Source organism: Vicia villosa, linkage group LG4, assembly GCF_029867415.1.
Source record: "Vicia villosa cultivar HV-30 ecotype Madison, WI linkage group LG4, Vvil1.0, whole genome shotgun sequence".
NCBI classification, from domain to species: Eukaryota; Viridiplantae; Streptophyta; class Magnoliopsida; order Fabales; family Fabaceae; genus Vicia; species Vicia villosa.
Window position 1 is genome coordinate 192222455 of NC_081183.1, and position 144179 is coordinate 192366633.

Here is a 144179-nt window from a genome sequence, read left to right on the forward strand (position 1 = left end):
TATGGTATTATCGTGGAATACATGATACAAACCTAGCACTCTAAAAGATCTTCAATGAATATTTGAATGCTTGAATTCCAATGCTTGTTGTGTCCACCTTATAAAGTAATATTCTTTTGGATTTTTCTCTAAGGATATGCTATTTTATTTGATCTTGAAATTTTGCATATTCAATTGGATATTTGATTTGTTCCTTGATTATCTCAAAAAAAATATGTGATTTGGTTTGTTACAAATTCAAATTTAAATCTCTTTAAATATGATTTGATCTTCACAATTGTCCAACAAATCATATAATCATATTGTAATCTTAATAACAATAAAATCTGATCCAATATTTGATTAGAGAATCTTCCAAAATGCAGAAGCAGAAACCTGATGCGCTAGGCCTAGATGTTGAGAAACATGTTAGGACATCGTGTCCAACATGTGTTCCTTATGAACCTTCATACAAATTTTGCAAGCTAGATCAATCTTGAACACTTCTTCCATGTTAATGTTTTGCAAATTGCAGCCAACCCGAAGGACCATTTCACAAAGAACTTCAAACTCGAAATTTGAATTTTCATTGATGTGAGTAGTGATGAAGAATGCATAATTTTCCTAATCATATTCACTCTCTTCACTTGGCTCATCATAAGAAAGTGGCATTGTGGTTTTTTCTCTATTTCATTATAAAATTTGGACATTCAAATTGAATATCTCCAAAAAAAACCTTCACATTCACGATATTGAATTCCCTTAGACTTATTATGTTTTCAGTGTTTTTTCCTCAATCTTAAAAGCTGCCAGTTTTTGAGTTCTGATTTTGATTGTCTTTGACATTAGTAGATACATTATTCACATATCTTCTATAAAGTATTCTCATGATATTTGTAAAACTCTTCGTAAGCTTGGTGATGGATTCAGTGATATTTTCATTAGCATCATGTTCTACTTGGTCATCATAATCTTTAGTATCCATTTTGAATCCCACCCTCTTACTTTTTTTCTTAAATTTGTCATTAATGACAGTCTCAAACGTGAGTAGGGAGTCAACTAGTTCATCGAATTTCATCGTGAAAACATTTTGAGCTTATTCAACAACTATAATCTTCACTTTAAAGCTCTTGGACAGAGACTTTGAATATTTCTTACAAGCTTTTTGTCAGATAACTTTTTACGGATACAACTTATATCAAGTATAGTTTGACCAATTTTCATTCATTTTACAGGTATTGATGCATATCGGAGCCTCAGGCAATAAAGTGTCGAAGGCACGACTTCGAATATGCAGTTTTAGAGCAATAAAGAGAAAATTCTGTAAAAGCCCACTGAGCCCGCCTGTAGCGTGCTTAGAGTTTTAAGAACAGAGGCAACATTGTTTTCCTGGGCCCGTTTAGCGCGGTCAGCCTACTAAGTGCGGTCCCTTTTCTTGTACCAGATATTTTCTAATAAAGTGCAAGCGCGCTAAGCCCACTGAGCCCGCTTAGCGTGCATGCATAAATTTTGTATATATCTTTCTCATTTGAGACATTTTCCAAGTTATGGTTTTGGGGAATTTTTGTCCAAACTTCATCAATTTCATTCTTAGATTAGGATTAGCTTAGAAAATAACACTGGATCGTGCACTTGGATGATCAGAGGTGGACTTCTCATCAATCGGAGTTGACAACCCGCGAGATGTTTGGTTTATCTCTTCTCCTATTTGCGTGTTTCCTTTGTGTTGGGTATGTATGAATATTTACTTGAATCTTATGTATGTTTATCGCTCATGGCGTTGTTTAAAATCTGCTTTACAAATCGTTATTGTTATCTTCTCTAATCTTTTTGCATTTATGTTTGAGAATTATGTTGTTGTAGAGATATACCTCACATATTCTGGTTAGGGGTAGATTTTTGTTAGTTTCTAGATTCTAGAGATGGATTTAGAGCTAACAATCACTTGTCTGTTGAAGCTTAATGTTTTCGTGTTTGAGTTTCGCGCGAGAGATCGCTGACGCGAGAATACTGATGCTCTCGCAACTTTGTGTTAGAGATAACCTCGGTTGTGATACGTCTCGTTGGTGCTTCAGAGATGAACACTGATGAGAGAGACACTTGATGATAATGACGAGTATTGTAGGTTGAGTGCAACTGATAGAAAAGTTTAAGTTTGCGACGAGTGAGTGTATATGCATGCCTGATAAGTTATTCTTCCCTAAGAATGTATTTATTTCCCTATTTATATCTTTTTACTTTCTGTTAATTTAAACTCAAGCTCGAAAATATAGAAACCGTTGAACAGAATTCTAACAAACCATTCTCTGTGGACAGGGTAATTCCTGGAGTAATGCTTTCAAATCTTCTGTTGCTTGCCGCTTTACTGCGCCAAGAAAATGGCGTCGTTGTTGGGGAATTGTTTTGTGTTGAAGTTGCATCGCAATAGTTTCCTTGGTTTTGAGCTTTGTATATATCGTATATATTGTATATATTCACTTGTATATTTTCACTCGTACATGTTTACGTATAAGTATACTTTGTTGGAATATGGTGGCTAAACAAGGTGAAATTGGACCGGTTAGTTATTTCAAATCTTCACTTCCCAACTTGCGTATCCAACATTCACCAAAATTTTCTTTTTTATATGTTTATAGTTGTGTTTGTTCCATACTTGTATATACGTGTTTGTGAACATATTAGTATACTTGCATTTTCTTTTATGTTCGTGCAAGTGTTGTATATATTTGTACTTGTAACGTTTGTTAAGTGTTTTTGTTAGGTCACTTTCTTTAGGTTTGTGCGGTGAGACATGACCATGGCATTACGAGAGGAAGCTACTTTACAAGTACGACAAAACAATAAAGGCGTTGAGCTAACGACGTAAAACAAGCGCTTGTTGGGAGGCACCCTAACCGTTGTAAGTTTTGTTTATTTTTCTGTATCTGAGGAGTTTAGGTGAAATGGATAGTGGTAAGTATTACTTTGTTTGTACGTTTTTGTGTTGAACCATACATTTGTTTTTGGTTTTCTAAATTTGTTGATTAATGGTTCTTTGGTTTATTAATTTTGATCCTTTGAGTTGTTTGATATTGTTTGAGGACAAACAACATTTCAAGTAGGGGAGAGTTTGAGAAGTCTCAAAATATCGTTATTTTGAGTATATATTAGTGGCACTTATCGATTCAATTATTTATGTCTTTATAATAAAATCTCAACTTTTGTGTAAATATTTGTATACTTGAGTTTTGATTCATTATATGTACCATTTGACAGTTTTCATTCATTTTATAGGTATTGATGCATATCGGAACCTCAAGCAATAAAGTGTCGAAGGCACGACTTCGGATACGCAGTTTTGGAGCAATAAGGAGAAAATTCTACAGAAGCACGCTGAACCCACCTGTAGCGCGCTTAGAGTTTTCAGAACAAAGACATAATTGTTTTTCTGAGCCCGTTTAGCGCGGTCAGCCCGCTAACCGTGGTCCCTTTTTTCATGTACCATATAATTTATAATAAAGTGCAAGCGCGCTAAGCCCATTCAGCCCTCTAAGCGCGTCTGCGTATATTTAGTCTATATCTTTCTTATTTGAGACATTTCTAGGTTATGGTTTTGGAGAATTTTATCCCAACTCCATCAATTTCATCTTAGGTTTGGATTAACTTAGAAAACAACACTGAGTCGTGCACTTGGATTACCAGAGGGGGATTTCTCATCAATCGGAGCTGACAACCCGCGAGATGTTTAGTTTATCTCTTCTCCTCTTTGTGTGTTTCCTTTGTGTTGGGTTTGTATGTATATTTATCGCTCATGGTGTTGTATAAAATTTGCTTTACAAATTGTTATTGTTATCTTCCCTAATCTTTTTGCATTTATGTTTGGGATTTGTATTGTTGTAGAGATATACCTCACAGATTCTGGTTAGGGATAGATTTATGCTAGTTTCTAGACTCTATAGATCGATTTAGAGCTAACAATCACATGTGTGTCGAAGCTTATGCTTCTGTGTTTGAGTTTTGCGCGAGAGATCGCCGATGCGAAAATACGGATGTTCTCGCAACTTTGCGTTAGAGATAACCTCGATTGTGAAACGTCTCGTTGGTGCTTCATAGATTAATAGTGATGTGAGAGACACATGATGATAATGACGAGTATTGTAGGTTGAGTGCAACTGATCCATAGGTTTAAGTTTGCGACGAGTGAGTGTATTTGCATGCCTGATAAGTTATTCTTCTGTCATACCCCAAAATTTGCCCATGCTATTTTTCATACATAAAACCAAATCAAAAGACAAAGCTCCAAAACACACTCTCCTATACAAAAGCTCTGAACTAGGGTTTGATTAATTCGATGGAAAATCATTGAATCAATGGCTCAAGGTGGTTCCATAGGGTCACTAACATCCCAAAGTATCTCCATATAAAGTTTCAAGTCAAACAGAGCAAATTTAGTCCCTCAAATCCTGATTAGGTCAACAGTCGACTCTCAAGGGCAAAACAGTCATTTCAAGTCAATATATAGTCAAAACTCAAGATATTTGGTCAACAACATCCTCATAACCCTAAAATCATCATTTGATCAAGGGTTGATCATGATGATGCAAGGAAAGATCAGAGAAGTCAAAAGTCAAAAGTTACTATTTTGGGCATGAACTGAAAAAGTCAACCAAACTTTGAAAATTCGCCAAATATTCATACTTCATCAGAAAAATTTCCACCAAAGCTCATGTTGAAGGGAATTCATTCCTCTATCCAATTGTCCAAGAATTAGAGCCCATAGATCAATGGTTCAAGAGATATGGCTTCATACATTACAGGTCCTCTTCAAAAGTCAACAAAAAGACACTTTCTTCAAAAGGTCATAAAATGAGAATGAAAAATGATTTTGACATGGAACCAAAGACATTGGTTAGAGGACTCTCTAAGGTTTCCAAAAAGTCCAAGAACACCCCCATACCTCAAAAGTTGAGGGAGATATACCTTGTCAAAGTTGGCTAAATTTTGAAGAAGAAATGTGAACAAAAGAGCTTCAAAATGAATTTTCTTGCAAAGAGGCCCAATATGTTTTGGCCCAAGCTTGTTCCCCAATTCATCTAGAAGCTCTAATTAGAAGGCCACGAAATTTTGATTAAAATTTGATTTTTATATGAATTAACATTCAATTAAATCATGATTTAATCAAATATTTAGAAGGAAAATTGAAAAGATTCAATTTATCTTTAATTTCAATCAATCCAATCCTCAAATATATCCTGTAATCATCATAAATTCGTGCACAAAAAGATTGGTAAAAGAAGATTGAAATTGAGCCATAATCAAGGAAAATTTCTTCATAATTTCAATCAAATTTCCATCACATTGAATTCTTGATTCAAAGAGATTTCCTTCATTTTTATTTAACCTAATCAATCTCATATATATACTGACCAAGACCAAACCCTTGGGGACAAGATTTTTGCAGTCAGAAAACTCAAACTCGAGCTCTAGAAAACTCAAAGAAATCCAATTCGGTTTCTTGCTTACAGAGAGATTCAAGAGTTTTTAAAGATTCAAAAAGCTTCCTGAGGCATCAAGGAAGCTTTCCCGATCAGTTACAAGGCCCAGAACCTCAAGAACGCGCGAGCATCCCACTCGGTTTGTCACTTCTAAACTTGAATCGATTTGCATCATACATACATTGTCATTCAAAATTAATTGCATATTCATGTTTATTTTGTTGCTCTGAATGATTCTGGAGATACAATTGCATTTATATGTCGTTTTGATCATAGCACCGTGGTTAGGGTTTTCTTAGTTTGGATTAGGGTTTTTCAGTACAGGTGATCTTTGACCTAATTGAGGCCATAGATGAATTCGCGAGGTCCAGACGGTTTGAATGGTGGCCTCGCGAAATATTTTTTCTCTCGTTTGCTTGTATTCGTAACAGGACAGGTTTTAGCAATGGAAGGCGCCGTAGGTAAAGCTCTGGTTCAAACCTAAAACGACGGCCAGAGGTAGGGGATGACCGCGTGTCAATCTCCCGTTGGTTGGCCTTGGCGCGCATTTTGAATAAAAAACAGAGAGATCTCGTGCTTTAAGACATACATGTTACCGTGCACTCTCAGCAATCCAGCCTTCCACTCCATTACTAGTCCGATCCAACGCATCTGGGAGCGCAGGTACACCGTGGTCCATACGCGCGTGCCGCACCTGATCCAGATAAGTTTTTTTTAATTTTTTTTTTATTTTATATGACATAATCTTATTTTATTTTATATATATACATATATATCAATTTAAACATTTCCTTTTTCTTATTGATAATAAATTATTTATTTGTTATTATAAAAAACTTTTTATAAATAACATATTTATTTTATTAATTATATATTTATATATTTATTTTATTTATATATTTATTTAATTATAATTTTTATTTCTTTTTCATGTTTTAATTACTTTAAAATTCATATTTATTTTATTATAACCTTAAAAAATTCATAAAAATTATTTTTGCATTCGATTTTATTATCCTGATTTAATTAATTAGGTCGCGAGACCAATAATTAATTAAATCATCTATATTTTCTCATTTAAATCATACCTTAACTCAGGGTTTACGAGGAACATTCCAATACACTAAAATATTCTCTTTTCTTTTATGCCTTGCATTATCAGGGTTAGCAACATGGTTCGTCCCGAGCGTGCGCCTTCAACAAATCTCGAAGTTAAGTAATTTAATTCTAATTCAATTTAAATTATATTTAGATTATTTTACTTTTAGGGTTTGCTTCTCTTTCATTCCTTTCCTGCCTTGTTTCTTTCAGGGTTAACCCCGAAGCTTCCCGCCAACCATATCAGATCAAATCCGAAGCTAAGTGTCTATTTACTTTATTTATTTTTAAATTTCATTATTCTTTATTTTTTAGGGTTATAATGTTTGCCTCCGAATCGATAATGCACTCACCCTATTTCTGTTTGCCATTTTTCCGCCTTTTCAGGTTTGCCAAATGTCAAAGCCTCGCATAGTCGGTAACCCTAAATTTTCCCCCTCGTTTTTATTTTATTGTTACTTGTGTCAAACCCCATTGGGGATCCGCTGGTTTCATTGTCCCCTTCCCTTTTATTGCTTTATACTACTGCGTGGTTAGTAAAATAGGGAGTGCAACCCTAAATTAATTAGAATAACTAAACACAAGATAATATAATCTGAATTGAATCACATGATTGGTGCACACACGCACGCTTTTGGGTAACCCTCTCTGTTGCCTGTTGCCTGTTGCCTTGTTGCCTGTTGCCTTGTTGCCTGTTGCCTTGTGTTTTTGCAGAATAAGCCATGTCCCTCGAATACGAGGATACCTCAGCCATGTTGCCTCGATAAAAAGGTCATGACCCTAATGATGCTGCCTTCGATACACAAATGACCTCGACCCTCGGATGTTGCCTACGGAAAAGGCTGAGGTATCTTCTGGCTGCCTACGAAAAGGCTTATTCTGATCCTTGCCTTAGACTACCTGCCCTTCTATGGCATGGGACAGTCTTATGGCAAAGGATGCTTCGATGACCCTTCAACCTCCAAATGAAAGGCTTCCTGCCCTCTTATGGCAAGGATAGACCCTCTCATTCTGAAAGGCTAAAAGAGACCTATCATCTGAGTTTAAGGTAATTGCCCCTAATTGCCTTGCAATGCTCATCTTTAATATTCTTTCTCACAATTTTTCAAAAGGGCTACGCTCATTTAAGAGCTAAAGTCCCTATCTCTTTCATCTACATTTTCTAAACAAACGAGCAAGCAAAGCAATTAAGAGCCCATGGAAAACCATGGATGCAAAGGGTGCCTTACACCTTCCCTTTGCATAAATTACCCCCCGAACTTAGATTTCTTTAAAAAGGTTTTTTTCTGTTTCTTTTTGCCTTTCCGAATTTGTTTGGATAAAATAAAAGTCGGTGGCGACTCTTGCTTACCGCGACATTTCGATCGATAAAAAGTCAGTTCACCGTATTACAGAACTGGCGACTCTGCTGGGGATAAATTTCGATAAAAGAGGGGTTACCTTAAAAGTTTAGGATTCACTTAAATGTTTTCTATTGTTTGTTTTGTTTGTTTTATTTTTCAGGGGCGTTTTGGGAAAATTGAAGGACGAATCCTATTCCCGGATTCAAGAACCCTTAAGATTAGGAGTGGCATAGTCATAAGGACCTCTTTCACATATGTGGGAGATGAGTCGGTATGAAGTTCACGCTTGAGTTAGGACTCCATAGCATATGCACACCTTTCTCAAATGAGGGAGGTCTATGTATGTGTCTGTGGGTGCGCCGGAGCTCAAGGACCTTTAGTTACCCTTAACCCATCCTGGCCTTTAGGAACGTAGTGGGGGGACTACCCTTGACAAATGTTAAGGACTAGTCGCTACCCGATGCTACAATTCAGATAGGTTCTTTCTCAAAGTATCATTGCATGGTGCAAATGCATCATGTCCGAGGGTGCTTTAGAAGGGCTTACAATTCTGGATAACTTGTAGAACCTGTTGCTGAAATCTCCTTATCCATAGAAATGCCCTTGGGAAGGACACCTGATCTAAAACTCCATGCAAGCCTTAAACCAAAAATTGTGTGATTTGTGTGGATTTGTTTTTCTGTGATGCATCATGCATACATGCATTCATGACATGGCTAACTCATCTCAAGGAGAAAAAGGTCTTTTAACCATAATTTGTTTTGTAGGTTATTTGAATAATGGGAATCCTAATCAGAAAACCTTTCTTCCTCAACTTCAAGAAAGTACCTACTGCATTAAGACTCTTATGTGATGATATTACTGGTTCTCTTGTTCTTTCTGAATCTCTCAACAAACTGATGAGTTTAATGCGAACCAAAGTGGATGAAGCTCTCCTCAATTCTATGATGCAATTTTATGACCCTCTTCTCCATTGCTTCACTTATAGAGATTTTCAACTGGTACCTACATTGGAAGAATTCTCTTACATAATGGACATGCCCATACCTGATCAAATCCCTTACACTGGTGAGGAAGGAGGTCCTAAGTTGGAAGACATTGCTGCTGCTCTACACCTACCAAGATCAGAAATTAACAAAGTTTGGATTAACAAAAGAGACTACTCTGGGATACCTGTGGATTTCTTGATCGAGAAAGCTAAGATCTTTGCTAAAGCTTTAAGCATGGACGCCTTGGAAAGTGTTCTAACCCTGTTGATATATGGACAAGTTCTTTTTCACCGCTGCGACAAAGTTGTTGATAGGGCTGCTATCAAAATCTTCCTTAGCAAGAATCCTGTTCCTACTCTACTTGGTGATTTATTGCATTCCATCAACGCTAGAGTGACAAAGAGACGAGGTTGTGTTCTAGGGTGTATCCCTCTCTTACATAGGTGGTTTATTTCTCACTTACCCCGATCCTCAATAAAGAATGAAGAAGGTTTGACTTGGATTCAAAGGATTATGGAGCTTTCATACGACGACATCATTTGGTATCCAAAGAAATTCGAAGGAGTTCAGTTATATGACCGCTGTGGAGAGTTCCCTAATGTGCCTCTTCTTGGCATCCATGGAGGAATTACCTATAACCCTATACTCGCTCGACATCAGTTTGGTTTTGCTTTAAAAGATAAGCCCCGCTCCATATATCTTAGTGCGGAAAATTTTGACTATGGTTCAGATACAACTGGAAAAAAGAACCGCTTCATTAAAGCTTGGTATGAAGTAAAAAAGGTGGGTGCAAGAGAATTGGGAATGAGGATCGATACTCCTTCAGATCTTTACTTTAAATGGATTTATGACCGAGTCGTCGAGTTCGGCATACCACATCCATCCGACACACCTGTTGTTCCAAGGATCACTCCTCCCGAGGTCCACGTAGAATTGGAGCCTTATGTACCCGCTCCAAACGAAGACCTTGCTGCCACCGTGGCTCATTTAAGACAAGAAAAGGCTGATCTTGAGAAGCGTCTACAAAAGGTTGAAGCAGAAAAGGCAGTATTAGTGGCTAATGCTAAAGAACGAGATAGTATGCTTGACTATTTCTCTCGCAAGTGGAAGATTGAGGATTTTATCTCTCCTGAACAAATACAATCATGGGAGTTAGAGATTGATAGGCTTATTCAAGAAAAAAACGAGATGGTCAAAGCCCATAAAGAGGAAATCAGAGGATTGAAGAGGAAGCGTCGACTTGAAGATTGACTTTTCTTATTTTATATTTATTATATAGTATTTCTTCGATGTAACTTCAAAAATAATAAACAATACATTGGTTTTTATTTTTAATTAATTTATTTTGCTTCTATTTTCTTTTCTTTTAAATGTGTTAAAAGGCCTTTAACTCCTTGAGATCATTGCATATGCATAATCATGCATTCATAAACATCGCATCACAGGTTTCATAAAAACAAATGCCTCATCTTTCCGCTGTTTATTTCAGTAAGAAAGATGGATCTCGAACAATCTGTCAAAGCTCTCCAAACTCAGAATGCTGAATTTCAAGCTCTGATTCTGAATCTGGCCAATGGGCAAAATGAACTGAAAGCCCTTCTGACTAAGAAGGAAAAGAAGACTCAGAAGCCCAAAGGAGTGATCAATCTGGGAAGAAGGTTCAAAGGTCGTCCCAGGAGGGCCGAAGATGCTGAAATCCCTAAGAATGAGGAAGATGAAGAGAGAGATGATCTCAGTGTCAAGAACAATCAGGGAAGCCATGTAGGTTCTGATGGTGAAGAAGAAGAAGAAGAAGAGTATCCTGAGGACGAGGATGAATCTGATGAGAGGTATAGGCAGTTAGAAGAGCGTCTGAGAAGCATGGAAATTCAAAAGGTACCTGGGCTGGATTTCGAAGAACTGGGACTCGTTCCTGGAGTCGTTATTCCGCAGAAATTCAAGACACCCGCTTTTGCTAAGTATGATGGAATCTCTTGTCCTAAGATGCATCTGAGGTCTTATGTGAGAAAGATTCAGCCTCACACTGCTGATAAGAGGCTCTGGATCCATTTCTTTCAAGAAAGTCTATCTGGAACTCAACTCGAATGGTATTATAAGCTGGAAAGTACTAGTATCCGCACTTGGGAAGATTTGGTTGTGGCTTTCTACAAGCAATACCAATATAACTCTGATCTTGCACCGACTCGCATGCAACTTCAAAGCATGTCCATGGGTCCTAAAGAAAGTTTCAAGGAGTATGCTCAAAAATGGAGAGATTTGGCTGGAAGAGTCCAACCCTCTTTGAATGATAGGGAGTTGGTAGACATGTTCATGGGCACGCTAACTGGGCCGTTCTATAGTCACCTGCTGGGTAGTTCTTCTTCTGGGTTTACTGAACTCATTTTAACTGGAGAACGTGTGGAAAATGGTATTCGAAGTGGGAAGATTCAAGTGGGTTCTGCCTCTGGCACTACGAGGAAGCCATATCAAGGAAGAAATGAGTCTAATGCTATTCATAGTCAAAAGAGCCGTGGTAAGGAGGATCAGAATCAATCTGTTGGTGCCGTCCTTATCTCCACACCAATAGCTCAACAAGCTCCTAGACAAGATTACCAACGCAAGACTGATAAACCAAGGAGAAAATATACCCCGATCAACATGCCTTTGTCTCAAGTCCTACAACATCTACTGAAGGCAAAACTGATCACACTGAGAGACCCTCCGAAGTTTACCAACACTGCTAGTCCAACTTATGATCCTAAGGCTACGTGTGCTTACCATTCCAATGCCCCTGGACACAATGAGAATAATTGCTGGGCCTTGAAAAACAAAGTCCAAGACTCGCTAGAGGCTGGAGAAATTGAGTTTGACGCGCCTGAGACTCCTAATGTCATCACTGCTCCGATGCCAAAACATGACCACGCTGTTAATGCCATCATGGATACCATCCATGTCTATGATGTGAGAGATCTGTCGACTCCTCTCCCCGATATCAAGAGAAAGTTGTTGCGAGCTGGTTTATTTCCAGGTTGCGACCCTGACTGTTATTACTGTGCACTCATACCCGAGGGTTGTGAGAACCTGAAAAGAGGCATCCAAGGCTGGATGGATCGTGGCACTATCAGATTTGAGAAGACTCCCACTGTCGAAGAGTTGTGTGAGGGCTTCTCCCGTGGTTTGAAGTTCGAAGATGTATCTGTGATCTCTAAAGTACCACTAAAGATCCCTACCAAGGCTCCTCTCAAGATTTCTGCTGAACCCCGTGTGGCTCCGATTGTTATCACCCAACCTGGTCCAATACCATATTCTTCCGACAAGGCTATCCCTTGGAGTTATGGCGCTGAGGTTTTTGTTCAAGGAGTCAAGCAAGAGCTTGAATATGATAAAGTTTCTGAAGATGTCAACCCTGGTATAGGAAACATTGCTGGAACTAGTAAGGTGACGAGAAGTGGAAGGGTGTTTTCTCCAGAGATCTCCCCAAATATTACTTCGCCTACCGTTACTATCACCCCGAATACTGACGCACATGGTAAAGGACTGCTGCCTGAACCTGAAACTGTCACTAGAAATGCGCCTTCCGAAGAAACAAATGAGTTCCTGAAATACATCCGCAAGAGTGATTATGATATTGTTGAACAAATGGGGCATACTCCTTCCAAAATCTCTATGCTGTCACTCCTAAGTTGTTCAAAGACCCATGCCAAGGCTATGATGAAATTTCTAGAGGCTGCCCATGTGCCACAAGAGATTTCTGTCACTCAACTCGAGAACTGTATTGCGAACTTAACAACTGATAACTACCTTGGGTTTTCTGATGCTGATTTAAGTCCTAGTGGAAGGAATCATAACAAGGCACTGCATATCTCCATCGAATGTGGTGGTACTACCCTGGCTCATGTACTAGTTGATGATGGCTCGTCTCTGAATGTGTTACCCAAGGTGGTATTGGACAGACTCAAGGTCGATGGAATTGAGCTGAAATCTAGTAATGTGATAGTCAAGGCTTATGATGGCACTATGAGTACTGTGTATGGCGAAGTAGAGCTCCCCATCAGAGTAGGCGCCCAAACTTTTAGTACTGTGTTCTATGTGATGGATATTCGCCCCGCCTATTCCTGTCTACTTGGGCGTCCCTGGATACATAAAGCAAATGCCGTGACTTCAACTCTCCATCAGAAGTTGAGATACCCAATGGAAGGCAAGATTGTCACTGTGCATGGTGAAGATGAATATTTGGTAAGTTTCGTAGATGAGACCAAGTATCTTGAGTTCACTGGAGAGGCATTTGAATCACCCCGCATAGCACATGAATGGAAGCTTGAACCAGTTCCAGAAACTAAATATGTCTACACTCCTCCTAAAATTCCTGGAGATGTTCCTACAATGGCTTCCCTGAAAGACGCTAGGGCTGTGGTAGAAGAAGGTGGCTGCACCATCTGGGGGCAATTACCTGACATTCCATATAAATCCAACAAATGGGGTTTAGGCTGCACTGCTAAGGATCATAAGGGAACACCACCTCCTCGTACAGAAGACTTGAAACATCACTTCGTCAGCAAGGGAGTTAATGCCATTGAAGAAGACGAAGATAATCACAACCTGGACAAATGGATCTCCCCTACATCAGACAAAGGGCTGAACAACTGGAAGACCGAGGACATTGTTTCTATCTCCTATAGTCAGGAGTAATTGCCGTTCTTAGTTTATTTCCTGCTTTTCTTTTATTTCCAGTTTAATTCTTGTATTTCAATAAAGACAATAAAACGCTAAAGCCATGTGTCCCGCCCGAGGCACAATGGTCCATTTGTTAGGGCTTGTCATTTCATAAGCATATTTTCATTCAATAAAGCATTGGACGTTTCGTATTCAAATTGTGTGTTTGCTTTTATTTTTTTCTTTTATTATTTCTTTTATTTTTTATAGCTATGCGTTCTCACACACACCCACATAATGCACTGCAGATCCACATCCACGCTGGATCCTGTTGATAACGATTCTGCTATTGCTAAATATGACTTTGAAAATCCGATCTATCAAGCTGAGGATGAAGGTGAGGAAGGTTGTGAAGTGCCTAGAGAACTTGCCCGTTTATTAGAGCAAGAAGAAAAGACTATACAACCGCACGAAGAGCCAATTGAAGTTGTGAACATAGGTACCGATGAAGAAAAGAAAGAAATCAAGATAGGGGCTGAATTAGAGGATGCTGTCAAGCAAAGGTTGATTCAGATGTTACGAGACAATGTTGAGATCTTCGCCTGGTCATACGAAGACATGCCTGGGCTCGATACTGATATTGTGGTTCATCGTTTACCTATCAAAGAGAATAGTCCTCCAGTTAAACAGAAGTTACGAAGAAGCAGACCAGACATGGCTCAGAAAATCAAAGAAGAGGTCGAAAAACAATTCAATGCTGGGTTCCTGAAAGTAGTGAGTTATCCGCCATGGATCGCCAATATAGTGCCCGTACCGAAGAAAGATGGAAAAGTCAGAATGTGTGTAGACTATAGAGATTTGAATCGAGCAAGTCCTAAAGATGATTTCCCATTACCACATATTGACATCCTGGTTGATAGTACTGCACAATGCAAGGTTTTTTCTTTTATGGATGGTTTCTCAGGTTACAATCAGATTAAGATGGCACCCGAAGACATGGAAAAGACGACTTTCACTACGCCTTGGGGCACTTTCTGTTACAAAGTCATGCCATTTGGGTTGAAGAATGCTGGGGCAACCTACCAACGTGCAATGGTAGCCTTATTCCACGACATGATCCACAAAGAAATAGAGGTCTATGTTGATGATATGATTGCAAAGTCCAATACTGAAGAAGAACATCTGGTCCATTTACAGAAGTTGTTTGATAGGTTGAAGAAGTACAAGTTGAGATTGAATCCAAACAAGTGCACCTTTGGCGTAAGGTCTGGTAAGCTGCTGGGTTTTGTTGTTAGTAGCAAAGGTATCGAAGTTGATCCTGCAAAAGTGAAAGCCATACAAGAAATGCCCGCTCCACGAAACGAGAAAGAAGTTAGAGGATTCCTGGGTCGACTAAATTACATTGCTAGATTTATCTCCCATCTGACCGCTACTTGTGAGCCAATCTTCAAATTACTAAAGAAAGATCAAGTAGTGAAATGGAACGACCAATGTCAAGAAGCCTTTGACAAAATAAAGAAGTACCTGCAAGAACCTCCGATCATGATACCACCTGCAGAAGGAAGACCTCTAATTATGTACTTAACAGTGTTAGAGAACTCAATGGGGTGCGTACTGGGGCAACATGACGAGTCTGGTCGAAAAGAGCATGCAATATACTACCTTAGCAAAAAGTTTACCGACTGTGAAACAAGATACTCACTGCTCGAGAAAACTTGCTGTGCTCTGGCTTGGGCTGCTCGCCGACTAAGACAGTATATGTTGAACCATACCACCTTGTTGATTTCCCGAATGGATCCCATCAAGTATGTATTCGAGAAACCTGCTCTCTCTGGACGAATAGCAAGATGGCAAATGATACTAACAGAGTATGACATCCAATACACAACACAGAAGGCAATCAAAGGTAGTGTGGTAGCAGATCATTTGGCGCAACAAGCGGTAGATGACTACCAATCGATGAATTTTGAATTTCCAGATGAAGATGTGATGCTTGTTACTGACTATAAGCAACCTGGCCCGGATGAAGGACCTGAACCAGGATCCCGATGGACTATGGTTTTCGATGGAGCTTCGAATGCACTTGGTAATGGCATTGGCGCTATAATTGTCTCTCCTGCTGGTGGACACACCCCATTCACCGCAAGATTATGTTTTGACTGCACCAACAATATGGCGGAGTATGAAGCGTGTATCTTGGGGCTCAGAGCTGCCATCGATTTAAGGATCAAATTCTTGGAAGTGTATGGGGATTCGGCCTTAGTAATCAGTCAAATCAGAGGGGAATGGGATACAAAACATCCTAATCTCATACCCTATAAGGAGTTTGTACTATCTCTAATTCCATATTTTGAAGAGATTACCTTCGAACATATTCCCCGAGAAGAGAATCAGCTGGCCGATGCGTTAGCTACTATGTCATCTATGTTCAAAGTCAATTGGGACAATGAGGCTCCTATAGTTATCATTGAAAGACATGACGAACCCGCATATTGTTATGAGATAGTTGACGACGAGGCTGAAGAGAAACCATGGTTTTACGAAGTAAAAAGGTACCTCGAGACTCAAGAATACCCTGAAGGGGCATCCATTAATGACAAGAAGTTCTTAAGAAGATTCGCATCCAAATTCTTTCTGAGCAATGGGACTTTATACAAGCGCAACCATGATTCAACCCTGCTTCGTTGTGTGAACAAGAAAGAAGCTGAAAAGATCATGGAAGACATGCATGATGGTACTTTTGGGACCCACTCTAGTGGACATACTATGGCCAAGAAGATTCTAAGAGCAGGTTACTACTGGTCTACTATGGAAACTGACTGTCACCACCATTCAAGAACTTGTCACAAGTGCCAGATATACGCCGACAAAGTACACGTGCCTCCCGTTCCTCTAAATGTACTAACTGCTCCCTGGCCTTTTGCAATGTGGGGCATTGATATGATTGGAGAAATTAAGCCCACTGCTTCCAATGGACACCGTTTCATTTTAGTAGCCATCGATTATTTCACTAAATGGGTAGAAGCTGCTTCATTTGCCTCCGTAACCAAGAATGTGGTGGCTCGATTCATTAAACATAACCTCATCTGTCGGTATGACATTCCCGAAAGGATCATCACTGATAATGGTACCAATCTAAACAACAAGATGATTACTGAGCTTTGCACCCAATTCAATATCAAACATCACAATTCTTCGCCTTATAGACCAAAGATGAATGGCGCTGTGGAGGCCGCCAACAAAAACATTAAGAAGATCGTGCAGAAAATGACCGTAACTTACAAGGATTGGCATGAAATGTTACCATTTGCTCTTCATGGTTACCGTACCTCCGCACGTACATCAACTGGAGCAACCCCGTTCTCATTAGTCTATGGTATGGAAGCGGTATTACCAATTGAAGTTCAGATACCGTCATTAAGGATCATGAAAGAAGCAGAGCTAGATGAAGATGAATGGATCCAGACTCGACTAGATCAGATAAACTTGATTGACGAAAAGAGGCTCGCGGCTGTTTGTCATGGACAACTGTATCAGAAACGTATGATCAAGGCGTTTAACAAAAGAGTCAAACAACAAGTTTATCGAGTTGGTGACTTGGTCATAAAGAGAATCATTCTGCCACAAGGTGATCCTAGGGGCAAGTGGACTCCCACCTATGAAGGACCATTCGTCATCAAGAAAATCTTCTCTGGAGGAGCAATGATACTCACTACTATGGATGGAGAGGACTTCCCGCAACCTGCGAACGCAGACATAGTCAAAAAATACTACGCATAACATGACCCGCTAGGCCGACGTGCCTAGGCAAAAGTAAGGGCATCCCGGCAAACCAAAAGGGTTTGGGCAAAAATTAGGGATATATATATAAAAAATGTGTACACCCGTCAAGTTGAAAACCCAAAAGGGCGACTTGGGCAAAAAAGGGTATCCTGCTAGACTGAAAACCTGAAAGGGCGGTCTAGGCAAAAGTTAAGGATTAAGCGTACGACTATGTCTCGCTCCTATCATTCATCAATCAGATACATCTACAACAACAAGTTCAAAGGGTTCAGATCAACTCAATCACTTTTCTCCAACAAGCATGGGATGAGATGCTCGAAGACATAATAGCAATAGCAGAGTGGAAACTCAATAGGATTATTTTTACATAGCTATGTTTCTTTTGTTTTTCTATCTTTTCAAAAACACACAATATGTTTCATCTTGCCTATTTATGGCTTTTCTCAATACAATTTACTTCTCTCTTTCAAATTTCTTCTTCTTTTTCGAATACGCAAACGTCCAATGATAATTTTGAATGAACATATGCATATGAATGAGATTATCATTTATTTTCTTCCATAAGAATATCAATTAGATTGTTAGTAGGAAAGGCAAAGAGACAATGTCCGAGGTAGTCAAAGAATCCTCCTGCAAATCAATTGACATGGATGTATCCCCACAGAGCAATCATTAAGAAGATGTCTTCCAACAATAAAGGCATGGCTCCCCAACACGGTTTACATCCCTATTTTCTCTGTATCCCAATCAGGGAACATCAAATTACTGATCATCCCCAAGCAGAAACCGTAAATCCCCAGCTGAACATCTTCAAAGATACAGAGATTTATTTTCTCAATCAAGACAACATGAATCATATTCACATATCACATGTCATAAACATATTCATACAATTGCATACACGTTCATACATAATACATAAAACAGCGCGACAATTGCATACATAACATACGAGGTCCTCATTTATTTTGAGAATCCCGTCACACGAACACATTGCATGCATCATGTCATGACATAAGAAAACTAACCTCTACTTTTCAGGATATTACTATCTGTTTACAAAAGAGTTAAGTCGACACCTTTGACGGTTCCTTAACAATCTATTCTCAAGTATTAAGTCGACACCTTTGACGGTTCCTTAATACATCAAAGAGTTAAGTCGACACCTTTGACGGTTCCTTAACAACACACTTCAGATATAAGTCGACACCTTTGACGGTTCCTTATACAATCTATCTGCATATCTGAGTCGATACCTTTGACGGTGCCTCAATAATATGGTTCAAAGTTAAGTCGACACCTTTGACGGTTCCTTAACAACCCACATCAAGAGTTAAGTCGACACCTTTGACGGTTCCTTAACAACACCCCCTCAGTTAAGTCGACACCTTGGACGGTTCCTTAACGACGTATTTCAAATTTAAGTCGATACCTTTGACGGTTCCTTAAATAACCCAACACAGACTTGAGTCGACACCTTTGACGGTTCCTCAACATTCAAACAAAAAAAGAGAAGACGGCAAAAGCAGAAATTTCGCAACAATCCACACTCCAACAACTATCAGATGGCATCTACAAGCCCATCTCCGACAAAAGTCCTTACTTCAGCTAGGGCAAATTTCTTGGTATTCTAGTGTTCAATCATCTTCCACCTTCAGATACCGACTGGCATACAGACCACTCTACATCTTCAGGTTTAAGATAATTGAACAGGGGCAGCTGTCATACCCCAAAATTTGCCCATGCTATTTTTCATACATAAAACCAAATCAAAAGACAAAGCTCCAAAACACACTCTCCTATACAAAAGCTCTGAACTAGGGTTTGATTAATTCGATGGAAAATCATTGAATCAATGGCTCAAGGTGGTTCCATAGGGTCACTAACATCCCAAAGTATCTCCATATAAAGTTTCAAGTCAAACAGAGCAAATTTAGTCCCTCAAATCCTGATTAGGTCAACAGTCGACTCTCAAGGGCAAAACAGTCATTTCAAGTCAATATATAGTCAAAACTCAAGATATTTGGTCAACAACATCCTCATAACCCTAAAATCATCATTTGATCAAGGGTTGATCATGATGATGCAAGGAAAGATCAGAGAAGTCAAAAGTCAAAAGTTACTATTTTGGGCATGAACTGAAAAAGTCAACCAAACTTTGAAAATTCGCCAAATATTCATACTTCATCAGAAAAATTTCCACCAAAGCTCATGTTGAAGGGAATTCATTCCTCTATCCAATTGTCCAAGAATTAGAGCCCATAGATCAATGGTTCAAGAGATATGGCTTCATACATTACAGGTCCTCTTCAAAAGTCAACAAAAAGACACTTTCTTCAAAAGGTCATAAAATGAGAATGAAAAATGATTTTGACATGGAACCAAAGACATTGGTTAGAGGACTCTCTAAGGTTTCCAAAAAGTCCAAGAACACCCCCATACCTCAAAAGTTGAGGGAGATATACCTTGTCAAAGTTGGCTAAATTTTGAAGAAGAAATGTGAACAAAAGAGCTTCAAAATGAATTTTCTTGCAAAGAGGCCCAATATGTTTTGGCCCAAGCTTGTTCCCCAATTCATCTAGAAGCTCTAATTAGAAGGCCACGAAATTTTGATTAAAATTTGATTTTTATATGAATTAACATTCAATTAAATCATGATTTAATCAAATATTTAGAAGGAAAATTGAAAAGATTCAATTTATCTTTAATTTCAATCAATCCAATCCTCAAATATATCCTGTAATCATCATAAATTCGTGCACAAAAAGATTGGTAAAAGAAGATTGAAATTGAGCCATAATCAAGGAAAATTTCTTCATAATTTCAATCAAATTTCCATCACATTGAATTCTTGATTCAAAGAGATTTCCTTCATTTTTATTTAACCTAATCAATCTCATATATATACTGACCAAGACCAAACCCTTGGGGACAAGATTTTTGCAGTCAGAAAACTCAAACTCGAGCTCTAGAAAACTCAAAGAAATCCAATTCGGTTTCTTGCTTACAGAGAGATTCAAGAGTTTTTAAAGATTCAAAAAGCTTCCTGAGGCATCAAGGAAGCTTTCCCGATCAGTTACAAGGCCCAGAACCTCAAGAACGCGCGAGCATCCCACTCGGTTTGTCACTTCTAAACTTGAATCGATTTGCATCATACATACATTGTCATTCAAAATTAATTGCATATTCATGTTTATTTTGTTGCTCTGAATGATTCTGGAGATACAATTGCATTTATATGTCGTTTTGATCATAGCACCATGGTTAGGGTTTTCTTAGTTTGGATTAGGGTTTTTCAGTACAGGTGATCTTTGACCTAATTGAGGCCATAGGTGAATTCGCGAGGTCCAGACGGTTTGAATGGTGGCCTCGCGAAATATTTTTTCTCTCGTTTGCTTGTATTCGTAACAGGACAGGTTTTAGCAATGGAAGGCGCCGTAGGTAAAGCTCTGGTTCAAACCTAAAACGACGGCCAGAGGTAGGGGATGACCGCGTGTCAATCTCCCGTTGGTTGGCCTTGGCGCGCATTTTGAATAAAAAACAGAGAGATCTCGTGCTTTAAGACATACATGTTACCGTGCACTCTCAGCAATCCAGCCTTCCACTCCATTACTAGTCCGATCCAACGCATCTGGGAGCGCAGGTACACCGTGGTCCATACGCGCGTGCCGCACCTGATCCAGATAAGTTTTTTTTAATTTTTTTTTTATTTTATATGACATAATCTTATTTTATTTTATATATATACATATATATCAATTTAAACATTTCCTTTTTCTTATTGATAATAAATTATTTATTTGTTATTATAAAAAACTTTTTATAAATAACATATTTATTTTATTAATTATATATTTATATATTTATTTTATTTATTTATTTATTTAATTATAATTTTTATTTCTTTTTCATGTTTTAATTACTTTAAAATTCATATTTATTTTATTATAACCTTAAAAAATTCATAAAAATTATTTTTGCATTCGATTTTATTATCCTGATTTAATTAATTAGGTCGCGAGACCAATAATTAATTAAATCATCTATATTTTCTCATTTAAATCATACCTTAACTCAGGGTTTACGAGGAACATTCCAATACACTAAAATATTCTCTTTTCTTTTATGCCTTGCATTATCAGGGTTAGCAACATGGTTCGTCCCGAGCGTGCGCCTTCAACAAATCTCGAAGTTAAGTAATTTAATTCTAATTCAATTTAAATTATATTTAGATTATTTTACTTTTAGGGTTTGCTTCTCTTTCATTCCTTTCCTGCCTTGTTTCTTTCAGGGTTAACCCCGAAGCTTCCCGCCAACCATATCAGATCAAATCCGAAGCTAAGTGTCTATTTACTTTATTTATTTTTAAATTTCATTATTCTTTATTTTTTAGGGTTATAATGTTTGCCTCCGAATCGATAATGCACTCACCCTATTTCTGTTTGCCATTTTTCCGCCTTTTCAGGTTTGCCAAATGTCAAAGCCTCGCATAGTCGGTAACCCTAAATTTTCCCCCTCGTTTTTATTTTATTGTTACTTGTGTCAAACCCCATTGGGGATCCGCTGGTTTCATTGTCCCCTTCCCTTTTATTGCTTTATACTACTGCGTGGTTAGTAAAATAGGGAGTGCAACCCTAAATTAATTAGAATAACTAAACACAAGATAATATAATCTGAATTGAATCACATGATTGGTGCACACACGCACGCTTTTGGGTAACCCTCTCTGTTGCCTGTTGCCTGTTGCCTTGTTGCCTGTTGCCTTGTTGCCTGTTGCCTTGTGTTTTTGCAGAATAAGCCATGTCCCTCGAATACGAGGATACCTCAGCCATGTTGCCTCGATAAAAAGGTCATGACCCTAATGATGCTGCCTTCGATACACAAATGACCTCGACCCTCGGATGTTGCCTACGGAAAAGGCTGAGGTATCTTCTGGCTGCCTACGAAAAGGCTTATTCTGATCCTTGCCTTAGACTACCTGCCCTTCTATGGCATGGGACAGTCTTATGGCAAAGGATGCTTCGATGACCCTTCAACCTCCAAATGAAAGGCTTCCTGCCCTCTTATGGCAAGGATAGACCCTCTCATTCTGAAAGGCTAAAAGAGACCTATCATCTGAGTTTAAGGTAATTGCCCCTAATTGCCTTGCAATGCTCATCTTTAATATTCTTTCTCACAATTTTTCAAAAGGGCTACGCTCATTTAAGAGCTAAAGTCCCTATCTCTTTCATCTACATTTTCTAAACAAACGAGCAAGCAAAGCAATTAAGAGCCCATGGAAAACCATGGATGCAAAGGGTGCCTTACACCTTCCCTTTGCATAAATTACCCCCCGAACTTAGATTTCTTTAAAAAGGTTTTTTTCTGTTTCTTTTTGCCTTTCCGAATTTGTTTGGATAAAATAAAAGTCGGTGGCGACTCTTGCTTACCGCGACATTTCGATCGATAAAAAGTCAGTTCACCGTATTACATCTTCCCTAAGAATGTATTTATTTTCTTGTTTATATATTTTTACTTTTCTTTCATTTAAACACTAGCTCGAAAACATAGAAACCGTTGAACAAAATTCTAACCAACCATTCTCTGTAGACACGATAATTACCGGAGTAATACTTGCAAATCTTTTACTTGTTGCTTTACTGCATCAACAGAGACAAAGAAAATAATAGTTAGCCTAGGTGCAGCAGTGTCTAATATATAAAAAAAAGGTTATATATGTTTTTGGCCCCTATAAATTATCAAATTTTGCCTTTGGACCCTATAAAAAAGTGGCATGGTTTGGCCCCTACAAAATTATTATGCACGTAGTAGTTTTAGTCCCGCTAGCTGTTAAACCATTGTGTATTTTTTAATGATTATTTTGCAGACGTGTTTAAAACATAAAGAAATATGGTTTGAGGTTTTGCAATGGCTCCAAATCACTCATGACCTGAGAGCTGGAATGAGGAGCTGAGGTGGATTTTCAGTCATAGCAAGGTTTAAATGGGTGAAAGCTGCCACTTTAAAGTGCACTTTTGAAACGGTATATGAAATATGACGCTATCGCAACAAGATGTGCTTTAGTAGCACTGATAGAAAGAGAAATACTGTTCAAAAAATTATAAATTATTGAGACCATTGTTTATAGATGCTGGCTAAAGCTTAAAATTAGGAAGTTCCTTAATAGGCCCATGCTCTCCTAGGTGATTGTTGGATGTGGCAGTAGGTTGGATCATTCGATTGCCTTGTTTTTATTGTGTTTTTTGAAATTAATGAAAAATTTATTTCTTAAAAAAAACATGTAAGAAAAAATTATTCAAAAATTTAAAATTTAAAAGGTAATTAAATAATTTCCAAAATTTTAGAAATTAACAGGACTAAAACTGCATGCACACAAATTTTATAGGAACAAAATATGCCATTATTTTAATAAGGACTAAAAATAAATTTTGAGATATTTATAAAGACCAAAATCATATTTAACCCTAAAAAAAATCAAAAATTAGAAATATGTAGCCTCGGCTTAGCCATGTCTAATGAATTAAATAAAATAATTTTAAAATATAACTATAAAATGGACTTTTAGCGTTTAAATAGTGTGGGTTAGGCCGAGGTTACTTAGCGCTCATGTCAGTGAGTGATGCTAAATCTGCAATAAAATTGCATTTTTCTAGTATTGAAAACCGCAAAGAGAAAGGAATGATTCCAACGCCATTAATGTTTCTCATACGAACAAAAAAAAATAACATTGCTCATGTTTGGCAATTTCTTTTTTCACCGTTATGATGAGGCTCACATTTCTGAAAACCCGAAATGGCTCTCAAAATTTTTTAGGGATACTCCAAAAACATTCATGAGTCCATTTTTAACTATTTTAACCTAGCCACCCCAATTTTGCCACAAATTAATTCGGAGATGTATCTCCAAAAATATTCTCGAGACCATAGGGTCAGCCGTAGGGTTCAACTTTTCAACACATGATGAGTATCGTTCTTCCATCTAATAGGGGGCATAAAATCAATGCGCCGTCGCCAGTAACCCTCCCGGAGGAACTCATCGTCGAAGTTCTATCCCTCCTTAACGTGAAATCACTGATGCAACTCAAATGTGTGAGCAAGTCTTGGAACTCAATCATCTCCGATCCCTTTTTTTGTCAAAAAGCACCTTGATAAATCTTCACGAATTCCACACATCATGCTATTCTTGGCCCATGTTATCGACCGTTGCTTATATGTCTCACTCCGTCTCTTCCCCATAGGCGGTTTACTTGAGAATCCGTCAATTGATATCTTCAAGAAAGATTCCAAATGTCAAAGAATGGAATGGCGTTATCCACACCGTGTTATTGGTTCCTGCAATGAATTGGTCTGTTTATTGAATTCTCGTACGAACGAATTCTATCTAAGGAATCCAGCCACCACCAGGCCATTCTCTGAGAACCTAGTGTCTTATCCCCTTACTTTTCAACATCAAAAATTCAGATTTTTATTTGGTTATGATAATTTAACCGACAAATATAAGTTGGTGGCATTCCATTATAAAGAGGGGGTGAGAATTTTCACTTTCGGAGATAATGTTTGGAAGAATATTCAGTGTTTTCCTGTCTCCTATACCATTAAGAACAACGGTGTCTATTTGAGTAATAGTTTTAACTGGTTTGCTGTTGTCGATAACAAAGGGTTTTATAACAAGAATCTTAAAGTTGAGCAACTCGTGATTATCTCACTTGATTTGAGAACAGAGAAATATACACAGTTTCAGTTCCCTCGAGAGCTTGATGAAGTACCGTCTCTTGTGCCTATTGTTTGCAAGTTGATGGACAGTCTATGTTTTTCTCATTACACTAAGGATGGTAGTTTTGTTATATGGCAGATGAAGGAATTTGGAGTTGAAAAGTCATGGAATAAATTACTTAAATTTGATTATCATTCTCTACCGGATTGCTTCCCAAATATTCTTAACTTGTCGCCATTACACGTTTTTGAGAATGGGGATTTGCTGATATTGGCAACCAATGTTGGAAAACTAATTCGTTATTATAGGAAAGATAATAGAGTAGTATGTAATCCTGCATATAATACCAATTACCTATATTTTGTCATCCCTCATGTGGAAAGTTTAGTTTCAACTTTTTGAAATAAGTTCCTCTTACATTTTACTTGTTCAAGTTTTATGTAAGTTCATCTATATTGTTTAATGCCTCTTTCTGATTATTCCATTTGTCACATTGTCACAACTTTGGTTTGTTTGTATTTTTGAATGATTAACTATTCACTATTTTCATTAGACTCAAACTCTCTCATACTTATTACTTTGTTTGGAACTTGATTATATGTACATTAATATGTGTTGGATTGGATGTTCTTATTTTCCCCCATTTAGAAGTTACTTACTTACTTTAATGCAAAAGTCTTTACAAAACAAGTGCATGATATTTTGAGGTTCTTTGTGTTAAATGCAATAAATCCTTGGGCTACTCAATTCGTCTAAGTTTATTTCATGAGTTTCTTCCTGGATCCAATAACATTTACTAGCCGCAAAACTTGTACCTTTTTCATAAAAGAAAGAACTTGGATTCAACTGGTTTCCTGGTTTGTATAAGATAATCTTTTTGGTTTATTGCTTTTATTCAAAAGCTATTAGTGTCTTATCTCCTGCCTAAGGAAGATGCATTCTATATGGTAGTAACAGAATTCCCACATGACTGGGAGAATATGTTAGATCCCTTTGAACTATAGCTAATATCTACTACAAGAAATATCTATTTCCTCTAAGAAATTATTCGATATTCTTTGGTTTACCTCTTCAAAAAGCTCCATTTGTTAAATATTTCAAAATAAGATTTTATTTGGTTGAGTATGATTTTCAAAGGATTGCTGATTTTTTTTACTTAAGTTGTATAGATTTTTAGTAAGTTGCTAAACTAATGTAAATTTATAAAAAGGATTGTTAATTTTAGGTAAGTCAAAGATGCTATTAATGACTTATCCATTTTTAATGCAAAGTTGATTAAAACCATGACTTCTTTTATATAAAAAAAATGCTTTTCATAGACAGATAAAATTCATCCTTAAAAGTGACATCTGTGATCAATGAAAACACAAAGTGATGATAGTAAAATTATTGCCATTAAGAATCTCTTAAGTAATTGTTGTATGCCGACCAAAGGACGTAATAAATAAATAAGGGAAAACAAACTATACAAGGATAGAAAATTTTACCCCCACTCACTTCTTCCTAATAACATATCTCCACCGATAAGATTCATCTGACGGATATTTGCGTCTCACATCTGTCTTCAAATTTTAGTTGCTAACAAATTCCTTTTTAAAGGATTTTAACGCCTCATTTTTAGGTATGAATTTCACTCCCTATTGATATTACACTACTCACTCTCCCACTTACTTGGATGTCGGAGTACTCACCTTCCATGTAAGTTCCGCTCTTCCAAATAGAAACTTTGCACAATTGAAACACTACATCAATTCAACCTTTCAGTCATCATTTTGTTCTCAAACAGTACATTGTTCTCAAATCCAGATCTCCTTGTAGATCTCGAACTTTTAAATAATATTATCAAATTTTTAACTATTTTAACAATTAAGTATCTTCATAGATGCATCTCTGAATATACTCCATAAAATTTTCACCCAACTATTTGTGTTTATTTTGTGTTAAAATAGTGCGTCTGGAGATTGATCTCTAAATATTGAGAGCTAATTTCGACTTTTATCCAAAAATTTGAAAGAACCTATCAAAGTGGGAAAAGAAATTGCCCTAGCTAGACAGACAAGGTTTGAATTTGGATGGAAGAAAGCCCAAAGGCCTAAATGTTATTATATGAAAAATCAAACAATTAATGAAATTTCATTTATTTAAAAAATATATTAATATTAGAAGATTTTATAATCATCCGAATATTCTTTCCGAATTATTTAATATGATTATTTTGGTATAAAATTAAATTTGTGAAAATAAAATCAATTTTTAGAAATCGTTAGTTGGTTCAGTGGTGATTGGCCTTGAACATGATAGGGAGAGCCACGGTTCGATTCCCGCAATTGTGGTCGGAGGGGGGCTGGAGCCACTTGATACTGACACCCAAACCGGACTAAACGGTGGTGATAAAAAAAAATAATAAAATCAATTTTGTGGTGATAAGAAAAAAAAATCAATTTTGAATCCTAAAGCTCCCATAAAAACCTAAAATAAACTTCTTTTATATAGGATAGCCTAAAATTCTTTTTACGTGCGTAGAAAGATTTATATCATACTTATATATATATATATATATTTTCTGTTTTAGATAACTGTTATTTCAATTGATTTATAACAAGCTTATATATTAGGGTTTAACTTTTCAACACCGTTCATATCACACCTACGATGATGAGTATGGTTCTTCCATCTAATAGGCAGCATAAAATCAACGCGCCGTCGCCAATAACCCTCCCGGAGGAACTCATCGTCCAAATCCTATCCATGCTTAACGTGAAATCACTCATGAAACTCAAATGTGTGAGCAAGTCTTGGAATTCAATCATCTCGGATCCCTTTTTCGTCAAAATGCACCTTGATAAATCTTCACGAATTCCACACATGATGCTATTCTTGTCACATATTATCGACCGTTGCTTATATGTCTCACTCCATCTCTCCCCCGTACGCGGTTTCCTTGAGAATCCGTCGATTGATATCTTCAATAAAGATTCCAAATGTCAAAGGATGGAATGGCTTAGTCACCACCGTGTTATTGGTTCCTGCAATGGATTGGTCTGTTTACTGAATTATTGTAAGAACGAATTCTATCTATGGAATCCAGCCACCACCAGGCCATTCTCTGAAAACCTAGTCTCTTATCCCCTTGCTTTTCAGCATCAAATATTATATTACAGCGACTCGAAAGTTTCATTTGGTTATGATAATTTAACCAACAAGTATAAGTTGGTGGCATTCTATTCTAAAGAGGTGATAGTTTTCACTTTCGAAGATAATGTTTGGAAGAATATTAAATGGTTTTCTGTCTCGTATACTATTAAGAATAACGGTATCTATTTGAGTAATAGTCTTAACTGGTCTGCTCTTCTCGATAACAAGGGTTTATATAAAGAGAATCTTAATGTTGAGCAACTCGTGATTATCTCACTTGATTTGGGAACAGAGACATATACAAAGTTTCAGTTCCCTCGAGAGTTTGATGAACTACTGTCTCTTGTGCCAATTGTTTGCAAGTTGATGGACAGTCTATGTTTTTATCATTACGCCAAGGAACATAGTTTTGTTATATGGCAGATGAAGGAATTTGGAGTTGAAGAGTCTTGGACTAAATTTCTTAAATTTGATTATCATTCTCTATCTGATTGCTCTAGAATAGTTGATTTGTTGCCATTACATGTATTTGAGAATGGAGATATGCTGATATTGGAAAACAATGTTGGAAAACTAATTCGCTATTATAGGAAAGATAATAGAGTAGTATGGAAACCTGCACATACCAATAACTGTATGTTGTTTTCTGTCATCCCTTATGTTGAAAGTTTAGTTTCAACTTTTTAAAGTAAGTTCCTCTTACAATTTACTAGTTCAAATTTTTATGTAAGTTCATCTATATTGTTCAATGCCTTTGTTTGATTTTTGTCACAACTTTGGTTTGTTTGTATTTTTGGATGATTAACTATTCACTATTCTTAATTGACTCAAACTCTGTCATACTTATTCAAATATAGTAAGTAAACCAAATTATGTTATTGATTCAAGCTTGTATTAATTAATTTCATTTGCTTCAAAACTTTCTTATAGCCTATGATGCATAGGTACGGGTACGGTGCTCGGTGCCGGTATAGGTACTGGTATGGGATACGGTATTTAAAAAAAAAAGTTACAGGTACATTAATAAAAATAAGAGTTTTAATTTCCATATGAAAAGTACGAGAAGAGATCTAAATTGTTAGGTTCACAATAAAACTATACTATAAAAATTTTAAAAAATCAAAAATAATGTTAAGGTACAATAAAGAAGAAATTAAAAAACATAAATATACTATATCGATATCTAAGAAAATCACAAATTTCACTCGAAAGGAAATAATGAAAAAAAATATCCCAAATACAGTACGTGTACCCGGTTTCAAAGCTTATATAGGAATATGATTATTTGTGCATTAATATGTGTTGGATTGGATGTTCTTATTTTCCCCCTTTTAGAAAGAACTTGGATCCAATTGCTTTCCTGGTTTGTCTAAAACAATCTTTTTGGCTTATTGCTTTGATTCAAAAGCTATTAGTTTCTTATCCTGCAGGAAGATGCATTCTCTATGAAAGTAACAAAATTCCCACATGACTGGGAGAATATGTAAGATCCCTTTGATGAAGTAATAGTAATAATCATTGACATTTTTATATTAACTATTAGCTATATTGAACTATAGCTAATATCTACTACAAGAAATCACTATACCCTCTAAGAAATTATTCGATATTCTTTGGTTTACCTCTTCAAAAAGCTCCATTTGTTAAATATTTCAAAATAAGATTTTATTTGGTTGAGTATGATTTTCAAATGATTTGCTGATTTTTTTTTTACTTAAGTTGTGTACATTTTTAGTTACTTGCTAAACTAATGTAAATTTATAAAAAGGATTATTAATTTTAGGTAAGTCAAAGATGCTATTATTAACTTATTCATTTTTAATGCAAAGTTGATAAAACACCATGACTTCTTTTATATAAAAAAAATGTTTTTTTTTTACACAGATAATTTATATGTGATCAATGAAAACGCAAAGTGATGATGGTAAAATTATTGTCACTAAGTATATGTTAAGTAATTGTTCTATGCCGACCAAAGGACGGAATAAATAAATCAGGAAAGCAAATAATACAAGCATAAAAAAATTTGAAAATTTCTTTGGCCACCTCCCTATGGGGGTCACCCCCAGCGAAAATACCAAAATAACCCTGCTTCGGAAATGAACTTCCGAAGCGCTTTTTTTTTGAAAAAATTGACTTATTTCGGAAGTTCATTTCCGAAATAATGTTTTCGGAAATGAACTTCCGAAATACTGCGATTTCTGCAGATTTATCAAAACACTCCCCCTCCCCCAATCATTTACCCTAAATCAAAACAAAAAGTGGCAAAGGCGAAAATTTGTGCAAACAGAATTCCAAAGCTGCATCAAGGCTCCAATCACACTGCTAAACAACATTCAAAAGCCCTCAATCCTAACACTTTGTAAGTTTTGAAATTTTTAGATCTAGTTTTGTGATGCATGTTATTTAGGGTTTTAATTGCATAAATGATATATGGTTAGGTTGTTAGTAGTATTTAGGTTGTTTAGAAGCATTTTGATTTGGTTTGAAGTTTGGTTGAGGGGTCTGCCATGGAAGTTGCAGAAAAGTGCATCGCAGGGGTGTTTCGGAAGTTCATTTCCGAAAACACCTCCCTCCCAGTTTTCGGAAATGAACTTCCGAATTGTATCAGAAGTTCAAATTTTTTTGTTTTTTATTTTGTCTCGCATATTAATCGATTTCAACTGTTTACAGGAACATGTCAGACAACCAACAAGCACGCAGGACTGCGTCTTCTAAAGAGGGCGCTAAGGGAAGAAAGGGTTCTTCAAAGAAGGAGGTGAAAGAGGTGAAGGAGGTGAAGGAGGTGAAGGAGGTGAAGGAGAAGAAGAAGCTTTTGACTGGTTCTGCTTCTCGTCCCCTGGGAGTCCATGGCTCGGACGCGCAGGCTCAGCGTTCAGGCGTGATCAACGCTGATGGTTCTGATACTGAGTGGGATGAAGATTGGTATAATTATCTTCATTTGGAGGAGTTCGCTCGTCGAGAAGAATAACGTGTTTTTATTTTGTTTGATGTGTATTTTGTAACGCTCGTCGGGCAGAATAACATGTTTTTGTTTTGTTTGACGTGTTTTGTTTTGTTTTGTTCGGATTTCAGATTGTATCGCACAATGTTTTTGTATTGGATTTATCATGTTAATAAAAATACGTACTACTATAAGTAACAAATGACGGAGGAGGTGTAACCGGGGCCGGAACATATGACGAAGGAGGTGGATGTCCGGAGGAAGAAGAACCGGAGGTACGTCCACCGCGAGACAAAGGAGCCAATCATTGTAAGCTATAGTTTATCATTATCATCTGGGGACGTCATTTCTAAAAAATCAAGATTAAAAATAATAAGATTTTTTTCCCAATTTTTTGTAATGACGTCCCCTGATGATAATGATAAATTATAGCTTACATTGATTGACTCCTTTGTCTCGCGGTGGACGTACCTCCGGTTCTTCTTCCTCCGGACATCCACCTCCTCCGTCATATGTTCCGGCCCCGGTTACACCTCCTCCGTCATTTGTTACTTACAGTAGTACACCTTTTGAAATTTGGAAGCCTTTTTTTCTCCCCACCACTCTCTCATCCCCACCTACCCGTGTTCAACAATATGTAACTTTAATTTTATGTAATATTATCGTTGTAATCTTCACCCGATTAAATAAAGCAAATTGTTGTTGTTTTTCATTTTATTCTGTCCAGACATATTTTCGGAGGTTCATTTCCGAATTCTCCAAGGGGGTGCGTTCGGAGATGAACTTCCGAAACACCACATTTTCTGAAAATGTAACTTTATTTCGGAGATGCATCTCCGAAACCAATATTTTATATTAAAAAAAACACGTTTTCGGAAGTTCATTTCCGAAAACACCTTTTTTTCAAAAAAAAGTACCGTTTCGAAAATGAACTTCCGAAACAAGGGGTAATTTTGTAAATTCACCAGGGGTGGGCAAGAAGGTTAGGAGGTGGGTGAAGAACCCTCACTCTCTTCATCCTAATAATATATCTCCACTGTCCAGATTCATCTAACAGATATTCGCGTCTCACGCTCGTCTTCACATTTTAGTTACTAACAAATTCCCTTTTAAAGGAGGTTAGCACGTCATTTTTAGGTATGAAATTCACTCTCTATTGACTACTCACTCTCTCACTTACTTGGACGTTAGAGTACTAACCTTGCATGTAAGTTCTACTCCTCTGAATCAGAACTTTGCACAATCTCAAAACACTGCATCAATTCAACCTTTCAGTCATCATTTTGTTCTCAAATAGAACATTGACACCGTATATGAGAATTGATCGATCTTTGATTCCTGCGATTTTAACGATCTACTAATCTCAAATCCAGATTTCCTTCATTTGAATCATAGATCTCGAACTTTAAATAATATTATCAAGTTTGTAGTCTAATTCCTCTCACTAGAATTATCAAGCAATGGCACCATCAAAAGTTGTTGCCGCCTAACGACGTGTTTCCGCAGCAGCTGAAGCAGCAGGAAATCTTTCCCCGCATCTACGTTAGATAGATTGCCAAACCTCAATACCAATTCTTTCTGATCTTCCACCACCAGACCTCGTGCAACCGGGAACGATACAAGGAACTCCTCAGTTTCCCCCCTCTAGTAGGGTCCGCTCCATAGTTCACATATGAAAACTTTACACCAAACCACCGCTACCTCAAGCATTTATTGGGTGCGAAACACTTCCTGAACTTTTTAACGAAATATTTTTGATGATTCATCAACAAAATTCTCATAAGAGAGCCTAAAAAAATTGTCGTGAAGAACAACACCATACAGGAAGCGGCCTCGCGGAAGGTCATCAAACCTAATTGATGCATGACAATGATCTATGCAATGATTTGAATGTTTCAACACATACCCCTATGATGGTTCGTGGATGGTTAAAACTAAGAAGGACTCTTTTGCAACAAAGCTTCTTGTCTAGGAAAAAAGGGTTATTATATAAGATATTATGCAAGCGTAATTTTTCGACACCCGCTTCAAACTTAACGATTGCAGATGTACGACATGGCGTGCTTGAGCAGCTAGATATATGGAGAACTCTTGACTCCTATGTAGCCTATCTTGCCACAGTCAGCCGGATCTCTGGAGGAATTTGCCTCAACATAAGTTTGGAAGCATCTCATGATCTTGAGATGGCGTGCCCCAATACTTTGAACGGATTGGCACTTATTCAGAATTCCACGCTTGATCAATTGATCCTTTGATGGAATTCGATTGAGAAAGTATCTCCACCCGAAAATAATATGTTCATTAAATATCTACAATTTACCTTTGATTACAGAGTTTTCGACACTTTCCCTTTAAGGTGATCAATTCCTGAAGTGATTTGCCCCTTATAGGACCATTTATGGATGATCAAGCTCTTCCACTAACTGCTTATTGTTGAAATTTCTTTGATGATAAGTGCTTACTTGCAAATAAAATTATTTCTTCAAAATGGCAATTTTTACGCAATGCCCATGCAAAAGTTGTACAAGAGAAGTTGTACAAACCTCCTAGAGCCAAAGATATATTAGGAAACGTTGTGCAAACCGCGCATAGTCGAGATATACCAAACACTCATTTGTGGATATTTATCGTCGTGATGTCGGCATGTCCCTAACATGTCTCTTAAATCTCATAATAAACGAATAATTGTTCTTATGACCATTGAACGACATTCAATTGCCTTTGTCTCGCTTGTGTCTTATCAAGGGTAACAAACCACTATAAAAATGAGAGACTTCAAACCAAGGGCCAGTTTGTTTCAACTTTAAAAAAATGGATTTTTTCTTTATATTTTTGAAATTAGATTTTCTAAAACCGTTTTTCAAAATATTACAAGTTTTTTTATATTCGTTTTTTTAAAACGAAACACTAATTTTGAAATCTTATAACATAAACATACATAATTGAAGACCAAAACTTTGTCAAAATCATAATTTTTCAAAAAGTCGTATTTCAAAAATGATTTTTATGAAAATCTATTTGAAATAGCTTCAAAATTAAGTGATTTTTTGAAATTTTGATATCCAAATTTTTTCCCCATAAATAGATGAAGTACCTAAAATCACATTTTAAGAATAACTATTCAAACAAAATTTTCATTTGAAGCTTTTATAAAAAGTTTCTTTGTAAAAAAATTTTTCGCAAAATTTGTTAACACTATAAAAATCATTTTTAAAAAAAACCAAAACAAACTGCCCCAAAAAGTAGACTGAGATCGTTAAGCAGAAAGTTACCCATCATAACTCTCTTGTGACTCTATCTAACTACTTTCAGGAGAGTTATAAAATTGGTTTTCTTTACGTGAACACTATGAAACACATTTCATCACCTAAAAATAAAAATAAAAATCGTCTTAATTAAATACCACCAAATTTATTTGAGTTTGATAAAAAAATATTAATTAAATCACAATAATTTTTTGCTGTACAAAAAGTCTTTAAAATTATTTTAAATCTCATTTTAATAGACTCCAAAATCAACATTGTTGAGAGACTAACTTGAATTAATATTAAAATAATCATTCGAGTAATGATTGAAAATTATTTAAAGAAATCTCAGAACCAGAACGAAGAAAAAAATTATTTTGGTATAAAATTAAGGGCCTTTTTGTTTTGGATTTTTTTAAAAATGATTTTTATAATGATACATAATTTTGTATAAAAAAAATTTACAAAGAAAATTTTCATAAAAGCTTATTGTAGGTATTTCATCTTTTTATTGAAATTTTTTTTGAATATCAAAATTTCAAAAAACAAATTAATTTTGAAGTTATTTCAAATAAATTTTCATAAAAATCATTTTTAAAATATCATTTTTTGAAAAAATTACGATTTTGATTATGTTTTGGTCTTTCATAATATTTGTTTATGTTATATAGGATATTTTGAAAAAATTACGATTTTGATTTTTTTTTTATAATATTTGTTTTTATGTTACATAGGATGTCAAAAGTAATGTTTCAATTTAGAAAAAAACGAAAATAATAAAATTTGTAATAATTTAAAAAACGGTTTTATAAAATCTATTTTAAAAAATATTAAAAAAAAATTTTAAAACTAAAACGAACTAGCCTTAAATTTGAGTCTATGTCCCAACCGTCCCATAAAGATATAAAAGTCAATTTCTTCCATATAGTGGAGCTTAATATTCTTTTTAAGTAACTGTTGTTTCGGTTTTCCTCTCTACCGTAAGGATTCGAGTTTTCAACACCAATGAGTATCGTTCTTCCCTCAAATTCGCGGCATAAAATCAACACGCCGTCGCGAGTAACCCTCCCAGAGGACCTCATCATCGAAATCCTATCTCTGCTTAATGTGGAATCACTCACGCAACTCAAATGTGTGAGCAAATCGTGGAACTCAATCATCTCCGACTCCTTCTTCGTCAAAATGCACCTTGATAAATCTTCACGAATTCCACACGTCGGCCTATTCTTTTCGCACCATGGTAAATTTGTCTCACTTCATATCTTCCCCATAAGCTGTTTACTTGAGAATCCGTATATCTTCAAAAATTATTCTAAATACCAATTGATGAAATTGCGTCCTTTCTACAATGTTATTGGTTCATGCAATGGATTGATATGTTTACTAAGTTCTTGTAAGAACGAATTTCATCTATGGAATCCAGCAACCAACGTGCCATTCTCGGAGAACCTAGGCTCTTTTCGCCTTTCTTTTCAGCATAAGAAAACCTATTTTAGATTCTCATTTGGTTATGATAATTTAACCAACAAGTATAAGTTGGTTGCGTTCTCTTCCAAAGAGGTGAGAGTTTTCACTTTCGGCCATAATGTTTGGAAGAATATTCAGTTTTTTTCTGCCTATCCCTATCATTACCGTAAGAATAACGGTGTCTATTTGAGTAATAGTTTTAATTGGTTTGCTCTTCTCAATAACAAATGTTTTTATAACAAGGATCTTAACGTTGAGCAACTCGTGATTATCTCACTTGATTTGGCAACAGAGACATATACACAGTTTCAGCTCCCTCGAGAGTTTGATGAATTACCGTATCTTCCGCCAATTGTTTGCAAGCTGTTGGACAGTCTATGTTTTTATCATTACACTAAGGACGGTGGTTTTGTTATATGGCAGATGAAGGAATTTGGAGTCAAAAAATCTTGGACTAAATTCCTTCAATTTGATTATCATTCTCTATTTGATTGCTCCGGATGTACGGTTCATTTGTTGCCATTACACGTTTTCGAGAATGGAGATATGCTGATATTGGAAATCAATAATGGACATCTAATTCATTATAATAGGAGAGATAATGAAGTAGTGAAAACTACATATATCATTGACATAAGTCTGTCTGCTAGCATCCCATATGTTGAAAGTTTAGTTTCAACATTTTAAAGCATTGTCTAAGTAAGTTCATCTATGCTTTTTAATGCATTGTCTGATTATTCCATTTGTCATAATTTTGGTTTGTTTGTTTTTGAATGATTAACTATTGGCTATTCTCAGCAATCTCTGTCATATAGTAAAATTAACCAAATTATGTTATTAATTCAAGTTTGTATTATTTTCATTTGCTTCAAAATTTTCTTATAGGTATATGTAGAATAAATTGGATGATCCTATTACTTTGTTTGGAACTCGATTATTTGTGCATTAATATCTGTTGGATGTTCTTAATTTGTTTACACCAACTCAAGTACATCCATACTGATTCAAGAATAGAGATTTTTTTCTTTCTCTCTTTCATAATTATAACCAGTGATCGTAATACAAAGGCTGTTATTGTCTTCATTTTGCTTTAAATTTGAATCATTCAATGTGTAAAACAATTTTGCCATTGTTAGCCATTGACTGTTTCTGTAGTGTCCTGTAGAACAGCCCATTGTCCTTAGTACCTTGCAAGTAACTAAAAATTCTTTTTGCGGCCAAGAGATGAATCTCTGTGGGACATTCCATGTACCTTCTAATCACACTTACATCATGCTTTTTATCTGGTCTTGTTGCTGTCAAATACATTAAACTTCCCACTATTTGGTTGTAAATAGTGTCATCAACCTTCTTTCTGCCATCATCTTTGTTTAACTTCATACCAAACTCAGATGGAGTATTTACAGGATTACAATCCTTCATTTGAAACTTGTTCATGATATCTCGTACATACTTCTTTTGAGAAATAAAAATTCTAGTAGAAGATTGCACTACTTCAATGCCAAGAAAGTAATGCATCACGCCAAGATCAAACATCTCAAATTCAGCCATCATGGATTTCTTAAAACATCCAAACATGGCTGTATTATTTCCAGTGTAGATCAAATCATCTACATATAAGCAAACAATGAGCATTTTTCCTTCATCTTCAGTCTTTGTGAAAAGTGTATGTTTATAAGGACATTTTTGAAATCCTTCCTTCAAAAAATAAGTTTCTATACGATTATATCAAGCCCGTGGAGCTTGTTTTAACCCATATAGAGCTTTCTTTAACTTATGCACTTTGTGCTTATTGCCAAGCTTTACATAACTAGGAGGTTGATCGATAAATACCTCTTCTCGCAAATCTCCATGGAGGAATGTTGATTTTACGTCCAACTGGAAGATAGGCCATGAGTTTTGAGCTGCCATAGCAATCACCAATCTGATTGTATCATGCCTTGCATCAGGAGCAAAGACTTCTTTATAATCAACACCAAAATCCTGCTTTGTAGCCCTTAGCGACCAATTGTGCCTTGTGTTTGTCAACCTCACCACTCTCCTTCAGCTTTGTCTTGTAAACCCACTTTACACCAATTGTCTTCTGCCCTTTTGGAAGGATTTTAGGGAGATCATCGTTGATGTGCAATTTGGTAACGCTGAATGTGTTGGAAACAAATAAAGGATATTTGCCTAGGCAAATCCAGAAAAGATGAATTAATAATGTGTAATGGCAATACGAATAATGTAAACAAAAAGTTTTAGTGAAAAAATATACTTTCCTCTTTGACTCTGGAAAACTGCAAAACAATAATCGTTGGTATTGTGAAATCTTTTCTTGAACTATAGAAATCATGAAATTGGACCGCATAAATTTCTCATAATGTACAATTAAGGATGTTGTTTCTGCAAAAAAGAAAAGATTAATTAAACACGGTTGTTAATATCAATTCATTTTTTAAAAGAAAGTTGGAAGTAAAAATTGTTTGTACCCCAAATCCTTAAGGACCAAATTGATCTGCTGTTTTTTGTTCGAATTGTGCATCTGGGTGTATCCAATTTCCACAACGATTCCTGTGATATCTACAAATGGATTGGAAACGACAAAAATATGTTATGTTTAGGCAGTTAGGATATAATATAAAAGATTCATTTAGGTGCATACCATTCAACACATCCCTATTTCCCTTGTTGGTAAGGATATCACCAAAAGGAGTGAAGATAAGTGGTTTTTGTGGTATGTCGTGTTTGTTCTTGTCAGATACAGAAGTACCACCAGTGAAAGTTAAGATATATTTATGGTGGGAAGGCTTGAACATAAGATCATTCAAAGTAACTTGGAAATTTGAGATGGTATATGTGTTGTTAACCGTTAAAACATAATCATAAGTATGTTTAAGCGCACTTGGTACTCTGCAGTGAATATCAGTACCCTGAAATAAATACAAATCAAATTCAGTTTTAAATAAACATGTAATATTAGTAGGTAATATCAAAATGAAGTGTATTATGAACTCTTATTTGAGTAATACAATAAGGTCTAATGTGAACCATGTAATAGTAACAACATGTGTGCTAGAAAAAAACAGCAACAGCCAAAAACAACAACAGCGTTAAAACAATCATCCAGGTTGGTCTATAACCAAACACATCGTGATCGATTTTGTTAGTGACCAATTTAAAATATTTTTTTACATCAGTTTATCATCCAATTTGAAAAGTTATTATATTCTATACTGGATGAATGTATAATGGTTTTATGACAAATATAAAAAGTTCTAACCAAACAACATTTTTTCTGATTTACATATATAGTACTTACAGATAGTGACAATTCATAAGCAGGACTTTTTCACTGCTGATAACGAAACATACTCAGGTATTGTTTTATGGGCGATGTCTGAGATGGTAAAGAATCCAAAGGTGATGGAAGTTCATAAAGTGTTTTAAGTTTCCTTATGCAACTTTTCATGCACGTTTAGTATTACAACGAAGTGTTTAATAAATTACAATAAGAAATGCACTTCAGTCAATAATATCACATTAGCAGCCAAAACCAATATTTCCATTACTTCTAAATATTTAAGTATTTAACAGCCAAATCCAGTAGCATTTGGTGTGTGTAAGAAACAACAGCAGCAGCAAAAAAAGCGAAAAAAACAACAACAGCAAAAAATTAACAGCATCCAAAACCAGTGTTTCCATTACTTCTAAAGAATAAAACGATAATAAACCGTCAAAAAAGTAGAAGTATGAGTAAACCGTACAAAAATTGCAAAACAAACGTGAAATCTGAAACGAAACCCTAATTGTAAATGTCAAATATTTTCATCAAATTAATAATCGGCAAACCTCTTTATCAACCAGAATTAGTTCGAAGTGCTCTTTGGTCTTTGATAAAACTGTCCATTTGTGATGGATTCTGACCGCGATTTTCCAGAGTTCCTTACTTTCATTGATTTCCTTCAATTTCGCACAAGGTCTTGCCATAGTGAAGCTTAGGGCCGGTAGTATTTGTTGCGTAGAGAGATGGAGAAGAAATGGATGTATTTGTTGTGGAGAGAGACAGAGATATTTGTTGGTGAGACAATTGGTAGGATTGTGTGTGCAGGAAAGGAAATCTCTTGACCCACCTCCCTACTTTCTTGGTCACCTCTGGCGAAATCCCCAAAATGTCCCCTGTTTCGGAAATGCATTTCCGAAGTCACTTATTTTATGAGAAAAAAGGTGGTTTCGGAAATGTACTTCCGAAAACACGAAAAAAAAGGTGTTTTCAGAGATGCACTTCCGATAACACCCTTTTTTTGGAGAGGGGTGTCTTCGGAGATGCATATCCGAAATATTCCAATTTTTTGTCTTGGAATGTTTCGGATATACACTTCCGAAAAAATTCAGTAATTATTAAAAAATTAAAATCAAGGTGAATCAATACAATTAATAAGGTATAAAATCAATATGAATCAATAAAATAAGGTGAATCAATAAAATCAAGGTGAATCAAAATTTCCTAAACAATTTTAAAGTTAAAAATTATTTTACTAACTTATATAAATTAAAAACATTCTAATTTCATAAGTAATTTTATAATTATATAAAATTAAATATAAAATTTATTCATTAAATAAAATTAAGACAAAATCGTTTTTAAATTTTTTTTAACTACATGAAAAATTATATTTTTTTCATGATTAATTATGAAAAATGATTTTTTTTTATCATAATTCATTATGAAAAATGATTTTTTTATCATTATTATCATTATTCTTACTTGATCTCTTTCAATATTATTATCAATCGTTGAAACATGAATTGAAATTATTCATAACTACAGTTTAATAATTGGAATTATTTTAAATTTTTTGTAATTGAAATTATTTTATTTTATTTTAATTAAAATTATTTTAAATTTTAAAATATGAATCAAATTAGAAATATATAATTATTATTATTCATAACTCATAAATTATATTATATCAAATCTATGATATGTGAATTAATTAATATCCCAAAATATTTTTTGGGAGGTTTTTTCGGAGATGCATCTCCTAATTAATCAAAATTTCAATTTTGGGATTTTTTCGGAGATACATCTCCGAAGTCTGAAAAAATCTTAAAGAAAAGGTGTTTTCGGAAGTGCATCTCCGAAAACATCCCCATTTGGTGTTTTCGGAAATGCACTTCCGAAGTCTGGGAAAATTTAGAAAAAAAATACTTCGGAAGTGCATCTTCGAAAACACCCCCATTTGGTGTTTTCGGAAATGCACTTCCGATGTCTAGAAAATTTTTTTAAAAAAAAATACTTCGGAGATGCATCTCCGAAGCAGAGATAAGTTGGGATTTTCGCTGGGGGTTGCCCCCATAGGAAGATGGACAAAGAAATTTTCGCAGGAAAAGCAAATAGGTAACGTGTGTGTTCATGCTAGCAGCCGAAAAATAGCTTTTTTGCATGCTGTGTTATGGTTTCAAGAAAACTTTGGGGAAGAACACGGGTTTGATAGTCGTGTAGAAGAGAAAATAGGTTTTGGAAAAATAAATTTGGTAAAGTGGGTTAGATTGTCGTGTAGAGGAGAAAAGCAGTTTGGGAAAACTTAATTGTTATTATTACTATACAAATAAGAAAAAGACATTTTCCCCCGAAATTATTTATTTAGACTAAATTAATCAAAGGGTATTTTTGAGAAATCCAGAACAGTAAATTTTCTTATATTATAGATTTTCTTATATTATAGATTGTCATTTGAATCAATTTCATATATTCGATTCTTAAAGTTTTCAATGATCATCTATAGGGGTGATCAAAACCAAACCAACCCAATAGAAAACCGCAAACCAAACCAAACCAAACCGAAACCGCAAAAAACCGCATTTGGTTCGGATTAGTTTGGGTCATCTTTTAACAAAACCGCACGGTTTGGTTCGGTTTGCGGTTTGTATTTTGTAAACCGAACCAAACCGAATCAAACCGCATTATGTTACAACCTAAATTTTACTTAACTCACATCCAACCAAAAATTAAACCTATTATACCTTTGCCTTATGATTACCAACAATTTTCTCATCCTTACACATATAATTTTAGTCCCGATCTTCTCAAATCTCTAATAACATTATCGCACATTCTTTGCCACATACATCTTCCTTCTTCTTCTTCTTCTATAATCTCTACTCTCTTATATTCTTTCTTTTTCACCTTCTATTTTTATGTAAATGTTTCGTATTTCAGTTTCGTTTTTATCGCACATTTTCTTCTCTAATCTCTCAACACATTTTTTTTCTTTTTCACCTTCACTAATCTCTTGTCTCTTATATTATTTTGTTTCATTATAATATTTTTTATATTGTTTTACGTTATTATTTTATATTTAATATTCCACTTTTTTCAAATTTAATTTTTACATATTAAATGGAAAATTGTTGTCAAAATATGACAAGTTTTGTTGTTATTTGATAGTGTATGAATGTCTAAATACAAAATTATGTTGTCATCTATATGTGTATTATGACTCAATAAAATTTTTGTAAAAAACCGAACCAACCGAACCAAACCGCATTAGTTTGGTTTGGTTCGGATTTTTTTTAAAAGCCAACCGAACCAAACCAACCCGCACGATTTTTTCTCTTGCGGTTCGGATGATTTTTTTCGTCAAAACCGCCCAAACCGCACCGCGAACACCCCTAATCATCTATAACAATTTGAATAATAAAATCAACTTGTATTATAAATTTATATACAAACAAATTAAATTAAACAATTTATAAATAAAACACATTATATTAAAATCAATTATAAATTTTTATAATAAATTAAACCAGAATTTGAACAAATCAGCTATAGATATACAGGTAAATCAAATCAAATAGTGATTCGGCTAAGTATTATAAATCATTCATATAATCCTAAAGATTAATTGTATGAGATTATATTTTGGTGTAAAATTGAATTTGAGAAAATCAAATCAAATTAAATTCCTAACCGTCCCATAAAAACGTAAAATCGATTTCTACTCAATATTTTTCCTTAAATAATCGCAATTTGAATTGGTTTGCACTTGCAGTTAGAATTCAACATTCTCAACTCCAATGATGAATTTGCCGCACGAAATCATCTCACCTTCCCCAGTAAACCTCCCGGACGAACTCATTGCCGAAGTCCTGTCGTGGTTTAACGTAAAATCACTCACGCAACTCAAATGTGTGAGCAAGTCTTGGAACTCAATTATCTCCGATCCATTCTTCGTCAGAATGCACCAAAAAAAATCTTCACGAATTCCATACATTATTCTCATATCGTCACACAAATTCAACAATTCCACATTTGTCTACCCCATAAGCATTCTTGAGAATCCACCAATCGACATCTTTACAAAGAATTCTGAATACCGATTGATTGAATATTGTCGTCACATCCGTGTTATTGGTTCATGCAATGGATTGATCTGTTCACTCAATTCCCGTGAAAATAAATTTTATCTACGGAATCCTGCAACCACCCTATTACATGAAAACTCAGCCTCTTTTCTCCTTCCTTTTGACTATTCAGATTTCGCTTTCAAACTCTCATTTGGTTATGATAATTTAACCAACAAGTATAAGTTGGTGGCGTTCTCTTCGGAAGAAGTGAGAGTTTTCACTTTCGGGGATAATGTTTGGAAGAATATTGTGTTTTTTCCTGTCTATCCCTATTCTAGTATTAGGAATAGCGGTGTCTATTTGAGTAACAGTCTTAACTGGTTTGCTCTTCTGGATAACAATGATTTTTATAGTAGAAAAAATCTTAGTATCGAGCAATTTGTGATTATCTCACTTGATTTGGGAACAGAGACATACACACAGTTTGCGTTCCCTCGAGAGTTTGATGAAGTACCGTTTCCTCCGCCAGTTGTTTGCAATTTGATGGATTGTCTATGTTTTTATCATCACACCAAGGATAAGGAACTCAGTTTTGTTATATGGCAGATGAAGGAATTTGGAGTTGACAAGTCTTGGACCAAATTTCTTAAATTTGATTATCATTCTCTATTTGATTACTCCATGATTATTCAATTATTGCCATTACATGTATTCGAGAATGGTGATATACTGTTATCGGTAAGCATTCAAGGACTACTAATTCGCTATTCTGGGAAAAGAAATGTTGGACAGCTAATTCCTTATAGGAGAGATATGAATAACATAAGTATGGGAGATGTGAATAACATAAATATGTCTACTGTCATCCCTTATGTTGAAAGTTTAGTTTCAACTTTTTAAATTAAGTTCCTCTAACAATTTACTTGTTCAAATTTTAATGTAAGTTCATCTATGCTTTTTAATGCCTTGTTTGATTTTCTTATTTGTCATAGCTTTTGTTTGATTGTATTTTTGAATCATCATTGACTAGTTTCAATAGACTCTTCTTGTAATTTTTTTATTAATATATAGTAAGATGAACCCAAAGTATGTTATTTATTCAAGCTTGTATTAATTTTATTTGCTTCAAATTTTTCTTATAGGTTTATGTAGAATTAACCTCACGATCCTGTTACTTTGTTTGGAATTTGATTATTACGAGCATTAATATATGTTGGATGTTCTGAATATGTTTACACTAAAAAAAATGGCTGCACTTTTGAGAATTAACCATTCATGTTTTCCCAGTTTTTTGTTCTTTTTGGTGTTTTTTAGTTTCATTCTTGTGTGGAATAGAGGTTTCTTTAAATCAGATATTTACATAACTTCAAGCACAAGCATTATTGTGTCACACTTATATCCATTTATTTATAGCTCAATTGTCAACATTGAAGTGAGAATGAAAGGTTGTTTTTGTCTTGTTAACTATTAGTAACAAACCCGTGCGTACGCACCTGGTCGGACACGCGCATTATTTTCACATATAGTAATTGATTTTTATAAAAAATATATTAATAAAAACAAAATAAATTTTTGAAGTACAGAAATATTTTTATTCAAAATAAATTATGAGTTGTTTTTGAAAATAAAGTTGCATGGAATTTAGTAACTCTTTAACAACTAAAATGTAGGATTAAAAAGAGAAACTAAAAGAGAGTTAAAGCTTATGAAAAAATATTGTGACATTAAAAAAAGTTGAAAAAAAAAAACAAAGTTGAATTTCTAACAAATACAGTAATAAGGAAATAATAAAACAAAAAAAAAAATTGACATCATTTATAAAAATACATAAATCAGTAGTATATATTTTTCTTATATAAAAATAATATCATTTATAAATATAATTTAGGTTAATAATAGATTATTTGTCCGTATTTTGACATCATTTATAAAAATATTTGAATCAACAAAATATTTTTTCCCGTATACCAATAAAAATTTGATTCGGTAACATCTTTAAAGCACATAACATTGTCAAATCCAATGATAAAATATCAGCATAATTTGAGTTAATATGATTTTCATTATTATTATTTATTATTATTATAAGTTTATTGATAGCTATTTTTATGAAATTTTTGTAAGAGAATTGTACATTATAATCTTTCACAAAAATTTAGTCTTTCGTTATTCAGAAAAACTTAAGAATAATTATAATTTTAAATTATTAATATTAATTTATTTTCTTATTATTAATCATATATCAAATTAGTCTATTTAAAAAAATATTTTTTTTATTATTATTAACATTAATTTGTCTTAATAATTGAGAAGTAAAAAAATAGATACACTTATACGCACAATAAAAGTCTAATAATATAATACACGCAACTTGCAATATGTCCATTAAGTATATACAATACTTATTATTAACATTAATTTTTTTTTTTTTGGATCACACAATTTTCCTTTTTTATATGCACATAAAAAATATAACAAATTATGTGGAACTGTAAAATTGTGACTAATGCTACTTAATTAAAATTACAAGTTATAAAATTAAATTTGTATACAAAATTAAATTCGTATATCAGTAAATTTGTATTCCATACCATATATCAATGGATTTTTTTGTCTATAAAATTAAATTAGTATACAAAATTAAAATAATTTATAATAGTAATTAAATTTGTATACAAAATTAAATTGAACGTAACAAAAAGCAAAATTAAATCCGTATACAAAATTAAATACAAATAAACTATCATTTATTATTGAGCTTTACAACTTCAAAATTTACCTAAAGAATTAATTATTTATTTTTATTGTGAGGTCACATCAGTTATGTTCAGAAAATAAAAAATACAGATTTTGTCTATATAGTATACGTTATAGCCTATAGCACAACTTTATATTTTAATATATTTTGTTTAACTCTCTCTTTTAAACGTGACTATTTTTCTCTTATCTTCTAAAATAAAACTTGCTTTGAAACCACTACTAAAATCATATATAAAATACAAAAAAAATATATAATTTATAATATTAAAGACATATTTAAAGAGCTTTAAATAAATAAATATTTAGGACTTTTAATATAACATATTTATATAGTTTAAAGACCATTAAATAAATAAATATTAAGAGACAAACTAAAATATTTGAAATATTTCTTTTACTCATCACCAAATAAGATTAAATATTAAAAATAGATGTTTCTAAATTGTTTGAATATGGAATTGAAAAGTCCAACATCATCTTGTTAAGAAGTAATGAGATATTCAGCTAGCTTAAAAAAGAGATTTTTTTTTCAATAACCAAAATTTTCAAAAAAATTACGCATATAACCAAAATTTCAAAGTAATTACATAAATGACCATTTTTTCTTAATTTTAACACATTGTCGCCACTTGTATTGGCTAATTGCAAATTGGGGTGGTTTAAAACCTCCGCAAAACATTTTTATTAAGGTAAGTCGCCACTTGCATTGCCGACTACACTTAAATTTTAAGTTTTATTGTAAACTGCGGGGGTTTAAAACCGGCGCAAAGTTTAAGAAAATTAAAATTTTTAATGTAGTCGCCAATGCAAGTGGCGACTTACCTTAATAAAAACGTTTAGCGGGGGTTTTAAACCGCCCCAGTTTGCAATTCGGCAATGCAAGTGGCGACAATGTGTTAAAATAGTGAAAAAATGATCATTCGTGTAATTACTTTGAAATTTTGGTTATATGCGTAATTTTTTTGAAAAACTTGGTTATTGAAAAAAAATTCTAAAAAAGGTACTGACATAAAGATATACTAATACTTCCTCCATTCTTATTTATAAGTAAATTTTAATTTTTTAAGTTCATTGAATAATTGATGTATATAATTTATATATAGTCCAAATACATCATTTATTGAATGAACCTAAAAAGTTAAAATTTGTTTATAAATAAGAATGGAGAGAGGATTAAACAAATTCAAAAGGTAACAGTTGGGCATTATAGTAGTATTTGGCATTGTGATACATCTCCCGAGAATTTATAATTGCTTTTTATCTTAGCCATCAAATCCGACTTTATAGCAGCTAGTTTGTGCCACAAGTTACTCATATTAAAGTACTTTGCTTGACTATTTAATGGCTCTATGTTCAATGCAGTTCAGAAAATATTCAAAATAACAATATTATGGGGTTTTTTTTCTATATATATATATATATATATATATATATATATATATATATATATATATATATATATATATATATATATATATATATATATATATATATATATATATATATATATATATATATATATATAAGTCAATGTTGCACAAGAAAATAACTCATGTAATACATTTTAACATGAATCAAAAGGTAGAGTTGTCATACAACGAAATAAATTTAACATAACTTCAGCATCACACCCTACGTTTTACTATTTAGCATTGGCATTTTGTTAATAAAAATAATTGGGTGTGACATTGTTGAAAGTAGAAATTGTGTCAAGTAAATCGGAATGCACAGTATCAGAACAAAACATGGCAATGGCATAACAAAGTTAATACATCTCAGCATGTTGACCAAGTAAACCAGAATGCACAATTTTCCAATTCGATCAAGTAAATATCAAAATAGAACATAAAACATTACAAAGTTATTGACACATACACTTTGTAGAATACTTAGATCTATAAGTAGATAAACTTTGCAAAATGTTGTTGGTGATAGGTAGAAGCCGGAGAGAGAATAGCAAAGGTAAAAGGAAGAGAGAGAATAAGAAAGATGATGGAATGGTGTAAACAATATGGTCATTGGGAAGACCATTTTGCAACACCCAATACTGTTATGCTGTTATGCATAGTTTGCTTTATGTCAAATAGTTTTGGTTCAAATGCAACTCAAGTGTATCCAAATAATAGTAAAATATCATTTCAAGGCAAAAAACGTGTAACAAATAGTCATTATGTAAAAGGAAGAGAGAGAATAAGAAAGATGATGGAATGGTGTAAACAATATGGTCATTGGGAAGACCATTTTGCAACACCCAATACTGTTATGCTGTTATGCATAATTTGCTTTATGTCAAATAGTTTTGGTTCAAATGCAACTCAAGTGTATCCAAATAATAGTAAAATATCATTTCAAGGCAAAAAACGTGTAACAAATAGTCATTATGTAACTAAAACCAGCTAACTTTCTGACAAATGATTAGTTTAGACACAAACTACCCCTAAAATTGAGATTTGGCACAAAATTAAGCAAGGGTCTAGTTGTCTTAACCAGAACAACTTCCTTTCTTATATTATAGATTAAAATGTGCATAATTTCACTCTTCTAGAAGTTCTTTGTTGTGATTGGTGAACGACGTCTGATAGTCTTTAACATTCATCCATTCTGTCGAGAATAATTCGATTGCTATGTCATGTGATTTTGAAGGTTTTTCTTCTACTTGATTGCGGATCTTATATTTTTTGTGATTATTGCATTTGCTATACTGATATATATATTTGTAAGTAGAGTTTTTAATTTGAGGAATATTTGAATTCTATTAAAAAAAATTTGGAGGTGGTTTCGATTATATTGTAAAACCATCTCAGGTTGTTCTTTCTTTGAGTGGTTTGCCTCTCTCTGTACTATTATAGGATAGGTAGCTTTGTTCGTTAGGGTTGAATACCCCTTATTCTCATTTTAATAGGGTAGGTAGCTTTGTTTGTTAGGGTTGAATATCCCTGATTCTGGTTTTAATAGTAAGAATTTGTTGCCTATTAAAAAAAGTATGAAATAATCTGAAGTAAATTTTTGTTCTTTTGCTTTTGAATATGCTTCACTAGAACAATAAATATTTAGAATAAAATAGGTTTGATGATTAAAATACAATTACAATGACAACTACATTTTGCTCACTCTAAAAATTTTAGTGGACACTGAACCATAAATATATAGGAATTTTTACCTTATATCTCATCAGTTATTCTTCCAACGCCAACAATTTACACAATTGACTATTATACTCTTAAATAAATAGTAAAAATTTAAATAATTTCATTTTATTTCTCTTTTTTTTTTAATACTTTTTATTCTAGTAAGTCGTTTGGTCCAATCATTTTTTTATTAATGTTCATTGGAGAACTTAGACTTAAGTTATTATGTCTTTTCTAAAAATAAATATTAAAATCCGAAGTTCTTATGCTAAAGACATTCAATAGTCAATTTTTCTTGACCGAATGTATTTAGTATAAGACTTCCTAAAAAGTTAATTTTCTAACGATAAAAGGTCTTGAGTTAGAGTCATCCAGTGTTGTTTCTTTTTATTTTTTGTTGCAAAACTGTCTTATTTTTTTGCAAAATCGTCTACAAGATGTATGTGCTTGTAGGGGTCTACATTACAAACTAGAGTGACTACGCACTATTTGAGCGCCATAGAGGTCTAGATCAGTTTGTGTATGTTGCGAGAGTTTATATATTTTTGCAGACAAGAGTTCTATTCTTGTAGAAGTAAAAAAGTACCACTTTTTAGAAATCTGTTAACGTGTAATAGACTAGTAGATATAATTGGGGAACAGTTGTTATAATCTTGGTGTAAAAACTTTTAGGAGATGCCTCTCTGTTTACCTTAGAAGCAGTGCGGTAGACACTTTGTCAAATAAGACCTTAAACAACGCTTTTTTATATCTTAGATAGCACGGTCTATTTTGGCGTTGGTGTAGATATAGACAACGCTTATTTTAGATGTATAAGTGTTGTCTTAAGTTCACTTTAGGTTGTTTTCTGTTTAAAGCGTTGGCATAAAGATTCTTAAGGCATCGCTTTCTAATAAAAGCGTTGGTGTAGGGAATCATTAGGAAGCGCTTTTTAATAAAAGTGGTGACTTAAGTGCTCTTTAGGCAACGCTTTCTTACAAAAGTGTTGGTGTAAGGCATCATTAGGAAGCATTTTTTGATAAAAGCTTTGGCTTAAGTTCTCTTTAAGCAGCGTTTTTTTATAAAATGATTGACGTAAGTCTTTTTTAGGCAGCATTTTTTAATTAAAAGAGCTAGTGTAAGTCTCTTTAGACACCATTTTCTTATACTTTCTTATCAAAGTGTTGATGTCATGCATCATTAGGCAGTGCTTTCTGATAAAAGAGCTGGTGTAATAAACGTGTTATAAAAAAAGATTCACACATAATCTCCACCGTTTATTTTAAAATGGTTCTTATTCATTCTCACATTCTCATATAAATATGACATTTTCATATGATATGCCCTATATATATATATATATATATAGACACACACACACACTTTAAGCAACCACAGATTCGCCTAATGTATATAGTTATAAAATAATACAAGGGATTGGACAATGAATACTCATAATTATTTTTTCAACATCAAATTTGTGTTTAAATTTTCATAATCATAAATTAATAATATATTGTGATCAATAAGAACTATAATAAGAACTTATTTTAAAGTAATTAAAATTTACATAAACTTCATAAACCTGCTTATACAAATTCAAAAGTACATATATGCGAAATAATGATATATCTTTTCAAAATTACTTTAGCATTGGATGTATGGTTGTTCCATTAAAGTAGGTCGAACACCTAGCCTGAGGGACATGTAGTCTCATCAGCTAGGTTATATACAATTTTTCCTAAGGGACTTATATTCTCCAAGGTAATTAAACACTCTCCTAAGGGACTTAGTGTCCCCTCATGCAGAACTAAACTCAAGAATCACGCCTTAGAGGCACGACAGGCATCCAATTTGAGAGACTTGATCACAAGTCTTGGCTGAGGGCTCGATAGAAATCCCTCCCAAGTAGGAAGAATGCCTCTCTTATGGTACTTATAGTCTCATCATGAGGGCTATTTACAATTGTGTTAGAGGGACTTAGATTCTCTAGGCTAACTAAACCATCTCCATTGCGGCATAGTGTCCCCTCAGGAGGGACCAGACACAAGAATTGCACTTGAGAAGCGCAATAAATATACAGCTTGAGAGTCTTTATCAAATGCCTTGCCTCCGGGACATGTAGTCTCATTAGTCGGGCTATATAAAATTATTCCTGAAGGACATAGATTCTCCAGGCTAACTAAACCCTCGCCTGAGAGACTTAGTGTCCCATAGGGCTAGACCGGACTCGAGAATCACGCCTTATAGGCGAGACAAATATCCTACTAGAGAGACTTGATCGCAATTCTTGGCTGAGGGTCTTAGTGTCCTCTCGGGCAAAACCAAACTCAAGAATCACACCTTAGAGGCACGACAGACATCCAATTTGAGAGACTTAATCACAAGTCTTGACTGAGGGCTCGATAGAAATCCCTCCCAAGTAGGTCGAACGCCTCTCTTATGGTACTTATAGTCTCACCATGAGGGCTATTTACAATTGTGTTAGAGGGACTTAGATTCTCTTGGCGAACTAAACCATCGCCATAGGGGCATATTGTCCCCTCTCGAGGGCCCATACACAAGAATCACACTTGAGAAGCGCAATAAATATACAGCTTGAGAGTCTTTATCGAATTCCTTGCCTCCGGGACATGTATAATCATTAGTCGGGCTATATAAAATTATTCCTGAAAGACATAGATTCTCCAGGGTAACTAAACCCTCGCCTGAGAAACTTAGTGTCCCATAGGGCTAAACCGGACTCGAGAATTGAGAGACTTGATCATAATTCTTGGCTGAGGGTCTTAGTGTCCCCTCGGGCAGAACCAAACTCAAGAATCACGCCTTAGAGGCACGACAGACATCCAATTTGAGATACTTAATCATAAGTCTTGGCTGAGGGCTCGATAGAAATCCCTCCCAACTAGGACGAACGCCTCTCTTATGTACTTATAGTCTCATCATGAGGGCTATTTACAATTGTGTTAGAGGGACTTAGATTCTCTAGGCTAACTAAACCATAGCCATATGGGCATAGTGTCCCCTCAGGAGGGGCCAGAAATAAGAATCACGCCTGAGAAGCGCGATAAATAAACAGCTTCAGAGTCTTTATCGAATGCCTTGCCTCTGGGGCATGTAGTTTCATCAGTCGGGCTATATAAAATTATTCCTGAGTGACATAGATTCTCCAGGCTAACTAAACCCTCGCTTGAGAGACTTAGTGTCCCATAGGGCTAGACCAGACTCAAGAATCACGCCTTAGAGGTGAGACAAATATCCTACTTGAGAGACTTGATCACAATTCTTGGCTGAGGGTTTGATGGATGCCCCTCTCGAGCAAGTCGAACACCTTTCTTGTGGTACTGATAGTCTCCTATTGTAGGCTATTTACAATTCTTCCAGGGGACTTAGACTCTCCAAGCTAACTAAACTATCAGCATAAGGACATAGTGTCCCCTCGGGAGGGCTTGTGCCTCAAGAATCTCGTCTATGAGGCACAAGAGATATCCATCTTAGGAAACTTGATCACAAGTCTTACATTAGGGCTCGATTGAAGTCCCCCCCTCTAGACTGTTTTCTATTGTCATATTCTCACCCAACAACCATTGTACTATTCAAAAAGTATAGGTAGTTTATTAGACATGCTCACGTGATGTGAGAGGCTCTACTGATGATCGGTGATGCTTGGTGTAACACCCTTCTACAACCCCGTGGAATAACAAATAAAATTCAGAGTAAAAAATGAAAAGGGTATTACAACTTCAAAATATTTAAAACATTAAGCCATGTCATGCCTTATGAGGAACTTCAAAACACATTATTCAGTAATCGTATTAACACAGCGGAAAATAATTCAAAACTGAATAACATAAAACAACGGTATTCAACACCAAGAATTTACCGATTTAAAACCAACAAAACATCATTCTAACATAAGAATTAATCCACCAGACAATACTAAAATAAACGCCCCCCAGTGTTACAAGACCAGAGCATGACCCGACACAACCGACTAAACGAAGTAACTCTACGAGTTATCTTCACCAAGCACAAGCCGCTACTCCTTAATCTGAAAAATGTCAACAGTAAGGGTGAGACATATCACAATTAAACTATATTATAAGTTCATAACGACAAAATATCATAAGCAGATTATTCACCGAATCATCACATGTATTTCAGATACACAACAGTTAATCAAAACACACAACCATTCATATCAAACACATACGAATTATAACATTGGACAACTTCCATTCATGTTATAATTATACACAACAACCTAATGCAATGCAACTAAATGCATGTGGTACCAATCATGGGACAAACCCATCTCACCGATCCACCGCCATAAAGATTCGGCTACTTCTCTCACTAATTCCACACAATGGGAATTAGCTACCGCTGTCCCACCACCATAAGGGATACAGCCCACAACATGATTATGAAATACATGCATCAACCATAACATGCACATCATCAACATCCACCAAAGATTCATAATCATTCATCCATAACACACAAAGAAAACTCATATCACAACCATTTGATATTCACCACAACATAATACATTTAACACATAAATATATTATCACCACAACAATCACATAGCCTTTGTCAAATACAAATGACATATTGCACACAAGACAATCAATGTCATCCTCAACAACCACCAAAAACAACATCTACATGTGATAACTTAAGCCTCATGTATACATACAATTACCAAAAACATATGCAATTAAGAATTATCTATACGATTCTGATATTTACGCACATCACCATAAGTCAACATATTGAATTATCCACCACTTATACAATATGCATTTATCACATAATAATCACAACAATGCATAGAATTTATCATTCATCAATCCCATGTATCACAATTAGCACATAGTACACAACACCAATACATATTGTTCTTAAATAACCTTATTCCATGACATACACATATACGATAACATGTCATTTTCATAACCACATAATAATTAAATCATCTTGTGCTAATCAATTTATTTTCATCAAAAAGAGCATTTCGTTAGCTTCGTAACGCTTCGAACGGCACCCAAAACGGACTTACGGATCAATAGTTATGAATTTTTAAAGTTTTGAAAAAAATACCAACACAGCGATGTAACGGGTTACATCATTCATGTAACCGGTTACATCAGTTCCAGTAGTGAAAATACCTCATTTTTCTTCGATGTAATCGGTTACCTCAACCATGTAACCCGTTACATCACCCAAAAATTCCCAGAAAGTTGCGTTTTTCATCATTTTTCACATAGGTAACCGGTTACCTCAACCATGTAACCGGTTACATCACTAAAGAAGTGTTAAAATCTGTATTTTTCTTCTGCTACGGGATTCTACCTTCAAACCCCCAAAAACCCATCTTTTACACACCAGAAAATCATTATAAGTCCTAATTCTTCAAGTTCAATACCAGCATTATATAATTACTCAAATACACACATCAATTCCATCCATTGAACATAAATCATACATCATTCACATCATCACAAACACATCCAATTTGCCCTATAGATTCCAAAACCCCAAAATCTAACACACATTCAATTGAGATAAAAAACCTACATAATCAATCCCATCATCATTAAACTGATAATATAGGCTAAAAGGATTAGTCACCCCTTACCTTAGCCAAGAACCTTGAATTCTTCTCTTCCTCCTCTTCTCCCCTTTCACGTTCCTTCTCTTTTCCTCTTTTGCTTCTCTTTTTTCCTTATTTTCACAATTTCTCTATTTTATAAAAAAAATAGGATAATTAGTTAGTAAGGCCTCTCCATTGGCACCTCCCATTTTACTAACTACGTCACGGCCCAATAACAATAATTCTCATAATTCTTCCAAAAATCCAATTTTAATTACTAAATAATCAAATAATTTCCAAATAATTAATTTAAGTTAATTAAATTAATTTATGAAATTACGGGGTGTTACACTTGGTAGCAAGTCTATAGGCAGTCGTGTGTTAAGACTGTGGTGAGCCTTGTCTATAGGTAGTCGTGTGTTAAGACTGTAGTGAACCTTGTGCTCTTTAGGGTGTAGGGAATGTGTATCACTTGGGGATTGAGCGTTGATCTTGTACTTTATTAACATTTAATATGATAATTATATGTATGATACACCAGTTACCTAGTTCTTTATAAAAATGGCGATTAAATATAGACATGGCAAAAAAAAAATATGTACTTGTAGATATCCGCGGATAAACCCCATCGCAAATACAAGTTGGATAGCTTAATGGGTATTCACGGATAAAATAAACTGGTATTTAATTACTCGTTTCCTTACCGACACAAATATCATTTTGATGGTACTCGTACTCGCAAATATATGTATCTGTTAATAATTAACAAAATTACTTAAATATTAATTTTTTAATCTACAATTATTATTATTATTATTATTATTATTATTATTATTATTTTCTTAAATACGAAACTATAATTATTATTATAAATATAAAACTTTTATTATTTTGCTGAATATGAAATTTTTATTATTTTGCTGAATATGAAATTTTTATTATTTTGTTGAATATATTAAAATTATTTGATAAAAGATAAAATAAATTAATGTGATTATTTCATGTTATTATTATATGTTAAATTTGAAACTATTTTTTTATATTTTAAAATGAATAATAAAATTTTGTTAATTATATAATATTTTATAAAAAATAATTAAATAATAATATTCATGAATATCCATAAATACATGTAAGTATTTTAGAATTCAAGGATATCCGTTTGACAAATACTCGCACATGTATGAAACGGATACGGGTATCATATTTGCTCAACGTGACAAATACAAGCAACTATTTTCTTGCTCATGAGTATTCATTGTCCTCTCTAATTGAGTACCACAACATTTTTTATACAGAAATATTTTAATATTTAAATCTAATTGGGTGAAATGGGATAATGTGTGCAAACCAATAAATAAAGGAGGCTTAGGTATAAGAGATGTAGGAGAAATGAATAAAGTTCTTCTCTTTAAATGGAAACTGAGGAGTTTAAAGGAGGACAAAGCAATTTGGAGTAGATTATTGGCCTTAAGGTATCAAAATCCGAAGCTCAAGGTGCAAACTTCGAATGGGGAATTGATTAATCGAGATGATTTAATTTGGGAGGGATGTTATCCTTGAAGGATAGAAAAACACTTAGAAAGGGGGGGTTTGAATAAGTGTAGCTTTAAAAACTTGACAGATAAAAATAAATTGCACAATTATTTTTATCCTGGTTCGTTGTTAACTAAACTACTCCAGTCCACCCCCGCAGAGATGATTTACCTCAACTGAGGATTTAATCCACTAATCGCACAGATTACAATGGTTCTCCACTTAGTCAGCAACTAAGTCTTCCAGAGTCTTCTGATCACACACTGATCACTCCAGGAACAACTGCTTAGATACCCTCTAAGACTTTTCTAGAGTCTTCTGATCCACACGATCACTCTAGTTACAACCTGCTTAGATAACCTCTAAGACTTCCTAGAGTATACTGATCCACACGATCACTCTAGTTCCTTACAACTTAATGTAATCAATTCTAAGAGTATTACAAATGCTTCTTAAAAGCTATAATCACAAACTGTGATATTTCTCTTAACGTTTAAGCTTAATCTCACTAATATATTACAACAGCAATGTAGTGAGCTTTGATGAAGATGAAGATTCTGAGCTTTGAATAGAACAGAGTTTCAGCAAGTTTATATGAGTTGTTTTGTGTAGAATCGTTAACCTTGCTTCTCATCAGAACTTCATATTTATAGGCGTTGGAGAAGATGACCGTTGAGTGCATTTAATGCTTTGCGTGTTCCGTACAGCATCGCATTTAATGTTATATGCTTTTGTCAACTACCTCGAGCCTTGTTCACGCTGTGTCTACTGACGTTGCCTATACTAGCTTTTAACGTTCCTTTTGTCAGTCAGCGTAGCTTGCCACTTGTACTTCCTTCTAATCTGATGTTTGTGAATACAACGTTTGAATATTATCAGAGTCAAACAGCTTGGTGCAAAGCATCTTCTGATCTTCTGACCTTGAAGTGCTTCTGAGCGTGATACCATCAGAACTTCAGTGCTTCTGATCTCATGTTCTTCTGATGCTTCCATAGACCCATGTTCTGATTCTGCTTCGACCATCTTCTGATGTCTTGCCAGACCATGTTCTGATGTTGCATGCTGAACCCTTTGAGACAAAGCTTCTGAGCGCTGAATTATGCATACTCTTTATATATTTCCTGAAAAGGAAATTGCATTGGATTAGAGTACCATATTATCTTAAGCAAAATTCATATTATTGTTATCATCAAAACTAAGATAATTGATCAGAACAAATCTTGTTCTAACAATCTCCCCCTTTTTGATGATGACAAAAACATATATAAATGATATGAATTTGCGATCAGAAAGAGCAGACGGCAAAAGACAAATTACACAGCTATAGCATAAGCATATGAATATGTCTCCCCCTGAGATTAACAATCTCCCCCTGAGATAAATAATCTCCCCCTGAAATAAATACAAGAAGAATTTTAATAAAAGACTTCCCTGATTATTTCGGTAGAGACGATCACATAAGCTTCTGTCTTCAGAGAATTCATAGCTTCTGACTTCTGCTTCCATTGGACAGCTTCAGAACTAGAATTTCTTTAGATCCTTAGAATACTCACAGCTTCTGATTCCTGCTTCCATCTAGGACAGCTTCAGAACTTGAATTTCTTTGATCTTCAGAACATTCACAGCTTCTGATTTCTGCTTCCATTTAGGACAGCTTCAGAACTTGAATTTCTTTGATCTTCAGAACATTCACAGCTTCTGATTTCTGCTTCCATTTAGGACAGCTTCAGAACTTGAGTTTTCTGGATCTTTAGAACAATCACAGCTTCTGATTTCTGCTTCCCTCGGATAGCTTCAGAGCTTGAATTTCTACCAACCTCACTTCATGCTAGATTTGTATCAGAACATTGTTGAATGTACCAGAGCATCATCAGAGCATCTCTACATCCTGAAATGTTACAGAGCAAAAACTAAACGACAAAAGTCAGCATGAACGAGTCAGAACATAAAATGTATATTAGAACACATGATATGTATCAGAGCCATATAGGCTAAAATAATGTTATCAGAGCAAATAGAATTTTGTCAGAGCAAATAGACAAATATGGATCAAATTCTATTATCAGTGCTTCTGATTCATTCTTCTTTCTTGCTTCTGATTTCTGAAGCTTGACAGCACTCAGCTTGCTTCAGTTTCCAGGAGCTTATTCTTTTTACAGAATAACACTTCTTATGGTTTTGCTTCTTGTGTTTGCTTTGAAGATTCTCTTCACTTCTTTATACCTGCAAAACACTTAAACCATATAGAACTTGCAGTTCTTGTTAGTAAATGCGTGGGAGCTTTACCCAGCAACTGATAGATTAATCAAATCATTTATCATTTATCTTCTCCCCCTTTTTGTCATAACATCAAAAAGAATATTTCAAAAGATTCAGATGAATAAAACAACAAATAAAATCACTGGAATGTAAAAACAAAGAAACTTTTCATTGATAATCAAAAGATATTACAAAAGGTTCCTATGTTTAACAAGCAGATGCAACAAGGAAAGAAAACTACTAAGACCAAAGACTAAGACCCTAGCTAAGACAAAATCTGCGCCAGCATGTCTTGAACCCTGTCATAATTTACTGCTTCTTGGGCTTCCAGGCGAGGGGTCAGGGAGACTTGATTCTGATGCAGATCTTCCACAATCTTTATCAGAAACAACATTCTCAGCGGGTGAAGATGAAGAGATTTCTTTGGAATGGGTTGAGGGAGAGGAAAGGTTAGATGAGGAGGAAGTTGAGTCTTGAAGGTAAAAAGATGAGGAAGAAGATGGAGATGATGGAGGGCTTTCACCAGGGGGTTGAAACACACGTCTAGAATAGTTTCCAGACAACTTTGCTTCGAATGGATTCACCTTGAGAGGGTCATAGGTGATCTTTATCTTTTTGGGTTTAGACGAAGATGTTTCAACAGCTTTTCTCTTTTTGTTTTGATCATTTTCATGGTTTCCTGGGCTTGATGAAGAGTTCATGATGGATTTGCAGATAATGAACAGCTAGAGTTTGATATGAATGCAAAAAGATAGAGAAGGAAAACAAAGACAGAGTGTAATAGAGAAAATATAGGAGGGAAGGAGAAGCGTTTGGAGAGTATTTAAAAGAAAATAAAATGAAACAAATGAGGATAGCATTTAATGTTACGTGACATGAGGAGAGATAATAAAGACAAATGAGGTGACTAGCACAGTTACCTATGGTCGGCGTCCCTTCAACTGCACGCGCGCTTATCCATGAACAGTAACGACGGGTTTACCATCCCGAGATAAAACGTTACAGCTGTTTTGCTTTAAAAGAGGTTCTGAATCAACTTAGACAATGAAACGTTAGTAATAACCGAATCATAATTTCTAAAAGATTTCAATCAGAACTTCTGAAAAAAAATCCACATTTATTTCAGAAGATACTCATACGTAAGAACTTCTCATCTTCTCATTCTGGGCATAAATCCATACTGATATTCTTCAGAATGAACTTAAACCTATCTTCAGCCAGGGGTTTTGTAAAGATATCAGCCCATTGATGGTCTGTATCAACAAAGTTTAAAGATATAACACCCTTCTGAACATAGTCTCTTATGAAATGATGTTTAATCTCAATATGTTTAGCCTTTGAATGAAGAATAGGATTCTTAGATAAACATATAGCAGAAGTATTGTCACAGAATATAGGAATGTTACTCTCATATATCTGATAATCTTCTAACTGACTCTTCATCCAGAGCATCTGTGTACTGCAACCAGCAGCAGCGACATATTCTGCTTCTGTTGTTGATAGAGCAATAGTTGCTTGCTTCTTGCTATACCAGGAGATCAAGTGACTTCCAAGAAATTGGCAACTTCCTGAAGTACTCTTTCTTTCAATTCTGTCTCCAGCATAGTCAGCATCGCAGAATCCTACTAAGTTGTATTCTTTAGATTTTCTGTAAACTAAGCCAACATTAGTAGTACCTTTCAGATACCTTAGAATTCTCTTAACAGCAGTTAAATGAGATTCTCTAGGATCTGATTGGAATCTAGCACACAAACAAACACTGAACAGAATGTCAGGTCTAGAAGCAGTCAAATATAGAAGAGATCCAATCATACCTCTGTATAACTTCTGATCTACCTTCTTACTTACCTCATCCTTACCTAGGATGCATGTTGGATGCATAGGAGTTTTGGCTTCTTTGCAGTCTAGAAGGTTAAACTTCTTCAGAAGTTCCTTCACATACTTGGTTTGGTGAACATACGTTCCTTCTGATGTTTGATTTATTTGTATTCCAAGGAAATACTTGAGTTCTCCCATCATGCTCATTTCAAACTCAGCCTGCATAGACTCAGCAAACTCCTTTCCAAGTGTAGCATTAGATGTTCCAAAAATAATATCATCTACATATATTTGACAAATTAAAATATCCCTTTTAAAGGTTTTACAAAAGAGAGTAGTGTCCACTTTTCCTCTAGTGAAACCATTGTCCAGAAGGAAAGAACTTAAGCGTTCATACCAAGCTCTGGGAGCTTGTTTCAATCCATACAACGATTTCTTTAGTTTAAAAAACATGATTAGGAGACATAGAGTCTTCAAAACCAGGAGGTTGATGGACATAAACTTCTTCATCTATATAACCATTTAGGAAGGCACTTTTAACATCCATCTGATAGAGAGTGATGTTGTGTTGAGTGGCAAATGAAATTAATAGACGAATAGATTCTAACCTGGCCACTGGTGCAAAGGTTTCTGTATAGTCAATCCCTTCTTGCTGACTATAACCCTGAGCCACCAGTCTGGCTTTGTTCCTTACCACTTCACCTTTCTCACTGAGCTTGTTTCTGAAGACCCATTTTGTACCGATTATATTGAATCCATCTGGTCTAGGAACAAGATCCCAAACATCATTCCTTGTAAACTGATTCAGTTCTTCTTGCATAGCAATTATCCAATCTGGATCTTCTAGAGCATGATCAACAGAAGTTGGCTCGATCAAAGATACAAGACCTAATTGACAATCTGCATTGTTCTTAAGGAATGCTCTTGTTCTGATTGGATCATCCTTCTTTCCAAGAATGACATCTTCTGAATGACCAGAGATGAGTCTGGATGATCTTCTGACAGATGGTTCTTCAGAAATGCTTAGATTCTCTAGAGAAGCTGATACTTGATCTTCAGATTCTTTGCTTCTGAGAAGCCCTGCTTCTGATGCGTTGCTTCTTGGCTCAACAACTTCTGATATATCAATATCACAATCTGTAAAATTATCAAACTGCTTTGGTTTTTCAGAACCAAGCTTATCATCAAACCTGATATTGATTGATTCTTCCACAACCAATGTTTCAGTATTGTATACTCTGTAGCCTTTTGAGCGTTCAGAATATCCAAGAAGGAAACATTTTTGTGCTTTGGAATCAAACTTACCAAGATGATCTTTAGTGTTCAGAATAAAGCATACACATCCAAAAGGATGGAAATATGAAATGTTGGGCTTTTTATTCTTCCACAATTCATAAGGAGTCTTATTTAGAATAGGTCTGATAGAGATTCTATTCTGAATATAGCATGCAGTGTTTATTGCTTCTGCCCAGAAATGCTTAGCCATATTGGTTTCATTGATCATGGTTCTGGCCATTTCTTGCAGAGTCCTATTCTTTCGTTCTACAACTCCATTTTGTTGTGGAGTTCTAGGACAAGAGAAATCATGGGCAATACCATTTTCTTTGAAGAATTCTTCAAAGGATCTGTTCTCAAATTCACCACCATGATCACTTCTGACCTTTATGATTTTACACTCTTTTTCAGATTGAATCTGAATGCAGAAATCAAAGAACACTGAATGAGACTCATCCTTGTGTTTCAAGAATTTTACCCATGTCCAGCGGCTATAATCATCTACGATGACTAATCCATATTTCTTCCCTCTGACAGATGCTGTTTTGACTGGGCCAAACAGATCAATGTGCAAGAGTTCTAATGGCCTTGAGGTAGAAACAACATTCTTGGACTTGAATGCAGGTTTGGAGAACTTGCCCTTCTGACATGCTTCACAAAGAGCATCTGATTTGAATTTCAGATTAGGGAGTCCTCTGACAAGATCCAGTTTGTTAATCTGAGAAATCTTTCTCAAACTAGCATGACCTAATCTTCTGTGCCAGACCCACTGCTCTTCAGAAACAGACATAAGACAAGTCACCTTCTGACTCATAAGATCTTGCAGATCTGTCTTATAAATGTTGTTCTTCCTCTTGCCTGTAAATAGGATTGAGCCATCCTTTTGATTTACAGCCTTGCAAGACTTTTGATTAAAGATTATATCATAACCATTGTCACTCAATTGACTGATAGATAAGAGGTTATGTGTTAATCCTTCTACAAGAAGTACATTAGAAATGGAAGGAGAGTTACCAGACTTTATAGTTCCAGAGCCAATTATCTTGCCCTTCTGATCTCCTCCAAACTTGACTTCTCCTCCAGACTTAAGCACCAGGTCTTGGAACATAGACCTTCTTCCTGTCATGTGTCGTGAGCATCCAGAGTCCAGGTACCACGACATGTTGTGCTTTGTCCTTTTTGCAGCCAAGGATATCTGCAATAGGAATAATCTTATCCTTAGGTACCCACATCTTCTTGGGTCCTTTCTTGTTAGATTTTCTTAAGTTCTGATTGAACTTGGATTTAACATTGTAAGCAATAGGAGGAACAACATGATAATTTTTAATGTGAGTTTCATGATATTTTCTAGGTTGTGTCACATGCTTTTTGGTGTGTGTTATGTGAAAACTTTGAGCATGTGAAGTGTGCCTAATATCATGGGAGTGGTCATACTTGAACTGATCATACAATGGCTTGTATGTGAATTTCATTTCATCAACAGGTTCAAGTTTGTATGGGGTTTCACCCTCAAAACCAATGCCGACTCTTTTGTTTCCAGACACAGCATATATCATAGAAGCTAGCTGACTTCTGCCAATACTTCTAGATAAGAACTTCCTGAAACTTAAATCATATTCTTTCAGAATATGGTTTAGACTAGGAGTGGATTTTTCTGAATCAGAAGGAGATCCAACATTATTGGATAATTTTAAAAGTTTTTCTTTTAATTCAGAATTTTCCAACTCAAGCTTCTTTGTTTCAAATTCAAATAGCTTTTTCAGCTTTTTCTATTTGAGACTAATCTGAGACTTGAATTCCAGAAGTTCTGTTAGACCGGAAACTAACTCATCTCTAGTAAGTTCAGAAAATACCTCTTCAGAATCTGATTCTGATGTAGATTCTGATCCGTCATCTTCTGTCGCCATCAGCGCACAGTTAGCCTGCTCATCTTCAGAGTCTGAATCATCTTCTGACTCATCCCAGGTTGCCATAAGACCTTTCTTCTTATGAAACTTCTTCTTGGGATTTTCCTTCTGAAGTTTTGGACATTCATTCTTGAAGTGTCCAGGCTCATTGCATTCATAGCACATGACCTTCTTCTTGTCAAATCTTCTGTCATCAGAAGAATCTCCACGTTCAAATTTCTTTGAACTTCTGACGCCTCTGAACTTCCTTTGCTTGTTCTTCCAGAGTTGATTTAGCCTTCTGGAGATCAAGGAAAGTTCATTTTCTTCTTCAGATTCTGATTCTTCAGGATCTTCTTCTCTAGCCTGAAAAGCGTTAGTGCATTTCTTGATATTGGATTTTAATGCAATAGACTTACCTTTCTTTTGAGGCTCATTTGCGTCCAGCTCTATTTCATGGCTTCTCAAGGCACTGATAAGCTCTTCCAGAGAAACTTCATTCAGATTCTTTGCAATCTTGAATGCAGTCACCATAGGACCCCATCTTCTGGGTAAGCTTCTGATGATCTTCTTTACGTGATCAGCCTTGGTGTATCCCTTGTCAAGAACTCTCAATCCAGCAGTAAGAGTTTGAAATCTTGAAAACATCTTTTCAATGTCTTCATCATCCTCCATCTTGAAGGCTTCATACTTCTGGATTAAAGCGAGAGCTTTAGTCTCCTTGACTTGAGCATTTCCTTCATGAGTCATTTTCAAGGACTCATATATGTCATAGGCCGTTTCCCTGTTAGATATCTTCTCATACTCAGCATGAGAGATAGCATTCAGCAAAACAGTTCTGCATTTATGATGATTCCTGAAAAGCTTCTTCTGATCATCATTCATTTCTTGCCTTGTCAGCTTTACGCCACTGGCATTTACTGGATGTTTGTAACCATCCATCAGAAGATCCCATAGATCACCATCTAGACCAAGAAAGTAACTTTCCAGTTTATCTTTCCAGTATTCAAAGTTTTCACCATCAAATACCGGCGGTCTAGTATAACCATTGTTACCGTTGTGTTGCTCAGCAGAGCCAGATGTAGATGCAGGTGTAGACTTTGCAGTTTCATCAGCCATCTTTTACTGAAGCGTTTTTCTCTTCCTGAATCTTTTCTAAACACGGTTAAGTGCTTGCACCTTAGAACCGGCGCTCTGATGCCAATTGAAGGATAGAAAAACACTTAGAAAGGGGGGGTTTGAATAAGTGTAGCTTTAAAAACTTGACAGATAAAAATAAATTGCACAGTTATTTTTATCCTGGTTCGTTGTTAACTAAACTACTCCAGTCCACCCCCGCAGAGATGATTTACCTCAACTGAGGATTTAATCCACTAATCGCACGGATTACAATGGTTCTCCACTTAGTCAGCAACTAAGTCTTCCAGAGTCTTCTGATCACACACTGATCACTCCAGGAACAACTGCTTAGATACCCTTTAAGACTTTTCTAGAGTCTTCTGATCCACACGATCACTCTAGTTACAACCTGCTTAGATAACCTCTAAGACTTCCTAGAGTATACTGATCCACACGATCACTCTAGTTCCTTACAACTTAATGTAATCAATTCTAAGAGTATTACAAATGCTTCTTAAAAGCTATAATCACAAACTGTGATATTTCTCTTAACGTTTAAGCTTAATCTCACTAATATATTACAACAGCAATGTAGTGAGCTTTGATGAAGATGAAGATTCTGAGCTTTGAATAGAACAGAGTTTCAGCAAGTTTATATGAGTTGTTTTGTGTAGAATCGTTAACCTTGCTTCTCATCAGAACTTCATATTTATAGGCGTTGGAGAAGATGACCGTTGAGTGCATTTAATGCTTTGCGTGTTCCGTACAGCATCGCATTTAATGTTATATGCTTTTGTCAACTACCTCGAGCCTTGTTCACGCTGTGTCTACTGACGTTGCCTATAATAGCTTTTAACGTTCCTTTTGTCAGTCAGCGTAGCTTGCCACTTGTACTTCCTTCTAATCTGATGTTTGTGAATACAACGTTTGAATATCATCAGAGTCAAACAGCTTGGTGCAAAGCATCTTCTGATCTTCTGACCTTGAAGTGCTTCTGAGCGTGATACCATCAGAACTTCAGTGCTTCTGATCTCATGTTCTTCTGATGCTTCCATAGACCCATGTTCTGATTCTGCTTCGACCATCTTCTGATGTCTTGCCAGACCATGTTCTGATGTTGCATGCTGAACCCTTTGAGACAAAGCTTCTGAGCGCTGAATTATGCATACTCTTTATATATTTCCTGAAAAGGAAATTGCATTGGATTAGAGTACCATATTATCTTAAGCAAAATTCATATTATTGTTATCATCAAAACTAAGATAATTGATCAGAACAAATCTTGTTCTAACAATCCTTAACGATGTGAAGTTAGATTTTCTAGAAGAAGGTTTTTCCAGCTGTGTTCAAAGCTTGATTCGTAATGCTAAAAATACTCTCTTTTGGCATAGTAGTTGGTTGGGAGATCAAACTCTTTGTGAGGTGTTACCGGAATTGTTCGATATATCAACCAACAAATATTGTATTGTGGAAGATATTTATAGCTGGGAAGAAGGTGACAGCGGTTGGAAACCGAGCCGGCTATTCGGTTGGCAGCTTACTGCGAACACTGTTGTGCTCTCTACTACTGCTATAGTGCAGTGGCAGCAGTTGGGGGGCGTGGCTGGATTCGGTTGGTTTGTCATTGACATACGAGGATGCGTTCAGCTGGAAGCTTAATACGGGTGGGGAGTTTTCGGTGGCCAGCGTTTCGGAACTGGTGGCAGGTAATTTATCTCCAGCTTGGACGCCTTCAACGCTCTAAATGTCATTTGGAATTTGAAGGTTCCCCTTAAATTAAAAGTGTTTATTTGGAGTTTTTTATTAATAGACTTCCATGTAAAGATCTTTTAATTAATAGAGGAGTCTCTAACATCTCTAATGTTGATTGTATCGTTTGCTCAAATCACCCAGAGACTTCGAATCACATATTTATTTCAATGTTTAGTGGTTAAAGTGATTTGGAATAGAATTTACAATTGGTTGGGTGTTGAGTTTGGCATGTTTATTGAGGAGTTCATGGATTTTTGGCTTAATTCAAGAGAAAATGAAGAAAGTTTATGTGAAGATCAAGATTAACTCGGTTTGGATAGCTATTATTTGAAGTCTTTGGCTAATGAGGAATATTATCATATTCAAGCATGCCTCTTATTGTTTTGATTTGGTGTGTTCTAATATCATTTTCCTTCCACGGAGATAGTTAGATAATATTTATCCTTTGGCTCGGTCTAGATATTACGATTAGTACAAGTTACCGTTGCTTTAACTCTATTTAGGATCTTTTCGATAAGGGTTGCACCCCTAATGCGATTTTTTTTATATCGATGGCTTATTAAAAATAAATTAATACAAATCAACCTTGTTGATAGACTAATTTGAATTAATATTTGAAGTTTCTATTGCCATTGGAATATCTCGTCAGAACTATTTTAAGATATTAATTTGGTAAATCAAATCAATTTTCTTTCTGTGAGGAGATTTATAACATGCTTATATGTTGTTATAATTTATTTTAAAATAAGCGCAATTTCAATAGGTTTGCACTTGCCGCCGTCTGGATTTCATCACACAGTTCCGATGATGAGTATCATCCGATCTAATTCGCCGTCGACAGTAACCCTCCCGGAAGAACTCATTATCGAAATCCTATCCCTGCTTAACGTAAAATCACTCACGCAACTCAAATGTGTGAGCAAGTCTTGGAACTCAATCATCTCTGATCCATTCTTCGTCAAAATGCATCTGCATAAATCTTCACGAAATCCACACATCCTGCTATTTCCGTCACATAATATCAACAATTCCTATCCGTCTCCTTCCATGTCTTCCCCATTCGCTGTTTACTTGAGAATCCGTCTTATTCTAAATACCAATTCATGGAATTGCCTTGTTACCACTATGCTATTGGTTCCTGCAATGGATTGACATGTTTTATCAATTATGTTGAGAATAAGTTTTATTTATGGAATCCATCAACAACCCCATCCTCTCAAAACCTAACTTCTTTTAGCTTTCCTTTTGAACATGGAGAATTAGTTTTCAGGTTCAGATTCTCATTTGTTTATGATAATTTTACCAACAAGTATAAGTTGGTGGCATTCCTTTATAAGAAGGTGAGAATTTTCACTTTCGGAGACAATGTTTGGAAGAATATTGAGTCTTTTTCGGTCTATCCCTATCATTCCAATGATAACGAGGGTGTCTATTTGAATAATAGTCTTAATTGGTTTGTTTTTCTCAATTACAAACCTTTTTATAACAAGGAGGATCTTAAGGTTGAGCAACTCATGATTATCTCACTTGATTTGGCAACGGAGACATATACACAGTTTCAGCTCCCTCGAGAGTTTGATGAATTCCCGTCTCTTGAACCAATTCTTTGCAAGTTGATGGACAGTCTATGTTTGTCTCATTATACCAAGAAACATAGTTTTGTTATATGGCAGATGACGGAATTTGGAGTTGAAAAGTCTTGGACTAAATTCCTTAAATTCGATTATCATTCTCTACTTGGTTGCTCTATATTTGTTGTTTCTTTGTTGCCATTACATATGTTCGAGAATGGGGATGTTCTGATATGGGAGAGAAATGTTGGACAACTAATTCGCTATAATAGGAGAGATAACAGAGTAGTAAAGAAAACTACCTATACTAATAATAACATATATTTGTCCTATGCAGTTCTTTATGTTGAAAGTTTAGTTTCAAATTTTTAAAAGTAAGTTTCTCCAACGGTTTACTGGTTTCAAGTACCTTGTTTGGTTATTTTATTTGTCATAGCTTTGGTTTGATTGTATTTTTGAATGATTAACTATTGCCTATTGTCTTTGTCAATAGTTTATGTCATATGCTATTTATTAAAGCTTGTTGTTAATTTCATTTGCTTCAAAATTTTCATATAGGTTATATGTAGAATAAACCAGATGATGCCGTTACTTTGTTTCGAACTCAGTTACTCATGCGTTAATATAGCTACGAAGCTTCATATGTCTCTGTTATTTTTCATCGAAAGCATTTGTGCAAATGAATGTTTTCATTTTTTTTTTTTGCTAGTGACAAAATCACATAGTCAAATCTTATAAAATAGATTTGTAAGACGAAGATTGTGTAGATGAACGATTGCGACAGAAAAGAACCCATCATTTGGCAAAGGAATCTAATCAATCTAGTATACTTGGTCCAAATGTATTGATGTGGGACTAGCATTGGATATGGTTTTGAAGGAAACTGAAAGAAAAACAAATAACATAGCCACACAAATGCTCAGAGTCCAAGAACAATGTCAGATACTAGTCATTCACTCATACTACATTAGATATGGAAACAAATCTGACACATGCAGATTCTAGAACGTACGTCAGACCAATACGAGTTCGATTTCAACCGATAAAACTAATAAAACTCACGTCACAAGTAACGACACTAGTATTAGAACAAGTGATCTCCCTGTACGCTGTACGCAGAGTATGTGAGTGTTGTAAACTCTAAAGTACTCAATTCGGTTTGGTATATAATTTAAAAAAAATATTTCACAAATGTTTATTCTCTCTAATAAATCATATATCATATTCTCTTTTGAATCTCAGCAATTATCTACACAATAATCAAAATATAACAAAGAAACTATAATTATAAGGACAAAAATAATCTCTAGGATTGATGAAATCAGCAATTGAGCTTCTCATCTTTTGAATATGAATTTTTGCAATGAGCAATTGCAGCTTGAATAGCATTCTGCAATTCTTCCATGGAACTATCAGTAGCAGGAGTTAAAGGTGTAGTTGGAAACAGAAGACCACTGTTTGATGGAGAAGTTCTCATTGATGCTGGTGCTGATGAATATTGGCCTAATTTCCAACTTTTCATCATCTCTTGTTTATTTCTAGGTGTTACATTTCCTGAATAGGAAGAAGAATAACACTTTTTATCATGAACTCTAATTTTCTCTTTTTTGAAAATTGGTTTCACCATTCTTAAGCACTTTTTCATTGCATGATGAATCACATGAAAATCAAATCTCACCTTCTTTTTGTTCTTTTCTTTCTCTTTATGACACCCTTTTGTTCCTTTTGCTGAACTAAATAACGAAAATCCAAACTTGAACTTACCCTCTACCTTTTTTGATGATTCCATATTCTTGATGCTACTCTCTTTTGTGGGGAGATTCTCATCATCTTCTTCTTCTGAGAATAATTCTCTTATAGGGAGAGTGAAACTGTCCATTGAATTCGTCGAAGCGCGAGGGGATATCGATGAAGGAAAATTTGAGAGGATTTGGAGAGGAAGTAAATGACCATGGAAGAAAATATCATCAGCAGGTGATAAATCAAGGGCTGTGAAGGAATTTGGTGAAGATGATTTTGATTTATTGTTGGAATTTTGGAATGATTTGTTGAATGTATTGTGTGAGATTGTGAAGGAGAATTCATGAGTAGGAGAAGAAGATTGTGAAGATGGTTGTGAAGGTTTTTGTTGTTGTTTTTCTACTTCAATATGGTTTTCCATGACAATAGTTAAGGTTGCTTTGAAGAACAAAACAAGATTTTTTGATGCAAAATATGAAATTTGTTGGATTATGGTTTTTTTTCCTTCTCTTCTTGAGTGCATAGAGAAAGGTTTTGATGTTTTCTTCTTTGTGTATTTATATATGAAATAATTGGAAAAGAAAGAGAGTAAACAAAAACTACTAACTTTGTAGGTACTGAAAAATGTGTTACAGTTAAAGACAAAAATGAAAAATTAAAGATAACTATTTATAAAAGCTTTGAATTCAAAGCTCTGAAAATGTAATGTTTTCTGTAAGAGTATTTGAATAAAATAACATGAATTTTTTGAGTTTTTTGTTTTTTTGTTACATGAGAGTAAAGAATGGCTTGAATTTAAGTTAAAGTTTTGAATTCAAACTTCTAAAAATGCAATATTTCCAAGAATATTAGAATAAAATAATTACAGAAAAAGTTGAGGTTTTTTTTGGTTGTACGATATTAAAGAATGTTTGGTTTAAGTAAAAGATTTGAATTCAAACATCTAAGAATGGAATATGTTATAAAACTTTTATAGTCATCTATATGTATGTAGTCAATGTAGTCATAGTCATATTCATATTCGGCTAATTAAACCCAATGTATATAATAAAAAAATACTACACTAACAAAGGTGAAAGCAATAATATAGTAAGAATTGTAATACCAAGTCAAAAACCCAATATAGTATGCATGTCAATATAAAAACAAAACTAAAAGAAAAATTAAAAAAAGTATCATGTCTTTCTTAAGGATCCGTTCGGGTCATAGTGAGTTTTTGGTTTTTAATTTTAAGTTATTTTTAAAATTAAAATATATTCAACAAAAGTATATTTGATTTGATTTTTTATTTAATATCAAAATCATTTTTCATTAAAATTAAAAATTAAAAAATTAGATTTTTATTTTTTATTTTTGTTGTAAAAATAAGGCACCATAACAATTTTCGATAGACATCGGTGATCATCTTCGACGACCGTCGACAAGTGCCAATTATCATTCCAATAAGTATTTTAACCACCACCAACTATCTTCGATTTATCTTCGATTACATTGTTGATCACTTTAAACTACCACTTTTGATTAGACATGGCAACAAAGTCTATATTTATGGATATCCACTCGAACTCGTTTTGAAGTTGACGGGTAAAATCCACTTTAACTTAATTTGAATATGGGATCTTTTTCTCAATTACAAAATATGAAGCTGGATCGAATAATAGGGACACTAATTGTCACCCCAAACTCGTCCCATTTATTTTATTATGTACAATATTATTTATTTGTGATAATTTAGAATATTAAATATATGGTCAATGTTTTGATAATTTAATTTGTATTTATTATTTAAAATATTTTTCTTAAATATGTGGTCAATGTTTTGATGATTTGATTTGTATTTATTATTTAAAATATTTGAAATATATGTATGGAAATTTTGGAGCTTGTTTATTTTATTATTTATAATGTAATTTAATTTTGGAAAAAATAAATATTTTTCTTTAAAAAATTGATTTTACAAAATGGATGATGGTGGAATGGAGATACCCGAACCTATTTGGGACGGGTAATATTTGTCGAATTTTCTCTTCATCTCACAACCATTTTCTTGATCATATCTCTTGAAAATATATCTTCATCCTCTTAAACTTTTCTTTATCACTTGAAAACACATTTATACAATCATATATTATCTCAATCTTTTTCTCTCAAAATTTACCAAAATATTTTTTTAATGGGGTAGCGCGAAGCCCGCTTGGGCCGACCAGACCCAACCCATGAAAACATAGGCCTGATAGGCTAGCCCAAAAGGACAGGGTCGTATTTTTTTGAGATATTTTGCAGTCCGGTCCGCGCTAAATTGTTGGGCTTATGGGTCGGTCCGATAGCCCAAGTCCATTTTGACAACTTTAGTCGTAAGAGAGGTCATAATTAGTGGTCAGGATCATGATGATTTATAGTAATATAAGTGGTGGTTATAGTGATAATTAATGATGGTGATTAGAAATGAAATTGGTGATAGACGATGGTCAATGTGGTGGTTGAGGAATGAGATGATTGACGATTGTCATAGTGGTAGTTGATGGTGACTAGAATGGTAAAAATGGTCTAATAATCATATTAGAGATTATGGATGGATAAAATGATGATCGAAAATGATCAAAAATAGGCATAACAATGAGGCGGGTCAGAAATAATTTTTACCTCCTCAAACCCAAACTCAAATTTCTAAACAATCGTCATTCTCAACCCCAAACATAAACAAAAGTAGAGATTAAAACACTAACCCGTCTCAAATGATACATGTCATTTAGAGTAAATAATTACCATTTTAGAAGAGATAACCAAGAATTTATCTATTAAGTTTTATATTTATATTCAAAAATTAATCAATTTTATAACTCAAAATTGAAACTGTTTTGTTAGCTTTTTGAAATTCAATTGTCACATGGTTGGTATGAGTATATCTTAGTTCCATACCATCTTTTCCAAAAAGTATAGTACTATATATTAAATCTGTGTACGTGCGTATGATTCACCCATATCTCATAATGACTTATCTATAATATAAAAGGTAGGCTATATTTCTTTATAGACTAAATTAAAAATGTATAAATAAAAGAAGTGTTATTTTTTTGTCTTATGTTGCACTATAACTAACACACTCTTGTTGGGCGGTGACACTAAAGAATGAGATAATTGGTGAAATGACAAATTTCGCACTTTTTGTGTTGAAAAATGGATTTGTTGGTTGGTTCTAAATTTGTATCCTTTTTTACTATTAGCATGGTCCACCAGCAATTGGATTCAGAAAATAAGGTCACAAAGTTCCAAATTATGTCCATTATTTCAAGATGGGTTTGGCATGGAGGATTCAACTTTACAAATTTTGACTTGTTTATTGCAGGGGGCTCAATGAAATTAATAATAAAAAAACAACAAGATATTTATTTTATTTATTAATATATAAGGTTTATAGGTAAGTCATACTTAGATCTTTTCATAGATAGACACATATTCTTAATGTTGTTAGCATAAACAAATAATTTCTTAATGTTATTCTAGTTAGTAATGACTCAACTAAATATATTATAAAAAAAAATTAATGAAAAAATATTAACCGAATAAGTATCTTTGTTTGCGATTTACATTTCGATTTCTCTCTTATTACTAATTATTGTTTTAACAATTAGTATCAAATGATCAATAACTCTGGTGTGAAATTTAAGGTGGAAAAGTTTGAAGGAATTAGCAATTTCGAATTATGGTAAAGGATTTGTTGGGTCAACAATGTTTATAGAAGGTATTGTGTGGAACAAGACCGCCAGACATGGCAGACGTCGATTGGTTAAAGTTGCAAGAAAAAGCCGCATGATTGATAGATATATGCATTTCATATGAAGTGATGCATCATATCTTAAATCTAACACCTCTTAATGAGGTTTGAGATAAATTGGAGAGTCATCATATGTGAATTCATTGATGAACAATTTTTGTGCAAAGCAGCGACTATAAAGTCTGAAGATGTAGGAAAGGGTCTGATTTGCAATAACATGACAATATCTTTAACAACAAAATCAGTTATTTGTTGAGGCTTGGGCTAAAGGTTGATGACAAAGATAAGACAATATATTTTTGTGCTTGTTACCAATTCTTACGACCACTTAGTTGCCACTATTGCCTACGGAATTATTGAGTATGATTCATAGTCACATCGGGTCAGGGGTACAATTCAAATGTTTACTTGTAATCTTGGTCGTAGTATTATTTATATCACTTGCAACATTGATACCCTAATTCATTTAATTAATAATATGATACTACATTTTCTCTATAGTCACATGCGTATGCACATATGGTCAAACTACGTAAACAAATACATTTAGTTGTTTGCGAGTTACGCTTTGATTTCTTTTTTGTTACTATTTGTTGTTCTAACAATTGGTATCAAATGATGATTAACTCTAGTGTGAAATTTGAGGTAGAAAAGTTTCAAAAGATTATAAATTTTGAATTATGGAAAATGATAGTTAATGATTTATCGGCTCAACAATGTTTACAAAAGGCGTTGTGCAAAATGAGACGGGCAGACATGACATAACCGCTGATTGGTTAGAGATAAAGGAGATGGCCAGATGACTGATACATATAAGTGTTTCACACAAGGTGATGTATCATATATCTTGGACATAACGGCTCTAAAGGAGGTTTGAGATCAATTGGAAAGTCAGTATGTGTCAAATTCACTAATGAACAAATTATATGCGACACAATGATTATAATGTTAGAAGATGCAAGAACGATCTTATTTGCAACAACTTGTCAATACATTTAACCATAAATTCACTGGTATGGTGAAGCTTGGATTGAAGTTCAATGAAAAACACAAAGCAATATATTGTTGTGCCCATTACCAGTTCTTACGCCCACTTAGGGTTCATTCTTACCTACGAAAAAGATATTATCATCCTTGATGTAATTACTTATACACTTATTTAGAAAATAATCACGTGTATCATACCAACACCAATCATATTGATGTAAGGTTTCACAAGATCAAAGGTTTACTTGCATTAGGACAAATATTACTTAAAAATGTTGATACTTCAAATAATGCATCTGATATGTTGATCTAACATTCTACATGGCCTTATATACACTAACCTCGTTAAAGAGTTCTGGTTGAATGCCTCTGTTGTTTCAGTTGGTCATCAAGAAATTATCCAGCCTTATGTCAATGTCACTCATTTATACATTACTCCATCACTGATTGTTATGACAATCAACTGTGAAGAGTTTGGTAGTTGTGTTGAACATTATGGATTCAACAATGTCTACGCAACTCACCTTCACCGATTTTTTTCCAACCAAAATAATCTCTCCAGTCCTACTTCTCTAATCCCAATTGCAAAATTCTGGCTTCAACTTCTAGTGGCAAATCTCCGTCCAAGAGAGAAAGAACTGAAAATGCTTACTTGGTATGACAAGCATCTCGTGTTATTCCTCACCTACAACATCAAAGTTAATCTTCCTCTTACCATTTTCAACTTCTTGAAGGAAATGATAAAGACTTCTCGAGAGGAAACAACTTTCATCATACCTTATGGAAGAGTTCTTTCTGAACTTTTCTGAAAGTTAAGGATAGTTAGGGGTGATGTTGAAGTTTAGTTCACTAAGAAGTTTGAATTTATTGATTAGTTTTCTTAATTTGTTGTGTTGTGTTTTTTTATTATCAATGAAATGTTTTCTTTTTCTATTAACAAAGTTTTAAATCTTGTAAAATTACTAATTAACAGAGCAAAACATGACATCTGGAAAAGACGTCAAGTGATAAATCTTTGAAAAAAGTTTTAAACGCGGCAAAGGAGATTCTAAGCGAGGTTCCTTATAGTTATATTACATCGGTTCTCAAAAAAATTGAGATAATAGATTTATTATTTTTTTATGGATTAAAAAAGGTGCTAACTTATAGTTGTGTTACCTCGGTTTTTTAAAACACCGACGTAACATGTTGTTTATCTTATTAAAAAATAAAACATTTTGCTCTCAAGACATATCCTCTCGATTTTTAGCATGTTGGAGATGAAAGTTTCATCACAAAAAATGTTATTCATTGTAGTGCTTCAATCTAGAATACACACCTCGGATGTACCCTTGTAATCTTGATTAAAGAGGCCCAATGACAAGCGTTGAAGGGGAAGGCACGCCGAAAAGGTGAACCATTAAAGTTGTCAAGGACACATGATCAAGCCTTTTGCCGCGTCTCTTTAGGCGATACCTAATTGAACAACTATTTGCACAAAGTGACAACATATGTAGGCTATTTTAACCGCTAAAGACTAGATTGCGCCATTTTTTGTATTAAATTCATTCTCACTCATATTATTTTTCATTCAGTAATTGACTTGTACATTTGAGTGTTAATCTTATAGGTTCGACTCTTCTCCGTCGTATCCGAAATTTATTCCATCGATATGATTTCATCTCACCACCTTATCTTTCATTAAAAAAAACTTTAAAAATTAAAAGATAATATAAACGTAAATATTGAAGTTTTATTGAATTATAAAGTAATTTATAATTTCAGATAATACTTTTTTCAGAAGAATTTAATGTGGGACGGATGTACTGTTCAATATATGACCTTCTAAGTCATAGACAAAAATGAAAGTACTCTCCATCACACTGCATGAGGAACGTGTGTGTCTCATAATCTAAATTTATCATTATGAAAAAGTTATTGATGTATTATTGAGTTACATATTCTTCTTAATTGATTGCATTATTTGACCAACCTAAACATAGACTTAAATATTATAAGGAAAAGAAAAAAGTCTCATTCTATCAGAAATGACAGGTCCTCGTCAAATAATATGAAGAGTTTGAAAATTGCTCCAACAAATTCCCAACTCAAAGAGACATTTCTTTGAACGTACTAGTATTGATTCTCTCTAAATATCTGCCTCACTCTCAGTCACTGGATTCCTCACGTCTACTCACACGTGATTAGCATTTAGTACAAAGCAATTAAAATTCTACATAAATTAATGTTGATTTCATGTCAACTAGTCAAATATTGAAAGGCCTTTAATCTTTTTTTAGATGAAGATTATTTTCCCTCCTAGGGTTATTTTCATACATGGAGTGTGTTAGAGATCCACCTTTGAGTCTTTGACTAGCTAGTATATAGTATATACTATTGTACAACTATGATTATTATCTCCTAGCGCTTATTGTGTTGCAAAAGAGTGAGATAATGAAAGGTTAGCAATAGTTGGACCTAAAGAGTGGATGTTTTCCTAATGAACACGAAAGCTCAAAGAAAAAGATGGATATATGTTGTCGTTGAGGGGAGAGTCATGTGAGTGAATCCCAAAATGACAAATTATCATAATTTGTCTAGAGCAATATATTTGACTATGAAGAGACAAAAAATGAAAGAAAAGAACAAGTTTAGTGATGGGGAATTTGTGATGGTAGGAACCCACACACACGTGTATTATACGGTGGATCATGCAATAAGGAATTTTGTAAGCATGGTTAAGGTCAACATCTTAATCATGGATCCATTATTTGGTTGGATATAGGCTCATCTCACACTTTCACCACTCAAATCACTTATTTAAATTTTTTCATTTTTGAAGATAAGAGATTGAGAATCATAGATAAATAAATAAAAAAATAGTTTAGTGATGAGAACTTTTTATAATGAATATAATGAGTCTCTTCTACATTGATTGATTTTGAATGAGTACCGTCAAATTTGTTTTGGTCTAAGAATGTGTCAATTTAATCATATTGAAAGAAACTATTTGATTAGATAAAAGTTGCGAAAGACGGTTGAAGACATCGTGGTTGGTGGAGGTCATTTTTAGAAAAAAAATTAAATGAAGGGTGACTTGTTTACCTATTAGACTTGAGAGATTGAGTTTGTTCTCAGTATTAGAGATTGCCTCATCCGCTTTGATGACTTATAGGGTCCAACATTGAGTGTTGCACGATCATATATTGAGAGATAATAGAATATATGGTATGAATTTTGTTTTGGCGGAGCTTTGAATGGTCTTAGTGTTGTGATTTTAGATTTTGACTTTATCAGTTTTACTAGCTGGGACATCTTCCCTTTTAAAGCACAACATGTTTTAGAGAGCATATTTTTTAATAAAAGTGTTCGAGACATAGACGTAAAGTTTGACATGACCACAAGATAAAAAGTGCTTTATTATTGTTTGTAAGTATCACATACTCAAGGGAGTCTAACTTGAAGGCAAAAAATATGCATATCTTCTTTAAGTGTTGATGTCAATGTCTCTATCTCACATTGTAAAATAGCTAAAGAAATGTGGGATGCGCTTCAAGTTCTCCATGAGGGAACTGAAAAAGTTAAACAGTCTAAAATTAATACTTTAACAAAAGGGCATGAACTCTTTCGTATGGAGCCCGGAGAAATTGTGGCTTCTATGCAAATGAGATTCTCTCACTTAATCAACAAACTAGAAATTTTGGGTAAGACCACTTTTAATCAAGATTGTACTAACAAAATCCTGAGATCTAAGTGCAAACAGTAGCATCAAAAGGTAACTTCCCAATAAAGAAATTTCAAACTCAGAAATCTCGATCGTCCACTTAGTCATCTTCCCTGGAAAAGTTGGTCTATAGAGTATTGGCTTTAATGACCGGTATATTCGAACCATTATTGAGTGTGCTTTAAAATAGTGTTGTAGCTTTCCTAACGATATCAATAGGGCCTGTGCAATTTTCTCAATCTTCTGGTAGTGTGTCTTGGTATCACCTAGCGCTAAGATAAAATATATTGTGTTCTGATGAAGACTATGCTTAGCGCTTCAGCGGATATGGCAAGAAAAAGGAACATTGTTTCTCTGACCACGGGTCTTAAAAAAATCAAGGTTTGTATAGAGATCTTTAGTTGAGTGACATTTTTCTCATATTTCAGGGTCTAACCGAAATGTACCTTCTCCCACAAGAGTCTATAGAACGAAAGTGTGTCCTGGACGGATCTCAGAATGAATCTGCTGAGAGTAGTGAGCATCCCGATAAACTTCATTATCCTCTCCTTTGTGGTAGGGTTTTCATTTTGATGATTATTTCACATTTATTAGATTTGGCCTTAATACTTCTCTCAGTCAAATAAAATCCCAAGAATCTATCGGCTTAGACATTGAAAGTGCACTTCTTTAGATTGAGTCTCATGTTGTATTGTAGGACACGGTTGAATACCTTGGTGATGTGGCCTTCGTGTAGCTTGTCCCTGCTGGATTTGACAATCATGTCATCCATATATACTTCCAAGATCCTGCCAATTTCACCTTGAAAGACTTTTTCATTATCCTTTGGTATGTTGCACCTACATTTTCCAGTCCAAAGAGAATCACATTGTATTGGTAGTTTGTGTACTTTGTTATGAAGGTTAACTTATCCATGTCTTTCTCGTGCATGGGATTTGATTATATTCGAAGTCTGCATCCATGAATGGTACCGCAATAATAAGGCGAATAGGGGAGATAGAAGTGAGATGCAATAACTGTTGAAATTGTTGAATGATAACAAATACATGTCACGGTACCGAACTTGCAACGATGACGTTACAGTCCGAGATATTTTTTGGACTCATCCGAATTCGATAAAGTTGTTCAACATGTTTTCGACAGTGCTTATTCTCGATTTTACCTACAAGAACAACAAGTATAGACTTCTGTTATTTGAGATGGTCGGTGTTACGGTTTCGAAGAGAAATTCCTGCTCGAGTTTGTTGCGACGTTGCAAAGAACAGTCGAGCAAATCTTAGAGATGTGCAAGCGTCCACTAAATTATTGAAATTTAATATTTAATTTGTTGTTAAAATTATCGATGTTATGCCGATTTTAATTTATGAATGTTATTTTTATTGATGCAATGTTGATTTTTTGGTTTTTACTATTTCTGGTTTATTATGTATCTATATCTACAGAAATGTTTCATAAATACATCTACGGAACATTTTCACACAAATGTAAAAAAAATAAAAAATTGCTTCCACATATACATCTACGGAAGCAGAGAGACAATTTTGAAAGCACACATGATGCCTAACAATCCCAAGGGGTGTAATAATAGATTCTCTTTTTCTTTTTTTATCACGGAATCAGTATGCAGAGAAAAATTAAATGAGAGGATTCAAAAGTGAGATACACTTTCCAATTTCTTTTTCCTCCTATTTAAACTGAAAGAATATATAACTCACAGACATGTAAATACACAATTATTCAAATAAATTTATCAAAATACATAAAAATAACATATCATCACTTCTATGTATGTACTACAGATAGGAATTAAATGTGCTCAAAGTAACTTTTGTTAAAGAAAAAAGTTTATAAGGTGTAATATATAATCTACTAAATAAGTCTGGAAATATACAAATGGTTCATGAAAAGGCATTTGATATTAATTTCATTCCATTTCTAACTAAAATAGTTTCAATTTCAGATTTAAAAGTCATTTTTATTTACTATTTTGAGTCAATTTTGAAACCCCCTTCATTTTCTTTTATTTAATTGCAGCAACAAAAAACTAGAAGATCCAATGTTGATATGGCAAAAGGAATTATCAAAATCTGATGCAAAAAGAATAAACCATTCAAATGGTACACACATGACATGATACATCTATCCTACAGTATAATTGACCTATGAATATTGAATACTAATTAAACTCCCTATACCATATTACATTTGTGGAAGACCACATTCATTAAAGGTTCTATATAAATGTGATTCCAATTGACCCATATACATTGAAGAGATCCCAGGAAAATATATATGTAAAAAAGAATGAATAAACTCCCACTTACTGTTGTAAACTGTTACTTATAACTCAACCTTTCACAAAACTTGGGTGGTTGCCATTTCAAACTTCCATGTTAGAATTCTTCTAACAAGGTGCTGTTGGTTTTCATTTGTATTTTCATGAGGAGTTCCAAATTAGATTCATAAAGCCCCTGTGATAATAGAAGGGAGACACTGTCGCTAGGAGGTTCGAATTTCCCATGGAATGAACGATTATGATCACTCTCACAAAATGCAAATGTACATGAGAGTTCATTCGTCGCTTCCGCTGCTAAGTCTATCTGAAATCAAAAAGACCGAAAAATAGTAGGCTAAATTATCGACACATTTTTCAAGGAAGATGGACAGAAATGAAGAGGAGTCATCAAAATACCTGATGATCTTTTTCCTTCCATGGCTTCTTTCTTCTCCTGACAACTAAAGCAAAGGAAAGGGCCATCCCATGGGCGCGTGTTTTGAGGGTTTGATGCACCCTCGTGTACTGAAATACCCTCTCCAGGTTTTATTTCTACTTGACATACTGCACATATGAACAACTTGAACATATTGCAGAGTGGATATTTTGTCTCTAATCTGCATTTTACACAAACATTATATTGTTAAGAGAAAACTAGAAAGGAAGCTTCTAACTTTGACAACAGCTATAACAAAACAAAACCTCTCTGAAAGCATAGCAGAGCCTTCCTCATACAACTCCACTACCACATCTGGCTCCATGTATTCTTTGTCCGTAGAAGATGATTCAGAAGACTTTTTACGAAACATGGCCTTGAGCATTCCTTTTACTGGCTTCTTTTGTTGTGCCGCGGGAGCAGGTGGCTTCTCCTGAGGTAATATATCAACAACGATGCAGGTTGTATCGTCTCTAAGTCCCTTAGCTTGTAAAGCTTCCTGAATATAGAAAGAGAAGTGAGAATACAGGAAAAAAATGTGCAACTAATAGTTGCATGGAGTACCATTATTACAGTTTTCAGGAGAAATTAATGCAAACAAGGTGTCTTATGATGTTGAAGTCGGAGATCACTATTACACCCAATATCGCAACAGTCCCACAAAAAAAATATCATAAAATGGTCCTAAAGTAGTATATTTATCTCACTTTTACAATCTGTGGTGCAGCAGCCTCTGCTGACATGCCACGACAACAATCAAGAGCCACTTCTGCAGGTAAAGAATCCCAAACACCGTCACTGCAGATAACAAGCCGGCCTCCAGCAGTGGACAGCTGAATAAACAGAAACAAATTAAACTCCTCCATAAGAATTCAATCATTTGATTCTCAAAGTTTCTTTAATAATATGGTTAGCAGATACACTTGCTAAGAAACTACATATGCGAAAAACATAACAGTGGTGAAAGTCTGTAGGATCAGAGAAAAGATATACAGAGAGTAAAGTAACCTTGAGAGTGAAAGGGTGTAAATGAAAGGTATTGTATCAACATAAGCCGAACGCTACCCTATGTGTAAGATTGAGACTAGTGACTAACCTTCACTTGTTTTACATGTGGTACAGGGACAACAAATTCACCAATATCCATATCTCCAATAGATCGTGAAAGGCACAAGCCACCGGGCCAACATCTCAAAGGACCAACCTACACAAATCATTAATCTAGTCAGCCATATTTAGTAATATTTATTCAAATGCAAATATTATCTAAAGAGAATATTGGTCAACAGTTTCCAAGAAAGATTATAAAAACTTTTGATGAAATGCAATGAGTACTGTTAATTTGATAGTCTTAGTCACCAAATACAATTAACAAGTTTACACCCGCTCCCAGTTAACCATGATATGATTTTCACATTACTCTTTATTTCTGATCATGAAGTTTAATAATGCAAGCTTCATGTACCAAAACCTAGAGAATTACTGGATGCATCAGATATATGAACAAGCTGTCCTTTTCTCTTTCTGTTTGGCACGAAGCGGGGCGTTCAAGCTTGTAACGGAACAAAACCATGTGGATTAAAATGGATAAATAAAACTAAAAGTAAATGTACCTCTGCACCTCCCCCTGTATTTAAACGACCAACCTCACCCCCACTAGAAGTGATACGAACCCTCCTGATGAAAGTGAAAAAGAAGGGTGATGATATTAATAAAGAAACATTTTCAAATAGTTGTTAAACAAAAAATATATATTTTCCAACTTACTCCTCTTCATTTGTTTCTAGCCTATGATCTGCTGACAAGTAATAAATCCCGCCTTCAGAAGATTCTAGTACGCAGCGGGAATCGCCAACTGATGCAACCGTAACAACCCATCCTTCTATGATCACAAAGGTGACAGTTGTTCCTGATTTTTGTCCTGTAATGACAAAATATAAAAATTAAAAACCATTAACTCAGAAGTATAAACACTAATAATCACAGCTCAGTCACATTAACTTCATAACCTCCATTACTAATTAACGTTCTTCATCAACAATACAATACTCGGACATGTCAACAATTAGCACATGAATTAAAATTGTGGTTGTGGTCACAGTCATGTTGTGGCTACAGTGGTTTGACATGGACCAATGTGGTCCTCAGATCAGTACAACAGTGGGGGCGACTTTATACGAGATGCTGCAACCACATTGCTTGATGTAGTCCACAATTTAAATCATGCGTTAACTATACTGTTCATATGAGTAAGCAAATGTTAATAGTATTATGTTCGAGGTCGAGATCGAACCCTCTCTCTCCTTATCACTTCCCCACCCCAACTACCAAGTAAACATTACACCTCCTATGTGCCTACAAACTTAACTAGCTTCAATCAAGGAAGTGTCAAACAACATAAACTGCTTGCCAAACCTGTACGGATATTTTAACATTTAACTTTTGTTAAAAGAAATGATTTTCTTGATAAATTTGCAAGCTCGGCCCAAAAGCAATGTCTATATTGTATTGTTAAAATTTGGAGCTGATGCCTTAAAATGCAAAATTCATGTCCAGAGTCTAAAACATGCAAAGAAGCTCAACCTAACCTGTTCAATGCCAGTACCCACTTCCAAAAACCCTCACAAATACATGGTTGTATAAAAAAAAGATACCCTACTTTTAAAATAATTTTTATCATCTATTAACATTTAGAATCAAACCAAAATCATGAGAAATCAAAAGAATAATAACAAGAGAAATATTGTGATATCTTTGCTCTCAAAAGGATCTAGTGTTAAATCTTCAGAGATTTTAAATACAAAAGATTATATCGAGGTTCCGAAATAGAATGAGCACTCGGCACACTTAGCATCCATATCTGCAAACCTTTTTTTCTTTAATAATTAACATCTATAATTACTATGAGAAGCACTAGATGATAGTAGATTAAAGCAAAATAGAAATATTTACAAATGCTTTGATGATATTACCAATAATGTTCCCGTTGCTGCACATTAATTTGCTTCTTATACATACATATAATTAACAGACGGCGGAGCAAACACTGAAAGAAGTGAATTATCTTTACCATTCTGTGCAAAATCTTTATCAGTTTTGACAAAGCCTGCAACCAAAGCTCTAGGCAATGCTGCTAACCACTCGTCTCCATTAAGATCGGGAGGAATTGCACTTAAAACATTATTTAGAAGATTCTCCTTAGAATAAATAGCAGCAGCAGATCCATTGTGTCCATCAAATAGCTGTAAATTTAATTACACATGAGAAAATGAAACCAGGGAAAACACTCAAAACACAAAAACTAGGAATAAAACAATAATGCATTCAGCGCATAAATAGCTAAAATATTTCCTGTGAGCCAACTAAGATAAGTGCAAACAAACAAAACCATAATAACATAACAAGAGGGGAAACTGTTCACACTTCACATCAATTAAGCAACAAAAGTCAGAAATATGAGGTCTCCATGTTGATGTAGACCCATATACAACTGGCTAAACTCCCTTCATAGTCAAACTCAACTATGCCCTAAAAGTTCAAGTACATTAAAAAAAATACATTGTACTCTTGGTAAATATATCAAAAGCAGCAACAACACAAGATGAAATCATTATCACTTTCCATCCTTGTAATGATATATGTAATCTCGTTTTTTTTTTCTTGTTAATTAAGATAATAACCGGTTCAGATAAACTTTCTGAACACTAATTAATCATGTAATTACTCTAAGTATTTCAAACAAAAGTTACTTTTATAAATTGAATTTAGGTTTTACATCTCCATTTTTAGAATCTCAGGCTTAATAAGTTCTCTAGAAATAATCACTTCTATAAGCATATATCAGATTTTTTTACAAATAAAAAAACATAAATTTCATTTAGTTGAAAAGCTGACTTAAGTTAGAAACTAATCCAATCCATACTTATGTAAAATAAGTCAAATAAAAAAATGTAACATTGTAATTTGTAACCAATCAATTCCAAAAAGGAAAATCAGCAATTGAATCTGGAAAACGAAAACAAGGTATGAGAAACATCAAACATACCCCATAAACAGAATACGTATAGACCCCATCAGAAACCATCCTCTGGCACTCAGCCTTCAGCAATGTTAAATCCTCTCCTTTCTTGCTTTGTCCAGCTTGACCATGACAAATCTCAGGCTTCTCAATTTTCTCATTCATCAATTCACGCTTCAAAAGAACCGAAAGCGGAACCGTTTGATGTTGTTCATTCCTAGTAGACATTGTTCATTCCCCAATTTCACCTCCTCAATTTTTCAATCCTCAAATTTTCAATCCACAAATTTTCAATAAAATTTTCTACCAAAACAAGTCTTCTAGTTCTTGCTTTAATTCTCCTTTTTTTGCTATCACAATCAAATCCTAAATAAGCAACAAAAAAAACACATTAATCCAGAGAAAAATTAAAATCTAAATAATGATATTTCTATTTACAGGATTAATTAATTAAACATTTTCATCAAAAAATAATGAATCGACAATGAAGATCGTGATATAGAGAAAACAGTTAAATTAATTATCGATTCAAACTCGGAATAGAAAAAATGCATATGAATTCATTGAACATTGAACGACGTTGACCGATCAGAAAACGACGAAAAACAATAGCGATTAAAACGGAAATGATGAAGGAGAATGCGATTCTGTCGAAACGGAATGGAGAAAAGAGATGTTACGGTGAAGAAGAAGAAGAGCGAAACGGCGTGTCGTTTTGATGATCAGGCTTGAAAATGTTGAAGGAAGATGAATTGGAATGTGGTGTTGTGTGATCCAAAAACGACGCGGATCGAAGGGTGTTGAAAATATTCCATTGTTGAATTGAAGGAGAGAAAGAGAGAATGTGGAGAAAGAGTTACAAAAATGCGCAAATGGAAATTAAATGAAATGGAAATGAAACCATTTGTGAAAAAACTAAACTCGTGCGATGACGTGGCGCTAAACGATTCGTTTTTGTTTGTTTGTTTTTCACTTGGCTCGACGCTGTGAGCCGTTTATGAGCCAAGCCAAGGTTCGTGTGGCGCAGTCAATATCATTTTTGTATTTGAGTTCTATTTACTTGTAAATAGTTATATTCATTTCCAAATAAGTTTAAATTTAAAATTCTTCAAAACCGATTAATATTAATTTTGTTTTGATATTTTTTTTATGAAAATCGATTGGATCAAAATTCGAATTTGTTTTTAAAAAGCAACTCAAATTAAATCAAATTGTACACATATTTTACTGGGTCAACCATATCAACCACGGCCGACCACTTTAAAAGAATTGTAATTCTTTCCAAACAAATATAGCATACGTAGATTTTTCTCCTAACGATAACAAAGATCTTAATTGTAAGTGCATACATCAACTCTCTGCAATTCACTCCAAATAGTAGTAAGTTTGTTATTTATTCTCAACTCTATATTAAATTCATGTAACCATTTAAAATTTACTATTCTCCCTCACATAGTGACTTGAGCGTTGCAGTGCTAATCTTCCAGGTCCGTCTCTCTCTACTGCGTGAGAAGCTTGGACCCACTGTCACCACCGCTCCTCATTCCATTGTGTGTGTGTGTGTGTGCGCGTGCGTGCGTGCGTGCGTGCGTGCGTGCGTGCGTGCGTGTGTGTGTTTTTTCTCAAAAACTTAAAACTTTATATAATTCTTGGAAGTATTGAGTTTTATTTTAGTAAATTTTGCTTGGTTGTGTTAACATTATTGAATTTAGTTCAGTTTTAAAGTGATAAATGAGTTTTAATTATTTCAAATTCAGCCCATATTTAAAGCGATGAATTAGTTCAAATCATTCAAAAAAATTTAAAAAATAATCAAATAATATTTAATGACAATTTTTAAAGAAATTTTTGTAAAACCTAATATTAAGTTCATTTTCTAATAAAACAAAAAAGAATAGATATGTGGAAAAAAAAAAGACTATTTGAAAATTTTTAAAACTTCCCTATTATTAGCCCATTACGTAATAAAAAAAATTGCTAAAGACACCCTGTGAATTGCTATCACACCCTATGAAAAAATAAAAAATGGCTTTAGATTCCAGAGATACATCTTCGGACGCACCCAAAACACAAATATTTTAGATTTTAGGCGTTTATGTTATGTTAAAAAACAATTACAGAGATGTAAAGTTTCAATGTATAGATTGTTTTTCCTTCCTACGGAAATGCATCTTTGGGGTATATTTAATCAAAATGGCGTCAAAATCCTTTCTCCTTCCTCACTTCTCATGATACTCCCAAACTCTTCAACTCTCATCTTCCAAAATCTCTTAACTCACATTCACTCAAAATCATTAAAGACACTTCCAAATCTTTTTCCATCAATATAAATATAATCAGAATGCTCATTCAACATCAAACTTCAGTGGCATTTGGTAAGTTTTTTATTTTTCTAAAGTTTTTTTTTTCATTTTCCATCAACATAAATCGAAATTGAGCATTAGGTAGTTTAGATAGGTCATTTACGTTAACAATGTGTTTGATAGGTTGTTTTATTGAAAAATGAATTGTTTTTTAATGTTGGGTCGAACTGCATGTCCACCATTGATGTTTTGTTAAGTTGTAGAACCTTACAGAGATGCATCTCCGTAAAGTTGCAACGTATTTCCAGAAACTGAGATGCATCTCTGGAAATTTTCTGTCTTTAATTGTTTTGCTTGATCTGATATGTTTCATTTGTCTAATGGTTATGAGGTATTGTCTTAGGCATTATGGTTGATAGACAAGATAGATTGAGGCACGGCAGAGTTGCACAACATACATCGGTTCAAAGGGAAATATCCCAAGACTCTCAGGAACCTATTGGTTCTAGCTCAATCGTTGTTTTTAGCCCAGTCGTTGCGGAGGCGTCAACTTCTAGGACATTGACTTCTAGGTTGCATCTCCAAATACACCATCTCGTAGGAGACAAGCATCGCCTACTGATGCACAAGAGGCACCCAAGACCCCACATAATGCACCTGAGGCCCCACAGGGGTTTGGAAGAGGCTCGACCGACTTATCATTGTTGCCTCTATACTCAGACCATATTGTCAGACATGTATGAGACGGAGAGGTAAACCATGAAAATTAAATGAAAATATATCTTCTTTATCTTAATATGAAAAGACAAGTCTTTCAATGGTTTATTTTTGTTTCAGGACCGAGATGCATTAAAATTCATGAACCATGACCGAAAGATTATGAGTCTAGATGTGCCTAATGAGTCATGGTTTATAGATGTGTTGCAGGCATATGGGCTGAGAGATTTAAGCAGAACCAATTACCACACTCTTAATCATGGTATATTGTCTGTGTTTGTAGAAAGGTGACACTCAGAGACGTCATCATTTCATCTATCACATGGTGAGATGTCTATCATATTAGACGATTCTCGTGTCTGCTGCATCTTCTGGTCAGGAGGGATTCTTAGATCACACCAGGATTAACAAAGATGAGGCACAAGTGATGCTGGTAGACTATTTGAGAGTTGATCCAAAGGAAGCCATGATGGAGTTAGCAGCCACCCGAGGGGCTCATACTAGGTTTGGGTACTTGGAAAAGGTGTATAAACAATAGTTGCTTAATGCAATGCAAGCTGCTGATGATGCTGAGCAGGTTGCACACCATAGAGTATGTGCTCTTAGAGCATACCTGTTGTATTTGGTTGGCAGAACCATCTTCGTGGGCAAGAGTATAGCATATGTCGATGTAGTATACATGCGATACTTCGATGACTTGGAGCAAATCCATGAGTACAATTAAGGGGTCGTTTATTTGGTATACTTGTACTCCAAGTTATTCGAAGATTGTATGTTAAGGACAAAACATGTTACATGCACCATCACACTTTTGACGGTAATATTTCTGCATCAATTTATGTCCTTTGTGTCCTTTTCGTAATACTTGAAATATATGTCTATTTTTGCATCTTTTACTAATTATTTAGTTACCATTTCCAGACTTGAATTCTCCAACACTTTCCATATATATCTGGATGGTCATATTGACTGACCAACACTGAGGATATGTCACGTGCTACGACATTCTCCCCGCTCCGAGGGAATTAGATGACACATCCATGCAGAGTTTATCTTGACTGCGTGGTAGCAGAGAATATACAATTCAATGTGTATATCCTTCACCGTGAGACGCGTCCATTGTACGACATTACCTTCTACTCTGGTTGGTTGACTTGCGGTTCATGTTTGATGTATCCATTTGCCTTATCGCGTAATGAGGCAGTTCGGCTACATGCAACTTGTTCCCAGAAACCCTTCACAGTTTTCTCCTCCGGATATGAAACAGCATGGATATCGTGTTTCATAATTATCTTTTTCATATGGTACCGTATGAGACATGGAGTACCCCTGCTCCTAGTAGTTAGAGTGTTGTACACAACAACATACGGTGGCACTGCAGAGTGTCACATTCTTATATGATATAAGATACCCCGTGAGATCCACCTAAGTCAGCTTACCAAGAGATACTTTAGGATGAGCGGGCTATAGTCATGTATCGTCAAATTCACCAGAACATCTCTAAGTAAAGTGTAAAAATTGCTATCTAATATGGTTACAGAGATGCATCTCTGGAGACAATTTAAGTTATTACAGAGATGCATCTCCGGAGACAACTTTGAACAACATTTAGGTGCTACTCAATTTGACTGCATTTAAGAAATGCATATGGTGCGTTCGGAGATGCATCTCTGGAATCTGAGAGAATTTTCTATTTTTCAAAAGGTGTTTTTCTAATACATAGGGTGAGGTTAGCAATTCCCATAAAAAATTAGATTAATTTTTATATGGGCACAAATTATTATTAAACCCGAAAAAATCAAGTTCTAAATCTGAATCTAAAAAAAAAACGATGGTTAAACCGGACGAAATTGGATCAATCTATTTCAAGTAAGGGTTAGGCTGGTTTAAAGTTTTAGGCCCAACCAATGTCCATCCCAAATTATTTCAAACAAATAATAACTGTTTTCCTTTCATTTTTTCTCATAGTATCTTAATTAAAAATTAGATATTAATTAAATATATAAAGCAAAAAAAGAAAATGCACTGAGGATATAAAGTATTTTTAGACTGTTAATCAATCAGAGACATTCATCAGAATAAATCTTATTTTTAATTTTAAAAAACTGAAACTACATTGCAAATTAAAATATTTTGATTATTTGTCTGTGTAAAATTATCTTACACTCACAGTTTACTATCTTTAAACTCATATATAAATATAATTTTTTATTTATTTTATAAACTAATAATTTATCAAACATTACAAATAGATTCCGTTAGTTTATGGATTTTTAGCCGTTAATGAGCCTTCCGCAACAAATTTCTTCTTTATAAGTTAAACTTTGTGGCATATTTTACTAACAAAGTACACTTTTTTGTCAAAGAAAACACCTAATCCTTTGAAATCAATGGCGAAGACCCGCAATTGTCGCCTCCATTTACATGTAATCAGTGGAACCAATCAACCAAAACAAGTTAAATTCTCATTCTTGCGCGTATTTCTCACTGCCCATGTGATCAATTAAAATTATAGGAAGAAAATTTGAAGTCATTCATTCATTGAAAAAATGAATTGGAGCCAAGTCATGAATGCATGTAGGCGCGTGACAGCTCAATTAAAAAATTTCCAAACTTTTTGATTATGAAAGAGTCAACTATGTATGCATAATCATTAATCAGTTACTTATCATGTATGTACTACAAGTCTACAACACTTTAGACTATTTCCAATGGTGCAATCTATTTTTGAATTTTTATGGGTTCCACCAGCCATATCATCTCAAAATAATTTATTTAATATTTATTTTATTAGTGTAATTCAAATGGGTCCCACAACTTTACCTCATAAATTAATTTGATTGGGTACCACAATTTTTTACTAGTTGCATTGCAATGCAACTCTACTATGACATGACATTTTAATTCAATATTTAATTATTATATTGATGTCTAGTTGAAGAACTCATTGAAAAATACCACCATTGGAGATGCTCTTATTTGTCCATGTGAGTGTCATTTTCCACTTTTCCTTAATCAACTTAGAGAAAATAAACATAAATCCCCATTATTTATCTTCAATAAATTTGCATATAGACAAAAAAAAAAAAGTTTTATATAACAGACTATAAATATGTGCAAAGTGGACTATAGCGCAAGATCTTCCATTTTAACATTCTTAATTTATTTATGATTAAAGGTGAGAATAGGTTAGGTCGAGTTAGACTTTGCCAAATTTGAATATGGCCTGTCAAAATTTTCAAAGCTTAAGTCTGACCTTTGGCCTATCAAAGACTTCTTTTTAGACCTAAGTTTGACCTTTTTGAAATCTTATTTGGCCTAAGAGCCTACGTAAAAGTCAATTTTATTTGAACATTTATAAATAAAAAATTTAAATAATGTTTAAATAGACTAACAAATTAAAAGATCAATAAAACTAAATGCTTATTTGCGTTGACTTATTCAAGTTTATCTATTAATATAAATTTTATAATACTATTTGTTTGAGAGAACTTATGACATTGTTCCTAAGGTTTTTACAATTAATTTTCATCCGTTCCTCAAAATGACAAAGCTTGATTTTTGTATTTTAATTCAAATTATAAACACAATATTATAATAATAATTAAGCATGTATATATATATATATATATATATATATATATATATATATATATATATATATATATATATATATATATATATATATATATATATATATATATATATATATATATATATATATATATATATATATATATATATATATATATATATCAGCCTACTAGTCTTAAAAGGCTTTCAGCCTACTAGTCTTAAAAGGCTTTTTGAATGGTTTGTGACCGGACCTTTTTAGTTAAATAGGCTTTTAAAAAAATCTAGGCTTTTTTTTATTTGAAACAAAGTCTGATCTGACTTGGACCTGTGTAAGTTAGGTTATGGGCCCCTGTTAGTTGGTCTAGCCTATTCTTACCCTTATTCATAACTAAATAGACGACGCGCAAAATAAACTATAACACGCGATCTTCATTTTATCAATTTTAGACTATAACTAAATAGAATCTCAACATATTTTTGTTCTGATTAATCAGTAGTTAACTAAGGCAAAATTATACCCCTACACAAGATTTCTCCAAAAATTAAGACGACTTGTAGGGGTGTTCATGGGTCGGTTTGGGTTGAATTTAGCCAAAACCAAAACTCAACCCGTACATGGTACACTGGTTTGGGTGAGGAAAAATAACCACCCGCAATATCATTGGGTTGGTTTGGGTAAAACCACAAATTTATGGGTTGGATTGGGTTGGGTAATGGGTTACCCAATATTATTTTTCCTTATATAATTATTAATGATATGTTACATTTTATCTTAATAAATAGCTTAACATATTATTGTTTTTTTTTAACATCAAATGTCAAAATGTATAATGAAATTTATCATAAACATATGTTTGTAAAAACCAAAGTTACATTAGTAAAACCTAGAATTGCATAAAATACTTGCAATTTATTAGAACTAGCATCAAAATAATCAAAATGTGGCATCCTAAATAAGTTAAAATCATTACTTACTAAATAAAAGATCTTCAAAAAGTTGAAATTGAAGCAAGCAAAATTAAAAACATCAAAGTCATCACTTGTCAAATTACAAAAAAAGAGAAAAAATATAGTCACTCAATAACCCATGGGTTTGGTGGGTTGGGTGTGGTTTTACCCATAACCCAATTATTTTGACTGGGTTTTCATTTTTGAAAACCATATTCACCCAATAACCCGACTCAACCCACTTTTTTGGATCGGTTTAGGTGGGTTTTACTGGGTTTATTGGGTTTACCCAACCCATGAACACCCTTAACGACTTGTGTTCGATTCCTGCAATTTTAAGAGGGGAAAGGGTGCTTTACTTGAAGACTAACTTATCAAAAACCATGGCTAATTTTTCATGGCTCAATGGCTTAAGCCTCACTTATATATGTAAAAGAGTAGACCCCAACAATATGATATTATTCTTTACATTATCAATTAAGAATTCTTTTAGCGTATTAGATGCTCAACCAACTAGTCAAGCCAGACAACATAAAGTTGTACATGTTTTTTGCAAGCTGTAAACATATTCATCTTTATCAACTGAGTGTGGCCTTCAAACAATAAACTTTCAAATACGCGTATTCTCCAGCACAACTCACATCACCCCATTACTTGCGCTATATACTAAATATTATTCTAACTACAATCTAGTTATTATACTTGTATATCCATGAAAATGGTGATTATGTTTCACTAATTAATTATTATTGGTGTGACCTTGTCAACAACAATTGTAAACTATTCATTAATGATATAACATACACCCATGTTATGTAATTTAGATTGATAAACATTTGGTATCTATTTCTCTTGACATAATGGCCCATCCTATCAGCTTGAGAGGGGGGGCCTGTCCCTATTTCTTCGAATATAAGTAGAATTTGATGATCAAAACATTTTTTCCAGATCAAGAACAAAACTTAATTAAGTGACTAAAATTTGCTTCATCGATTTTTGGAAAATGACTATATAAACTAATTTGCTTGCTCTCATGATCCCCTGTACTAACTGATCTCGAGTAGAACCTTTTGAAGTGCTTCTGTTGTTAGAGGGATGTGCAAGCAATCTTGACCGTCAGAATGCCTCTTGGTTTTGACGAGCTCGTGGTCTTTAAATTCCGTCAAATGAGAATTAAGGGTAACCTGGCTGCTAACTAAGAAACGTTCACGACAGACTGAGTAGAGGTCACTGATTGGCATTCCTGGAGGGATAAAAACAGTTAAGAAAACGTATATACGAAAATAACGGAAATATGATATTTAAGTAAAATTATAGAAACTTGCCTTCATCGGGATGAGAAATTTGATATTCAGCAAGAACTTTGAATACACTCTGGGCGTTGGGTGTCAAACTTTGCAAAACTATTGAAGCTGTTTTGACACTTTGGCTGGCACTGCCGTGTGCGAGAATCAAAGGATAGAACATGCCTTCAACCTTATATGGGGCAAATGTAGGAACATGGTGCCAGCACCAATTGAACTGTGTGTGAGCCATATTCTTGTCCCAAACTGCCAACAGAAGATGTAACTGTTAAGCAATAGGCAGAGGCAACAAAAATCCTTCATATAGTCACATGATATACTTCATTTTTATCCCTACTGCTACAAGAGTCATTTCTCTACTCCAACATAGATTAAATGATACCAATATGTTTTATCAACACCGACTCTTGGGTGGGATCAACCACTTAGATCCAAGTCATTTTTAATAATTTAGCTGTTTTCTTATTTGTTTTCTACATCTTATAGTGCAGTATATTTTTCATTTGATTAATTCTTATTATCGGTCTTTGCTCACTTGACCAAACTAGCTTATAGATGTCATTCTACCACCTTTTGCTCAATATGTGCCACTCCATTTGTCTAATGCAATCGGTTCTAGTTTTATTCATTTCTATCCTATAAACAACTGTAAAACAGAACTGTGAATAAATAATATAGTAGTAAATTTATGTTCAAGACCAAGAAAAGTTTAGGCTCTTCAACTTTCAAAAAGGGTGATACCAATAAGCAGCAGAAATCAAACAAAAGTTCAATAATATGTTTTAAAAAGGCCTTTATACTTTTTTTTATCTTGAATTAACAATGAACTAATTGATATATCCACATTAATTATAAGTTAAACTATTTGAGCTCCTAGTCACAGTTCAAAGTTCAAACACTCAAAATAAATCTCCAGCAGATGTTAATAAACTAATTTAAACATGCAGAAAAAAATTCAAGCAAACATAACGTCAAGGCATATCTAAATTATGGCAATACTGACTGCACTAACAATTTACAAGTATTATAATCACGGGATAATTTGACGGTATGAAATAAACTTACACAGGGGAGCATTAACATGGTCAATAGAGGCAACCATACGAATATGGGTACAAGAAGCCAGTCGGGCGAGATATTGTTGGGTTTCAGAGTCTCTTAATCCTGGTCCATCAATATTGTGAATGACTACACAAACAAAACAATCCTTGTCCTCTACTTCCACTTCATACAAAAATGTAAGAAGATCTTCTATAGATTGAGAGTTGAGCTGCCGGCTGGAAACCTTTCGTTTAGCTTTCACTTGATCGCATAGAAGTTCAGCTAAAGTTATTAGAACCTAATATATTGAAAGAAAAAAATAAATGTTAGCACGCTCGCGATCCTTCACTAATACATTCACTTGTCTACGATGCTGCCTCTACTTTTCACTACCAACAAAGTATAATTACACGCTTCTGTGGAGTGCAAGATCTTAGTTGGAAAACAAACCTGTTTTAAGTTAATGGTTTGAAGATACCCATTAATGACAACTACAGAATATTCGGTCAATGTCTTTGAAGCAAAGTCTTCAATCAAAGCCTTCTTAGACCCAAAGCCATACATTAGAAGAGCAAAGCCACAGCTGACTCATTCGGAAAAAAGTGAAGGTCACAATATTTCCATGGTAGATAAATTGACTTTTAAAAAATATAAAATTATTCAACAAGCTAAAATACACTATACAGCAATTAATAGTTAAAAAAAATGGCATTATAAATTTTAATAGCTTATTTGGACTGATCTCATATTATAGTTTGAAGGGCTTACAGAAATAGTTTATGATACATACGTTGTCTTTACTCATTTTAATAAACTCTCGGGAAGAGCATACTTCGCTTTACCTCTGATTACATTTTACTCCATCCATCTCAAATTCTATATTCAAGAGTGAAAGGTCCACCCCACAAGGGAGTACTAACTAACAGTTCCGAACCAGGAGATGGTTGCCCATCATATGACTCACCAACTTCACTTGCCTCTCTGGGAGACTCGCTCCGGATAGATTTGGATTACAAAGGAAAGGGTTGGCGGGTTGAAAATGTTTTCAATATTATTATTTTTCCGCGATGAGAAATGTAAGACGAGAAAAGAACCCATCTTTCCGACTGGGAAATTCGAGTATGTTCTGTCTACTTTCTCCATCCCTCTCTTTGTGGAAACAATTTCTTTTAATAGCAAATCTGGCTCTAAAGCAAATAAATCAACGCACAAGAACACATTGATTGATCACAAAGTTCAGTCAATTATGCCTACATCTCCGACAATATAGTGGCCACTGCACTTTCCTATCATGCAATGAATTAGTTTCAGAGTACGAAGCTTTGTTTAAATACTGTCCAGTTTAAGTTCCAGCTGCTCGCTACGCTAAGCTCGAGTGTATATCCATATATCCGAGAATATGATCCATACTTAATAGAAACAAACATTAATCCAAATTGGTTTTCAAATGTATGATACTAACTGAATTTAATTGCATATGATATAATATAGTATAATTTCTAATCTGTTATACAAGCACTTAACATATCTCTCACCTCAAAAGCCCTCTAAGATTTTTAAAAAACGGTAGTGGTCGCGTTACGGTCGCGTAAAGGCTTTTGCAATTTCCGTCGGTACAGCCATACAAGTGTCGCAACACTGATTGCGGTAGTCGCAGTGTGAATTAACCACAATTTGTTCTTTAACATAAAAAAAAAAAAAGAATAAGGGTATTGGTCTCGTCACATGCCGATACTGATTTGTCGCGACTGTTTTCGCGGTCACCGACTTTTTTTAAAACATGGTAAGGATGACAAGTGTACCTTAAGGAGAGAAGCCATTCAGGATACATAGCTGCATAAGAATCCATTAACCGAGCAATCTCATTCTCATGCTTAGGTTGAATATGCAATGCAGCTTCCCTAAGTTCCTACTCACATAAGAAATCAAAAGGTAAAATATAAGCAGAAAAATTCGAGAGAATCAAGTTCATTTTCATTCATCAATTGGTACCTGTTCATCAACAACATCGATGTCAGTAATCTTGCGCTTTGATTTCTTTACCGTAGATTGAACTTCCTTTGCTAGAAAATAATTTCTGGAAAATTCCAAATCCTCTTCTTCGTCTTCCTCTTCCTCCTCCCAATTTTCATTGTTGTTCATCTTTCAATTAAACCAAAATAATTAAGCAACATTGAAAACAAAATGCAAATTTATCATCGAAAGTTCATACCATACCTTTGAAAATATTCGAAAATAAAGTTAAACACAAAGTTTTGAAAAAATTGATTCTGGCTTCTCCGGCGAGGGTGCAACCACGGTGCTCCGGTGAGGGTACGGTGGCGAATTAATGGAGCTGCGTTTTGAATTACAAGATTAAACTGCTAGCAGTTCTAACTTCTAACTACTGTTGTTGTGCCCTAGTACCACTCTAGATGATTTTCCCGCCATTTTTTCATTGGGTTGGTTTAGGATAACCCGGTCTAATAAATAAACCGGTTTGGGTTTTTCTTGTGGTCAATGACTATTTAAACTAAATGAACCGAAAATAAACTCACGAAGATGAAGAAAGAATAGGAAAATTAACTTAAAAATTATAAACTATATAAATTGGTGAGTAGGGTTGTTCAAAAAATCTAAAAACTGAATCGAAACGTTGAATCGAATCAAGTCGAAGTTAAAATAATTGAACCGTTATGTTTGGTTAGTAAATCACACCATAATGCACAAATAAATTTAGAACTAAACTTGAAATCGAATCGAACTGAAACTGAACTCAAACCAAATCAAAATTAAAAATGAAATCCGACATTTCAAACTCCTTGTTGAGATCACCTTTAAAGTCTTTGATCTCTTTCTTGCAGCTACCAGTTATTAACAAGTCATCGACATAGAGACACAATATAAGTAGCGCACTTCTTCTTCTTCTTCTTCTTCTTCTAACGTATACTTCATACTTAGTTGTGCACTTCACAAATTCCTTCTCTTTTAGGAAACTATCTATCTTCTTATTTTAAGCTTTTGAAGTCTGTTTAAGTCCATACAAGGCTTTATACAGTATGTATATCTTACTTTCTTGGCCTTGTTTCACAAACCCAATTGTTTGTGCAACATGAACTTCTTCATCTAAGGGGTCATTTAGAAATTCACATTTCACATCTAGCTGACAAATATAACAATTTTTCATATTTGCTAGACCTACAACAAACTTGATTGTTTTAATCCTAGCAAATGGTGCAAAACCTTCGTCGAAGTCGATTCCTTCTTTCTAAAGAAATCCTTTTGCCACAAGTCTTGTCTTGTGTCGAGTTACTTTTCCTTCGGGATTCAGCTTCACCTTGTATACCCACTTCACATTGATTGCCTTTTTGCCTTGTGGCAATTCGACTAGTGACCAAGTGTTGTTGACTTCGATGGACTTCAGTTTCTCATTCATCGCTTTCATCCACTTTGAGTCCTTCAATGTCCCAATTAGATTGCCTGGACATGCATCTGCATAGAAAGCATCATGAACAAGTTCACCTTTGTCATCGGCCACATCATTTGATGTAATCACACATTCCTCTAACCTTGCGAGCAAGTTTCTTGTTCTTTGAGGTCTGCTTGTGCCTGCTTGACCTCTGACTTCTTCTTGTCGAACTTCTCTTTCGACTTCACTAGTTGGTTTTTCACATAAGATTCATACTAAATCCTTCTTGACACTTTTTGTCTAGTCCCATTCCTTAAGTTAATATATGAACACGCCCTAACTGATCATAACTTGCTTGTTTACTATGTCAAACTATTTATATCTACCAGTCAAATGATATCCTATTAGGATCATTGAACTCGACTTGTCATTAAGTTTTTTTTCTCAACTAATCACGCACATGTATATGTGCTATAGATCCAAATACCTTTAGATGACTAAACTTAGGCATGACACTAGACCAACATTTTTTGTTGTGGTTCCTTCTAGCTTCTTCGTTAGACATCTATTTAGGATGTATGTTATTATCGACACAACTTCACGCCATAATTCTTTAGATAAATGTTTGCCTTTCAACATACTCCTCACCATGCTCAAGATGGTTTTATTCTTTCTTTCTGTAGTTTCATTTTGTTGTGGAGTGTAAGGGGAACCACCTTAGGCACAATCCATTCTTTTTCACATAATGCATCGAAATATTTCAACACATATTCTCCACCACCATCAGTCCTCGGAGTCTTGAGCTTTTGACCATTTTGCCTCTCGACTATAGATTTAAACTCGACAAATACCTTAATCACTTCACTTTTATTCTTGATCATGTAAGTCCAAGGTTTTCGATTGAAATCATCTATGAATGTGACAAAGTATTTGTTACCTCCAGTTGAATCGACCTAGACATAAACACACACATCATAATATATGAATTCAAGAATTGCCTTCGACTTACTTCATGTATCCTTGCTAAAGTTATTTTTGTGTTGCTTTGATACTTCATTTGGAATGTCGATTTATGGTAACCCTGAAACCATATTTCCTCTATTCAAATTTCTGATGGCATTGAAATTGAGATGTCCAAGTCTGTATTGCCATAACCGTTCATCTCTACTAATTGCAGTTGTCAGACACGTGTGCTTCATCACATTAAGTTTAATCTTGAAGGTTATGTTCTAAGACATTAGAGCCTTTGAGATTAATCTACCAACTGAGTTGAGAACTCTCATCATTTTATCTTTGATTGACACTTTGTAATTCTTCTTAATCAGTTGCCATGTGCTGAGCAAATTTCTTTTCATGCATGATATGTACAATACATTTGGAATTACTGACCTTTTGCCATTTTTTCTCATAATCAGAACATCACCCACACCTTCAGCTTATATAGTATTGTCATTTGAGAATTTCACATTGTTCTTCATCAAGGGACTCATGCTGACAAACCAATGTTTCATTCCAATTATGTGTGATGAGCATCACGAGTCCAAGTACCATTGGTCCTTCAATCTCTCTTCACCTCTTGTTATGACCATCATCAACATCTCTTTTTCTTCGTATTTTGAAAGCCTTATATCATTTTCTTGATTCTTTTATTTTTCAGGACAATCACTTGAATAATGACAATACTTTTGAAAATTGTACCACTGAATGTGACTCTTGTCAGGTTTTCTTCCACCACCTCTTCATCTACCTGCACCACCACCTATGTGGTTTCTCTGGTTTGGAAATATAATCTGATTCGACGATATTTCCTCTTTTTGGTTTCCTCTACCAGACAAATTGTTGTTGCCTCATATACCTTTACACTCGAACCATTTTCATTTACTTTCTTTTCTTGACTTCGCATGCAGAGCTACATCTCTCTTTGACTTACTTGCAAATCTCTCAGCCATTTGAAAGTATAATGAATGTGATAGTTGTTATCTCCCCTATATGTAGATTAATTTGATCAAATTGGGTAAATAAATTTCAGTGTTCTTACTTTTTATTATTATTTTTTTTTATTGCTTAAAGTCATTTGTCTGATTGTCGTTGTTCTTTGTTCCACACATCAAATTTCTTGGTGTGGATTGAACCTTAAATTTTCACAACATTTTATTATATGCTAAACAAACCAAGATTCATGTCGAGTTTATGTACAACAAAATATTATTTGAAAACATATATCATAATCCAAACACAAATAATTCCATATATATATATTCAATATTTCAGCTCATAACAATCAGGTTGAACACTTAAAAGACACTTATTGCCACTTACTTATGCACAACAAAATATTATGCACAACAAAATATTATTTGCCACTTAATGCAACCTACGTTTGAAAACATAAAAGGCAGTTTACAAACACAATCAGATTGATAAACATTATTGTATTTGCATGTTATAGGGAAAAAACTTCATATGCACTATAAATCATACACAATATAAATTATTAGATAAAAGATCATAATCATTGCAATACCTATTTTGTAGCCTTAAGTTGTAACAAACAAAGACAATGTCATTAAGTTTTTTATGCTTCAACCTATTTTTTTTTAGGAATGTGCTTAAACACACTCCAATTTTGTTTGCAACCAAAGACACTACAAGTTTGACTTAAAACCTAAATAGCCGACTTTTGCAAATTGGATGCTTTGGTTCCATAAGTTTCCCACCATTGATATAGAATAATACATGTGATAAAATTAAAAACCGTTTTAAAATACATATTGACAATGTACTAAAATACATAAGGATTGTCAACTAATTTTACCGGGATACATTTCATCTCGATTTTTTACGGTTGTTGTCCTTCCAAAACTACCATCATAACTTTTGATGATCTCATCTCACTAGTTAATTTAGTTTGCAAGTCCTTACTATCATAACCACACTTTTCAATGACATCCAAAAGGCCTTGGGTGGCGAATCTACAATATAGACCTAACTAATAACCAACAGCATGATGATTTTTGCAAAGTTGTACTTCCCAACGATTATCAAAGATCTTCAAATAAGACTCCACGTTCAACTTATTTCTTTTAAACCTCTTCTAAATCTCCTCTCTTGCTTTATACATAGCTCGGTAGAGATATCCCATAGCCAATTTATCTTCACCATCAACAATATGTAACACACGTACAAGTGGTTTTGTGATTTTCACCGTGTCAACACATGTAGACCAACAACGTAAGGCTAAGACTTGTTCCACAAATTGATTTACCTCGACATCTTTGAAATAACTTGTGGTTGTCTATTCTTTGGATGTTACCATGGCTTTTAGTGCATCTTTATGAAAACAGTTTCTTTGGGGCAATAAACTAAAAATTTGATAAGAGTTCTCATGCATCGACCAGTCCACTCATCTACCAGAAGAGTACAACATGTAATATTCTAAATAGAACGATATTGCTATATCTATTTTTCACATCATCAACCCACTAATTTAATAAATTACCATGAAGGACATGCACAGTAGGAACTTTATATCCAACGCTCATGCAACAAAGAACATCAACTCTGGGTTGAAAATAAGCGGAATTTGCAGCATAGAAAGGAATAGATGCATCAATAAACCACTTTGCAATAGCAAGATCACATTTTTCTACCACTTCTTTACTTTGCATCACACTTTTCTACCACTTTTTTACTTTACATCACACTTTTTTAAAAGTTGGTTGAGCTCCCATAATTGTAATGAGTAAAAAAACAAGTACTAATGCGAGTATCATTTTGTCCCTTTTTAGATGTACCGATTTGTGGGTTTGACTGTACTTGCAATTTACCCCAACATATGCAGTAAATGAGTCACTTTAAACCACATATGAAGTTTTTTTTTGCTCCGCTCATTAAAATTTTGTTCCACCTAAAAACAAATTTTTTACAAGCAAGTCCTTACAAAGTTCAACATCCCTTACTACTCCAACCAAGTGTTGTTTTACCCTATGAATTTCACATCCACCAATTTTTTTTGCCATAATAGATACAGTCAAGAGATTTTTCCCTAATAATTTAGAATGTGTCAAAGCTATATCATTCTTTCTCTTAAAATTCTTTTGAACTAAATCTTGAGTTGAAAAGATTTTTTGTGATGGTGGTTGTGATGATAGTATTGCAGAAGATGCCATTTAACCTATTTGTCTTGTTCAAAGTATTTGTATAATAATATATAATATATTAAACATTATTTATTTTTCTCTTTCATGTTCACAAGAAAAAAAACATAGATATTGATATTGTAAAATGTAATAATTCAAAAAGAAAAAAGATATATATGAAATATAAATACCAATTAACAATGATACTAATTAACAATGAACTCTCTATAGAAGTGTACCATATACTAATTATTAACAACGAACTCTCCACAATAAACTCTATATAAAATAGTATATATGAAAAAATGGTAGATACTATTGTTGTAAGATAAATACTACTTAACAATGAACTCACCGCAGAAGTTCAAAATAAATACTACAAACTCAGTTACACTTACCAAACTTTTCTTCACGACAAGCTTTTTTACAGAAATGCAATTTGAGAATTTGGGCATGAGTTTTCTAACCAGGATAAAACTTTGCTAACATTTGATTTAAGAATTTGGGCGTGAATCACGAACCATGAGAAGAATCACGACGGCGTAGCTGGCTGAGTGAACGTTTTTGATGAATTAGGTTTGTAAAGAAAAAAAGAGTGCAAATGCGAAGAAGGAATGTATAAGAATATTTCATTTCTTATATTTTTCTTTTTAATTTTTTTCTCCTAAAAATTATCAAAATGACGCGTTTTTTTACCTAAAAGCATTTGAATGAGATGGTAAGAGATCTCTTCTAGCTTAACAAAAGGTTAAAGGTTCGAACCCAGCCCTAGGCATACAATTATGTCAAATCTCTTGAGGGAGAGCTTTGCTGCCCATTGTAGTCCTCTCTGCCTCGAGAGATTAGTCTTTGATGTTGCGCGCAAAGAATACCTGATTTTTATCGAAAAAACGACGTCCTTTTGACTAAGGAAAACAAACTAGCATTTAAATCGTCGATTTTTTAAAATTGCCGATTCTCTAATTTTTACCGGTTTAAATAAATTTTGATCGGCTCCCACTACTTAAATAGCTTATCTAATTTAGCAATCAAACCAAATCAATGGCATCTTCTATTCAATTTTTAAAACACAGATCTAAATACAAGATATATAAAATAACACCGTTTAGAGAATATTTCTGAATAAAAGTTTATTATATTTATTTTGTTTTGAAGAGACTATTGAAATTCAAATGCATAAATTAAAATTACAGATCAATTTTTTTATTAAATCAAAATCTTAAAATTTAACTAAATATTTTTGTAAAAATTAATCAATTATTTGTTAAAACAATAATAATTAATAATAATAAAAATCTTATAATATAATTAATTTTTATCTAATAGTAGTATAAATATAAGGAAAAGACATAGATTTTATTCCTTAAATATTGGTTTTTACTATTTTTCAATAAGAATATAACAAAAAAATTTAAATATTGGCTAGAAAATGAAAATAAGAAGAAATTGTTTATATGTAAAATATTTATAAAATTATTATATTTCTATGAGGTTAGATGTAGTGCACTTAAATTAGTTTTATACTATTATCTAATAGAATTATAATATTCTGCCATGTTATATTAAAACACTGTTACTATATACTCTTTTTTCTCTATTTCTATTAGAAAACGAGAAAATAGGTGATATATTATAAACCAGTCACTATTATGTATCTAATTAAACTATTATTTTTTATTAAAAAAAAAGTTAATAACATGACATATTGATGACTTGACAATATAAAATTAGTGGATGAGTGTGTAAATTTTGTGCACTTGTTCCTTTTAATTCTTAGAAAATAGTAATAATATTTAAATTTTCTCTTTAAATTACATTAATACCTAGCAATCCTATTTATTCATTTTTATCTTTCAAATATAAAAATTAAAAGAAACTTAATACAATTGTCAAATGGGAGAGATCTCTCAAATTATTAGACATATCTTAATGATTAGTTTGATAAATTAATTGTTTATTAAATTTCTTTTATAGCACTATCTTTCATTAATTTATGACACTTATAAGAAAAAAAAAGGAAGTAAAGTCCAAGCGCATTTTAGCAGAAGCAGCAGGTCCACCATTAATGGCGAAACGAACCACCAAACTGATCAGTTAATCCAACCAATCCCACCACTCTCACGCAACAACCTCACACACACCAACTTTCCAATTCCACTTTTTCGATTCCCACGAGGAAGAAAGAATCTAGCAAATCCAAATTTGGGGTTTTTGTCCCATTTTTTGGATCGATCTATTTTGGGGTCACAAGCAACACTTAAGGTTAAAGTTGGAACCTTTTTGGTGTTAGAAAGAGAAAGAGAAACAAGGGCAATGGTGGAATGAAGATAAAAGTGAAAACAAGAAGAAGAGAAGGGACATGGCAAGAAGTGAGTGGGGGATTCAACTTCAATCTAGAGGAGGTGGAAAGTGGGTTTGTTCTTACAAGAAAATCACTATCTTAGTTTGTCTTTTCAACATTGCCATTGCTCTCTATTGTCTTCGTTCTCTTTATGCTTCTCTTTATATCTACTCTGGAAGTGTTGGAAGAAACAGTAAGTTCTCGTGTCTTTTATGTTTATGTTTATGTTTTGTGTTTTTGTTCTAAAGGGTATAAAAAAGTTTGTGTTTTTAAGTTTTATGATTAGTTTTTGTAAAACCCCAAAATGTCTATTTTATGCTTCTGTTTATGATTTATTCTCTTTATGCTTCTCTTTATGTCTATGTTTATGTTTTGTGTTTTTGCAACTAAAGGGTATAAAAAAGTTTGTGTTTTTAAGTTTTATGATTAGTTTTTGAAACACCTGAAAATGAAAAGATTATGGTTTTGCATGTTTCTAACCAAGTCTTTTCAGTTGTAGTGTATAAACCGGATCAGATTCGGAAAATGGAAGAGTCGGATCGAATTAGGAAATCGTACAAACCGGTGGAGTTAATGAAATGGGTAAGTACGAGGAAGAAGTAATTACTTATTGTTAAGATGGATTTAAGTTTGTTGATTGATGTTATGAATATTTTGTGAAAAAAGGTGAAGGAATTAAAAGGGGAGTTTTCAAGCCAAAATAAGGAGGTTGAGTTGCCTCAGCACTTGAAACAGAAGATAATTGATGAGGTTTTGCAGAGACTAGTGAGTTTGACTAGCAGAAGCACTAATGAATCTCACTCCCAGGTCATTGCTAAGGAGCGAGGTACGTTTATGCGGATAGATTATTCCTTCAACGATTAATGACTAAAAAGGTTCTTATATTTTCATATATAACTACAATCTTTACTTAAAAACTTGAGTTAACAAATGGGACTATGAGATGGTTGGACTTGAAGCTATCAATTTCATTTGTAGGAGATGGGAAAGTAGACAGTTAACTGTTACTTGTTTATCAAGTTTTACTTACATGGCCAACTTGGTTTTTTATAGAGAAGTATATGTGAAATATGTCCATTATGAACTTGATTGGAATCTTATATATTTGAATTGGTGTTGGAACATTGTTGTCAATTGTTGATAGCGGATGGTTCAAATTCTGCTACCCAACAGTGCTATATCACCGCCATAGCCACTATTTGACAATATTTGTACGAAGTAGCACACCGCGGAACAATAGTGATTTGTTCAAATTCTGCTATGCTACAAGCGTCTCTACAACCGCAATTCAACAACACTAGTTATAATTAATGACATCATGATATTTAGCAATGAGATCAGGATTTCATACTAACATGCCATTGACCCTTGGAAGATTGATTTTTTATATGTCCTTGTCTCCTGAACTGTTACCTAACTGATCCATAGTTATAAGGTTCGAAACATACATGAACTTGTTTAGATATAATGTATTCTTAGATACGTGAACTACTGAACTAGTTTTATATTTATGTAGCTGTTGCTTGCTGGCTGTTCAATTTTCTTCGAGGGTCAACCTGTTGTTTTCAAGCATAATTGGATAGAACAGTTGCTTTAAGTATGTCTTAGGGTCAAGTCGCAATTAGAAGCATACTTGTCAATCTGTTTTTCTAATGATTTTTGAGGAAATTCCTTTGATTTGATGTCCTTTCTTTCTATGGATAGTATTACTGTTAGTTGATTTGGTCCTGATTCAAATATCTAGAAAGCATAGTTTCATTGAACTAAACTATTCCTTGGTATATCCCTCTTGAGGATCACTTTATATAACTTTGAAAAGAAATGTTTACTATTAGAAGTTGGCTTAATTCATTTGGATTGTATGCGAGACTGAAATACTTAAAAATTTGGCTTTCTTTATGTTTTAGTTGAATTATGAAAAATAAATAAATATTAGTGTGCTGTTTGCAATCCACATTTACCATAGATCTTATGGTCAAAGTAGTCCTTATACGACTCGAATAGTTATCACCTCACAACCAGTTTTGTGGTGTTGAGTTAGGCCTAAAGTCCAAACTCTTAAATGATATCCAATCCTGTTTTTGACCATGCTCTGAAAGTCCAATCCTAGGCGTGGGGAGGTGTTGTTATTGGATTACCTGCATTTGTTCACCTTCCAGATGTCCAATTCTGGGCATGTTGAGATCCCACATCGCATTATAAAATTTGATAGTCCTCTTATTACAATTTAGTTTTGTGGGGTTGAGTTAAGTCCAAAGATCAAATTCTAAGTACGGAGAAGTTTAATAAAATTGAACTGTAGTAGAAGGGAAGCTAAGCAAAAGTAGATCTGGGTGTGAGATTTAGAATGTGACGTACCTGAATGTGAGGCAAACTGTAACATTTTATATCCTTGTTTGCCATGATTGCTATGTAACTTTTTTCAGTTAGTCTTTATTGTATATAACTATCTCAGGCTTGAGGTTCATATTGGGGGACTCCCATGTGGTCTGATTTGGGCTTTTCGGGACTCCAAATCTAGTCAAGAATAGATGCCTCCAAGAGACAATATTGTTTAGCTTCTCTTGACCTTGCCTTTAGTATGTGGGTCCAACAACCCAACAGACCACTAGACAACTTTACACAAAGTAGAAGACAATGAAAAGCATTCTGTGTGTTGTGTACATTGACAGTCTTGTAGGCTGTAGACCTTGATTAACTTTGTTGGTCGCTACCCTTTTAGAAGTCAGTCTTGTTTATCAGTTGCTTCCGCATGAGCAGCTGACTCGAGGGCATCTGTTCTGGATTAGACTTGTAGTCTATTGAAGTCCATACCTAACCATGTGGGATCTCTACCAATTTGGTCCTCAAGCCTACGAATATTAACAACAATGAATAACATAAACAGTTATGTAGCAATCATCATAGCCAACAAGGCTATAAAATGGAGTAGTTTGCCTTGCATTCAGGTACATCTCAGTATGAATCTCACCCACCTCAATCATAGATTGAGTTGAGTGTTAAAGTGTTTTGAAAGTGGCCACCACCATCATCCTCTGCTGATAATATTCACCATCTCTTTCTTCCATCCTATGTTTTCATCCTTCCTTTGATCCGTCATTGTGCTATCTCGCGGCATATTTCTGGAGCACATACTAAACACATTTCACTTTTTCTCATTGGTTATGAATATGTAATTCAGAATTATAATTTAGCCGTTCTCATATTATAGTATGGTGTGTAGGACTGATACGAATTTTTCATCACAACTGTCTAAAACGCTTGTTATGTTTCTGATTTATGATAGGACAATATTATTTAATGTTTTCATGTTTAATTTATCTAGGGCACTGAAATATTTACACTAATAAAGTTTTTTTATCAACGTGTAAATTAAAAGTTTGACATTGCTTATGATTCACCGTAAAATTTAAGTAATGTGTTCATGAAATATATAATAATAATAAAGTGAAAGTTTGAAATTATCATTAACAAATAGAGTTAGAAACCAAGAAATGCATCTAGCATCTGTAAAATTATGAATATGGGAGGGGGTTTGGCATTATCTCGAACTTCAAGTCGATGAACCTGGCTTTTTGATTTCTAGTTGAAGCTTCCAATGATTCCTTTAGCATGTGGATTTCTACAAGTTAACCTGTTCCAAAATCATTGTCCTCTCAGCGTCAAATGCGTAGAAATCTCTTTTGATTTCCTAGGGTATCCCACAGCATAGACAACAATAATATTTTTTTTTTTAATGTCATTCGTATGTGTGACCGGATTTGTGTTAGAAGGAGCCCCATCTTTTGCACTATTAGTCATTCATTTATTTGACACTAACGTTTGCAGTGTTACGTAAATGGTAATTTTGTGTAAGCTGGAAGATATTTTATTGCGTATTTTTAATATTTTACTCATTCATTCTATACAGAAGCGATTGAAAAATGGCGCCAACAAAAATTGGAAGAAGTTAAATTGGTTTCTGTGGGACGGATTTCCAACTCTACCATTTCTCGTGAAGAGGCAGGTATGGAGTGTACAACGATTTCTTTTTGCGCTTTTGCAAAGTTTGAATGCTTAACAATTAACAAATCTTTGACACATTATTTATACCTAATATTTATTTCAACTTAATATTAGGGATGCTCGTAAAAGCTTTGGAGTCTGATTGGGCCGTGCTTGCCGAAGAAATTGGCCTTTGGATACCTGTTGAAGTTACGAACGAAGAGCATAATGACAAACCTGATGGCGTAGAGGATTCAGGTAATAGTTCAGTTACTTGATTTGTGTATCTTATCTCATCTAGTAGAAAAAGACACCGTGATAGTTTTTTGCCGGAATCTGCAAGCTACTCAACACGCATGCATTGTATAGTGGAATATGGAATTGTGCACGTATTTTTCCATGCTAAAGTTAATCTTCTATGTATTTACCGAGTATACGTTTCTCCAGAGGAGGAAGTTCTTCCTGGCAGGGCCCTTCCACACGAGTGCAAACCCGAACTTCATACCGATTATGATGGTTCTGCGGTAAAATGGGGACTGACTCACCACAAAGATAGTGCAGCTGATTGCTGTCAAGCTTGTTTGGACCATGCTAAACGTGCCAAAGAAGGTGATAAGAAATGTAATATTTGGGTTTATTGCCCATCAGAATTCGGATGTCATTCACCAGATGTCTATAAGCACAAACATCAGGAATGCTGGTTGAAATATGTAAGTTCTACCTTAAAAAATTTCCTTCCGAACTGTGTTTTTTTCGTTTTCGTCTTCGCTAATATACACCTATTTGTATTCTGAATCCAGGCTGAGAAACCAAAACTAAATTTTAAGGATAGGTATCCCGAATGGTATCGAAATTCTCATCCATCTGCACCAGTGATTGTTCCGTGGGCCTCTGGAGTTATTAGTGCTTGAGGTAAATAATCAGCACAGAAAGCGGTATAGTAGAACGCGGTCAACACGAGGCCCAAGCTACCTTGTAGATTACAGGCACTCAAAGCTATCCTTGGCAAAGCCTTTGTCATGCTTTGTGGATTATGCTATTGTTGTTCAACATATTTTTTTGCCATTATAGATTATTGAAATGGGGAGTAAAGGAAAAAAATTGGACATGATTTTTGTCAAAGTGCGGTTTATCGACAGTCCGAGTCTCATTGTTAAGGATTTTCAATGAGAATGGATTCTTTATACATGTGTATCTGTATCAGTTTTTCCCCTAATACATGTGTAACAATGAGTTTTAGATTATTGGACGGTGTAATCGGAGTTTGATCATAGAAACAGATGTTGTCTTTAGAAGTGTTTTGGACATTGTTATTTTTGCGTTTGTATTCACTAAAATGTGAAACGAACACGCCCTTAACTGATGAGGAAATTGTTTTGTTGTGTGAGCTATCATGATTCATTGTATCTCTGGATTTTAAGTTCATATTCATATTATAATTCATGTTAAAGATGTTATTGTTGATGATCATTCCCATTCATTGTTAATTTCTCTATTACAAACCATGTATCTATTTATACATGTGTACTTGCTTGCACGATGAGAATATATGTGACGAGGAGGGGCTAGAAGTATTTTCTTTTCAATATATTTTACATTCTAATGTAGCTGTTGTAACTACTTGGCAATAAAACTCATATATGCGAGTCCCAAAGTTCAAACCAATTCTGAATTTTTTCAATTTTAAAAGACTAAGATGAGTTAGATAATGAGAACTCCTATCCTGACATGAACACCAAATCCTGGGTTTGAAAGAGATGTCAAATTTGGATATCTCAATGGACCACTTGGTTGACTGTTCAACCAAATCTGGTTAGTGGAGTACTTGTTTTAGAGACAGATCAATGCGAACAACATTGGCATGAACTATAAGGTATCACCACACCTTGGACGCGGCAACGAGTGCTAATACTATCTCCTCTATCTTCTGGTAACATGTTTCGAGTTCGACTAAGGCTTTAGAGATGAAATACATTGGCCTCTGAGTGTAATTCACCTCTCTAATGAATACGTCACTAAATGCTTCAATGGAGACAGCCAGATAAAAGAATAAAACTTTTAGACAATTGGTCGGACTAGAACTAGTCACTAAATGCTTCAATGGAGACAGCCAGATAAAAGAATAAAACTTTTAGACAATTGGTCGGAATAGAACTAGTGGGGTTGATATGGTTGTCTTTAAGGATACAAATACTTATACTTGCTCGCACTTTGAGGTTCATTTGATGCGTGCTTATTTCCTCAACAACTTATAAAACGACAAAGTGTGCTGAGCCGATTTGAAAATGAATATGTTCAAGGATGTCAATATCCCATTTAACTTTATTACCTTTTTATTCGTTGTTGGCGCTCCCATCTTGATGATTGTATCATGTCTGTATGGATTCACTTCTATGCCTCTTTTCATTAGGTAAAAGCTAAAAAATTTGTCGATTATGACCCATAGGTACATTTTTTCGAATTAAGACTCATGTTGTATTGCTGAACTCTTTTGAAAATGCTAGTTGTTGGTGTAGGCTCTAAAGACCAATACTTTTGGTACTGGTGTCGAATTATTTTTAATAATAAAAAGCATTTCTTTATTATGTTTGTTTTTCCAAAATAATAAAGTCCCTAGAATACCTAGTCCGTTTAATGAAATGTTAAGTGCGACGTAATCCTGAGATCCCGTTAAACATAAGGATACTATTCTTAAAGTATCGGTAGTCGAGCTTTATTGTGAAGTGAAATAACATTAAAGTATTCAGACTATTTGTCATACCCCAAAATTTGCCCTCCTATATTCAATCAAAGATTCTTCATTTCATCTCCAATGACTCAAGGCTCTAAGGTTTTCTCAAGTCACTCTCTCATATCCAAAACTAGGGTTTTGCATTTTATCAAAGGTGTTTGAATCTATGAGGCCTCAAATGAACCTCAAGGTACCTCATGTGTCTCAAAATATCCATGTCAATTATCAAACTTCAATCCCAAGGATTTCCCATTCAAATGCTCAGATGATCAATAATCGACTATGTTGACTAAAAAGTCAACTATAGTCAAAGTACAGTCAAACTTCAAGTTTTTGGTCAACATCAAGTATGTGAGGTTATATCCATCATTTGATCAAAGGTTGATCAGGATCCATCAATAGAAACTCAGAAATGAACAAGTTCAAATGGTTCAAATTAGGGTTTTTTATAGGAAAAGTCATCTCAACTTTGACTGGGCATAACTCTCTCATACTTTATTAGAAATTCCTCACTCAAAGCCTATTTTGAAGGAAATTGGATTCTCTACAACTTTGTCTTTCACAAGCCAAGGCCAGAAATGCTTCATTCAAGAGATATGGTTCAAAACATTACAGGTCCTTCTAGAAGATCGCAAAAAGCAGTTTTTTGTCAAAGGGCATATCATCAAGATAAAATCTCCAAATGAAAAATATGTTCCAAAGTGGCTTATAGAGGACATCTTGAGGTTTCCAAAAAGTCTTAGAACTCTTCCATAGCTTAAAAATTGAGGGAGATATGCCTTGTCAAAGTTGGTCAATTTTGGGTGAGGTGCATGAAGCAAATAAGGGTCAAAATGGATTTTCTTGCAAAAGGACCCAACTTTTTATGGCCCAATCTTGTTTCTCAAGTCATCAAGGGAATCCAATCTCAAAGCCACGAATTATTAGGTTTTATTTGATTTTATATGGTTTTTATTCATTTAAATGGTGATTAAAAGTCAAATAAATCAAGTGAAAATCAAATATTTGATTAGAGGCCTCATAATGATCAATTCCAATCAGCAATTACACTATATTTCAATATAATTTTCATTCATAAAGAGATTGGAAAGAGAAGGAGCAATATTGATCAAATTTGGAAAGATTAAATTCAAGTTTCAATCAAATTTTCAATTTCATAAATCATGAATATTTTATTCAATTATTTAACCTAATATTCTCCACTATAAGTATAGAATTTAGGGCAATGCATTAGGGGTTGGAAATTCTGGGAAAAGGAGCCATATTCAAGAAGCAAAAATTCATCAAGAACTTGAAAATCGGTTTTGAAGAATTAAGGCGTTTCAAAGGGATGTGAAGATCGCAAAACGTTCATTGGATCATCTTGAAGCTATCTGGATTGTTGCACTACACCAACACCCCCAGAATCACCTCCATATAGGCCAAGGTAAGTCTCTTTAAACTTGAACTCGATTACGATAATTCATGCATCTCCATTGAATTTTGTTTGCATATTATGAATTCTCAGCCTAGCCACATTCAACAAAAGCCTGGTTTTTTTATTATTTTGTTTATATTATTAATATAATTATAATTAACTTAATATATTTTACTATATTATAATTTGATTTTTGAATTAAATTAATAATAAAATTAATATTAAGATTTTATTTATTATTCGTTTTGATCGAATTAATCGGTCGCGATGGTTAATAATCAATTATTTAATTAATTAAATAATAAATTCAAATAAGGCTTATTTTGCTAAATGGTTTTAACCAATTCTATTGGTTACGATGATTAGCAATTTTTATCAATTCGTTATTATTTTTAATCAAATCTATTGATTATGAGGAGTAACGATAATTAATAATCCATTTAAAATACAATTAATTTGTTAATGGTTATAATCGAATCTATCGATTAGGACAGTTAACAATCCTTCGCTAATTTATTAATCATTTTAATCAACTCAATTGATTGTGACGGTTAATAATAAAATAATTCAATTTCCAAAACAATTAAATAATTTAAATTATTTAAAATACACACATTTGCTATTCGTGATAATCGAATCTATCGATTATAGTGGTTGGCAATCCTCCCTTCAATCCGTTAGCCATGGTAATCAAACCTATTGATTATCACAACTAACGGTAACATATTAAAATCAGGGTTGTACGCCCAAATCCTAAAACACTTCCCAAACCTTTTCAAATTCCTAGTACCAAACTACAGATTATCATAGGCCATTCAAAAAGCCTTTGATGCAATTTCCAACCATATCAAATCAAATTCCAAATTCTAAGGCGTACAACCCTGTCCCCGAACTACGTAGACTCTGATCCTCCATAAGGAGGTACGTAGGCAGTTGGCAACAAGGCGAGTCCCCTCCCCCATAAATCTCCATTTTCCCCTATTCAATTCCTTAGCTATTAACCTTAACTTTTAGCCATAAAACTTGACCCTTAGATTCAAAGCCAATAGGAAAGGGTTGAGGCTGCCTAACACCTTCCCTCGACCTGAATATAGTATCTTACCCCGATCTCTTAACTGCGCGAGGTTTCCTATTCGCCTTGGTAGAATAGGTGGCGACTCTAAACATTAAATTTTTAGGCAGGCTGCTACACTATTATGTAGATAGACTGATGATCACATCTCATGGATCATGGGTAAGGAGTTAACAAGTTTTAACATAAGTATGAATATTAGGAGTAATATTTATACTGGATTGACCCTCTATGAAAGTACTACATTGTATATTATGCAAAGTGTCATAAGTTATTCTCATGGTAATAGTGGTGTATACCAACCACCCTTCAACTTGAAACCACTATGAACCTTAGATGTAGAGTCGAGTACTTTATTGATGATCAAACATTGTCTGTAACTGGATGACCATAAAGATAGTTGATGAGTACTCCACAAAGCATGATGAGGGACATGAGTGACCTAGAAGGAATATCATGTGTAACAAGATAAATGTCTACATGCCCAATATTGAACTGGACAAGGGTGACATGATCTATGCATTGTGTTTAATATAGACATTAGGGTAAAAGGGTAATTGTACACACAATTATTATCAAGAAAAAAGTTTTGTCAGATCACATGACATTTTCGTGACTTGGGTACCAGCGATATGTTGCTAGATACTGATCACTTTTTATTATGTTAAATGCGTAATTTAGTATAATTGCCAACGTCGCGGAAACCTACAGGATTACACATATAAGGACATATTGATGAGATATGGAATAAATAAGGAACACCGTAAGGTAAGATGAACTTAAGTGAATTGAAGAACACCGTAAAATACTGTGCACTTAAGTAGAATACAGAATATGGTAAGATATTACACGCTTAAGTGATATGCAGTACACCATAAGGTATGGTGTACGTGCACTTAAGTGGAACTTTTAATAGAACCCTTGTGCAAAAGCATTCTTACTTCATGAAAATTCCATATGTGAAACCCTGACCATATTTTCTTTCTCTCACTCACTCTAAGCCTCATTCGTTGTAGCTAATACTGAGACTGAAGGCACTCTGTTCGCGTGGACTAAGTAGAGGCGTTGTTCTTCATTCAACGCTCATGATCATTCCTTTGATTCTATGTAAAAGACTATAATCACCACAGGAGGAAAATGTTTCCATCACCGATCAAGCTCATTCGTAAGGATCACTAAAGGACAAAATTTGTTTTCCGCTACGCCTTATATCACAATTTCCCTTCACTAGTGAGATGATCACCATGTAGTTCTTCATCGCTGGACTTAACGATTATTTCATCCATAAAAACATCTAATGTTTTTACCTAATTCTACCTTTAAGATTTTATTCATCATCCTCTAGTATGTTGCCCTCACATTCTTCAAGTCGAAAGGCATCACCTCATATTGATAATTGTCTCACTCAGTCATGAATGTTATTTTCTCCATGTCTAGCTCATGCACGAGTAACTGGTTATATTCAGAGCACACACCCATGAATTACAAGAGTTTGTAACTAACTGAATTATCTACCAACTTGTCTATATTTGGAAGTGGATATGAATCTTTGGGACACACCCAATTGAGTTTGGTGTAACCAACACTTATTTTCCACTTTTTCGAGGCCTTTTTGACTAGTATGATATTAGAGATCCATTTAGTGTATCTCACTTAGAAGATAAAGTTAGCATCATCAAGCCCTGAACTATCTTCATGGTTGCTTCAACCTTCTCCGGGGACTGTCGCCTTCTTTATTGAGCCAAATATCCGGTGGGAGGATCCATATTCCATGATGGCATATGCCACGATCAAGTCTATGCCAAAAATTTCGTCAAAAGAGATTGTGAAAATGTCAGCATTGGATATAAGACACTCAACAATCCTCTTCTTCGTTGCGATTGGCAGATCATCACCTATACGAATCGATCGTTCTTGGTTATCATCAAGTTGGACGGTTTCAAACTCGTCGTCTAGAACCGACCTTAAGGATTTCATCATGATTCACAATGACATACTAAGTTAATCACCCTGTAGGATTTCTTCTTTTCTAAGTCAAGGTGGATCATGCCAACTCCTTCACGAACCTTTTTTTCCTCTCATAGACGACGAAAACGACCACGATGGGCTTCTTCAATATTGTTTCATGTATAAGGAAAACTCCACATAAATTGGTCACTATAATAACTGGCTCACGCTAACTGTTATGATATTTCATCTTCTAATAGACTGTGGAGGCCACTGCGTATGATGCCGCTATAAACGATCTTCCTAGAATGCTGTTGTAGACGCTCTCACAAAGGATAGCGGGGAAGCATACTTTCACTGTTCTCTTGTTTTTACCTTCTTTGAAAGAGATTGGTAGATCTATGGTTCCACATGGAAGAGTGAAGAAGTCATTGAATGCAAAAGATTTTCGCTTTCACACAACTTCAAATCTTGTATGCACCATTTTAATCCCATGAAAGCCCTGAGGTACATCAACTCACATTAGTTTCCGTCATCAATGGGGATCCCAGATCTTGAGTGATTGGTTATGGAAGAGGTTACAACCAGTTGAAGTGTAGCATTAATAGTTACATCAACTTTCTTGTGGTCTCGAAACCCTATAATAAGTCTATCTTCTTATGTTTTGATTGTTGTCGACGATTTCAATGGAGTTCATGATTGAGCCTCTTTCTTGCTAGAAGATCCGATACCATCTGATTTCAAAGACGAAGGTAGGAGACGATCACGGTGTTGGAGAAGCTATATCATTTTTGGCGGTTGAATCAAAGGCCATCTTCAGGGTTGGGAATAGGCTGAGTCAAGTTAGGCTTTACCAAACCCAAGCATGGTCTCCTAAAAAAAACGAAAGTCTAAGCCTAATATGTAGTATGTCATAGGCTTATTTTTAGAACTGAGTTTGACCTTTTCAAAAGCTTGGTTGACATGTTAGCCAAGTTAAAAGCCTATTTTATTTAGGCTATGTAAATAAACAATTCAAATAATATTTAAATAAGCTAACAAAATAAAAGATCAATGAGACAAAAAAATTATTTGCATTGACTTATCTGAGCTTATCGACTATTTGTTAATTGAACTTATGAAAACAACTTATGACATTATTTGTAAGATGTTTTCATTATTTTGTATTTTAATTCAAAGTACAAAATGCAATATAATAATAAAAAAATTATTTATATTTATTTAAATAAACTGATGTGATAGGCTTAATTTTTTTTTATGGCTTGAGACCTACCCTTTTTAGTTAAATATGCCTAGAAAAAAACCTAGGCATATGTAGGTTGGGTCGTATGCCTTTGTTAGTTGGTCTGACATGTTCTCACCCCTAAGTGTAACTGGTGTTGTGTTTCGTGACTTTGAATCAAAAGGAATTTGACTTAGGAAATTCGCAAGAATCATAAATCATTTTTCATATACAACACCACTGTTGCACTAACAAGTGATAAATGCTTGGTGAAATGGTGTAGTAGAGTTTTGATGCTGCAAGGCAAGATAAATTTTTATTGTTACGACACGAGAGTGGAACTACAAAAGTAAATGTAGTTATGATTCAAAGTATACATCATATTTTCTGTGAGATGTCTCATATATGAGGGGCGATTATGAATTTCTCTTACTTCTCGACTTGAAATGTGGGAGGTTGTCTGATGACCTCTAATGACAAATAACAATTCATGGTGTGGATCTAGTGTGAGATTTCTTAACCGAGTTATACTGTATCTTTTAACATCCGATGAAGTGACTTTGGAGTGACGACCAAATATCCCCCTTTAAACATGTCGCTAACTCATAACAATATTAAAATTTGTCGGTTAAATTAACAAATTTACATATAAGTCACGATAAAAAAATTGAGCTTTACTCGTATAATTTATTATGCGTGTCCCAAGAAGAAATATTGAGAAAATTGAAAGAAAAATGAAGAGTTGTGCCTAGGGTTAGGAGCGCAATCCATAGTCAGAAAGAAAAACAGCGATCAATCATGCTCCATTCATCACCGAATTCGCGACACACGTTCAACTTGAACAAATGACACATTCCAAATTCATCATCATCATCATCACTTCCAATCAATCAATCACCCAATAGTTCTCCACCATGGGATCGCGAGAAGGACGCAAGAACCACTGGAGCGTATTCGACGGCGTCAAGATAATCGCCGCGACGCCGGAGGCTCTAATGACGGAGATCGACTCTGCAATTTCAAATCTGGAATACGCACGCGCCACCGCCGTGCTCGACGTGGATCGGTTACACGACGCACGCACGGCGGACGAATCGTACAGAGCGGGTTGCGCAGCTTTGGCCGGCGGGAAGCTGGAGGAAGCGCTGGATTGTTTCAATGTTTCGCTGTCGAAGTGTCCTCCCGATAAGAGTGCTGCTGTTGCGAAGCTGAAATCTTTGATATCTCTCACTTCTCAACATCTTCAATCTTCATCATCATCTTCATCATCTTCAAATTAAACTGTATCTTCCATGTATTTTCCATTATTAACCAAAATTGGTGGATGAATAATATCTGGTTTTTCAATCTATTTGTAATTTGTGATTTTTTTTTATGATTAATTTTTGTATAAGAGTAATTTGTAATTAATTAATCACGTACTTTCACAATTTATTTTATTTTGTTCACGAAAGTTTCACAATTTGTTACTCCGTTTATTATCATAATCAATTTAATAATAATTACTCAATGAACAAAAATAAAAAGAAAGGTACAATTAGCAATACCGAAGGTTCAAAAAGAAGGTTTGGTTATCTTCATCTCTAAGAGTTTATGAATTTTTTTTGATAAAAAGTCTTACTTTTGCCAAACAATATCATAAAACTTAAATCTTTAAGTAATGTCGAATAAATGAATTAAAAAAGGGTCTTTAATACGTGTTTTTAATTAACCTTCAATTTATGAAGCTACTTTTTAAGAAGCTTGATGTAGATATTTATGGTTTATTAACTTGATATTTATCAATTAAAACAAATATTTAATTATTGGTTTTTTAATGATGATGAAAATGGGGGTGTACTTACAGGACACTCCGACGATCAAGTAAGTGGAAGTAATATGTAAGAATGTTTCTAAAGTTTGAAAATGTATTATCTGATCCTCCCAAATGAGAAGGTTTTTATATTGTCCACCACCGCTTGGCCATTGGTCCATATTTTGGGCTAGATCATGGATATAGGCCCAAAACGCGTGATTGCCAAGATTCTAGGAGTATGATTAAGAATCCTGGGATGCTTCCCGTAACTAGCTGTTAGGCGGACAGAGGAGTAACTCTGAATGGTAGAGGTGCCAAGCGCGCAAAGGGCTATTAGTCCCTGACAGGGGAACATAGCGGATGTCTTGCTGCTGGAACGGATGAGGGTCAGGCCAAGGTCGGTGAGGGTGCGGTGTCCTCGAGCCAGATGCAGGAGTGTCCTCGATAGAGGGGCCAGAGAAAAGGGCTTCCTCTGCCCCCAGTTGGTTGGGCCAAAACTATTGGACAGTCCTGGATGCAGGAGTGGATTGGGCCAATGCCTAGTTATTGGGCCAGTCCGGAACATATATTAAAACAGACCCTACAAATTTGTTCTTTATTTATTTGACCCTTGTACTTCATTTGTGCCGGCATCTTATAATTCAATGTGCCACCTTCCAAAAATTATTTTTATTTTTTAAAAGCCTAAATACAATAATTCTACTCTATTGAAGGTCACGGCTTCTAACCCTTGCAAAGGCGAATATAATTTTTGCAAAATAAATTATAGTTTAGTCTTTTCTTTTACAATTGTGACCATAGAGATTATTGTAAAAACGACAATAATTATGTTTAGAAAAAAGACTCGTTTTTCAATTAATCACGCTAAAATGATTTTTTTTTTTACAATTCTATTACTAAAAATTAAAATAATTAATTAAAAAATAATTACGCTAATAGAAACTAGCATTTTCAATCATTTATTCATGAGATAATTAAAGTTTAACAAAATAGACATATTTTTATAAATTTATCAAAAAATTATTTGATAATAATTTTAAAAATAAATACGTACATTTAACAACTTAAAGTAAAATATTTAAATAAAAAAAGTATACAAAAGACATGAGAATCAAAACAAAACAAAAAAAATTTTATAGTTATTTAAATTTACAAAATTAAATTACGAATGTCACTCTTAATTTAAAAATATATATTTTTCTTTCAAATAAAATGTAAACAAAACAAAAAATATTTTATAGTTATTTAAATTTACAAAATTAAATTACAAATGTCACTCTTAATTTAAAAATATATATTTTTCTTTCAAATAAAATGTAAAATTTTATATGTGATTAATTCATATCACTGTCACAATTATAATTCATAATATATTATTATAATATAAATTCAAGATTTATTTTTTGTCAAAATAAATTCTTTACTTATTAAAGATTTAATAGAAAATGAGCAAAGTAATTTACAACGTTTATAATCGTTTAAAGAGAAATTATATCAGTGATTTTTTTTTAAAAAAAAGTATCAACCCAAATTTGAGTAAAATTTAACTAATACCTATAAATTGTTACATTTTGAGTAAAAAGAGTTACATTTGATGTATCAATAGCCTATTTAAATATGTAAGCTTATAATATTAATATTTATTAAAAATAAACGTTTATAAATTAGTTAATTAAATTATTTTTTATAATAAAAGATAAAATAAATTATATTATAATATATATATATATATATATATATATATATATATATATATATATATATATATATATATATATATATATATATATATATTATAGCCATTACATAAGATAAAATAATTTATTTTATTATAAGAAAGAATTAATCTAAAAAGTTAAGATATATTCATTTAAAACTAAATTTATTATAGCCATTATATTATTAATAATAATAATTAAAAAAAAGATAAGATGCTTTGTGAAAGTTAATGTTTGACACCAGTGAGTGTGAAATGACCCCCTCCTATATTTATATAAAATTTGTAATTTATCATAGTAAATTTATAAAATAAGTTTTAAAAAATTATGAAAAATATCATTTTATTTAATTTTTTTTTGTCAGTACATAAAAACAAATAAGTCAATTTAAAGATAGGCTAATTATGTGTAGGGATGTCAATTGCATCTGTTAATAGGGATCCCTGTGGGGAATATCCGTGCGGAGATTCGAAGTTGGGGATTTTTTTCCCCGTGGGGATGGGGATGGAGGGAAAAGTTTCCCCGATAACACTTTGGGGCGCGGATTGGGAAAGTATCCTCCGTCCCCGTGGATTCCCCGACTCCGAAGATATATGTTAATTTATATATTTTATATATTATATAATTATATAATTTTACAATGTATTAGAAAATGAAGAGTCATTAGAAGTTATAGATTTGTCACACATAATCAACCACTTGCGCTGGACGACATCGGTATTGTGGTAGTAAATTAGTGGAAGCACGGTAGCAAGAAGTTATGTTACTATTTATTTATTTTTTCGTAAAAAATATTAGCAACATGCATCAAGTTCTTTTGCTTTTTTTATTTATTATTGATGCAAGATGTATTTTGATTTTTTTTATAAAATAAAGATGCAAATATATGCATTTTAAAAAATACGGAAAAAAAACAAAATACTAGTGTCATAGTTTTGATCAAAAAGTGTAGAAATTTTCTTAAGATTCGATCTCCGTGGATATCCGTGGGGATCTGTGGGGATGGGGATGGAGGGAAATATTCCCCCGTGGCGGGGATTGGGGATGGGGACTAAATTTGGGGGCGGGGCGGGGAGTGGAGAAGCATCCTCCGAACAATATCTGCCCCGTTGACATCCCTAATTATGTGATAAGAATTTGTCGTTCTAAACTCAAAATATAGATATTAAATTTTTTTAATAATAAAATTTCCAATACTCTATATAAAAAGCTTTATTTTATTTTTTAATTACTTTTTATAAATTGGAGTTGTTATGGGCCGGTTAAAGGCCTAAGACATGGGCTCAATCATGCACAAGTTCAATTAAGATTATCTAGCGTATATAATCAATACATGTGAGATTCAAAATACATTTTTTCAATCTTCAATTTTTCATTATACTCATCTTGAATTCTGAACTGACTTGAGTGTTGGAGTGCTAACCTTGTCGATCCATCTCATGCCTCCGTACCAGAGATTAACACTGCTGATTCAATGTCCCACGTCATCAATCAATGCCAATTTTGGTTCCACAACAAAACAATGGTTTCATTTGTGAGAATTGACTCATAATTCTTGCAAAATTCTGCAGATAAATCATCCTTGATCCAGAGCCATGTCTTTACCTAAAGCATCGAGAGATGGAGGCAGTAACCTCCTACGTCAGACCGAAGAGCTCTGTTAAATCTTATGATCATGTTTCACTTTAATTATTAATCATCCATGAGATTAACACCGTGGGCAACATCTAGCAAAGATCCGTTTCTGGAGCGCCTCTTCCAAGCAATGATTGATACTAGATCGCGAAGCAAAGACCGACCACTTCTAAGATTTCTAGATCGCGAGAAAATAAATGGATCCCTAAACGTGGAGTTGTCGTTAATTACAGCAGTCAACATCACTAATTGCACAATAAGTAAATTCCTCGCTAACGACAGAAGTTCATGTAATGTCATCTACGCCGACACATAACAATTAAGTCTCCGACATCTAGATCTGAGTCAATACGACGGTGTTAGGAATGACAACAGGGCGGGGCGAGTTTAAACATTACTCGCCCCGCTCCTAGTCCAGAGTAATAATTAACCACCCACCCCGCCCCTAATGGAGAATGAATTTCCCTGCCCACCCGCGCACTCACGCGTAGAAATTATAATTTTTTTTTAAATACACATTTTTCCCATAGCATCAAAAATCTATAATTAAACTAAACATTTGTTTATTTGAATAATAATGATAATACTTGATTATTTTTATCTAATATATCTTTTCAAAAAATAAATAATATTTCTAATAAATTTGTTATCTTAAAATTTAAAAAATTAATAGATAGTAAAATTATTAAAAATAGAAATCATAAAATAAATTTAACAGGTGCGGGGAGGGTACTAATGTCCTCTCACCCACCCTTAAATATTGGGGTTTCCCCGCACCCACTCTTAGTTAAATTGGTTTTTCCCTGATAGATTAAGGGCGGAGGGGGTTAGGTCCAGACGAGGACAATTTTTTCGCCATGCCACTACAACTAATAACATTTTTTATGACTAAACTTTCATCTTCAACATGCTAAAAATCGAGAGGATATGTCTTGGGAATGCAATGTTTTATTTTTTTAATAAGATAAACAACATGTTACGTCAGTGTTATACAAAACCGGGTAACACAGCTATAAGTTAGCGTCTTTATTTATCCCTAAAAATAATTAATAAATCTCTTATCTCGGTTTTCTTGAGAACCGGGGTAATATAGGTATACAAATGTCGCTTCAAATCCCCGTTCCCACATTTAAAATGTTGTTATCAATAAACAGGAATAAACAATAATAGAAAAAAAGAAATATTTCATTGATAATAATTAAAAAAGACAACACAACAAAGAAAACTACTCAATAAATTCAAACTTCTCAGTCCACTCAACTTCAACATTATCCCTAGTTACACCTAACTTATGGTGAAGTTGAGTTGAGTAGACATTGTTTTTTTCATAGTGTTCAACACAACTACCTATCTCTTGATAGTTGATTGTCATAACAATCATTGATGGAGTAATGAAGAAATGCGAGTCATTGATATAGGACTGGATGACTTCATCATGCCCAGCTGGCACAACGAAGACATTCGTACATAATTTTTTAACGAGGTTAGTGTATACGAGTCCATGAAAAATTTGAAAGTAACCATTCAACCTCTGTTTGTTAACAACTTTCCTTAGTTTAAAACGATAGAAATAATTGAAATCTACATACTTCTCATTGATAACGAACAACAAATTTGCATCCATTTTTGAAACAATAGAACTTTGAAACAAGGAAACAAGAAACAAAGAGTTGGTAATGAGACGTTGAAAATAAGAAAAGATTCTAACACAGTGTTTGAAGATCACAACGAGACGTTTAAATAGCTCAAAAGCCTCATTGATAATTCAAAAGAGACGTTACAACTAGAATATAGCTGACCATTTCTATTCTAGTGATATGAATCAAATCCATGAACGCCACGTCGGTGTTCTAACCTCTCTTTTAATGTTCAGTGTAAACATTGTAACAAGATTTATTAAAAAAACTAATGACCCCTCGGTTTTTATAATAGACCGAGATAAAAAATGCACTATCTTTTGTAAATAATAAAAGTGCAGAAGCTGGGGTTCGAACCCATGCCATAATCAACCCATTACCTCAGTGTTTTAAAAACCGAAGTGTTAAGTCATTACTTTTCATGACGCCCGTCGTTACCTCGATTGTTTTACCGAGGTAAGATGCATTTCGCGCCCGATGTTAGAATCACTTTTCAATAATTCAGTAAATCGCCCATGCGGAAGGACATTTCTGACGCTATCACTGGGAGAATGAGAATAAGAGAGAAAGGTAGTGTATCACAGTAGGGAAGATAAACCAGTCGCGATCAACGCCAACATGAAGGAGGGAAGGCGTATGGAAGAGGTCACACTTAAAAACCTCATCACATCTTTAGGGGTGACTTCAAAGTTGTTCAATTGAGGATAATCCATCCAAATCGATGAAGATAGATTTGTCGAATGACTGCTAGAGGTCAATGTCGGTCCAAAGTGAAAGACACAGAGTGGTACTCCCGTGTCATGCGCGCATGTATATATTATGTTGTCACGAGTATAACGCGCTTAAGAAAATCCTATTCACTTCCTAACGCAAATAAATGGATAAATAATTCAAACAACTGCACGACAATGACAATTGTTAACTCTCCCTAATGCGATTTAACATGTATATTTACACATGATAGAAAGCATACTCCATTCATGAGCAAGTAAGCCAACCAGAAAGACACTAGTTGCACAATAATATCCCTCGAGCAAGAGCAAGCAGAAACAACAAACTTAAAGACGATAGTTAATGTCAGTCATTCCGAGACAAGGATAATGTATGCATCCTACCAATACACATATTATTTCGAAGGAAAATCGACTGATATCAAATACTACTCAGTTACGTAGTCAATCGAGGAGGGGAGGGGTTGCACATGCTTTCTTTGAAGTTCTTTAGGCAAGATAAGTCTTCTTCGAGACTTTTTGAAATTTGAATAAATAATTTGCTAACTATGGGAAATATTGCAAGTGAAAATGTTATTATAACCCTCAGTAGGATGGTGTAGACCGCGCTTCTGACGCAGACCCCTCACTTGGTGAACGCACTTAAAACGTAGTTGGTCCATTCCCTCTTTAGAACTAGCCATTCCAAGAGCATAGAAGGTGGAGCCTTAAAAACGTTTTCCCTGAACCACGACAAACCTGTGGGCAAGGACAGGAACCCTACCTTTAGTAACTGTTCCATGACTTTAGTAATGTGCTTGTTACCCATTACTTTAGTAACTGTTCCATGAATTTCACACTCCTCATTGTGGTTGGAGCTTATCAATAATGGCTGGCCATGACTTTGAAAGATTTCGTGACTAGAATACGTTCAACAAGCCTTGCGGGCAACTATTTTGGATCTGCCAAAGGTCCCAAGACAAGAGTCCAATCGTACACAAGCCCAATCAAAATTATCTAGCGTATATAGTCAGCACATGTGAGATTCAAGGTACACTTTTTCAATCTCCACTTTTCACTATACTCATCTTAGACTCGGAACTAACTTGAACGTTAAATTGATAACTTTACAGGTCCACCCCGTACCTTCGTACCAGAGATTAACACCGCCGATTCAAAATCATACGTCATCGATCGTCACCAATTCTAATTCTACAATGGAACAATAATCTTTATGGAAGAAATATTTTTTATTTTTTATTTTTATTGTGATTGATTTAAATTTAGTTTAATGATTTTGAAACATCATAAATTTAGGGTCCATGAGAAGTTAAAACAAAAATTGTATTAAAATTATCTTTTATTAGTACAAGTGATAAATAAGGATTTAAGTTCATCCGAAATAAAATTTTTAGAAAAAAAAACTAAGCCCTAGAAAAGTCTTATCCACTTAAATGGGTATATTATTTTTATTGATAAAAGTTAATTGCTATTATGTTATGCTACCAATCAAGATTTGAATCCTAGATTTTTGTTTAGCGTTATAACTCAATCACTTGAGGTATAGTCTTTCTAAATTGACCTAACTCTAACATTATGTCAATTTGAGACTGTCTATAGAGAAAGAGTTGTCTTTTTCTTTTCATTTACATTACATGTATCTCATAAAAGACATGTCTCTTAAGGTATGGCTTGAAAAGAGGAAATGAATATGACGGTACAAGACATAGGTCAAAATATGTGAATGTATGGTTGTTTATCGTACAATTTTATGAGAAAATTAAACCTCATGCAACAAATCATAATAAAAATTTATTTGAATTGAATTATTAATTTAGTATACCGTTTTGAAATTTTGAAGCGTACGAAATTATTAGAAGACAATTTTTTCAAGCTAAGTTAAACTAATTTTAATTTTTTAAAATTTATTTTATGTATTTTTTATTTTCATCTTTGTTTCGGTTCGGTTCGGGTTCAATTTCAGTTTGGTTCAATTTTGATTCAGTTCTAAAACTGTTTGTGCATTAAGATTTGATTCATTAATCAAATATAACAATTAGACTATTTTAACTTCAATTCAAATCGAAGATCGATTCGACGGCTACGTAAATGTATCAATTGAGAAAGCATCCTTGCAGAAGGAGTGTGACTTAAATATAAATAAAAGTTAAAATATATTTAGTTAAAAAAATTTATTAAACTTTTGCTTATGTTTTTAATTCTTTTTTAAACTTTTGATAATGTTTAAAGTTGTATAGGTATTAAATTGGATGGACTAGTCTTTAACTTCTAATAATAAAACCATAATACTTGAAAAAATGTCAAAGATTAAATCAAATTTCTATGTTTGTTAAACATTTTAATTTTTTTTCCTTCTAGAGATAAATATCTGACCGATAAATTATTTTATTTTATGTTTAAAACTTAAAATTTTGAAAACCGCTTTTTATTTTAATATTTTGTTAGTTCTTTAAAAAAACTTAAAAAACTGCATCATTTTGACTTAAAAGAAAAGAAAAAAACAAACTTTAACCCTAAGGGTGCGTTTGATTTGCAAAATATGAAGTATTGGACAGAACAGTACTAGACAGTACAGAACAGTACAAGACAACTTTTTATATTGTACTGTGTTTGATGGTTACTGGTTACTGGACTGAACAACTGTTTTTTCAATTTTGCTTGATACGTCTATGCACCAGACAAAATAATATAATTTCTAATATAATATTATTTATTGATATATAAAATATAATATTTATGAATCAAAATATTCAATGATAAGAGAAAAAAAGATGAAGAAATAGTTTTTTTACTCTACTTTGTTTAATATGTTTATGCAGCAGACAAAATAATATAATTTCTTATATAATATTTTTTATTTATATTTTTGAATCAAAATATTAAATAATGAGAAGAGAAGAAAAATAATAAATTGAGATTTTTTCTCTACTTTATTTGATATGTCAATGAACCGAATAAAAACAGTATAATTTTTATCATAACTTTTGTTTTTTGATATATAAAATATTAATATTATATTTATGAATTAAAATATTAAATAATAAGAAAGAGATTAAAAAATAATTCTTTGATAATTAGTGCTTGGGACAAAAAGTTGTCCCATGGTTTAGTGGGGGACAAGAAATTATGGTTTTGTCCAGTACCTTGCCATATTTTTTGTCCAGTACTGTGATTAGTTTCTGCATCAAACAGAGTACAAAAAAAATTATTTTGTCCAGTACCTCGTTTTTTAGCAAATCAAACGCACCCTAAGAAATTCTTAACTTGCCGATTTTTTTTCCTTTGTTTTGGTCAGTTTACACTAGGTTTTTCACCGATTTGATTAAAGATTGATTCAATAGTCCTTTCAAAGTGAGTGCTCTTCTGAATTCTGGTTCGACCCGTTATGAAAATAATCGTTAGAATCTTAATTACTCCTCATCTAATATTCCCTTTTATTTATATATGTTTTACTACTTAGAAAAAAAAGTTGGACCTTAAAAATTTGCAGTCTTCTTTTTCCCATTTTTTGTTAGCAAAAGAACTATTCTTTTATTTTCACCAAAATCTTGCATGTGTAGAGAATCCCTTTTCATATAATGCAAGTCCACTTCAACTTTAAAGACACCACTAATCCCAAAATGTACCGACGCACTTGTCTCCTATTGAATTATTTTTCAAGAAATGATTTCAATTGGAGAATCACTTATATCACATATCTGCATCACTGTATCAATTTGGTAGCATGTCCTATTAACCATGACTTTACCTTCAAGTGTAACTCTAAAAACAATCACTACCACAACTTATGCATTCAAAATAACATGCATTAATTAAATTTTTCATATGTCTTTTCTTTTTCTAGTTGCCAAATAAGCATTTAATTCACAACTTCTTTTTTGTTCCATAAAGTATTTTATTTTAAGCCTTTTTCAACTTAACTTTATCTTAAAGGACACAATGCTTATAGTGGGGCTTTACTCTTTAGTGTATTGCTGCAAGGCCACTATCAATGAAACATGTCAATTCAAGAATCAACACAAGATCATATATAGTTTTGTACTAATATATATAACAATATCTTATATGGAAAAGTTGAAGAATTTAGTTTGAGGTTCATAATGGGTGTTTTCTATCATGAAGAGGAGCAAGCAAACCATTCCAAGAGATGCAAATTCTTTGCAGTTAGTCTCAAGGAAGTGTTTTCCAACTGTCAAAGTTTCGGTCGAACTCGAAGGGTTTCGTCTGCAAGGCTTGAAGATGAGTTTCCAATTAGTGATCTTGATGAAGAACAGGAAGTATTGTTCATTCTTCAACCTTAAAATCAAACTATTTTTGAGAAACTCACTTTTAGTTTTTTTGATGTTATCAGATGATCGATATGAGTCAGAATCTGACACTGACACATGGTTACATTAAATTACATATATTCTCTTCAATTTTGTACCTGTTTCAACATATCAGTGTCGGTGTTGTGTCTATATTTGCGTTAGTGCTTCGTAGACTCTAACATGTTTCATGATGCTTTCTTAGGTGATTGTTTCGGCGGTTAGAAGCCGAGCTATGGAGAAGCAAAAGAACAAGTCAAGCCAATTGAGGGAGAGTTTTTCTTGGGTATATTCTCCTGCAACAAGAGAATTGAGTGTTACTGAAAAAATGAAACCACATGCAAATGAAGGAGGTAATGAAGAACAAGGTGAAAGCGAAGAATTTTTGTCAGTTAAAAGCTGTTTCTCAATGTATTCATCTTCTAGTGCTAATGGAGAAGCATTTTATTCTGTGAAGACTAACCTTTCAAGATGTTCAAGCTTGAATGAGTTTGATTTGTCAGAATATTGGAAGCGTTCGATAATTCAGGAGTTTTGTCATTGTGAGGGATGGCCTTTTGGTCTCTGCCGGAAAGCTGTGTTGCTTCCACCGCTGCCGAAGTCGCCATCTGAATCTTGGTTGTATCGAAAAATACAACCAAGTACCAAAGTTACTTGAAGTCTATATTTCTGTACTTGTTTTTGTTTCATGTTTTGATGAAAACCAGAACTGAAAGAATCAGAACTGGTTGAACTTTATTGAATAAGGACTATAAGAATCAGCACAAGCTTTGAAAACAGACTTGTTATCTTGTAACAAACAATCAAAAGTTGACTTATTGTTAATTTGCTATAAAATGGATTCATATTTTTATAAGAAGCAAAACATAGAATAAGAAAATGCAACAAAACAAAAAATCAAAATCAGAATTGAAACAAATCCACCACTAGAGATACATTTCAGAGGATCCACACTCCACTTACACAAGAGACGCTGCGATTTAGATTGAACCAAAAACCATTTCCAAGTGTAGAACTTGATATGTTCCACTACATCCTCACAATTACTTGCTATATTTGAAAAACAAATACACACATTCCTTGTATCCAAATTCGCACACAAAATAAAATGCCAGCTTAAAGACATATCCAAAGATTGTGTTATTTCCTACACAAATCCTAGTCATTGGAAGATGACATGCCAACCAAGTTAGAGTACATACCTTGGTAATGTTTTTTTATAGCAGTTTGTTAGAGTTGATAATGTTTTCTGCCAAGAAACAAACAGACTTTGTAGGAATTCTATTCAACATTAGTCTGCAGTTGAAGTGCATACATTGAATGGCGCAAAACTCTTCCTAGACCTAAAAACCTATTTAAGTCTGACCCGATCTATTTAATAAAAATGTTAGGTTGAGGCATTTTTAAAAGTCTATTTAATTAAATAGGTCAATCTTAGACTATTAAAAAAAGTTTATGAAATCTTATATCCGGTCTATATATGCATAATTATTAGAAAATAAGCTAAATAATATATAAACGACTTTGTTGTCTATGTAAAAAAAATAGATAAAATGGACTATTTAAAAGTCTTAATGTGAAACAGACTTTTAAATAGACTTTCAGAGTATATCAGACAAAAAGACTTATACAGTAATAGACTAGACTATAGTCCTGATACAGACTTAAAAAATTTATCTTAGACCAGACTCGAAGGCCTGACCTGACCTAGTCCAACCCCTATCCCTAAGTGGCTAAGAAAAAGTCCCCCCATCAGAGAAATTGAACTCCCCCATCAGAGAAATTGAACTGATCAAGAAATACCATAGATAAATGAGAGAAAGCTAAATTATATCAAAGTCACAAGTTCTAGCATAGAGAGAAAGCTAAGTTATGTCAAAGTCACAAGTTCTAACATAGAGAGAAAGCTGAATTACATCAAAGTCACAAGTTCTAGCATAGACATCCCATAGTTTGCAGCCAAAACCTATTTCCATAGGATAACCTTCGGACACCATCTCCACTCAACCAACACTTTAGTTTACAAACTTTCATCTACCAAAGCCAAACAACACACTCTGAAATTCAACTACCTATTTCTATACTTTGACCTGCATTTTTAAAAGGCAAAGGTAGAAGCTACAATTCATATTTAATTTTTGGCAAGGTCAACCAATGGGGGAAAGAGAAAACTACCACCACCCTTTTTGCATGCCCATGGCACTATTTCATTAATTTATGATAAATATTTTCACATTCCTGAATAGAGAGGTATGTTTCAATGAAATGTGGTATGTGTTTCCAGGTTTCGTATTATTTTCTTGTATTATTTTCTTGTAGTTCGTGCTTGCAGATAATGGATGTCGATAAAATCGAGGGGAAGCTCAATATAATTAACCAAGCTCCTGATCTGTTATTTTCATATTATGGAGAAAATATACAAGTCCTAAAAATTTCACCAGCATTTACAGCTTACGGGAAATGACATTGAAAATGACGGAAAACATTCCCAGCTGATAAAGTTAAAAGCTATTATTTCCTAGCGATTATACGCTCGACAACAAAAAAAAAGTCAGGAGAAGATGAATTGAAGGGTCTCCAGGCATCAGAGACATTACATCAGAAAAAAACAAACAATTACATTACATGCACTGTTTCTAGAATATTTCTTCTATGCTCTTTGCTCAACATATGAACCCGCAAGTCCAGAAGTTCCAAGAACCGTAACCTGCAACAGAAACCACAGATATGACAAAGGAATCAGAAATTAGTCTGTAATTATTAATAGAGCAACAGTAACTCACATAAAATTTTGCACAAAAACTATCTGGCATGACAAATAAGTATTAATCAATCATGCTGCAATTAAGAACAGCGAAAAGTTGAAAATATAGAAGTAAACTACAGAATGCAACAAATCTCTTTTATTTATTTTTCCTCATAAGTTCTTTTACCATGAATGACTACACACACAGGACAGACAACCAACCTAGAATATTGTCAGAAAATAATTTGAGGAATTTGAGAAAGACGGATATTTCAAATTTGATATTCCAATTAATGTGAAATACAATATCGTTTAACTGCATATTTTCAAGATTTTACAAAATTGAACAATTGCAACTTGCAAGTGCACACAAAAATTTGAAATTGTCAAAATGAGGGTTTACCATAAACATCCAAGGTGCGGTGTCATGGGGAATGGCAGTCATTGATTATTATGTTGCCAATCCTCTTAAGTTCAAATAATAAGAAAAACAACAGAAGAAAGCCCTAAAAACTAACACACAAAACTGCAGCCTTGCAGCTCTTTTCTTTTATCCTTCATTCATGAATATTTTGGTATTAGTCAAAGAGGAGCAATAGCAATACACTCTCCCCAATACGCTCTCTCCTACGAATTGATATTGAAATGGATCTCACTAAGTCATGTGAGTCCCACATAACTTTGGCAAGACCCATATGTAATTTCAATCCATGGTATAATTCTTAGTTGAAATATTATATTCCAGTAGGTCATGGCGATCTTTAATGGTTTAAGAAAACTAAAGAATTTAAGAACAACAAAACTTGGCACAGCACTTCAACTTGGCAGCAACCAGACTATCAGCCATAAATCATTGATAATAATGACATTTTAAATCAAAATACTATCAGATAAATAGGCGGTAATGAGTAAAATATCCATGATACCTTTCCCCACTCAGAACCAAGGCCACTGCATCTCATTTTTAAGTGTATCATCTTTGTACCCAATTCCGACTCCACCTTCTTCCGCAGATAGTTCTCCTCAGGACCAAAAGCATTCAAATAAGCGGTGTAGCGATCAAAAATTGTATGCAGAGCTTTGTTCACACGATCAGGCAAAGGCTTTACATCCTAAGTAAAGAAAAACACAAATCAATAACCATATAGGATAGGTAAATGGGAAGAGAATGTAGTAGTGTCTCTCAGGAATCGGACAAGGACTTTCAACCACGAAAAGTTGATACAGTCACTACAATCAGTATATTGAAATCACTGGACGAAGAAAAATCAAACAAATATTAAGAGTACTCATTTTAAAACCAAACTACTGAGATACAATGCGAGTTGTTTGAATCACTACAATCAACATATTGAAATCGTTGGATGAAGATCAACCGGGTCAATATTAAGAGTACTACTTATTTTGAACTTAAATCGACAAGGTACAACATGAATTGTTAGATCTCTATCAAAACGATTCCAATTTACTAATAAAGTGACTCCACCATTTCTTAAACTAATTTCTCAGGTCTTATATTTCCGAAATCAAAAATACCTCGCCGCTAACACCAATGCTATCATCAATCTCCATTTTCAACGTAACAAGAATCCCCCCAAACTCTTCAACAGCCTGAGCAGCACGAAACACATTAGTCACAACCTCCTTACCAGCCTCATCTTCAGTACTTTTCGCCAACGCATGCTTGGCATCAGCAACAACAGCATCCGAAATATCACTCCAATTTTCCGCCAACAAATCCTTGAAAACACTGTAAAGCTCAGCATCCTTAATCTCAGGCACATGACTCACATCTTCACTATAAAATCGCAAGCTTCCTACTCCGTTCGAGAACGGAGACCTGCATTCTGTAAAAGTTTATTTCAAACAAAACAGATTCAGCATGGTTGATTTTGATTTTTAACCTAGTTGGTTGAACATGCGCAAATGCATAACAATAGCAAATCATGATATATTGGAATACGAATTGCTTATATTTCGAATCGATAATAGACAAACCCTAGCTTAATGCTACAGAATGAATTGTTGTGGAAATCGAATAGGAGTGAGAGAATTGGTAGAGAGAGAAAGTACCTGAGGAGGGAGAGAGAGGATTGAGAAAGCGAGGGGAAGAGGGAGTTTGAAGTTTGTTGGTAGCGGCGGCGGCGGTGGCGGTGAAGGCGCGGGAGGAATAAGATCGGGAAGACTTGAGTGATCGGAATAAGGATCTCAATCCCATCATCGTCTTCATTTTTCGTAGTTTTTTTGGTTTGGAAATGCTGATTGCAATTTTTGTTACTTCGTTCGTTTTTGAGTTATGCGTGTGCTTCTTCTACTTAATTAATTAATTAACTAGAAATGATGTTCTCACCCATACCCGTAATTGCAATTAAATAGTTAATTTTTGGAAATCTTTTTTCTCACACCACGAGTCTCTTAGACACAATGCGCGTTGTCAAAAATGTCTCTGCTTTCGAAAATGTACATCTGAAAGTGTCATTTTTATCTAAAAGTTGTTTTTTTTTTCTCGAAGAAAGTTGTTTTTTTTCTGAAGAAAGCGTTAAAAACACAGTCAATCTTTGGAAAATTGAAATTAATTCAATTCATAAAATATTCCATAACTACATCTACGGAAGATCTTGAAAATAAAACGTTCCCTATATATACCTACAGAACATTCAGTTATATTTTAAATGAATTACATTTCACTCAAAACTCAATTTTTATAATAAAAATGAAACATCAGATTATAGTAAATCAAAGTAATGCAACTGAGGTTTTCCACTTATTTTAATTTACTATAATTTGATGTTTCATTTTTGTTAAAAAACATTGGAGTTTAGGAGTCAAATGTAGTTGATTTGAAAATATAACAGAATATTTTGTAGGTATATCTACGGAACACTCTATTTTCAAGACCTTCGGTAGATGTAGCTACAGAAAATTTCATGAACTGAATTAATTTCAATTTTCCAAAGGTTCACTATGTTTTTAACACTTCCGTAAATGCACCTTCGAAAAAAATAAATTTTGGGGGAAAAAAATGTTTTTGGAGGTACATCTACAAAGCAAGGGATTGAGATATTCAAGGGGTGACTAAGAGATTCAAGGGGTGGATTGAAATATTCTCTAATTTTTTATAGCTCCAAGTGAATAGTTTGAGTAATGGAAGATGTCATTAGGATTTAAATAGTATTGTAAAAGAACTTTTTAAATAAATATTTATAGGTTGTGTTATATAGTGTATTTAATATACATAGATAAAAAAAAATTATATGAGTTAAAAAATAAGGACATTATTAATAAGGTATGTTAGAATTTATGTAACAAAAAAAGTTAAATAAAATAAGCGGCCGATCCGCAACCCGGTCGGATTAGCTCGGTTAACTTTTAGGTTTTTAACAGTCGGGCTTAAAAGTCCGGATATAAACGGACTCAAATTTTATGTTCAAGACTGAAATTCTTTACGGGCTTTTGGGCTGGCCCGGTTAATACAGCCTATTTTGCCGACTCTTTCTCTATCGGTTTGGTTTGGTTCGATTGGTTTACAATATTATTTTTCAAATATTATATTCACCCGTGTATTGTCTACTATCGTGTTTTTTTGTATTTTATTCTATTATTTTTTTAAAATAACACATTTCATGTAGTTTATTTCATTCTATATTTTTTCAAATACATTATAAGTTGATCTTAATTCATACAAAAGAGTCTCATGATTTCAATTGCATCATAAAGATATATATATATATATATATATATATATATATATATATATATATATATATATATATATATATATATATATATATATAATTTAATTAAAAGTATACAATATTATTTACAAAAAATAAAATATATATTTAGGCTACATTGTTCATTAAATATTTAAATAATATTTATAATAATTTAAATAAAGCACCTCAATTGTTTTTCTAAATAAAGAAGTATCTTATTTGTTATTAATGCTAAAGTGACGATCAACATTTTTTTCCTTCTACTTTTTTTTTTCTTTTATATAAAAACCTTCTATTTCATTTTATTTAGAAGGAATTATATAAATTTCTTGAATGAGGTAATCGATACATTATGTTTTTTTTTTTTTAATCAGAGGTGTTTATATCAGAATCAATTCAAATAAAACTCATAAAATAATCTAAAAAAATTATAAAAAATTAACGCTTGGATATATTTTATAACTTACTTATGTTTTATTAGTACGATGTATTACAATAATTTATTATTCATTGACACATATTTTTTATTAATTTAATTTTTTATTATTATTTTATTTATTTTAATCATAATTAATCCTTCTTATTTTTTAATATTATATTTAATATATTATAGGTTATAAAGTGATTCAAACAAAGTATTCTATAGTATTTAATTACATTAATAAAAAATATAAACCAAACTAAAAATAAATTTTTCTTTGAATTGAATTATTTGTTTCTTTAAAACTGATCAAAACCGCGTGACCAAATAACAATGTATTTTTTCAATTGGAATAATACATAAATTTCTCTTTTGTTTGTTAAGATTTGAAATATTTAAAATTTAAATTAAAAGTCATACCTAACCGATCTGGCTATTTTTACTCCAAAAAAAAAACAAACAATTCGATTGGTTAGAATTTATTATTTCTTTTATGATTAATTAAATTAGATTTAAAATTAAAATCAGATTATATTAGATTAGATTTGATTCAAATTTAAATTTATTTTTTTGGTCTTTAAATATGTAACATCTATATATATTTGAAGATATATTTGAAGAGAAAAATTTGTTTAGTTTTTTTGAGTTTATTAACTTGATGTAAGTCTATCATTGACGTATCATGAAGACTCCAAATTCGCAATCAGGTAAAGATTTCATGCCAACGGATGATGAGCTTCTTCAAACATTCCTCTACAACAAAATTAACAATGAGCCAATTCCAAATTATCTCAACATTCTTGAATATGATTTGTTCGGAACTGAAAAATCTCCTTTGGATATATGGAACGAGTTTGAAGCTTCGTACTCATACGGTGGAAAAGATTTATATTTTTTTACTACTCTAAAGAAGAAGTCTCCTACGAGCACGCGCTCGATTCGCACTATTGGCAACGGTAATTGGGAAGGCGAAGACACCGGGAAAAAAATATTTGTCAAAGACACGGACCAACTCCTTGGTCTGAAAAAACGTTATCGCTTTGAGAAGAGTAACACCCCTCAAGATGGTGGATGGATTTTGCACGAATATAACCTCGACAAATCTCTGATTAACAATACTTCGGTAAGCAGCTTTTATGTTACATTATTAGTTTGTGTTAATATTAATTAGTTTTAAGCTTAAGTAGTGATTAATATTTTTTTTGGCAGGCCAACAATTATGTACTATGCAGATTTAGAAGGAATTTAAAATCAGAATCACAAAATACACAAGCAAAATTAATTATAGGTGATCAATCCAATTCTCATCTAAGAAAAATTTCAAGAACAAAAAATTGTTCTGCGCAACAGAGTAAAGAAAAGACTGTGATTCCTAAAGACAGAGAACCTGTCATTCCTAAACAAGAAGAATCTTTCATTCCTAAACAAGCCAAACCAATTATATCGGTAAGACTTTAGTAATAATGTATTGCTTTAATAATGATTGATTATCGATTGATTTTATGCATATTTAAAATTTTGATTATTTTCAAAATCATCATCATATATTTTAGAGGAACAATTACAAATTTTACTGTGGATTTATACCTATTTTTTTGGATTGTTGTTACGTAGGACAATAAAGTTTGGGTGAAAAAATATATTATTTATGAAGACGCAATAACTCAATCAAATGATGATCAATTAAATGATGGTGGGAACAAAAGAAAATATGAGGATGACATAGAGTCTATATATAAGGGAAAAAGAAGAAAATGTATAGGAAGTACATTGCCAGAAGAGAAAAGATTTGCTGAACCAAAGGCCTTCTTTGAATATGTAAGTATTATATTATAAAGCATTGTGGACACAACTTTTGTTGGTATATTTTTTTTAATAAGCAATTTTGTATCTAGCGGGTTTCGAATATATGATTGTGCTCTTTTATTATTTTTCAGGAGTACAATAAACTATTTTTTGGAGAAAATGTTGAACAATATCCAAAAAGTAGAGTTGATAGTGGAAATAGCAAAACTGAGGTGTTTGGAAGGTCTAACCAAAGAGAGTGGAGCTTTAACAAAGAAGATGATAGTGATATCTTCCTAACAAATAACATTATGTTAAATTAATAGTGGTAGTAAATATTTCTATAAAATTAATGGTAGCTACTAGGATAATTTTGCTTTGTCATTGAGTTGAGATATCTACATTTTCCATTAACTCTTTATTATTTTTTGTTACCTTCATTAGATAGATTACACAGTTTTTAAATTGTTACAATCTATTTGAATGTTAATAGGGTCTATAAATGTAACAAATGCTTAACAAAGTATCAATGTTGCACACATGACATAGATCCTTTTATTTAATGGTATATCTGTCATAATATATGATTGCCGAGGTTTAAATCACTATCTACAAAGACATTTTAGTTATGTAGAAAGATTATTTATAATCTAATAATAGTCACAAATGAACAAATATGTTTAAATCTTAATTTATAATATCATTATTCTATATGTTAATTGTTTTTGACGATATGATGTGTTGCTAATTGTTTTTGACAATTATGGATGTTATTAACTAATTTAAATATTAATTAAAATGATTGATTTGCTTTGACCAATTTTATTTATAAGTTAGACAAAAGATCCACATGAAAAAAATCCTAAGGATACTCGGAAATTGAATGGTTGAGGTTAAATGAAAGTAAAGTAGGTCATTTTGTGTAATTTTTTTCAATAAGAATTAATTTATGTTTTACAATAAACAAGCAATTTGTTCTACTAGTATAGATAAAAATATTTCTTGTTACTGGAATCTCCGCCGTCAATAATGATTTAGAGAGGGTGACGAAGAAGATGATGAAATCCTGGTTAAAATATTTGTGTTGTTTGATTTTAATTGGCTAATGCAATTGTTTTCATATTTATTATTTTGAAGTGATTGTATTGATTATTGAGCCCTATGTGGCATAGTGGTAGATCGTGTGTTTGGCCTCAAAGAGGTCTTGGGATTCAAGGCCCAATGAGAAATTCTTTTGTTTTTGTTTTTTATGTTTTATCTTGTTTACTTGAGGTATTGAATTTGAATAATGACCTTCGTTGAATTATCCATGAGTTTTATGCCATTTTAAGTGTTGTTCATTTTGGCCTAAATGTCATGAACATGCTTTGATTCAATCTTTGATACCTTTTCTTGATGAATGTTGTAACCTTAGGGTTTTGAGATGCTCAATTCTTGAATTTTCTTTGATGTTTCTTTCATGGGCTTTTATTATTCTTTGGTGCATGTTTGATCACTTCTTATGCTAAGAGCTTGCCTAGTCAACTCTTTGTATTGGTGTTTGTTCATTGCTTGTGCCTCACATGCTCCCTTAGGATCTCTAATCCAATTTTAATCTCTTGATTAAATTGAATTAATTAGACCTTAGGATTTGATCCTAGCATGACAATACTATTAGGGTTCTCCTTTTCAAATCCAAACTTTAAGTTCATCATTGCATAATAACATTTAGGATCAAGTTTTGCATTATACTTTCTTTCTTATCTTTTGCATTGCATTCTTTAAAACAAAAATATTTTCTTAATCAAAAAATCTAAAAACACAACAGTATTCAAATCCTTTTTAAAACTAAAGGTGTGAAAATGGTTAGTGCCCCTTGGATAAGGGACCACTTATTATTCTCCCCTAACAAAAACGCTCCCAAATCTAAATCATTTTGTCTTATGGCTTTTCTTTGAAAACCTTTTCAAAATAGACTTGTTAATTCCTTTCTAGTGCAAACCGTTTCGTCTAACTTGCTGCAATGTGAACTTAACAGTCGTTCATAAAAAACACACAACAAACCAACATTTTCAGGATGGACTACGAAGGTCATGACTCCTTTATTGCACTTAGGGAATACGTAGGCACGAGGTTTCACAACCGAGGCAAGTCCACTAATAAAAAACATTTTCTTCGATGTTTTCTTTGATGTTTTCCCTTTGCATAATCGACTCCCTTAACCAAGATTTGGTTACGAGACCATGTTCTTTCCCTTTTCTCGAGATTTTCTTTGATGTTTTTCTTTCATTCTTTGGGATAAATAAATATTTGATGGCGAATCTGTTGTTTTCGTTTTAGACAAGTCCCGATTGTTTTGTTTATTTTTTTCGACGTATCGACAAACAATTTTTTTTGGGATAACCCAGATTTATGTGTCTAAAAATGAAGAGTTATGTCATAACATTAAGCATATGGAGGGCATGTTAGCAAATTTCATACCTTAATTAAAAATAAGTTTTCTGAACAAGATGTGAATGACATAATACAAGCCGCTAGACAGGTTAATGATGTTTCTATTACTCCTAACCATTTGAATTCTCCTGGTCCAAACAATAATGAAGACAATGAAAATGATATTAATTAATTCTTACTAATTTGTTAATATTTTTAGGATCGATATTATCTATGTTGAATTGTGTTATTATTCATCTTTTTCTTTTTTTAATTTTTTGTAGGTGAAAGGAGACTTGAAGATGGAAATTTGAAGATGAAAGATATAGGCTATTAGGCTATTACACAATTTATTTTTTAATTGGAATTTGTATACTTATTTTATATTTTATGTTCACAAAATTATTATTTTTTTGTTTTATTAGTATAATTCTTTAAAGTATTTTAAGATTGACATGATTTAGTCATGACTAATTTTAAGTCTGTAAGACTTTAAACTTGACATGATTTAGCTATGACTAATTTTAAGTTTGTAAGACTATAAACTAATTCGCTCTCTCCTTTCCACATCTCTCAACAATTTGTTTCTTATATATATTTATTGAATTAAAAAATTATACGTGGAATAATAAAAATGGTTTAAAATAAATTTAGATTCACTAAAAATGTATGGTGATTGAAGAAAAGTTGCAGCTAAAACAAAGTATAGGCTTAGACATCCATCCCTACGGTTACCAGCAATAACGAAAAGTTTTTATTATAAGATTTTATTCTATAGTTATGGAAACCGTCCGGAGATACTGCTAATTTTATGCTCAAAATAGTACCGTAGGTATAGCTATTTTTAGTTATATCCTACGCATTTTGACTGGCACTATAGTTAAATAAATTTGTTGTCACTAAATGTTTGTTTTCTTGTCATTATATCAATAATAATACTTGAGAATTTCTCAACTAACCCCGTACCTTTTTTACGTACCACCGAATAAACCATTTTGCCCTCGTACTTCGGTAGATGTATCTTTAGAAGTATATATTTTTTTGTTTAATATTGTTTTGTTTCGTAGATGCATCTACGAAAGCTAGGGATGTCAACTTGCCTCTGTTAGCATGGATCCCCATGGGAATTTCCCGTTTGGGGCCAAAGACAGAGAATTTCTCCGCTGCGGAGACAAGGATAGGGAACAAAGTCTTCCGGAAGGCACTACGAGGACGGGGTGGCGTAAATGTCCCCCGTCCCGTGGAGTCCCCGTCCCGCCTAAAATAGCATAATTTCCTTAGTTTATATATAATTTTTAAAGTATTATGTAAGTTTATTTGTCATTTCATATAATTAATCTTATACACAAATTAAAAATATATATGTATTGTTAGTAAAATAGTGAGATCTAAATAATTATTTCAATTTTTTTAGTTTGAAATTTTGGTGGTCATGACACTAAATATCATAGATTAAATATTGTTAAAATAATATATTTATCATAAAAAAACTATTTCTAAATTTCTTGTGGTTAGTTTTTGAAGTTTTTACTATTAATTTGATTTAAAATAATAAATAAAAAAATCGTGTTTATGAATCTTTGCATGAACCTTGGCGATTCGTGGGAACCCGCGGGGACGGAGATGGGGGACAAAATCTCTCCGAAGCGGGGATGGAGAATAGATTCGAGGGGGGGATTGTGATGAGAATGTATCCCCCGCCTCGCCCCGCCCAATTGACATCCCTAACCGAAGCCTTAAAACATAGTAATTCTTTGGGTTTTCCCAATTATTTGGGAAAATCCCAAATTAATCGAGAATATCCTAAATTAATTAAGTTCATGATATATACGGAAGCGTGCAATTTTTTCAATTAATTGTAAAAATTCCAAATTAAGTTACAAATTATTTGGGAAAACGCCAAATTAATTTTTCAATTAATTGGGAAAATCCCAAATAAATTAAGTTCATGAAATCCGGGTTGAAAATAGAGTGTTCTGTAGATGTAGATGCATGTACGGAACTTTGAATTTTCACAATTAATTGGGAAAATCTCAAGTTTCACCATGTTTTATACGCTTTCGTATATGAAAATCAAACTTTTTAAAAATATAGGGTGCTTTCGGATGTGCATCTACGAAAGTTAGGGACAAAAATAGAATTTTGCATGGTGTTTAAGAGCTCCATGGAATTGGTTGAGAAACTTTTTAATATTTTAGTGATTAAAATTAAATATTTTTAATCAATTAAATATATTAAGATATATATATATATATATATATATATATATATATATGTATATATATATATATGTATATATATATATATATATATATATATATATATATATATGTATATATATATATATATATATATGTATATATATATATATATATATATATATATATATATATATATATATATATATATATATATATATATATATATATATATATATATATATATATATATATATATATATATATGTATATATGGGGATGTATCAAGTAGGAGGAATTTTTAAATAAGAGATAAGAGGATTCAATCCAAATTATTGGATTAATCAAGAGAGAGAAATAAAATCAATTTGTAATACCATCTTATACATTACTTTCAAAAATATCTCGGTGAATTTTTATTTGGCACTATTTGATTGTACCCTAAAATGATTCCCATATATATATATATATATATATATATATATATATATATATATATATATATATATATATATATATATATATATATATATATATATATATATATATATATATATATATATATATATATATATATATATATATATATATATATATAGTTTTACATATGTATCTAATCAAATCAATTTGTAATACCATCTTATACATTACTTTCAAAAATATCTCGGTGAATTTTTATTTGGCACTATTTGATTGTACCCTAAAATGGTTTCCAGCACCCGATTCAAATAGGCACCGAATAAAACTCATAAAGTAATAATCTAAAAAACTGAAAACTACAGCAAAAAAAATTAAATATTATTAAATGTGTTTGGATGTCATTTTTTTTAAAAAATCACTCATATCGAATCGATATTAGATTGATTTTTCAAAATCGATTCAAATCTAAAATGAACCACTTGTACATATTTTATAATTTATTTATATTTGAGTGAAGACCCATTTTGGTCCCTCACAAAAATCACACAACCCAAATTAGTCCCTCACAAAAAAAAGAACTCGATTTAATCCCTTACAAAATTTAACCGGACCATATTAGTCCTTATGTTAATATTTTTACCAAATCGGTTTTTTCATACTTTTAAACCGTGACTGGACTGCCACGTTGGCTTTTATTTTTTATTTTTCATTTTTTAAAATACTAAATTAATTTTTAATTATAATTTCATTTTTAAACAACTCTGAATTAATAATATCAAAAAAGCCACAAAAAAAATTATATGGTATTAAACCTATGACCTTTAATCAATATCTTAAGTCCTTACCACTAGTCCAATGTATATTCATGACAAATAATTCTTATAAATATTAAATAATGTAGAATTTAAAACAAAACAAAAAAGTTAAAATTTGTACCAACTGGGTCTCAAATTCAAATTCGTTCAAGTTAAATAATAGTCACTTTACAACTATACAAGTCAAGTTAAATAATAATTCAGAACAAATATTTACTTATTTCAAATAACAAAAAAATAAATATTTACTAATTTTAAATAATACAAAAATTTAAAAATAAAACTAATAAAATATAAATCCTAAATAAAATTAATCAAATTAAAATAAATTAATTAATATTTAATTGAATTACTATTAAATTAATTGATTACTATTTAGTTTGTATTAACTAAATAATTTTAAAAAATAATTGATTATTTAATTTAAATTTATTAAATATTTTAATAATTAGTTGAATTACTATTAAACTAATTAATTATTATTTAATTTGAATTAATTTGATATAAATAAATATTTATTTGCGTGTTATTTAATTTCAATTACATATAATTTAATTTATTTTTAATTGATTAAATATATTGAGGTTTTACATTTAATAAATTTTATTTTTAAATTGGTGTATTATTTGAAATTAGTAAATCAAAGAGGTTCGAAACCCCATTGATATAAATTTTATAATTTTTGTTTTAAATTCATAATTATTTAATATTATTAAAAATCTTGGAAATTATTTTTTATGAATGCATATTGGCCTAGTGGTAAAGACTTAAGATATTTTTTAATAGTATTGAGTTCGATTCCTTATAAAAAACAATTTTGTCTTTTTGATATTATTAAATCAGAATTGTTTAAAAATTAAATTATAATTAAAAATTAATTTAATATTTAAAAAATGAAAATAAAAAATAAAAGCCAACGTGGCAGTCCAATCACGGTTTAAAAATATAAAAAAAACGATTTGATAA

The 144179-nt window shown here is 33.5% G+C and overlaps 13 protein-coding genes across 14 annotated transcripts; 7 read left to right on the plus strand and 6 right to left on the minus strand.

Moving 5' to 3' along the window:
- The first annotated feature begins 24243 nt into the window (after window positions 1-24243).
- Window positions 24244-25413, plus strand: LOC131598602 (F-box/kelch-repeat protein At3g23880-like). Its single transcript, XM_058871184.1, has one exon. It carries the CDS (start codon window positions 24472-24474, stop codon window positions 25411-25413), a length of 942 nt encoding a protein of 313 aa, XP_058727167.1. The 5' UTR covers window positions 24244-24471.
- A 2250-nt stretch (window positions 25414-27663) lies between these two features.
- LOC131598603 (F-box/kelch-repeat protein At3g23880-like) lies at window positions 27664-28833 on the plus strand. The gene has a single exon (XM_058871185.1). The coding sequence runs from the start codon at window positions 27664-27666 to the stop codon at window positions 28831-28833; it is 1170 nt and encodes a 389-aa protein (XP_058727168.1).
- A 6507-nt stretch (window positions 28834-35340) lies between these two features.
- Window positions 35341-36489, plus strand: LOC131598604 (F-box/kelch-repeat protein At3g23880-like). The gene has a single exon (XM_058871186.1). It carries the CDS (start codon window positions 35341-35343, stop codon window positions 36487-36489), a length of 1149 nt encoding a protein of 382 aa, XP_058727169.1.
- Window positions 36490-36903: 414 nt separating this feature from the next.
- Window positions 36904-37713, minus strand: LOC131598605 (uncharacterized mitochondrial protein AtMg00810-like). Its single transcript, XM_058871187.1, has 2 exons — window positions 37636-37713; window positions 36904-37500 (listed from the first exon to the last, which is right to left on the minus strand). The coding sequence occupies exons 1-2, from the start codon at window positions 37711-37713 to the stop codon at window positions 36904-36906; spliced, it is 675 nt and encodes a 224-aa protein (XP_058727170.1).
- Window positions 37714-37771: 58 nt separating this feature from the next.
- Window positions 37772-39771, minus strand: LOC131598606 (uncharacterized). The gene is made up of 5 exons (XM_058871188.1): window positions 39634-39771; window positions 38447-38714; window positions 38274-38364; window positions 38171-38187; window positions 37772-37974 (listed from the first exon to the last, which is right to left on the minus strand). The coding sequence occupies exons 1-5, from the start codon at window positions 39769-39771 to the stop codon at window positions 37772-37774; spliced, it is 717 nt and encodes a 238-aa protein (XP_058727171.1).
- A 27574-nt stretch (window positions 39772-67345) lies between these two features.
- On the plus strand, window positions 67346-68193 carry LOC131598607 (F-box/kelch-repeat protein At3g23880-like). Its single transcript, XM_058871189.1, has one exon. The coding sequence runs from the start codon at window positions 67346-67348 to the stop codon at window positions 68183-68185; it is 840 nt and encodes a 279-aa protein (XP_058727172.1). The 3' UTR covers window positions 68186-68193.
- A 70-nt stretch (window positions 68194-68263) lies between these two features.
- On the minus strand, window positions 68264-70227 carry LOC131594163 (BRI1 kinase inhibitor 1-like). Its single transcript, XM_058866255.1, has one exon. The coding sequence runs from the start codon at window positions 70074-70076 to the stop codon at window positions 69135-69137; it is 942 nt and encodes a 313-aa protein (XP_058722238.1). The 5' UTR covers window positions 70077-70227; the 3' UTR covers window positions 68264-69134.
- Window positions 70228-80106: 9879 nt separating this feature from the next.
- On the minus strand, window positions 80107-85635 carry LOC131596518 (probable protein phosphatase 2C 12). Its single transcript, XM_058869186.1, has 10 exons — window positions 85428-85635; window positions 84775-85113; window positions 83800-83971; window positions 82497-82650; window positions 82343-82406; window positions 81826-81933; window positions 81437-81562; window positions 80996-81228; window positions 80711-80910; window positions 80107-80618 (listed from the first exon to the last, which is right to left on the minus strand). The coding sequence occupies exons 2-10, from the start codon at window positions 84973-84975 to the stop codon at window positions 80590-80592; spliced, it is 1287 nt and encodes a 428-aa protein (XP_058725169.1). The 5' UTR covers window positions 84976-85113; window positions 85428-85635; the 3' UTR covers window positions 80107-80589.
- A 7443-nt stretch (window positions 85636-93078) lies between these two features.
- On the minus strand, window positions 93079-97038 carry LOC131594164 (origin of replication complex subunit 2). Its single transcript, XM_058866256.1, has 7 exons — window positions 96854-97038; window positions 96629-96778; window positions 96439-96545; window positions 95087-95219; window positions 94661-94934; window positions 93617-93841; window positions 93079-93534 (listed from the first exon to the last, which is right to left on the minus strand). The coding sequence occupies exons 2-7, from the start codon at window positions 96776-96778 to the stop codon at window positions 93338-93340; spliced, it is 1086 nt and encodes a 361-aa protein (XP_058722239.1). The 5' UTR covers window positions 96854-97038; the 3' UTR covers window positions 93079-93337.
- A 7115-nt stretch (window positions 97039-104153) lies between these two features.
- Window positions 104154-109938, plus strand: LOC131596519 (uncharacterized). Of its 2 annotated transcripts, none has more exons than XM_058869188.1 (7): window positions 104154-104697; window positions 105004-105086; window positions 105171-105330; window positions 108415-108510; window positions 108624-108746; window positions 108936-109198; window positions 109289-109938. In XM_058869188.1, the coding sequence occupies exons 1-7, from the start codon at window positions 104523-104525 to the stop codon at window positions 109397-109399; spliced, it is 1011 nt and encodes a 336-aa protein (XP_058725171.1). In that variant the 5' UTR covers window positions 104154-104522; the 3' UTR covers window positions 109400-109938. The 2 variants fall into 2 exon arrangements, with proteins under 2 accessions (XP_058725171.1, XP_058725170.1); XM_058869187.1 differs by having other exon boundaries at window positions 104155-104697; window positions 104998-105086.
- An 18437-nt stretch (window positions 109939-128375) lies between these two features.
- Window positions 128376-129537, plus strand: LOC131596521 (uncharacterized). The gene is made up of 2 exons (XM_058869190.1): window positions 128376-128670; window positions 128906-129537. The coding sequence occupies exons 1-2, from the start codon at window positions 128494-128496 to the stop codon at window positions 129356-129358; spliced, it is 630 nt and encodes a 209-aa protein (XP_058725173.1). The 5' UTR covers window positions 128376-128493; the 3' UTR covers window positions 129359-129537.
- A 1532-nt stretch (window positions 129538-131069) lies between these two features.
- Window positions 131070-133765, minus strand: LOC131596520 (succinate dehydrogenase subunit 5, mitochondrial). The gene is made up of 4 exons (XM_058869189.1): window positions 133520-133765; window positions 132983-133293; window positions 132373-132558; window positions 131070-131407 (listed from the first exon to the last, which is right to left on the minus strand). The coding sequence occupies exons 1-4, from the start codon at window positions 133674-133676 to the stop codon at window positions 131351-131353; spliced, it is 711 nt and encodes a 236-aa protein (XP_058725172.1). The 5' UTR covers window positions 133677-133765; the 3' UTR covers window positions 131070-131350.
- Window positions 133766-136265: 2500 nt separating this feature from the next.
- On the plus strand, window positions 136266-137691 carry LOC131598608 (NAC domain-containing protein 76-like). The gene is made up of 4 exons (XM_058871190.1): window positions 136266-136706; window positions 136793-137029; window positions 137198-137401; window positions 137521-137691. Exons 1-4 carry the CDS (start codon window positions 136266-136268, stop codon window positions 137689-137691), a joined length of 1053 nt encoding a protein of 350 aa, XP_058727173.1.
- The last annotated feature ends 6488 nt before the right edge of the window (window positions 137692-144179 follow it).

What these genes read in the sequence shown, in the direction of transcription:
- LOC131598605 (XM_058871187.1), bottom strand. Translation starts at nt 37,713, where the DNA reads ATGGCAGCTCAAAACTCATGGCCTATCTTCCAGTTGGACGTAAAATCA. An exon ending in ATGGAGATTTGCGAGAAGAG is followed by an intron (nt 37,501 to 37,635) that starts GTATTTATCGAT and finishes TATTTTTTGAAG; the next exon opens with GAAGGATTTCAAAAATGTCC.
- LOC131596520 (XM_058869189.1), bottom strand. Translation starts at nt 133,676, where the DNA reads ATGAAGACGATGATGGGATTGAGATCCTTATTCCGATCACTCAAGTCT. An exon ending in TCCTCTCTCTCCCTCCTCAG is followed by an intron (nt 133,294 to 133,519) that starts GTACTTTCTCTC and finishes AAACTTTTACAG; the next exon opens with AATGCAGGTCTCCGTTCTCG. An exon ending in GCATTGGTGTTAGCGGCGAG is followed by an intron (nt 132,559 to 132,982) that starts GTATTTTTGATT and finishes TTCTTTACTTAG; the next exon opens with GATGTAAAGCCTTTGCCTGA.
- LOC131594164 (XM_058866256.1), bottom strand. Translation starts at nt 96,778, where the DNA reads ATGAACAACAATGAAAATTGGGAGGAGGAAGAGGAAGACGAAGAAGAG. An exon ending in TCGATGTTGTTGATGAACAG is followed by an intron (nt 96,546 to 96,628) that starts GTACCAATTGAT and finishes TTATGTGAGTAG; the next exon opens with GAACTTAGGGAAGCTGCATT. An exon ending in AATTTCTCATCCCGATGAAG is followed by an intron (nt 93,535 to 93,616) that starts GCAAGTTTCTAT and finishes TTATCCCTCCAG; the next exon opens with GAATGCCAATCAGTGACCTC.
- LOC131598604 (XM_058871186.1), top strand. Translation starts at nt 35,341, where the DNA reads ATGAGTATCGTTCTTCCCTCAAATTCGCGGCATAAAATCAACACGCCG.
- LOC131594163 (XM_058866255.1), bottom strand. Translation starts at nt 70,076, where the DNA reads ATGCACTCAAGAAGAGAAGGAAAAAAAACCATAATCCAACAAATTTCA.
- LOC131598602 (XM_058871184.1), top strand. Translation starts at nt 24,472, where the DNA reads ATGCTATTCTTGGCCCATGTTATCGACCGTTGCTTATATGTCTCACTC.
- LOC131598607 (XM_058871189.1), top strand. Translation starts at nt 67,346, where the DNA reads ATGGAATTGCCTTGTTACCACTATGCTATTGGTTCCTGCAATGGATTG.
- LOC131596518 (XM_058869186.1), bottom strand. Translation starts at nt 84,975, where the DNA reads ATGTCTACTAGGAATGAACAACATCAAACGGTTCCGCTTTCGGTTCTT. An exon ending in ATACAGGGGGAGGTGCAGAG is followed by an intron (nt 81,934 to 82,342) that starts GTACATTTACTT and finishes TGATTTGTGTAG; the next exon opens with GTTGGTCCTTTGAGATGTTG. An exon ending in CTGCACCACAGATTGTAAAA is followed by an intron (nt 81,229 to 81,436) that starts GTGAGATAAATA and finishes TTCTATATTCAG; the next exon opens with GAAGCTTTACAAGCTAAGGG.
- LOC131598603 (XM_058871185.1), top strand. Translation starts at nt 27,664, where the DNA reads ATGATGAGTATGGTTCTTCCATCTAATAGGCAGCATAAAATCAACGCG.
- LOC131598608 (XM_058871190.1), top strand. Translation starts at nt 136,266, where the DNA reads ATGAAGACTCCAAATTCGCAATCAGGTAAAGATTTCATGCCAACGGAT. An exon ending in CTCTGATTAACAATACTTCG is followed by an intron (nt 136,707 to 136,792) that starts GTAAGCAGCTTT and finishes TTTTTTTGGCAG; the next exon opens with GCCAACAATTATGTACTATG. An exon ending in AAGCCAAACCAATTATATCG is followed by an intron (nt 137,030 to 137,197) that starts GTAAGACTTTAG and finishes GTTGTTACGTAG; the next exon opens with GACAATAAAGTTTGGGTGAA.
- LOC131596519 (XM_058869187.1), top strand. Translation starts at nt 104,523, where the DNA reads ATGGCAAGAAGTGAGTGGGGGATTCAACTTCAATCTAGAGGAGGTGGA. An exon ending in TGGAAGTGTTGGAAGAAACA is followed by an intron (nt 104,698 to 104,997) that starts GTAAGTTCTCGT and finishes AAGTCTTTTCAG; the next exon opens with TTGTAGTGTATAAACCGGAT. An exon ending in CGGTGGAGTTAATGAAATGG is followed by an intron (nt 105,087 to 105,170) that starts GTAAGTACGAGG and finishes TTGTGAAAAAAG; the next exon opens with GTGAAGGAATTAAAAGGGGA.
- LOC131596521 (XM_058869190.1), top strand. Translation starts at nt 128,494, where the DNA reads ATGGGTGTTTTCTATCATGAAGAGGAGCAAGCAAACCATTCCAAGAGA. An exon ending in ATCTTGATGAAGAACAGGAA is followed by an intron (nt 128,671 to 128,905) that starts GTATTGTTCATT and finishes ATGCTTTCTTAG; the next exon opens with GTGATTGTTTCGGCGGTTAG.
- LOC131598606 (XM_058871188.1), bottom strand. Translation starts at nt 39,771, where the DNA reads ATGGCAAGACCTTGTGCGAAATTGAAGGAAATCAATGAAAGTAAGGAA. An exon ending in TAATTCTGGTTGATAAAGAG is followed by an intron (nt 38,715 to 39,633) that starts GTTTGCCGATTA and finishes TATTTATTTCAG; the next exon opens with GGTACTGATATTCACTGCAG. An exon ending in AAATAGGGATGTGTTGAATG is followed by an intron (nt 38,365 to 38,446) that starts GTATGCACCTAA and finishes ATCCATTTGTAG; the next exon opens with ATATCACAGGAATCGTTGTG.